Genomic DNA, 136,007 nt, shown 5'->3' on the forward strand with positions numbered 1-136,007 from the left:
GACTTAACCACTTGAGTATTTTCACCAGGTATACACACTTTATGGAAACTTGTAACTGCTAACCATGGATTTCCTAGGATACTTTATGGTAGACATCGACTTAAAAGATGCATACTATTCAGTACCCATTCATAAAAGATTTTCGGAGATACCACAATTTACCTGGATGGGGTAACTATGGCAGTATAAATTATTGACAATGGCTAAATATGAGCCAAAACTGTTTCCAGATATTCAAACCAGCCCTGACACTATTAAGGAACATATCGTCATGGCATGTCTCTATGATATTAACGACAGACAAATCCATGGAAATAGCTAAATCAGCAGCATTAGCTACTAAAACTTATTTAGCCTGGGCTCTGTCATATTATCCAGATAAATCTACGTTGACACCATCCACAACTATTGACTATCTGGTATTCAATTAACTCTATCCACTCATCTATAACATTGCCATAAGGTGAGTCAGCGTATGGCACAACCTGTAACAATTAATGGTAACAATCGACCAACCATTCAACAAAGTGGCAAGAGTAATTGGGAATTAGTAGCAGCATTACCAGCTACTTAACGAACCTTTCCATTAGAGCTAAGGTGCTAGTGTTTAAACAAAATAACCCATACCCAGAACATGGTGGCAAATGGACTAACCTGGAGTCGTCATCACTATACACACTGGGCGTAAAACCTAGTTGGAAATATTGAGTACGTTCTATGGGTAAAAGCATATTGTTCAGTAGTGCACCATTTTGTATGTTGGTTTATAAATTAACAACATCACAGTTGTGGCATATACCAACCACTTGGGCGGAATAAAATCGATATCATGTGACAATTTATTTAACAATTGGTAACCGTATATCGTTAAACATATTTGACCATCAGCAACTTACCTACCAGGTGAGCTAAATACTGTAAACAGACATATTAAACTAAAGTATTTACTGAAATTACAAAGCAATATGGAACACCAGATATCGATTTCCTTGTATTCCAATTGAATCACCACGTACCGATGTATGAAACCAAACTTTGAGGCAGCGGCAATAGATATATTCCCGCTGAACTGGGGAGAGAATCTAATCTCTATGTTCTTCCCTTTTCTACCTCATCAGTCAGGTACTACAGCCTCATCAGTCGGGTACTACGCAAAATACAGATGGACTGTGCTTCAGGTATTTTGATAGTACCCGACTAAACCCACAGTCATGGTTCCCAGTGGTCCTCGACATGGTCATTAAAACCCTAATGATTTCCCAATAGCCCAGACTTATCAACTCACCCAGTTTCAGGCATAAGCCACCCATGCCACGATAAATTAAACTACTGGGTTGCAGATTTGAAAAAACCACCGCTGGGCCTGGGTTGCAGAACTGGGAAGACCACTGCTGGGCCTAGATTGTCAGACAGCACTATCAACACGATGACAGCATCCCATCGCATATCCACTAGGGAACATACTTGGCGAACATCAAGAAGTGGGAAGATACTGTTCAAATACAAGAACTACATATTCAACTACAATAAAACCTGTACTGGAGTTCCTGGCAGGTCTTCACCACAATGAAGGACTCAGCTACTGCACCATCACTACAGCCAGAAGTGCTTTGTCAGCCTACTTAACTCAGGCACCAGGACAACAGGCCATAGGGTACCACCTACTGGTGATCAAATTCAGGAGAGGCATATTCAACTCTAATCCCCCAGACCTAGGTACACCCAAATCTGGGATGTCAGTGTGGTCCTGATGTACCTTGGGGATGGTCACCAGCCAGGTCCCTCACCCTGGAACAGCCCACCCTGAAGACGGTCATGCTGATGGCCTTGTCTCAGCACAAAGAGTCCAGTTCCTCCATCTACTACGATTGGACAATATGGTTATAACACCAGACTGTGTCTCATTCACCATTCAGGAGCTGGTCAAACAGAGCAGACCAGGAACATCAGGTCCAGTCATGGAATTCTGGGCATACCCACCTGAACCATGGTTATGTGTCATGACCCACATTGAACTACATCGACACAATAAGAAATCCCCGAGGGAGAGAAAAAGCCTTATGGGTCAGCCACAAGAAACCTCATGGTCGGGTGACGAGCCAAACTATCTGAAGTGGCCCAAGCAGGTACTGGGAGTTGCTGGAGTAAATACTAACGTGTATAAATTTTACTCCACCAGGGCAGCATCCACATCGGTGACTAAGAGGATGGACGTGCCTATGGACCACATCCTGGCCACAGCGGGGTGGCCTAGGGAGTATACGTTCCAAACTTTTATAACAAGCCGCTGGCAGAACCTGTATCGTTTGCAGAAAAATTATTAGAATCTGCAAATATATAATTTAAGCCCGGGGGAGCATTTTGGTCTTGTTATTGTTAATAACACCATTATTGTTTTACAAACAGATTCATGGTTGATTACGATAACATACTTCCTCCCTCGAATGACTTCGGCAGCGAGTGAAGTATGAACTGTTACACGGTTTGAAATCACAGAGCTTTAAAATCTTCACGTAGTCACTCACGTGACTCCGAAGTAAAATAGTAAGATTAAACGAGAACTTACCAGTTTGAAGTTTGATCTGGATTTTATGAGGAGTTACGATGAGGGATTACGTGCCCTCCGCTCCCACCCTCAATTATAGAGATCAACTGGTATTCTAGTTCTCCTTTTCTTTACTATGTTTATTTCAATTATTTTGTTTTCTGTGATTCCACACCGCTGCTTTGAAATATGTGGCGCATGCGTGCTGGACGGGTTCTTCACGTAATCCCTCATCGTAATTCCTCATAAAATACAGATCAGACCAAACTGGTAAGTTCTCGTTTAATCTTACTATTAAAAAAAATAGGGTAGCGTATTATGTGGTGTAATATAATATAATTGTAACATGCACCATTCCCATGCCCACTTTTCCAATTTGATAAGGTGCAGTTATAATCTTAGCTGACCCTCTTCACTGTCGACGGTGCCACTGATGCCATCTACACTATTACACACCGCCAGGCCAACTATCTTCACATCCCAATCATTATTCTAGATGACAGATGACAGTGGACCCAGTAACGACCCCTACAGCCCACCAGCGGTCATGTGCCTCCTCTCTGATTCACACCAGAGGGCGGTCAGGGTGGCACAACGGTAGATTTGCTGCCTTACAGCGAATGCATCGCCGGAGACCAGGTTCGATCCCGACTACAGGTGCTCTCTGTACAGAGTTTGTACATTCTTCACTGGGTAATCTGGTTTGCTCCCACACTCCAAAGACGTACAGGTTTGTAGGTTAATCGGCTCGGTATAGAAACATAGAAACATAGAAATTAGGTGCAGGAGTAGGCCATTCGGCCCTTCGAGCCTGCACCGCCATTCAATATGATCATGGCTGATCATCCAACTCAGTATCCCGTACCTGTCTTCTCTCCATACCCCCTGATCCCCTTAGCCACAAGGGCCACATCTAACTCCCTCTTAAATATAGCCAATGAACTGGCCTCAACTACCCTCTGTGGCAGAGAGTTCCAGAGATTCACCACTCTTTGTGTGAAAAAAGTTCTTCTCATCTCGGTTGTAAAGGATTTCCCCCTTATCCTTAAGCTGTGACCCCTTGTCCTGGACTTCCCTAACATCGGGAACAATCTTCCTGCATCTAGCCTGTCCAACCCCTTAAGGATTTTGTAAGTTTCTATAAGATCCCCTCTCAATCTCCTAAATTCTAGAGAGTATAAACCAAGTCTATCCAGTCTTTCTTCATAAGACAGTCCTGACATCCCAGGAATCAGTCTGGTGAACCGTCTCTGCACTCCCTCTATGGCAATAATGTCCTTCCTCAGATTTGGAGACCAAAACTACGCAATACTCCAGGTGTGGTCTCACCAAGACCCTGTACAACTGCAATAGAACCTCCCTGCTCCTATACTCAAATCCTTTTGCTATGAAAGCCAACATACCATTCGCTTTCTTTACTGCCTGCTGCACCTGCATGCCTACCTTCAATGACTGGTGTACCATGACACCCAGGTCTCGCTGCATCTCCCCCTTCCCAATCGGCCACCATTTAGATAATAGTCTGCTTTCCCGTTTTTGCCACCAAAATGGATAACCTCACATTTATCCACATTATACTGCATCTGCCAAACATTTGCCCACTCACCCAGCCTATCCAAGTCACCTTGCAGTCTCCTAGCATCCTCCTCACAGCTAACACTGCCCCCCAGCTTAGTGTCATCCGCAAACTTGGAGATATTGCCTTCAATTCCCTCATCCAGATCATTAATATATGTTGTAAATAGCTGGGGTCCCAGCACTGAGCCTTGCGGTACCCCCACTAGTCACTGCCTGCCATTGTGAAAAGGACCCGTTTACTCCTACTCTTTGCTTCCTGTTTGCCAGCCAGTTCTCTATCCACATCAATACTGAACCCCCAATGCCGTGTGCTTTAAGTGTAAATTGTCCCTAGCATAGGTAGGATGGTGTTAATGTGCGGGGATCACGTTTTGGCATGGACTTGGTGGGCAAAAGGGTCTGTTTCCACGCTGTATCTCGAAAGTAAACTAGACTCCGGGATTAGAGAGGAGCTTTGGACAGGAGGAGGAAGGAGTGGGGTGCAGGTCTAGTGGGAAATGGTGGGAGATATTGATGTGCACTCGGTAGGGTGGGCGGGGGAACAAAATGGTGGGTAAAGGTGAAATATTCCTTGAAGTGGGAGAGTTGACCATTCATACCATTAGGTTATAAGCTACCCAAGTGGACTTGGAGGTACAGAATTTTTGACAAGTTTATTCACTTATTCAGACAATACCCTTTCACACTCACCTGCAATAAACTGCGTCAACCATTCCTCAGCTTATTTTCCCAACTGATGAAGATCCTGCTGTCATTTGATAACCATCTTTGCTATCTCCGATACCACCTTTTGCAATATCGCCTGCAGCTCCTCCAGCTTGTTTAGAGGAAGCCCAGGACAGAAAGGTCAGTGTGGGAATGGGGAGTTACAATAGTTGGCAACTGGGAGAATGGTTTACCTCCCTTTAACTGTGTGGTAATCTGCTAAACAGGATCTTCGGCACTGCACTGACTAGCAATCCCCGCCCACTAACACTATCCTACACACACTTGGAACAATTTGCATTTATACCAAACCAATTAACCTACAAACCTGAACGACTTTGGAGTGTGGGGGGAAACCGGAGCACCTGGAGAAAACCCACGCAGGTCCAGTACAAACTTTGTACAAACACAGGATCGAACCCGGGTCTCTATGGAGTTTGTCCGTTCTCCCCGTGATCTGCGTGGGTTTTCTCCAGGTGCTCCGGTTTCCCCCCACACTCCAAAGATGTGCAGGTTTGTAGTTTAAGTAGCTGGGGTAAAAATGGTAAAATTGTCCCTAGTGTGGAGGATAGTGTCCGTGTATGGGGATCGCTGTTAGACGTGGACTCAGTGGGCCGTAGGGGCCTGTTTCTGCGCTGTATCTCGAAAGTAAAAAAGTAAAATTAGCTGCCAGAACGGGACAGGTGACTTACCTTCCCCGTCCGCCCCTGTGACAGGATCTGGTCCAGGAGGCCAGGATGCTGCTGACATATTCCCATCCCTTCCAATAGACAATAGACAATAGACAATAGGTGCCGGAGTAGGCCATTCGGCCCTTCGAGCCAGCACCGCCATTCAATGTGATCATGGCTGATCATCCCCAAACAGTACCCCGCTCCTGCCTTCTCCACATATCCCCTGACTCTGCTATTTTTTAAATGTGTGTGTGTGTGTGTGAGTGAGTGAGTGAGTGTGTGTGTGTGTGTGTGTGTGTGTGTGTGTGTGTGTGTGTGAGTGTGTGTGTGTGTGTGTGTGTGTGTGTGTGTGTGTGTGTGTGTGTGTGTGTGTGTGTGTGTGTGTGTGTGTGTGTGTGTGTGTGTGTGTGTGTGTTGTGTGTGTGTGTGTGTGTGTGTGTGTGTGTGTGTGTGTGTGTGTGTGTGTGTGTGTGTGTGTGTGTGTGTGTGTGTGTGTGTGTGTGTGTGTGTGTGTGTGTGTGTGAGTGTGTGTGTGTGTGTGTGTGTGTGTGTGTGTGTGTGTGTGTGTGTGTGTGTGTGTGTGTGTGTGTGTGTGTGTGTGTGTGTGTGTGTGTGTGTGTGTGAGACCCATAAGGGTGTAAAAAAAAAAAAAAAAAAAAAAACGTGTGTGTGAGACCCATAAGGGTAGACAAAATAAGTGCCGATGCTTTACACTGAAGATCTTCGGTGTAATAAGTTTGGTTTAATACAACCTTGGCTTTAGTAAGGCCTAATTGCACTATACTGGAGGATATTCCTGACATCTCAAAAATCCTCTACCATCCCAAAAACCCCTAGTACCTTTTAGTGTTCACATTACATTGATACACAGGGGTTCTAAAGTTTCACAATTAATCATCAAGATCCTATTCTCTTCAATCGGAGATCGCGACCATAAGTTATTGATATAAACGGTTCTTGTCTGAATACTACCTGGATTGGAGGGTATTAGCTACAAGAAAGTATGTCTACTTTGAAGAAATTCTCCTCCTCTCTCTGACGAGAGTTCGGCAACATCTTCTCTCGCTGCTCCCCCTCTGTGCGAGATCTCTCTATATCACCATCTCCATCCCTCATTTCCCTTTCCCCTGACTCTCATAAGGTCATAAGGAATAGGTCCATCAAGTCTACTCCGCCATTCAATCATGGCTGATCTACCTCTCCCCCCTAACCCCATTCTCCTGCCTTCTCCCCATAACCTCTGTACTTATCACCGCCTTAAAAATATCCACTGACGGCCGCCACAGCCTTCTGTGGCAAAGAATTCCACAGATTCGCCACTCTCTGACTACACAAATTTATCCTCATCTCCTTCCTAAAACAACATCCTTTAATTTGGAGGCTATGACCTCTAGTCCTAGATTCACCCATTACTGGAAACATCCTCTACACATCCACTCTATCCAAACCTTTCACTAATCTGTATGTTTCAATTAGGTGCCCCCTCATTCTTCTAAACTCAGTCTGAAGAAGGGTCTCGACCCGAAACTTCGCCTATTCCTTTTCTCCAGAGATGCTGCCTGTCCTGCTGAGTTACTCCAGCATTTTGTATCTGTCATTAGCTATAAGGAGATGTTGGCCAAACCTGGGTTGTTTTCTCTAGAGTTTGATAGTATGTAGAATGATGAGGAGCATATGTAGGATAGACATCTAGAACCTATTTGACAGGGTGGAAATGTTAAAGACGCTAATATAACACATTCATTTGTAGGATGTACAAAGTTGAATAAATTTTGGAGTGATATATTTGATATATTTACAAAGCTTTTCAAGTCAAGAATAGAACCCAAAACGGAATGGATTATATTTGGAATAATAGGAGAAGATACCAATTTAAATAAAGATCAAAATGTTTTTTTTAAATTATGGGTTAATAATTGGAAAGAAATTGATACTTAAATTTTGGAAAAATACAACCACACCAACTGTTAAAATGTGGATTAGGAATATGATGGACATAGCACGCCTTGAAGAAATGAGACTCCGACTAATAGATAAATATGACCAATTCTTAAGGAGTTGGTCTCCTTTCATCGACTTTTTGGAATCATGTGATGCAGCGGTACCGTAAAGATTGCTGATTTCAGTTCATGACGCGGATAGATCTACATCTCCGAATACAGATTTGAAAAATTCTCTTTTAAGGGGCCTTCTCTTCTATTTCTACTTTCCACTTTCTCTCTTTCTTTTTTATTTTTTATATACACACTTCACGTTTTTCTACTCTCTACCATCTATTTTTCCACTTTTTCCTCTTTCTATTGTTTTCTTTTTCTTGTCTTGCTTACTTCCTTCTCATAACATAAAACTAGAGGTTGTACATAGAATGGATTACGGTATTACATAGTTGGCACCTAAAATTAGGTTCCACTGTACTGTTTTGTACTGTATTAACTTCTAATAAAATAAACAAAACAAAAAAAAAAAAAAAGGAAATGTTAAAGACTAGAGGGCAAAGCACTAAGGTAAGAAGGGCAAAGTTTCAAGGAGATGTGTGGGACACGTTTCGGACACTGAAGGTGGCGGGTGCCAGGATCGCTTTGTGATGGGTGTTGGTGGAGGCCAATACAATAGTGGCATTTAAAAGGCTTTTAGAGAGGCAGATGAATATGCAGGGAATGGAGGGACATGGATCATGAGCAGGCAGAAGAGATGACTGTATCTTGACATCATATTTGGCACGGACATTGTGGGCTGAAGGGACTGTTCCTGTGCTGTTCTACATCGGCTGACATCAGGTCCTCCATCATCCTTGTAGACAAGGATTCCTCTTCGGAGGGTCTACTTTCCTGTTCTAATTCACACTGCCCTGGTCTCAGCACGTCCCCACTCTAATTACCACCATTTCCTTCCCAATGAAACCCTGAAGTTACCTGCAGTCAGACTCATTTCCCACCATCCTTTTTAAGAAAGGCACTTTGGTACAAAGGGTCTTTTATTGTCACGTGTTCCAATTAAGGTAGAGTGATACTTGATTTTCCACACAGCCATTCTAAAAAAAGCAACAAGACACACGACATAAAAGTTAACATCACCATCCACCACAGTGGATTCCCCACATTCCTCACTGTGATGGAAGGCAATAAAGTTTAATCTTCTTCCCTCTTTATTCACCCACGGTCGGGGCAGTCGAACCGTCCGCGATCGAAGCTCCCACAGCCGGCGATCGAAGTCTGCGCATTGGGGTGATTGAAGCTCCCACAGCCGCCGATCAAAGCCTCCACACCGGGGCGATTGAAGCCTCCACGTCGGGGCGATTAAAGCCTCCACGTCGGGGCGATTAAAGCCTCCACGTCGGGGCGATTAAAGCCTCCGCGTCGGGGCGATTGAAGCTCAGCGTTCGGGGCAGTCGAAGCTCCTGCGGTTGGAGCTCCCAAAGTCGATCCCCAGCAAGAGGCCGCAGCTCCTCGATGTTAGGCCGCAGTGCAGACAGAGATACGATACTGAAAAATATCGCATCTCCATCGAGGTAAGAGATTTAAAAAAGTTTCTCCCAAGTCCCCCCCCAAAGAAAACAAGCTAAAGAACACTAAAACATACGTGTAACACATACTATCAAACAAGAACGAAGAGAAACGAAACAGACTGTTGGCGAGGCAGCCATTGCAGCGCCACCCGGTGGAAATTTACAATTTATGACCACATTTGCAACATATCCTTCTTCACAAGTAACTGCAGACGCTGGAATCTTGAGCAAAACAAGCGTTGGAGGAACTCAGCAGGTCGGGTAGAATCTGTGATGCGAAACGGACAGGCGACCTTGTGGGTTGGGGCGCTTCTTAATACTGATCACACCTCTTACACACAAAATGCTGGAGTAACTAAGCGGGACAGGCAGCATCTCTGGAGAGAAAGAATGGGTGATGGTTTAGGTCGAGACCCTTCTTCAGACCACACTTCTTCCCTTTCTACATTAAGAAGCTGAAGGAAGGGATTGAATTTCAGTTGGTGGTTTGTGGTTCACTTCAGCCCACCTCACCATCCCACACATAGCACAAAGGCAAACATCAGAGATTTAGCTTAAAGGTACACAAAATTGCTGGAGAAACTCAGCGGGTGCAGCAGCATCTATGGAGCGAAGGAAATAGGCGACGTTTCGGGCCGAAACACTTCTTCCTAAAAAAAAATAATAAATAAATAAATAAAATCGATGCCAGAGATTTAGCTTAGTTTAGTTTAGAGATACAGCGCAGAAACAGGCCCTTCAGCTCACCGAGTCTGCACCAACCAGTGATCCCTGCACACTAATACTGTCCTACACACACTAGTCACAATTTACAATTATACCAAATCCAATTTACAAACCTGCAAGTTTTTGGAGTGTGGGAGGAAACCGGAGCTCCTGGAGAAAACCCACAGTATCACGGGGAGAATGTACAAAACTCCTTACAGACAGCGCCCGTAGTCAGGATTGAACCTGGGTCTCTGGCGCTGTGAAGAGGCAACTCTACCGCTGCGCCACCGTGCCGCTCCAGGAAGATGTTGAGAAACACTCAGAAACTGTCAAAAGATAATCAGTTTCCTGTTTTTGACAATCTGAGTGAAGTAACAAAAACAACTGTGACTTTGGTTCTCTGCAGCTGCCGTGCAGCACTGAGGTGAATGCATGGATACGTGCAGCACCCTTGTAGCCCCACCGTTAAGCTTGGGAATCCCAGCAACTGCACCGTCCCTCACCACATCCATCGGTGAGCAGTGGCAACAGGTGCTGCCCAGTGGGTGGCATGGTGGGCAGCGGTAGAGTTGCTGCCTCACAGCGCCAGAGACCCACCTTCGATCTTGAACACGGGTGCTGTCTGTACGGAGTTTGTACGTTCTCCCCGTTATCTGCGTGGGTTTTCTCCGGGAGCTCCGGATTCCTCCCACACTCCAAAGACAAACAGGGTTGTAGGATAATTGGCTTGGGTAAAATTGTAAATTGTCCCTAGTGTGTAGGATAGTGCTAGTGTACGGGGATCGCTGGTCAGCGCGCTCATGTTGATCCTGTTTCCACACTGGAGCGATCAAGTCTAAAGTCTAAAAATATCTCCCTCATTCTTGTAAACTCCAGTGAGTACAGTCCCAGAGACGTCAAACTATCACTGTACATTAGCGTGATCATCTCCAGGATCATTCTCGTAAAACTCCTCTAGAATCTCTCCAGCGCCAGCACATCCTCTGATATGGGGCCCAAAACTGCTCAAGATATACACAAAATATAGTGATGATAAAGGAAACAGGCCATTGTTAGCTGTGGACTAAGTGAAAACGAGTTACAGACGATGAAACTCAGCAAGACATGCATGGCGTTGTGTACCGGTAGGGCGTGGGTTAACAAAGTCAGTCACCTTCTGCTCCCCATGCCTCTCCGCTAAATGTTAATGGAATGTTTATCCATTGGTGCATTTTCCCACAGGTTTGCATGTTCAGCTTGTCTCTTGTTGCTTGAGGCTACGGGCAAGTCAGAACCTGCGTCATGTATGTTTGATGAGGAGCTGAAGGTAAATGTTGAAACAGCCGTGAGCGTGTCATCTGGCGTGTTACAGTCGTGACATCTTCCGGAGCGGAGCTGTGCCGGGGTGTGAGGGGCTGCGGGCGAGGTGAGTGCTCTTTGCCGTGTGTTTCTTCACTGGTGTGGTCTGGTGGGGTGCGGCACAGTGTGGTGTGTGGTGCAGCCGGGTATGGTGTGGTGTGGGGTGGTGTGAGGCGGTGTGGTGTGGTGTGGTGTGCTGTGGCATAGTATGGCACGGTGTGGCGCGGTGTGGTGTGGTGTGGTGTGGTGCGGTGTGTGTGGTGTGGGACAGTGGGGACAGTGTAGTGTGGCACGGTGTGGTGTGGTACGTGTGGTGTGGTGGTGTGAGGCGGTGCGGCACAGTGCGGTTTGGTGGTGTGGTGTGATGTGCGTGCGGTGTGGTGTGGTGTGGTGTGGGTGCAGTGTGGGACAGTGTGGTGCGGTGTGGTGTGGTGTGGTGTGGTGTGGTGTGGTGTGGTGTGGTGTGTGGTGTGGTGTGGCACAGTGCGGTTTGGTGTGTTGTGGGGCGGTGCGGTACAGTGCGGTGTGGCGCGGTGCGGTGTGGCGCGGTGGGGTGTTGCGCGGTGTGGTGTGGCGCGGTGCGGTGTGGTGTGGTGCGGTGAGTGCAGTGCGGTGTGTGGTGCGGTGTGGTGTGGTGCGGTGCGGTGCGGTGCGGTGTGGTGCGGTGCGGTGTGGTGCGGGTGCGGTGTGGTGCGGTGCGGTGCGGTGGTGCGGTGCGGTGCGGTGGTGGTGCGGTGTGGTGCGGTGTGGTGCGGTGCGGTGCGTGTGTGTGGTGGTGCGGTGTGTGGTGTGGTGCGGTGTGTGGTGCGGTGCGGTGTGGTGTGCGGTGCGGTGAGTGCGGTGCGGTGCGGTGCGGTGCGGTGCGGTGCGGTGCGGTGCGGTGCGGTGCGGTGCGGTGCGGTGCGGTGCGGTGCGGTGTGGTGCGGTGCGGTGCGGTGCGGTGCGGTGTGGTGCGGTGTGGTGTGGTGTGGTGCGCGGTGTGGTGTGGTGCGGTGTGGTGTGGTGTGGTGTGCTGCAGTGGTGCAGTGTGGTGCGGTGTGGTGTGGTGCGGTGCGGTGCGGTGCGGTGTGGTGCGGTGTGGTGCGGTGCGGTGTGGTGTGGTGTGGTGCGGTGCAGTGTGGTGCGGTGTGGTGTGTGCTGTGGTGCGGTGCGGTGCGGTGTGGTGTGTGGTGTGGTGCGGTGTGGTGCGGTGCGGTGTGGTGCGGTGTGGTGCGGTGCGGTGCGGTGCGGTGCGGTGTGGAGCGGTGTGGTGCGGTGCGGTGGTGCGGTGCCGTGCGGTGGTGCGGTGTGGTGTGGTGTGGTGCGGTGCAGTGCGGTGCGGTGCGGTGTGGAGCGGTATGGTGCGGTGCGGTGCGGTCTGGGTGCGGTGTGGAGCGGTATGGTGCGATGCGGTGCGGTGTGGTGTGGTGCAGTGGGTGCGGTGCGGTGTGGCTGGTGTGCGGGTGCCGTGCGGTGCGTTGTGGTGTGGCACAGTGTGGTGTGGTGTGATGCAGTGCCCAGCGCTGGCTGTGCAGAGCCGGAGACACGAAGGGAAGGGCAGCACTCACTGGGAGACCGGCACCAGCTACACCAAGCTGAATGCGGAGGCACAAGGGGCTGCAGATGCTGGAATCTGGAGCTAAACACCAAGTGTTGGAGGAACTCAGTGGGTCAGGCAGCATCTGTGGAGGGAATGGACAGGCGATGTTTCCCGTCGGGAAAATTGTGCGAATGAGTGATCGATGGTCGGCATAGAGTCAGTGGGCTGACGTACCTGTTTCCAAACTAAACTAACAGTGTGGCATTGTATGTTAATCTGTAAATTGTCCCTAGTGTGTAGGGAGTGGATGAGAATGTAGGATAACATAGAATATTTGTGAACGGGTGATCTGGTTGGCATGGACTCGATGGGCTGAAGGGCCTGTGTCCGTGCTCTGTTTTTCAATCATTCAATTAATAGATGAGGCTGATACAGTCATGAAAACAATGACCTTATCTGCGTTGGTCTCAGCTCCAGTTTAAGCCGAGCCACTGACCAGATAACATCACTGTGGTCATTTATTCCCCTGTAGCCCTGTAACCAGCCTCACACTGCAAGCAGCAAAACACCGCCCCAAAACAGGCAGCTCCCTTCTACAGAAAGACACAAAGTGCTGGTGTAACTCAGCGGGTCGGGCAGCATCTCTGGAATAAAAGGATGAGTGACGTTTCGGGTCGGGAATGGGCAATAACAAGAAATAACTTGCCAGCAATGGTTGGAGATATCAGTCAGTTTTTAATTCAGATGTAAACAATATGCGGAAAATATATGTACAAGATGTACAACGTGTATCGTGCAAACGCTCTGAGATTCTTTCCCCACATTCAGTCCAGTAGAGTATTGCCGTACGCAACCACATCCCCGATTATCAAGTGTACGTAAATAGTCCACTGAGCCCGCAAGCATCATGTGTTGGCTCCATTTCCCAAGTCTAGTTCTCTAGCTGTTGTGAGCGGTGCCCGATCCAGGCGAGCCCCAGGCTGCTGCAAGGGCCTCCAGCCGCCTCCATCCTCAGATGCCACGTCCCTCTCCTCGCCCGCCTGCCCACCTTTGTTCCCCGGGGGGGTGGGAGCCTCCCGCAGCAGACCCCGGTTCCCTCTCCTCTCCCACTGGCCTCGCTCCTGGACCATCATGTCTGCCTTTGTCACAGCCAGCTCCCATTACACTGGACTACAGAGCACAGGGCAGATAGAGAATCCTGTAAGGTCAGAAATGGCTTGAGTTCAGTTCAGTTTAGTTCAGTTTGTTGTCACTTGTACCGAGGTACAGTGAACAGCTTTTGTTGCGTGCTAACCAGTCAGCGGAAAGACAATACATGATTACAATCGAGCCATTTACAGTGTACACGTGTACAGTACAACTCCCACTAGTCTTACTACCTCAAACTACATTCTACCTTTGTCCCGCCCCCTCCCCTGACATCAGTCTGAAGAAGGATCTCGACCCGAAACGTCGCCCATTCCTTCTCTCCAGAGATGCTGCCTCACCCGCTGTTACTCCAGCATTTTGTGTCTACCTTCGATATAAACCAGCATCTGCAGTCCTTTCTTGCACGTAACAATGATCTATTCTACATTTTCCTTCAACTTCATCTCCTTTGATCTCTCGTTTTCACACCTTACCTTTCCCCTCTCCCCTCTCTCCTTCTTAATTAGTACAGGTGTTTCTTGATCAGTACGGGGGTCAGCGGTTATGGGGAGAAGGCAGGAGAATGGGGTTAGGAGGGAGAGATAGATCAGCCATGATTGAATGGCGGAGTAGACTAGATGGGCCGAATGGTCAAATTTTACTCCAATCACTAATGCCCTTATGACTAGCAGTCTGAAGAAGGGTCTCCCATTCCTTTTCTCCAGAGAAGCTGCCTGTCCCGCTGAGTTACTCCAGCATTTTGTGTCCATCTTCGGTGTAAACCAGCATCTGCAGTTCCTCCCTACATACTAACTCCAACTTCTTTCACCAGGTCAGTATCAGAAGGTGACAGTTTTGTGAAACCCTGAGCCATGGCTTTCAATGGAGATTGGAAAGTCTGTGAAAATGATAACTTTGAGGCAGTACTAATTGCCTTGGGTAAGTTTGAGTCCAGTTTAGTTTATTGTCACGTGTACCGAGGTCCAGTGAAAAGTTTTTGTTGCCTGCTAACCAGTCAGCGGAATGACAATACACGATCACAATCGAGCCATTCACAGTGTACAGATACATGATAAAGGGAATAATGTTTACTGCAATATGTCAATGCTCCCTGAGTCAGAGAAGATCATTTACAGGCGGCACGGTGGTGCCGCGGTAGAGTTGCTGCCTCACAGCGCCAGAGACCCGGGTTCGATCCTAACTACGGGTGCTGTCTGTACGGAGTTTGCACGTTCTCCCGTGACCTGCGTGGGTTTTCTCCAGTTCCCCCACATTCCAAAGGCCTACAGGTTTGTACATTAATTCGCTTCAGTAAAAATTGTCCCTGGTGTGTAGGATAGAACTAGTGTGTGGATGCTCACTGGTCAGCGAGGACTCGGTGGGCCGAAGGGCCTGTTTCCAGGCTGTATCTCTGAACCAAACATGCCCATCCCAACAAAGATCGTCACACGTTTTAGAGAGGGACTTAACATTTAAGCAAATAGTTAAACACTGTATCTAAATGTTTTAAAAATCAGTTCCACAAGATGGGTGAGCTAACATTATGCAGAGAGAGTAAAAAACAAAGTGCTGGTGGAACTCAGCAGGTCAGGCAGCATCTGTGGAGGGAATGGAAAAAGGACGTTTAGGATCGGGACACTCGATGGAGAAGGACACACCATGGAGAATGAGTTAGGTAGAGCTCTTAAAGATAGCGGAGTCAGGGGATATGGGGAGAAGGCAGGAACGGGGTACTGATTGTGGATGATCAGCCATGATCACAATGAATGGCGGTGCTGCCTCGGGGCCGAATGGCCTACTCCTGCATCTATTGTCTATTGTCTAGTGAGAAGGCTACTGTCCCAGTCTTGAGCCAATGCTACCTGAGACACTGAGTTCCTCCAGCACTTTTGCTCAAGATTTAAGTGTCTGTAGATTCTTGTGTCTGTCTCAATTATAAATGGATATACAGGTCTGCATGTTTGGATGTGTTCACTATGGTGTTGTGGGAAGTTCGCAAGGTCTGTGATATTCACCTTTTTGTTCCTTAGGAAAGATGGACTGATTAAAGGGTGGGGTATACACTAAATACAAGTTAGTTTTAGTTTAGATATACAGCGTGAAAACAAGCCTTCGACCCTCCATGTCCATGCTGACTAGCGATCCGCCATACACTAATATCATCCTACGCACTAGGGACAATTTAGAATTTTACCAAAGCCTATTAACCTGTATATCTGTGGATGTGGGAGGAAACTGGAGCACCCAGAGAAACCCATGCAGTCACAGGGAGAACATGCAAACTCTGCACAGACTGCACCTGTAGTCAGGACCGAACCCGGGTCTCTGTCGCTGTAAGGCAGCAACTCTACTGCTGCGCTACCGTGCTGCCCTCAATCATTGAAATTTACCACATAATAGAAGGCTCGGACAGCGTGAATGTCAATGTTTTGTTTATTATCACCTCTACCAAGTTACAGTGAAATACTTAAGTCCTCCTGTAAGGACTCCATCCCCTACTCCCAATTCCTCCGTCTACGCCGCATCTGCTCCCAGGATGAGGTGCTCCACACCAGGGCATCTGAAATGTCCTCATTCTTCAGGGAACGGGGGTTCCCCTCCCCCACCATAGATGAGGCTCACACCAGGATCTCTTTCATACCCTGCAACACTGCTCTCTCTCCCCATCCCCCCACTCGCAACAAGGGCAGAGTCCCCCTAGTCCTCATCTTTCATCCCACTAGCCGTCACGTACAACAAGTAATCCTCCGTCAGTTTCGCCACCTCCAACGTGACCCCACCACTCGCCACATCTTCCCATCTCCCCCATGTCTGCTTTCCGCAAAGACCACTCCCTCCGTAACCCCCTTGTCAATTCTTCCCTTCCCTCCTGTACCACCCGCTCCTCAGGCACTTTCACTTGCAACCACAAGAGATGCTACACTTGTTGCTTTACCTCTCCCCTCGACACCATTCAAGGACCCAAGCAGTCGTTCCAGGTGCGACAGAGGTTTACCTGCATCTCCTCCAACCTCATCCATTGCATCCGCTGCTCTAGATGTCAGCTGATCTATATTGGTGCGACCAAGCGGAGGCTTGGCGATCGTTTCGCTGAACACCTCCGCTCGGTCCGCAATAACCAACCTGACCTCCCGGTGGCTCAGCACTTCAACTCCGTATCTGACCTCTCTCTCCTGGGTCTCCTCCATGGCCAGAGCGAGCACCACCGGAAATTGGAGGAACAGCACCTCATATTCTGCTTGGGGAGTATGCATCCTGGGGGCATGAATTCTCCCAATGTTGTTAGCCCTTGCTATCTCCTCCCATTCATATAACCATATAACAATTACAGCATGGAAACAGGCCATCTCGACCCTTCTAGTCCGTGCCGAACACATAATCTCCCCTAGTCCCATATACCTGCGCTCAGACCATAACCCTCCATTCCCTTCGCGTCCATATAACTATCCAATTTATTTTTAAATGATAAAAACGAACCTGCCTCCACCACTTCACTGGAAGCTCATTCCACACAGCTACCACTCTCTGAGTAAAGAAGTTCCCCCTCATGTTACCCCTAAACTTCAGTCCCTTAATTCTCAAGTCATGTCCCCTTGTTTGAATCTTCCCTACTCTCAGTGGGAAAAGCTTTTCCACGTCAACTCTATCCCTCTCATCATTTTAAAAACCTCTATCAAGTCCCCCCTTAACCTTCTGTGCTCCAAAGAATAAAGCTCTAACTTGTTCAACCTTTCTCTGTAACTTAGTTGCTGAAACCCAGGCAACGTTCCAGTAAATCTCCTCTGTACTCTCTCTATTTTGTTGAATCCATCTTGCTACTCCACCATTAATACCCAACCATTGAACCTTCTTAACCAACCTTCCATGAGGAACCTTGTCAAAGGCCTTACTGAAGTCCATATACACAACATCCACTGCTTTACCCTCATCAATTTCCCGAGTAACATCTTCAAAAAATTCAAGAAGATTAGTCAAACATGACCTTCCAGGCACAAATCCATGTTGACTGTTCCTAATCAGACCCTGTTTATCCAGATGCTTATATATATTATCTCTAAGTATTCTTTCCATTAATTTGCCCACCACTGACATCAAACTAGCAGGTCTATAATTGCTAGGTTTACTCTTAGACCCCTTTTTAAACAATGGAACAACATGCGCAGTACGCCAATCCTCCGGCACTATTCCCGTTTCTAATGACATTTGAAATATTTCTGCCATAGCACCTGCTATTTCTACACTAACTTCCCTCAATGTCCTAGGGAATATCCTGTCCGGACCTGGAGACTTATCCACTTTTATATTTCTCAAAAGTGTCAGTACTTCCTCTTCTTTGATCCTCATAGTTTCCATAGCTACTCTACTTGTTTCCCTTATCTCACATAATTCAATATCCTTCTCCTTGGTGAATACCGAAGAAAAGAAACTGTTCAATATCTCCCCCATCTCTTTTGGCTCTGCAGATAGTTGTGCACTCTGACTCTCTAATGGACCAATTTTATCCCTCGTTATCCTTTTGCTATTAATATAGCGGTAGAAACCCTTCGGATTTACTTTCACCTTACTTGCCAAAGCAACCTCATATCTTCTTTTAGCTTTTCTAATTTATTTCTTAAGATTCTTTTTACATTCTTTATACTCCTCAAGCACCTCATTTACTCCATGCTGCCTATAATTATTGTAGATCTCCCTCTTTTTCCGAACCAAGTGTCCAATTTCCCTTGAAAACCATGGCTCTTTACAATTTTTACGATTTCCTTTCAACCGAACAGGTTGATTCCTATCTCTCCCTCAGCCCTCGGGCTCCTCCTCCTCCTTTTTTCCTTCTTCTCACTATTCTAGGTTTGCTCTGTGATGGCACTGGGAATTCCAGATTCAAGATTCAAGAGAGTTTATTGTCATGTGTCCCAGATAGGACAATGAAATTCTTACTTTGCTTCAGCACAACAGAATATAGAAGGCATGAATACAGAACAGATCAGTGTGTCCATATACCATTATATAAATATATACACGCATGAATAAATAAACAGATAAAGTGCAAATAAACAGATAATGTAGCAATGTTACAAAATTTTGAGATTTAAAAAATCAAGTCTGCAATTTATCCCATCAGATAAAGCATAACAATAAGTTTAATTTGACACCTAATTCACTTTCATATCTCAAGTATTAAAAAAGTTATGACCATTTTCATACTCGGAAATTAGCATCTTGTTCCCTATTGATTTTCAATGGGCATTACAAAAAAGCTGTGATCTTGGATAGTCAAAAGCACATTTCTTAAGGAAAGATTAACATTTTTAAATAGCCTAAGTGTCCAAAGATTATTCACAAATAATTCACAATATAACATGATTTTTATATCTAATTTACATTAATTTATAGGCCAAATGGAAGGAATTTAGTGTTCAATTGCTGTAAATAAATGCCCATTTAAATCGGTTTTCTAGTGGGTTTCTGTGAACGCGCTGGTTTAGAATGTTGACAGCGCGCTAGATTAGTGCCCTCAAATGCCGAGAAAAATACTGCGGGATATAAAAAGCCCAAAATGAGCTATTCGCTATAGAAAATTATAATTATAGGGTTATATATATGCCCCATTTAATGTAAAAATAAGGTACATACCTTTAATTGTTTGCTTTATAAAACCCTGGGGCTGCGAAAGCTTGCGAACTGAACGAGAGCTTTTAAATTTATTATATCTACTATTCGAGGCCTATAAAACTAATAATAGCTTTTGGGACCGGGTCTTGCAGCGATTCTCCGTTAATGATTTACTAGGCTGAACATCTGCGATTGGAACAGCCTAGTAAAAATCGGGTTTTAAACCCGCCCCCTCCAAACAGCTCCAAAATCACACACAAGGGGTGGGGCAGATGCTCAGCCACGATTCAGGTAGGTTTTGTAACATACCTAGATAATGGGCTATTAATGTTCAGAGTTTTGTTTCAGTTGAGTTTAATAAGTCTGAAGAAGGGTTTCAGCCCGAAACGTTGCCTATTTCCATCGCTCCATAGATGCTGCTGCACCCGCTGAGTTTCTCCAGCTTTTTTGTGTACCTTCGATTTTCCAGCATCTGCAGTTTCTTCTTGAACATGAGTTTAATAGCTGTGGGGAAGCAGCTATTCTTGAACCTGGATGTTGCAGTCTTCAGGCTCCTGTACCTTCTACCTGAAGGTAGCAGGGAGATGAGTGTGTGGCCAGGATGGTGTGGGTCCTTGATGATGCTGCCAGCCTTTTTGAGGCAGCGACTGCGATAAATCCCCTCGATGGAAGGGAGGTCAGAGCCGATGATGGACTGGGCAGTGTTTACTACTTTTTGTAGTCTTTTCCGCTCCTGGGCGCTCAAGTTGCCGAACCAAGCCACGATGCAACCGGTCAGCATGCTCTCGCTCCACAAATATTCCAGAAATACTCTGGGTATGCTCTGGGATCACTCTGGGATCACTGGGATTTCTCTGGAAATACTCTGGGAATACCCTGGGAATACTCCGGGAATACTTCAGGAATACTCTGGGAATACTCCGAGAATTGGGATAGCTTTGAGATTGCTATGGGATTGGTCTGAGATTGTTCTGGGAATACTCTGGGAATACTCTGAGAATACTCTGAGAATACTCCGGGAATGCTCTGGGATTGCTCTGGGGCTGAACGTTGAGGGTGCTCCCCGGCCACTGCCACAGTGTGGTGGCCTGATGAGGTGCGCTGCTCTCTGTTACAGGGGTGCCTGAGCAGCACAGGACCAAGCTGCTGGAGGACAAGACGGAGATGAACATCAAGCAGGTGGGCGGCACCTTCACCATCAAGGAGAGAAGCTGCCTCTGCACAAAGACCTCGCAGTGGAACGTGGACGAAGAATTTGAAAGTCCTCTCGCTGACGGGAGTCAAGTGAAGGTATTGCAGGAAGACGTCACCCCCCCCTCCCCACTTCCTCAGTGACCCCTCCCCAGTTTCCCTCCTTCCCTATCTTCCCCCCTTCCAAGAGTCCCCCCCTTCCACCTCCACCTCCACATCCTACTCCCCCTTCCCCCTTCCCTCTCCCCTCCACACCCAACCCCCTCCAACTCTCTTCCTTCCTCTGGCTTCACATTTTCACACGTCTTCTCTCCTGGCCTCCTTATCTCATAGCCTTTTGTCTTTCCATCTCTGGCCTTTGTCCACCCATTTGGCAATCTAATGCCTCTCACCTGTATCCACTTGCCAGGCTTTATCTTGCCCCACCTCTCTTCCAACTTTCTCCATGTTCTCCAGAGATGCTGCCCGTCCCACTGAGCTATTCCAGCACTTTGTGTCTTTCTGTAGAAGGGAGCTGCCTGTTTTGGGGCGGTGTTTTGCTGCTTGCAGTGTGAGGCTGGTTACAGTGCTACAGGGGAGTAAATGACCACAGTGATGTTATCTAGTCAGTGGCTCGGCTTAAACTGGAGCTGGGACCGATGCACATGAGGATATTGTTTTCATGACTGTATCACCTCATCTATTAATTGAAAGATCGAAAAACAGAGCATGGAAGCAGGCCCTTCAGCCCATCGAGTCCATGCCAACCAGTGATCACCTGTTCGCACTAGTTCACACTATTTATTCCACTTTTTCATCCACTCCCTACACACTAAGGGCCATTTTTCAGAGGCCAATTAACTTACAAACATACACATTTAGTTTAGTTTAGTTTAGTTGTTTAGTTAAGTATGGAAACATGCCCTACTATCTAAATGGCGTCAAGTTGGGAAAAGGGGAAGTACAACGGGATCTGGGGTTCCTTGTACATCAGTCTATGAAAGTAAGCATGCAGGTACAGCAGGCAGTGAAGAAAGCTAATGACATGTTGGCTTTTATAACAAGAGGAATTGAACATAGGAGCAAAGAGGTCCTTCTGCAGTTGTACAGAGCCCTAGTGAGACCACTCCTGGAGTATTGTGTGCAGTTTTAGTCCACTAATTTGAGGAAGGACATTCTTGCTATTGAGGGAGTGCAACGTAGGTTTACAAGGTTAATTCCCGGGATGGCAGGACTGTCATATGCTGAGAGAATGGAGCATCTGGGCTTGTACACTCTGGAGTTTGGAGGGATGAGAGGGAATCTCATTAAAACATACGAATTGTTAAGGGCTTAGACACGCTAGAGGTAGGAAACATGTTCCCGATGTTGGGGGAGTCCAGAACCAGGGGCCACAGTTTAAGAATAAGGTGTAAGCCATTTAGAACGGAGATGAGGAAACACTTTTTCTCACAGAGAGTGGTGTGTCTGTGGAATTCTCTGGCTCAGAGGGCGGTGGAGGCAGGTTCAAGAGAGAGCTAGATAAGGCTCTTAAAAATAGCGAAGTCAAGCGATATGGGGAGAAGGCAGGAACGGGGTACTGATTGGGGATGATCATCCATGATCACATTGAATGGCGGTGCTGGCTCGAAGGGCCGAATGGCCTACTCCTGCACCTATTGTCTATTGTCTTTGGCCCAACAAATTCACACTACCCATCGATCACCCGTTTACACTAGTTCTATGTTATCCCACTTTCCCATCCAACCCCGACACACTAGGGGTAATTTATTGAGGCTGATTAACCTACAAACCCGCACGTCTTTGGGATGTGGGAGGAAATTGGAGCACCCGGAGAGAACCCTCAGGGTCACAGGAAGAATGTGCAAACTCCACACAGACAGCACCCGAGGTCAGGATCAAACCTGGGTCTGTGGCCCTCTGAAGCAGCCGCTCCACCAGCTGCTTGGAGTTACTCGCTAATCATGAGCAGGTTATCTGTGGTGTCGTTGTGTGACAGGGAGGACATGGCCAGGCAGTATCCCAGTAATTCACAGACATCCTTATCCAGCCCTGATATCAGCAGAGCTCTTTAAATTAGCAGCCAGTAAATGTCATGAGATCAAAGACATTAATAACTCAGCGGCACAGGCAGCATCTCTGGAGAGAAGGAATGGGTGATGAACCAAAAGCTGATGCGACTTGGGTGGGGGAGAGATGGAGAGAGAGGGAAAATGAGATGCTGTTCCTCCAATTTATGATTAGACTCACTCTGACAATGGAGGAGGCATAGGTTTCAGGATTTGAGGCCGAGGTTTCAGCATCTGTGGAGGGAATGGACAGACGACATTTCATGTCAGGACTCTTCCTCAAACTGCACTGTAAAGAGAAGATAGACACAAAATGCTCAGTGGGTAACTCAGCGGGTCAGGCAGCATCTCCGGAGAAAAGGAATATGTGTCGTATCGGATCGAGACCCTTCTTCAGACTGAGAGTCATGGGAAAAGGAAACGAGAGAGATAGACGGCGATGTGGAGATGTTTAGAACAAATGAATGAAAGATATGCAAAAAAGTAAAGGGCCTGTCCCACTTTCACAACCTAATTCACGACCTCTGCCGAGTTTACCCTTGACTCATACTCGCAGCATGGTCGGCACGGGGTCATAGGAGGTTGTAGGTATGTTGTGATGCTAGTCGTGGCAACAAGTAGGTTGGGGCATTTTTCTAGCCCGATGAAAAATGTCCACGAGTAAAAAAGGTCGCGAATTAGGTCATGAAAGTGGGACAAGCCCTTAACAATGATAAAGGAAACAGGCCATTGTTAGCTGTTTGTTCGGTGAGAACAAGTTCTGACAATGAGACTCAACAAGATGACTGAAGCTGGTACATGTTGGGTGGGGGAGGGATGGAGAGAGAGGGAGTGCAGGAGTTACCTGAAGTTAGAGAAATCAATATTCATACCACTGGTTGTAAGCTGCTCAAGCGAAATATGAGATGCTGTTCCTCCAATTAGCCCCACTGTGACAATGGAGGAGGCTGAGGACAGGAAGGCCAGTGTGGAATGGGAAGGAGAATTGAAGTGTTTAGCAACCGAGAGATCAGATAGTTCCAGGCGGACTGAGCAAAGGTGTTCGGCGAAACCATCACCCAGTCTACGTTTGGTCTCGCCGATGTGTAAAGCCCCAGTCCCACTTACGTGTCCTTGGCACGCTAATTATGCAACCTCGTGGTCGCGTTCAGGTGCGACGGTCCCGCAAAGGTCGCACTCGTCATCATGCGCCCGCACAGCCGTCTGGAGCGCGTGACGTCATTTGAAGATGGACACAAAATGCTGGAGTAACTCAGCGGGACCGGCAGCATCTCCGGAGAGAAGGAATGGGTGATATTTCGGGTCGAGACTCTTTTTTAGTCTGAAAGAAGGGTCTTGATCCGAAACGGCATCCATTCCTTCTCTCCAGAGATGCTGCCGGTCCCGCTGAGTTACTTCTGCATTTTGTGTCTATCTTCAATTTTCTTGGCCCCGCTCTGGGAGTAGAAGTGGGGTCGGATCCGGACCGCAACGGCCGTGAGCCCCAGGCCGAGCTCGGCGATCGTTTGCCCGCTTCTGCTGCTGTTGGAGGTGAGACGTTGCATCACGCCAGGGTCTTGGGCCTGTCCCACTTTGGCCGTCAGTTACGCGACAGGCCGTTGGCGCGCGAAGATTTTGTTCGCTACTAAATTTTCGGAACCCCACGCGATGTCGCACACAACTACATACCCCTCCGCGCTTCTCAGTGGGACCGGCCCCGCGTGGCCACATGATGCCTGTGCGCCTCAACGCGACCATGCGGTCGCGTAATTTGCGTGCCAAGGACACGTAAGTGGGTCAGGCCCTTGAGAGTCCACATCTTGATAAGGATATGAATGTGAATGGAAAACTGAACAAACCAGTAAAACAGCAGATGACGAGGCATTGAAAAGATAATTGAATTCAAGGTACAGATGGCAAGTGATGCTTCACGTTTGGGCACTTCTCCAGGCTGAGGGATCCCAACCAAAACCATTGTCTGTCCATTCCCTCCACAGATGCTGCCTGACCCACTGAGTTCCTACTGAGTTACAGAGCACTCAGTACTTTGCCAAAGGTTCCAGCATCTGTGGTTCCTTGTGCCTCCAATAACTGAAGATAGACACAAAATGCTGGAATAACAGCGGGTCAGGCTGCATCTCTCGAGAGAAGGAATGGGTGACATTTTGGGTTAAGACCCTTCTTCAGCCACCTCCAATAATCCCCTCTTTCTGTTTCAGGGAACATTCGGCTTGTCCAAACCAAATTGCTTGAATGGACATTTTAAGAGGCTCTCGGATGGAAAAGAGTTCAGCATCATGAGAGAAGTTAGTGGTGATAAGCTGGTGCAGGTAGGTCATGGGTTGATGAAGGTTTAGTGGAGCCCGCTGCAAATTGGAAGTTCTGGTGGTTTGGACTTGGGACAGGCGAGGCTTGTGGATGAAGCCACTCTCGTCCCACAATAGAAACTTGGGGTGGCACAGTGGCGCAACGGTAGTGCTTCTGCCTCACAGTACCAGAGACCTAGGTTCAATCCTGACCTCGGGTGCTGTCTATATGGAGTTCGTACGTTCTTCCCTGTGACCACATGGGTTGTCTCCTGGTGCCCCGGTTTCCTTCCACATCCCAAGGACGTGCAGGTTTGTAGGTTAATTGGCTTCTGTAAATTGTCTGTAGTGTGTAGGATAGCACTAGTGTACAGGGTGATCATTGGTCGGCGTAGACTCGACGGGCCAAAGGGCCTGTTTCCGTGCTGTTTCTCTGAGCTAAACTAAACTAAACTAAACCAAACAAAACTAATACAACGAAGATGCCAGGACATTCATAGGGCCAAATTGCTGGGAATGGAGGAATATGGATCATGTGCAAAGTAGAGTTGGTCTTGGAATGATGTTCAGGACAGGCATTGTGGGCCGCAGAGCCTGTTCCTGTACTGTACTGGTCTATGTTCTATGCCTCGGTAATTGTAGACATTGTGTGAAATGATATGGAGGAAGTGAAAGAGAAAAGCCGATCCAAAGCCTCTTAAACGCCACTATCGTATCGGCCTCCACCAGCAACTCTGGCAGTGTATTCCGACATTCCAGATAAAACAATCCAAGTCTGTCCAACCTCCCCCTGTAGCTAATGCCCCCTAATCCAAGCAACTATGGGCTAAATACATTGATGGGTTACAAGCAACAGACTTGCTCATTAACATGTTGGGTGATACCAACAACTGCACACACTAGTCATTATTGTTACATGTACAGAGGTACAGCGAAAAGCTTTTGTTGCGTGCTAACCAGTCAGCGGAAAGACAATGCATGATTACAATCGAGCCGTCCACAGTGTATAGATACATGTTAAAAGGAATAACATGAATAACGCTTAGTGCAAGATAAGGCCAGTAAAGTCTGATCAAAAATAGTCCGAGGGTCTTCAATGAGGTACATAATAGTTCAGGACTGCTCTCTAGTTGGTTATAGGATGGTTCAGTTGCCTGATGACAGCTGGAAAGAAACTATCACTGAATCTGGAGGTAGACAAAAATAGTGGAGAAACTCAGCAGGTGAGGCAGCATCTGTGGAGCAAAGGAATAGGCGACGTTTGCCTTAGCCGCTGAGTTTCTCCAGCATTTTTGTCTACCTTCGATTTTTCCAGCATCTATAACCATATAACCATATAACAATTATATGGTTATAGATGCTGGAAACATCTGCAGTTCTTTCTTAAACACTGAATCTGGAGGTGTGCGTTTTCACACTTCTGTACCTTTTGCCCGATGGGAGAGGGGAGAAGAGGGAGTGACCAGGGTGAGACTGGTCCTTGATTATGCTGCTGGCCTTGCCGAGGCAGCGTGAAGTGAAAATGGAGGCATCTTGCTCCTAACCAGATATATTTCCCTCCAAATGTAGGTGATGAAGATCGATGGACAGGAAGCCAAAAGAATCTTCAAGAAACAATAAGGCAGCAGAGTTGAGAGGTGCCGTCAGGATTCAAATATAAAACAGTGCCAACGTAGTTCATCGTGTGTGCCAACTATATTCAGCAGCTGTTCAATCAGATTCTATTTACTGATCTGATGTACAAGTTTTACTGCATAATTCCATGAGCTGTAAATTGATGAATGACATTATGCAAACAGGTGATCTTCTACTTAACTAATAAAAAGGTGGAGGAAGTGAGGCTAATCTTGCTTTGTTATTCTGTTTTGGGCCGGACACTGGGCATTTAGTTTAGTTAAGAGATACAGTGCGGAAATAGGCCCTTCGGCCCACCAAGTCCTCGTCAGCCAGCGATCTCCACACTTGTGCACTATCCCACACACCTGGGACAATTTACGATTTGTGCTGAAGGCCATTAACCTACAAACCTGTACGTCTTTGGAGTGTGGGAGGGAACTGGAACACTGGGAGAAAAGCCACGCGGTCACAGGGAGAACGTACAAGCTCCGCACAGACAGCACCCGTAGTCAGGATCGATCTCGGGTCTCTGGCGCTGTAAGGCAGCGACTCTACCGCTGCGCCACCGTGCCGTCCTAATCTCTGCTGCCTGCACGTGATACATATCCCTCTTATTCCCTGCATATCCACGTGCCTGTCTAAAAGCATCATATATGCCAGTGTTGTATCTGATTTCACCACCAACCTTGACAATGCGTTCCGGGCCTTCACCATTCTGTGTAAAAAAAACTTGTGCCACGCATCTCAATTAAACTTTGTCCCTCTCATCTTAAGGCTATGCCCTGTGCTCTCTGTCATTTCCTCCTGAGAAGAAGGTTCTGCTTGTCTACCCTACCTGTGCCTCTCATCATTTTTAATATACTTCTATCACAATATAGGTCTACCCATAACTTACGATGCTCCATAGAAAACAATCCATGTCTGTCCCACCTCTCCCTGTAGCTAGCACCCCTCATCCAGGCAGCCTTCCTCCTCTGCTCCCTCTCCGAAGACTCCACATCCTTCCTGTAATGGGAGCGACCAGATCTGCATGCAATACACCAAATGTGGACTAAGCAAAGATTTACATAGTGACAACATGACGTCCTGAGTCATATGCTCAATGCCCCAACTGATGAAGGCAAGCATGCCATACGCCTTTTTACCATTCTATCTATATGCGTTTCCACTTCCAGGAAATTCTGGACTTGGACCCTGATGTCCCTCTGTACGTCAATAATGTCAAAGGTCCATTAACAGTATGCTTTCCCCTTACATTTGACCTCCTAAAGTGCACCACCTCAAACTTGCTTGGATTAAACTCCATCTGCCATTGCTCTTCCCATTTCTGCAGCTGATCTACAGTGCATTGAGCAAGTATTCAGACCCCTTCACTTTTTCCACATTTTATTATATTACAGCCTTATTCTAAAATTGGTTACAGTCATTTTTTTAAATCATCAATCTACGCACAATACCTCATAATATAAAAGCGAAAACAGGTGATTAGTAATTATTGTAAAATAATTCAAAACAAATAACTGAAATATCACATTTACATAAGTCTTCAGACCCTTTGCTGTAGCTCTCAAATTGAGCTTTGGTGCATCGTGTTTCCATTGATTATCCTTGAGATGTTTCTACAACTTGATAGGAGTCGACAAGTGGTAAATTAAATTGATTGTACATGATTTGGAAAGGCACACACCTGTCTATATAAGGTCTCACAGTTGACAGTGCATGTCAGAGCAAAAAACAAGCCATGAAGACGAAGGAATTGTCTGTAGACCTCCGAGACAGGATTGTGTTGAGACACAGATCTGGGGAAAACATTTTTTGGAGCATTGCAGGTCCCAAAGAGCACAGTGGCCTCCGTCATTCTTAAATAGAACTTTGAAACCACCAGGACTCTTCATAGAGCCTGGCCAAACTGAGCAATCAAGGGAGAAGGGCCTTAGGATAAAGACTTACACATATTCAGGGAGGTGACCAAGAACCCGATGGTCACTCTGACAGAGCTCCAGAGTTCCTCTGTGGAGATGGGAGAAACTTCCAGAAGGACAACTATATCTGCAGCACTCCACCAATCAGGCCTTTATTGTAGAGTGGCCAGACAGAAGCCACTCCTCAGTTAAAGGCACATGACAGCCCACTTGGAGTTTGCCAAAAGGCACCTAAACAAGATTCCCTGGCCTGATGAAACCAAGATTGAACTCTTTGGCCTGAATGCCAAGTGTCACGTCTGGAGGAAACCAGGCACCGCTCATCACCTGGCCAATACCATGTCTACGGTGAAGCATGGTGGTGGCAGCATCATGCTGTAGGGATGTTTTTCAGCGGTAGGAACTGGGAGACCAGTCAGGATCGAGGTAAAGATGAACGGAGCAAGGTATAGAGAGATCCTTGATGAAAACCTGCTCCAGAGCGTTCAGGACCTCGGACTGGAGCAGACGTTCACCTTCCAACAGGACAACGACCTAAAGCTCACGTCCAAGACAACGCAAGAGTGACTTTGTGACAAGTCTGTGAATGTCCGTAAGTGGCCCGGCCAGAGCCCGGACTTGAACCCGATCGAACATCTCTGGAGGGATCTGAAAATAGCTGTGCATCGACGCTCCCCATCCAACCTGACAGAGCTTGAGAGGATCTGCAGAGAAGAATGGTATAAATTACCCAAATACAGGTGTGCCAAGCTTGTAGCGTGATACCCAAGAAGACTTGAGGTTGTAATCACTGCCAAAGGTGCCTCAATAAAGTACTGAGTAAAGGGTCTGAATACTTATGTAAATGTGATATTTCAGTTATTTATTTTTAATTATTTTGCAAAATTTTCTAAACACCTGTTTTCACGTTTTTATTGTGGGCTATTGTGTGTAGATTGCTGATAAAAAAAATGAATTTAATCCATTTTAGAATAAGGCTGTAACGTAACAAAATGTGGAAAAAGTGAAGGGGTCTGAATACTTTCTGAATGCACTGTATATCCCACTGTATACTCTGACAATCTTCCTCGCTGTCTGCAACCTCATCATTTGTGTGTCATCTGCAGACTTCCTAGCTAATCCATTAATGTTTAGGAACGTTCTCAGGCTCTACCTGGAGGTGAACCCAATGAGTTCACAAATTATTGGAGTAGAAATAGGCCATTCGGCCCATCGAGTCTACTCGTCATTCAATCATGGCTGATCTCTAACTCTTAATCCAATTTTCCTGCCTTATACAAAAAATAATCCTCCAACATTTTTGCCACCCCCAGCGAGATCCTACCACTGGCCACATCTTCCCATCTCCTCCCCTTTCTGCTTTCCGTAGAGACCGTTCCTTCCGTAACTCCCTGGTCAATTTGTCCCTTCCCACCTGTACCAGCCGCTCCCCAGTACTTTCCCCTGCAACCGCAGGAAATGCTACATGTCGCTTTACCTCCCCCCTCGACTCCATCCAAGGACCCAAACAGTCTTCTCCAAGTGAGGCAGAGGTTCACCTGCACCTCCTCCAACCTCATCTACTGCATCCGCTGTCGTAGGTGTCGCCTTCTCTACATCGGCGAGACCAAGCGTAGGCTCGGCAACCACTTCGCCCAGCACCTCCACACAGTCCGTACTAACCAACCTGATCTCCCGTTTGCCCAGCACTTCAACTCCTCCTCCCATTCTGAATCTGACCTTTCTGTCCTGGGCCTCCTCCATTGCTAGAATGAGGCCCAGTGTAAATTGGAGGAACAACACCTCATATTTCGCTTGGGTAGTTTACACCCCAGCGGGCATGAACATCGATTTCTCTAATTTCAGGTAGTCCTTGCTTTCTCCCTTCTTCACCTCCCCCTTCCCAGCTCTCCCACATAGCCCATTGTCTCCGCCTCTTCCTTCCTTTTTTTTTCCCCCCCCCCCCCCCCCCCCATCAGTCTGAAGAAGGGTCTCGACCCAAAACGTCGCCTACTCTTTTTCTCCATAGATGCTGCCTCACCCACTGAGTTCCTCCAGTATTTTTTGTCTACTTTCCATTTTTCCAGCATCTGCAGTTCCTTCTTAAACAGAGTCATAGGGACAACGTGCAAACTCCCCACACACAGCACCTGAGGTCAGGGTCAAACCCGGGTATCTGGCACTGTGAGGCTGCAGCTCCACCAGTTGATTTTGTCTTGCTTCTAGACGGCTCAATGAGAGAATAGACATTAGGTGCAGGAGAAGGCCATTCGGCCCTTCGAGCCAGCACCGCCATCCAGAGAACCGGCCTCCACCGCCCTCTCAGGTAGAGAATTCCACAGACTCACCACTCTCTGTGAGAAAAAGTGTTTCCTCGTCCCCGTTCTAAATGGCTTACTCCTTATTCTTAAACTGTGGCCCCTGGTTCTGGACTCCCCCAACATCGGGAACATGTTTCCTGCCTCTAGCGTGTCCAAACCCTTAACAATCTTAGTTGTTTCAATGAGATCCCCTCTCATCTTTCTAAACTCCGGAGTGTACAAGCCCAGCTGCTCCATTCTCTTGTACAAGCCCAGCTGCTCAATTCTCTCATGAGATATAATTCACTAAGCCTTTATCTTAGACTTCAGGTACTGTCTGTGTGGTGTCTACATGTTCTCCCTGTGACCTCTTGCGTTTCCTCCGAGTGCTCCAGTTTCTTCCCACATCCCAAAGACGTGCGGGTTTGTAGGTTAATTGGCCCTCTGTAATTTGCCCCTGGTGTGTAGGGAGTGTATAGAATTAGTGTATGAACGAGTGATCGATGGTCAGCATGGACTCAGGGGGCCGAGTGGCCAGTGTTTCCATGCTGTATATCTGAACTAAACTAAACTAAATGTGCATAAAGGAACAAGCAGATGCTGGTATATATCGAAGATAGACAGAAAGTGCTGGAGTAACTCAGCGGGTCTGGCAGCATCTCTGGAGAAAAAGGATGGGTGATGGTTTGGGTCGGGGTCCTTCTTTAGTCTGAAAGTGGAGTCACGAAACAGCACACATCCTTTTTCTCCAGAGATGCTGCCTGACCCTGTGAGTTACTCTAGTAGTGTGTGTCTGTCTTCGGGAAACGGAACAAAATCTCTCTCTTTCTCTAAGCTCCCCCTGCTGAGCAAACCTCTGTGGTCGGGCCACACTGACTCTGGCATCCTGCTGTTGTATCCTGTTGCGTTCCTGCTGTGTTTGCTCAGGCTGCACGTGATGCTGGCTCTGAGTTGCTGCAGTTTGTTCAGTGCTGGCTCGGTGCGTTACCCACTCCACTGTTTACACATCCAGGTCAACATCCACTCTGCACTCTGATTGCACTCACTCTCATAAGTTCATCAGTGATAGGAGCAGAATTGGGCCATTCAGCCATTGTTTACTCTGCCATTCAATAATGGCTGATCTACCTCTCACCCCTAACCCCATTCTCCTGCCTTCTCCCCATAACCCCTGACACCCGTACTAATCAAGAATCTATCCATCTCTGCCTTAAAAATATCCATTGACTTGGCCTCCACAGCCTTCTGTGGCAAAGTACTCCACAGGTTCTACCCTCTAACTAAATAAATCACTCCTCAACTCCTGCCTAAAGGAACGTCCTTTTTTTTCTGAGACTAGGACGTCTGGTCCTAGACTCTCCCACTAGTGGAAACATCCTGTCCACATCCACTTTATCTAGGCCTTTCTCCCAGCCAAGTCAAGTCAAGAGAGATTATTGTCATGTGTCCCAGATAGGGCAATGAAATTCTTGCTTTGCTGCAGCACAACAGAGTATTGTAAGCATAAATACAGAACAGTTCAGTGTGTCTATATAGCATAGGCCATATATATATACACATAAATATACAGTTAAAGTGCAATAGGCTGTTGTAGTTCAAAGTTTGTTTGATGGTGAGTTTAATAGCCTGATGGCTGTGGGGAATTGCTGTTCCTGAACCTGGATGTTGCAGATTTCAGGCTTGTGTACCTTCTACCTGATGGCAGCGGAGAGATGAGTGTATGGCCAGGATGGTGTGGGTCCTTGATGATGTTGGCAGCCTTTTTGAGGCAGTGACTGCGATACATCCCTTCGATGGTGGGGAGGTCAGAGCCGATGATGGACTGGGCAGTGGTCACAACTTTCTACATTCTTTTCCACTCCTGGACGCTCAAGTTGCCGAACCAAGCCACGATGCAACCAATCAGCATGCTCTCTACTGTGCACCTGTAGAAGGCCGAGAGAGCCCTCCTTGACATACCAACTCTCCATAGTCTGCTCAGGAAGTAGAGGCACTGATGTGCTTTCTTTATAATTGCATCAGTGTGCTGGGACCAGGAAAGATCTTCAGAAATATGCACGCCCAGGAATTTGAAGTTCTTGACCCTTTCCACCATTGATATAAACGGGATTGTGAGTCCCCATCCTACCCCTTCCAAAGTCCACAATCAGTTCCTTGGTTTTGCTGGTGTTGAGAGCCAGGTTATTGTGCTGGCACCATTTGGTCAATCGGTAGATCTCACTTCTATACTCTGACTCGTCACCATCAATGATTCGTCCCACAACAGTGGTGTCGCCGGCGAACTTGATGATGGAGTTCGCACTATGTCCAGCTACACAGTCATGAGTATAGAGTGAGTACAGCAGGGGGGTGAGCACGCAGCCTTGAGGTGCTCCCGTGTTGATTGTTATTGAGGATGACACATTTTCACCAATACGGACAGACTGTGGTCTGTGGATGAGGAAGTCGAGGATCCAATTGTAGAGGGATGCGCAGAGACCCAGATCTGAGAGCTTGGTAACTAGCTTGGAGGGGATGATGGTGTTAAACGCCGAGCTGTAATCAATGAATAACAGCCTGACATATGCATTTCTATTGTCCGAGTGGTCCAGAGCCAAGTGGAGGGCCAGCGAGATCGCATCCACCGTTGATCTGTTGTAGCGGTAAGTGAACTGCAGTGGGTCCAGCAGGAGGAGATAGTGCCAGGGATCAAGAGGAATGAGGGAGAGATGGGTCCCACACACCAGCAGTATGGAAATGGAGGTCAAGCTCACATTTATTGCTGCTGATCTGGATAAAGCGCAGCTCCTGGATGGGGGAGTGGAGAGAGATAAGTACTCAAAATTGATGGGAGGAGGCTGAGAGGCAGTTTAGCTTGATATGCACATTCCTCTTCTTAGATGTAGAAACAAAGAACTGCAGATACTGGTTTACACAAACGACACAAGGTGTCATTAAGTTTTAGTCATACAGCCTTTGGCCCAACTTGTCCACACAGACCAACATGTCCCATCTACACTGGTCCCATCTGCCTGCATTTGGCCCATATCCCTCCAAACCTGTCCTGTCCATGTACCTGTCTAAAGGGCCTGTCCCACGAGCATGCGACTCCATGCAGCAAGCGCGACCTAACGTGGTCGCTTGAGCCGTACGGCCTCACGGGGCCGGTCCCACTTCGATCGCCGGAGCTGTTGTTGTGCGGAGCTGGTCCCGACATCGCGCGGGGCTCCGAAAAACTGACACTGTTCAAAAATTCCACGCGGCAACGGCCTGCCGACCCGCAGCCGCCTCGACGCTGTACGCACCGCCTCGACGGGCGTGCACAGCGTCTTGACGCCGTACGCAGCGTCTTGATGCCATAAGTCACGCGCGGACTTCCCGCAGACTTCGCTCGAACTTCACGTCACTCACTCGACCTCCGCACGGCCCCCGCTTCCCCCGCGTCCGGTTTGGTCGCGTTCGCTGTATGCAGGCGCATGCTGGTGGGACCGGCCCTGTACGGGGATCACTCGACCTCCGCGTGACCCCCGCGCGGCCCCCGCGTCCGGTTTGGTCGCGCTTGCCGCATGCAGTCGCATGCTCGTGGGACAGGCCCTTAAATGTTTCTTAGACGTTACGATAATACCTGCATCAACTACCTCCTCCGGCAGTTAATTCCATACACCCAATACCCTTTGTGTGAAAAAGTTAGGTTCTTAGGATCTTTCCCCCCTCAACTTAAACCTCTGTTCTCTGTTTCTCGATTCAACTACTCTGGGCAAGACTCTCTGCATCTCCCTGATCTATTCTTCTCATGATTTATTACATCTCTAAAAGATCACGCCTCTTCCTCCTGCACTCCAAGGGATATTGTCCCAGCCTGCTCAATCTCTCCCTCTAGCTCAGGCCCTCAAGTCTTAGCAACATCCTCATGAATCTTCTCTGCGCCCTTTCCAGTTTGACAACATGTTTTCCTACAACAAGGTGCCCAGAAATGAACACAGTTGAAGAAGGGTCCTGACCCATATCATCACCAATCCCTGCTCTTCATAAATATTTGCCTTTCCTGTTGAGTTGCTTCAGCACTTTGTGTCTTTTTTTCCTCCTCTTAGATATAGGGCACATTAAGTGTTCTGGTCTCTGATAAGAACAGAATGTTAACAGGAGAAAAATCATCTAGCAGAGAGTACACAAAAATGCTGGAGAAACTCAGCGCGTTTAGCAGCATCTATGGAGCGAAGGAAATAGGCAACGCTTGATCAAGACAGCCCATGTTTATAGCTAACTAAGGCCAATGATGTGACAGGAAGCATGGGTTAGTTTAATTTAGTTTAGCGATACAGCATGGGAAAAGGCCATTCGGCCCACTGAGCCCATGCCAGCCATCGATCACTCATTCACACTGGATCTATGTTATCCCCCTTTCTCACTCACTCCCTACACACGGGACAATTTACATGGGCCAATTAACTTACAAATTTGGAATGTGGGAGGGAACCGGAGAAGCCGGAAGAAACCGGAAGAAACCATGCAGTCACAGTGAGATCGTGCAAACTCCACGCAGACAGGTCCCATGGACAGGATTGAACCTGGGTCTCCGGGGCAGTGGCTCTACCAGCTGCGCTTCTGTGCCGACTTGAAAGCCAAGCTGCAGAAAAGTACAGGCAGAAATATCAAGGTGCAGCACTGTAGATAAAACAGGCATTAGGGGTAAGATTCAGGGGTAAATACTGCTTCAAGCATCTGCTGGCAAGCTTGGTCTTAGGCCTGCGCTCTGTAATACCAGGCCTTCTTTAGGTATGGCATGGTGCCACAGTGGTAGAGTTGCTACCTTACAGCACCAGAGACCCGGGTTCGATCCTGACTACGGGTGCTGTCTGTACGGAGTTTGTAGGAAGGAAACAGGGTTGTGATTGAACGGTGATATCTAGGCTGGAGGTTACTGACTAGTGTAGTTCTGTGGGTATCTGTTTTTAGTTTAGTTTAGTTTAGTTTAGAGATACAGAGCGGAAATGGGACCTTCGGCCCACCCTGTCCGCGCCGACCAGCGATCCCCATACAGTAACACTTTCCTGCTCTCTAGAAACAATTTACAATCTTTATCATACCATTACAAGATTATAAGTGATAGGAACAGAATTAGGCCATTCGGCCCATCAAGTCTACGCCGCCATTCAATCATGGCTGATCTATCTCTCCCTCCTAAGCCCATTCTCCTGCCTTCACTCCGTAACCTCTATCGAAGCCAATCAACCTGCAAACCTGCACGTCTTTGGAGTGTTGGAGGAAACTGAAGATCTCGGAGTAAACCCACGCAGGTCATGGGGAGAATGTACAAACTCCATACAGACAGTATCCGAAGTAAGGATCAAACCCGGGTTTCTGACGCTGTGTGGCGGCAGCTCTACCGCTAAAAGTCTGATCTTGACCACTACCTGTTGTTCTGTATATTGATTTTAGAAAAAAACGCTGCCTTCTTACGGCTGTGATTTTTGGCCATCTTACTCAGAGTTCCCCTCCGCTTATCAGGTGCTGAGGAGTTTTCCCATCGAAGAAAAATAAGAGTTATTAGTGTTTAAAAAATGTTGAAATTCTCTCAATCATGCCATGAAGGCCACGCCCCTTCTGGTGCGAGGGAGGAAGGGACTATAAAACCCAGAAGTGTGGGCGTGGCTCAGTCTCTACAAGATGGAGGAGGGAGAGGTCACGACTCGCTGTCTTTAGTGGCCTTGTACCCTGCTTGAAATGGTATGAAACTGCACTTGAATTTGGTGGCCTTGTACCCTGCTTGAAGTGGTAAGAAACTGCACTTTAATTTGTTGGCCTTGCACCCTGCTTGAAATGGAATTTCAAGGAATAGCCATGAGTCAACTGCCAGCCCACCAGCCATGAGTGAGTGAGCTGCGAGCACAACAGGCTTGAGTGACTGAGCTGCCAGCCCAAGAATCCATTTGACCCACAATGTTCATACTAGCCCTCTTGAAACCAGTCCCTTCATCCCACAACACCCATACTAGCGCTCCTCCCCCCCCCCCCCCCCCCCCCCACTGGCCACCAATATTGGAATTGGTGGAGAGGTGGAATATTGCATTGGGGGACCAGCCCTCCCGTGTGATGCTGGGACCCAACTGAAATGTGGATGGGTTGGTTAGTAGGTTTGTAGAAACACCAAAAGTTGTGAAGCTGTAGGCAGTGATGAAGGGTGTCATGGGACATGTTGGGATATAAATAATTTACTGATATGGACGGAGAATTGGAAGATGGAGTTTAAACTGAAGAAATGTAAGGTGGTGCACTTATAGAAACTTAGAAACATAGAAAATAGGTGCAGGAGGAGGCCATTCGGCCCTTCGACCCAGCACCGCCATTCATTGTGATCATGGCTGATAGTCCCCTATCAATAACCCATGCCTGCCTTTTCCCCATATCCCTTGACTCCACTAGCCCCTAGAGCTCTATCTAACTCTCTCTTAAACCCACCCAGTGACATAGAGGTGGAATACAAGGGGAAAGTATGTAGAGAATGCAAGACCCCTAACTGCATTGATGTACAGAGGAATTTGCCTGGATTAGAGGGTAATAGATACAAGGACAAACATGGTGTGTAGGAACGAACTGCAGATGCTGGTTTAAACCGAACACGACACAAAGGAGACATTTTGGGTCCCATTCCATTTATCCAGAGATGCTGCCTGTCCCGCTGAGTTACTCCAGCATTTTGTGCATATCCTCATCCAACTTGCCCAGCTGATTTGATCGTCAAGTTTTATTCTTCACTTGCACATAAAGTGCAGAGCAATTTGCCAGCAGCGGTACAATAAAAAAAGACCACACAATACACAATAAACATTTAACACAAATATCCACCACAGCATTCATCACTATGGTGGAAGGCACAAAGTTTGGTCAGTCCTCCTCCAATTTCCCCCGTGGTCGGGACCGCAACTCTCCGCAGTCGTCAGTAAGTTGTGCAGACAAGGTAAGTCCAGGTAAGTCCTGAATCGGTGCTTCCCCACCGGAGACTGCGGCTTCAAGATGGTGTAGGCCATAGGCAGGCAGTCGAAGATCTAATGACCCTGCCACGACGCAGCCAGAAGCATCACAGATCGCAGGCCGGCGGTCGGAGCTCCTCTCCAGGGATCCCAGGTGAGGGATCCCGCTCCGGATGGCAACTCCCCGCTGGACCCGCAGGCCGGCGGTCGGAGCTTTTCTCGTCCGGGGTCCCCAACGAGGGATCCCAGGCTCCGGACGCCGCGCCAGCTGGAAGCACAGCAGTCCGCGGCTTCTGGATGATGTAGGCCGCGGGCCATCGGTCAGAGCTCCTCTCCAGGGATCCCCGGCGAGGGATCCCATTCCGGATGGAAGTCCCCGCCGCGCCCCTCGGTTAGAAGTAGGCCGCGGGCCGGAGCTCTTCTTCCCTCAACGAGGGATCCCAGGCTCCGGATGCCGCGCCAGCTGGAACTCCGCAGACCGCGGCTTCAGGATGCCGCGGGCCAGCGAACGGAGCGCTCCCTCCGTCGACCCCCGGTGAGGGCTCGCCCGCTCCGCGACGAAATGAGAAGAACTTTTTTCACACAGAGAGTGGTGAATCTCTGGAACTCTCTGCCACAGAGGGTAGTTGAGGCCAGTTCATTGGCTATATTTAAGAGGGAGTTAGATGTGGCGCTTGTGGCTAAGGGGATCAGGGGGTATGGAGAGAAGGCAGGTACGGGATACTGAGTTAGATGATCAGCCATGATCATATTGAATGGCGGTGCAGGCTTGAAGGGCCGAATGGCCTACTCCTGCACCTAATTTCTATGTTTCTATGTTTCTATGAAAGAATCCGCGCTGCGCCCGCAGCTGAAGCCCCAGGCGCGTCTCTGGGAAGGGTGACGTACCGAGCCGAGGCATATCTCTCAATTCCGTTTCCCCTGACTCGCAAGGGTCTCGACCTGAAACGTCACCTATTCTTTCTCTCCAGAGATGCTGTCTGTCCCGCTGACTTATTCCAGATTTTGTGTCAGTCTTTGGACAAACTTGGATTGTTTCCTATAAGGGTGCGGGATTGGAGGGTGAGGGAAACATAGAAAATAGGTGCAGGAGTAGGCCATTCGGCCCTTCGAGCCTGCACCGCCATTCAATATGATCATGGCTGATCATCCAACTCAGTATCCTGTACCTGCCTTCTCTCCATACCCCCTGATCCCTTTAGCCACAAGGGCCACATCTAACTCCCTCTTAAATATAACCAATGAACTGGCCTCAACTACCTTCTGTGGCATAGAGTTCCAGAGAGTCACCACTCTCTGTGAAAAATGTTTTTCTCATCTCGGTCCTAAAGGATTTCCCCTCTATCCTCAAACTGTGACCCCTTGTCCTGGACTTCTCCACATCAAAACAATCTTCCTGCATCTAGTCTGTCCAACCCCTTAAGAATTTTGTAAGTTTCTATAAGATCCCCTCTCAATCTCCTAAATTCTAGCGGGTATAAACCGAGTCTATCCAGTCTTTCTTCATATGAAAGTCCTGACATCCCAGGAATCATTCTGGTGAACCTTCTCTGTACTCCCTCTATGGCAACAATGCCTTTCCTCAGATTAGGAGACCAAAACTGTACGCAATACTCCAGGTGTGGTCTCACCAAACCCTGTACAACTGCAGTAGAACCTCTCTGCCCCTATACTCAAATCATTTTGCTATGAAGGAAGACATGATAAAACGATCATTGCCAGCATAGACCCAGTGGACAGTCAAAACTATTTTTGCAGTGTGTGTGGGAAAGTAAAACGATCTTTGATGTAAAGGACCAGAGGACAGAGCTGTTGGGTGAGAGGGAAGGTAAAGCCCCGCCCCTATACACCAACCACGCCCACATCCCCTTCCTGGCCCCGCCCACCCTGCCAGCCACTCTGGGCCCCGCCCACGCCACGCCCACACCTCCCTGACCCGTCATTGTCCACAGGCCCAGCCCACACCTCCCAAACCCCGCCCACTCGCCCATGGGCCCTCCCCTGCAACGCCCACTATTGCCCCGCCCACTATCTTGGCCCCTGCCACTGCAGAACCCGTCTGCGACACTGGCCCCGCCCACTATAGTGACCCCGTTCATTATCTTGGCCCCTCCCACTGCAGAACACATCCTCTACAAGGCCCCCGCCCACTATAGTAACCCCGCCCACACCGCCCACTGTACACCCCGTCCTCTACACGGCCCCCGCCCACTATAGTAACCCCGCCCATTACCGCCCAGACCCCGCCCACTGTACACCCCATCCTCTACAAGGGCCCCCGCCCACTATAGTAACCCCGCCCACACCGCCCAGACCCCGCCCACTGTACACCCCGTCCTCTACACGGCCCCCGCCCACTATAGTAACCCCGCCCACACCGCCCAGACCCCGCCCATTGCCCCAGACCCCGCCTCTCTCCCTGGCTGGCGGCGGCGGCGCGGCGTTGTGTTGTGCGCGGCGCGGCGTGGCGGTGACGTGGCGCAGGGAGGTTCGCGCCTGGTGAGGGAGCAAGGCCGCGGGCGGGGCCGCAGCCGGAGCGGAGCCGAGAGCCGAGAGCCGAGAGCCGGAGCCAGCGCCGCCGACATGCCGCCCTCCACCCTGCCTCTGCTGCTCGCCTGCCTCGGCCTCAGCGTCCTGTGCGTCCGGGCCGACGAGCACGACCACACGGTAAGGTGGGCCCCGGGCTGGATTTGATCGGCGCCCCCCCTCCCTCTCATTCCCGGGCCACGGCGCTTAGGCCCAGGCCGGTCCCGAGCGGCCCGGCTACCCCCACTCGCGGCCTGCGGCCCGTGGACACAGCCTCAAATCCGAGGCCCAGACTGCGGCCTCAGGGCGGCTGCCAGGTGTGGATGTGGCGGCTGAAGGGCCGGGCTCCAGGCCTACAGTGTGTGCCGGTGTCCCCAGGGCCGGGCCTGGCCGAGCCGGCGGTGGCAGCGGTGTGGGCGCCAGTGGAAGACAGCAGGCTTCCTCCTCCTTCCACGTATGGTTTATCTGCGTCAAGCCTCGTTGTCTTTACTCGTTGCAGCTGAAGTTATCTCGTTTCCTTTGCTCCCACCGCCCCCGGTGCTGACAGCTGGGGCTCATATATGTTTAGTCGGATCATTTAGCGTTGTTACCAGGGCAATTAAAACTGTATTCATGTTCATAAGTTCTAGGAGGAGAATTAGGCCATTCAGCCCATCAAGTCCATCCCGCCATTCAATCGTGTCTGATCTATCCTTCCCTCTTAACCCCATTCTCCGGCCTTCTCCCCACAACCCCTGACATCTGTACTAATCAAGAATCTATCTCTGCCTTAAAAATGCCCCTTGACTATTCTATGACTGTGAATTCCACAGATTCACCATCCTCTGACTAAATAAATTCTTCCTCGTCCTTCCTAAAGGAAAGCCCATTTATTTCAATGCTATGACCTCTGGTCCCAGACTCTCCCAATAGTGGAAACATCCTGTCCACATTTACTCTATCCAGGTCTTTCACTATTTAATAAGCTTCAATGAGGTCTTCCCCTCATTCTTCTAAACTCCAGTGAGCCCAGTGCCATCAAATGCTCATCATAAGTTACCCTACATTTGGGCTGTCATGGATGCAAAAGCCATTTGGTGAACTGCATGGCATCAAACTCAGTCCTGGTGACAAATCTGGTGTTGTCTTTATTGTGGGTGAGAATGATTTCATTGCCCTCAATTTCTTTACCTTTACCCTTCATATACTTGAATCATATACGTGATCATATACTTGTTGAGATGTCTTTGTTGTGAACTCTAATGTGAGGGTATTTGGGACTTCAAGAAGTTGTGAATAGTTGGTGAAATGGGTGGATCAGTGGTGGCAGGTTAAGTTTACTGAGAAGCGTGACAGTTTGGCTGGAAGGGGATATAGGCAACATAAACTGGAGGACACAATTCCAAAAGGGGGACAGGAACAGTGTTCTGTGATAGTGGCTCAATTTTAGTCATGGAGATCTTTTGCATGGAAACAGGTTATCCCGCCCACTGTGTCCACACTGACCAACTACCTACTCGCACAAATCCCATTATCTCACCCCCTATTCCTATTAACTCCCCCCAGATTGTACTCCTCGCCAACACATTTAGAAACAGTTTACCGTTGCGAATTAAACTGCCAACCCACTTGTCTGGGATGTGGGAGGAACTGAAACAGGAGAAACCCTTGGTCACAGGGAGCACATGCAAACTCCATGCAGACATCAGAATTAAAACTGTTCCTGGTGCTGAGAGGCAGCAGCTTTACCAACTATGCAGCTGTGCTGGTTATTTTAAACAAAAATCTAATACATTTTATAAATAGATTCGAATGCCAGAGCGAGCTGGTCATAATTACCCTTGGTTACAACTCCAAGTATTGTCCTGGGATAGGGGGTTCAGCAAGGATACAGATTTCTTAAAATGGTTTTGGGGTGCAGGATATAGATACATAAAATGTTGTGAAAGGATCTGGTAGAAATATTTTAGCTAACTAAGGTTATGTACAATAGGGATAGAAACTGGTCCAATTGATCGAGGGATCATAATCAATGGACAAGGAGAAAATAAACAAAAGGAATGAGGAAATAAAAGGAAACACGTTGTTTTTATTTAGTCAGTATCTAGGACTGGAATGTACTGGATTCTACTTTTGTGAAGTTAATAGTGACCCATGATCTTGCACATCTCGTCAATGCTTGTTGGTCAGTTTTAATGGTGTCTTATTAAGCATTAGGTTCTGCACATCCAGGCATCTGTTCAATACTTCATCACACATTGTAGATGTTAGAAATACTTTAGCTATTTGGTGGTGAGTCAGTCACTGTTGGATAATCAGCCTGTGAGCTGCTCCCCCTATTCCTTTCAACTTGCCCCCAGATTCTTCTCTTCGCCTACGTATTACACTCGTTTTTGCCACCGTATTTATGTGGTTCAAATAAGTATGTGATGGTGGTGGAGATGGATGATAGACACAAAACGTTGGAGTAACTCAGCGGATCAGGCAGCATCTCTGGAGAGAAAGGAAGAAGTGACATTTCAGGTCGAGATCCTTCTTTAATTCCTTTTCTCCAGAGATGATGCCTGACCCACCTGAGTTATTCCTGCTTTTTGTGTCTATCTTTGGTTTGAACCAGCTTCTGCAGTTACTTCCGACAAGTAGTGGAGATCGAATTGGTTTGAAGTAAATTTGCTTTAAACAGTAGCTGTGTGTGTGTATCCGGAATTGAAAAATAAATTGCGGAGGTTCGTAAAGGATGCTGTGACCTTTTTGACTATCATCGAACTAACTGGTCCATTTTGTATAAGAAGGAACTGCAGATGCTGAAGCAGGGTCTCGACCCAAAACGTCACCTGTTCCTTCTCTCCAGAGATGCTGCCTGTCACGCTGAGTTACTCCAGGTTTTTGTGTCTAATTGGTCCTTTTTTGACAGGGCCATCAATACACTGACTGATGTGGCATTATATGTGAACATTTTAACTTGCATGTATCTTGAGTAAACATTGGAACAATGTTTTGTGGATTCAGCTTTTGTTTGAATTTGAACTGGCAATTGCACTACTGGCAGTGGGTTTGCACATTGTGTCATCCTTATTTTGCAAAGAGAAAATTATCCATGCGACAAAGTACTTGTGGCCTCTAGAGATGGGAAATTTGGGAGTTTGGATGTTAGTTGAAGATTTCAGCAGGCTAATTATGATTTATTAATAATATAGCTTCATGTATGGGGATTCTGGCATTTATTTTTTAATCCCTAATGGTTCCTGAAGTGAGGCAATAATTAAGAGCTAACTACAGAGTGTCTGACATCACCTGTAGGTGAGGACAGGTAACAAAGGTAAACTTCCTTCCTTGAACGACATCGGAGGAACAGATGACATTTTATGTAAATCCAGTAGTTTACGAGTTTAAATAAAAATTCTGAAGCTTATTGTCACTTTTCAAATGCTCGACTTTTTTGTTGCTGATGTTGACCTTTGCTGGTGCAATTACATACCGTACAAATAATTGGAGCTTTCAAAATGACATGAAAGCTGGAACTGACCGTCTTGGTGAATAAGGAGTGAATGCTGATTGGGGGCGGGGGGGGGGGGGGGGGGGGGGGGGGGGACGAAGCTGGATTTGTTATTCTGATTGAATAGAGGGACAAAGTCCAAACAAAGTGGCAGTTTGCATATAACGGAGTGAAATATCTTGCAGTACTCAAGACAGTTTTATTGTCATGTGTCCTAGATAGGACAATGAAATTCTTGCTTGCTGCAGCAAAACAGAATATGTAAACATAATGCAGAACAGGAGATAAAAGGTCAGTGTGTCTATATACCATAGACCATATATATACACAATAAATAAACATAAAGTGCAATAGTAATAATAGACTATCGGGTTATTATGAAGCAGAACTTGAGCTGTAAGCCCACGTTAGGGTAGTTTAGGGTAGTCGAAGCTAGTCTTCAACATAGTCGAAGGAGGTCTTCAACATGACATTTTATCAAAGTTTTAGTTTGGACACAAAAGTAACTCAGCCGGTCACGCAGCACTCTGGAGAAAAGGAACAGTTGACTTTTCAGGTGTAAGGGGCTGTCCACTTGGGCGACCTAATTGGCGAGTTTAGATGAGTTTAGGAGAGTTTGATAAAATGTCATGTTGAAGACCTCCTTCGACTATGTTGAAGACTAGCTTCGACTAGCTACGACTAAGTTTGGGAAAATTGGACACCGAATAGTGGAGACTGAAGACTACCTCCTTCGACCTCCCTTCGACTATGATGAAGACTATCTACGACTACCTTTGACAACCCTCGATTACCTACGACTAACATGCCGACCTACTACGACTAAACCTATGAGTAAAAAAAAGTATCGATTTTTCCATGGCGACCTTTTTTTAACTCATGGGCATTTTTCAATATGTTGAAAAATAATCCGCGACCTACCTGAGGCCTCGAGTACACAGGGACTACTCTCGAGCATGAAGGAGAGTTATAAAGACCTCCTACGACCTTGTGTCGACCATGCTACAAGTATGAGTCGAGGGCAAACTCGCCAGAACTTGCGGATTAGGTCACCCAAGTGAGACGGCCCTTTGACTAGTCTTCAGATTCCGCTTTAGTTTAGATAGGCACAAAAAGCTGGAGTAACTCAGCAGGTCAGGCAGCTTCTCTGGAGAAAAGGAATAGGTGACATTTCAGGCCGAGGTCCTTCTTCAGATCTCGGTCTTGACCCGAAACGTCACCTATTCCTTTTTTCCAGAGATGCTATCCCACCCGTTGAGTTACTCCAGCATTTTGTGTCTATCTTCGGTTTGAACCATTATCTGCACAATCCTACACAGGGTGCACCAGGGTGGGCATAGTAAATTGACTTTGGTTAGAAGCTGCCAAAACCTAGAGGACCTGTTTCAGGATCCAGTTGCTGTGATTCCTTATAGAGGTAATGAAGGTAGTTTATTATCACATGCACTGAGGTGCAGTGAGAAGCTTTTGTTGCAAACTTTTCTTGCCAGTCAACGGAAAGACGGTACATGATTATATGACAATAAATTCGTATTTCTTCTCTGTATTTACCGAGGAGAAAGACAGTAGGTTGGAGAAAATTGGAGCAGTCACTGGAAGTGTCTTGAGAGCAGTTACCATCAGGGTTACCATCGAAGAAGTACTGAAGGTACTGTCGTGTATGGTAGGCAAATCTCCAGGGTCTGATCAGATATATCCGAGGACATTGCGGGAAACTAGAGAGGAAATTGCGGGAGCCCTGGTTGAAATTTAAGAGTTGTATTTAAATACAGGAGAGGTGCTGGAAGACTGGAGGTGGCAACTATTGTGCCTCTTTTCAAGAAGGGCTGCAGGGAAAATGCTAGGAACTATAGGCTGGTGAGCCTATCTGTAGTTGGTAAGTTACTGAAGAGTATTCTGAGGGATAGGTTATACAGGCATTTGGATGGGCAAGAGCTGATTAGGGATGGTCAGCATGGTTTTGTATGTGGGAGGTTGTGTCTCACAAATCTGATTGATTTTTTTGAAGATGTGACCAAAAAGGTTGATGTTGTGTACATGGACTTCAGTAAGGCATTCGACAAGGTTCTGCATGGTAGGCTGCTCTGGAAGGTTAGATCGCATCGATCCAAGGAGAGATGGCTAAATGGACAGCAAATTGGTTTCATGGAAGGAAGCAGAGGGTGATGGTGGAAAGTTGCTTCTCAGACTGAAGGCCTGTGACTAGTGGTGTCTCTCAGGGGCTGTAACTGTTTATCATCTGTATCAATGATTTGGATGAGAACATACAGGGCAAAATTAGCAATTTTTTGCTCAGAGTAGGGGAATCGTGGACCAGAGGATATAGGTTCAATGTGAAGAGAAAAATATTTAATAGGAATCTGAGTAACTTTTTCACACAAAGGGTGGTGGGTGTATGGAACAAGCTGCCAGAGGAGGTAGTTGAGGCTGGGACTATCCCATAGTTTAAAAAACAATTAGACAGGTACATGGATAGGACAGGTTTGGAGGGACATGGACCAAGCGCAGGCAAGTGGGACTAGTGTAGTTGGGACATTGTTGGGCCGAAGGGCCTGTATCCACACTGTATCACTCTATGACTCTATATTACAGTCGAGCCATCCACAGTGTACAGATGCATGATAATGGGAATAAAGTTTAGTGCAAGGTAAAGCCCTGTAACGTCTGATTAAAGATTAAAGAAATGCTGCTGTTGGAGTAGGGATTTAAAGGAGTGGGGCAATTGTAATGCGTGTTTTGCAGACCAGCACACAGAGTTGCTTTGCTTGGGCGTCATCTTGGATCAATGGTCCTTGTTGAGTTAAATTTAAGGACTGCCTCAAATGTTTAAATTTTTAAAATAAATTCCATGCCATGAGTTGTTGGCAGTTAAACACACAGCCACCAGGTACGGATTATTTTAAATTTGGTATGATCGGACACCAAGAACTGGAGCACCGTCTTCTCAGATAGCTGGAGGACTGGGGATCAGAAGTGTGTTGGGTGGGTTGATTATGTTTTAACGGAAGTACATGAACATAAGAATTGTAATTGTACTGTCAGTCAAAAGAAGAATCCTGGCCAAAATGTCTAATGTCCACCCCCCCCCCCCCTCCCCCCCAAAGATGCTGCCTGACCCGCTGAGAATGTTACTATGTTGGCACTGCTGGAGAGGAGGCCCAGCATAATTCCCTGAGCTTATGGGGGAACCAAATGGAATTCAGAAGCTGATGTAGAAGCTCTAAAGGGTAGACCAAACTATGACCAGGAATGTGTGTTGGAACAATACAGGTGGTGCAGCGATATTGCTGCCTTTACCATGCCAGAGACCCTGGTTCGATCCTAACCATGGGTCTGTACTGAGTTTATACGTTCTCCCCGTGACCTGCGTGGGTTTTCTCTGAGATCTCCGTTTTCCTCTCACACTCCGAAGTTGTGCAGGTTTGTAGGTTAATTGGCTTTGGTGTAATTGTAAATTGTCCCTCGTATAGTGTAAGTGTGTGGGGATCGCTGGTTGATGCGGACTCAGTGGACCAAAGGGCCTGTTTCCACGCTGTATCTCTAGACTAAAAAAAATAAAACCAAAAGAAGGAGGGATCTATTACAAGTCTCAGGTCAAATCAAATTTATCTGGACAATAGAAATAACCAGAGTGAATCCCATGTTGATGGAGACAGAATGTTGAGTCAAACCTCAATCAAATGGAGAAACTAAAGTCGCTGGAAATACTCAGCAGGTCAATCAATATATGTGGGTAAAAAAGCAGTTTAAAAAGTTTGAGTGCTGATCTTTTATCAGAACCAAGTTAGATAGTGAGCATGTTTACATTTAGAGGAAGGAAAGGGTTAAGAAAACAAAAAGAAAAAAAAGTGTTGTACATCTGAGACCGAATCATGCAAATAGTGGTGAGCTGGCAGTGAGGGTTTGCCAATCAACTGCTTTCTGGAGGAAGTGTTGATGGAGGAGATGAATGAGGACAGGAGAGCACTGAAACAATAATTGGTGGGATTGAAGTAAACAGCACAGCTGCTACTGGAAGTCTGGGAATAAAACAGCACAGTACAACACAGGAACAAAGCCTTTAGCCCACAAAGTCCATGCCGAACTTGATGCCAAATTAAATTAATCTCGGCCTGCACGCGATCCATATCCCTCCATTCCCTGCTTTTCCATGTGCTTATCTGAAAGGCTCTTAAATGCCACTATTGTATCTGCCTCCACAGCACCCTACAGTGTACCATTCTCTGAGTAAAAACTTGCTCTGCACATCTCCTTTCAAAGTTTTCCCTCTCACCTTATAGATATACCCTCTAGTCTTTGACGTTTTCACCCTAGGGGGAAAAAAGTGAGACGTTTCCAGCAATTTCTGTTTTCATTGTAGTTCTCCAAGACCTGCAGGTTTTTGCTTTACAATCAAGAAGCCTGATGCATTCCAATGAAAAGCTGTCACTTGATAGGTTTCTATGACTCTGACCATTCACCTATAGCTGAAGCTACAGATACTATGCAATATTTGCTAAGGTTCTTTTTATAGCATTTGCCAAACTCCCATTATATTGGAGGACAAAGTCAACAATTGTCTGGAATTATTATTGCCACCCTCTCCAAGTCAAACATTATCCTGACTTAAAAATCTCACGATTTCTCTTAGCTGTTGAGTCACTTTGCCTGATGCTCCACCCAACACCATTGTATTTCTCGTACGCACTTCCCCAGGTTAGCAAGTAGTCCACCTCTGTCATGTTGCAATGATTTGCTGTCCAATTTTTCAAAAATCTTTGTGTTTCAGCACCTGCCTTCCCAGGTTCATTGCCCCTCCCTTGCTTTGAAGCTTGCCTGCGCCCCTAATTCCTGTCCTCCCATTAAACATACACGGTTCTCTGGAACATGTATTGTGTAACAACTTAAAAATAAAGATAGACACAAAATGCTGGAGTTCCATTACAGGCAGCATCTCTGGAGAAAAAGAATAGGTGACTTTGCGGGTCGAGACCCTTCTTCAGACTGAAAGTCAGGGTAGATGGAAGTGCGAGATATAGGACAAATGAATGAAAGATATGCAAATTCAATGAGACATAAAATGTCACCTATTCCATCCGTCCAGAGATGCTGCCTGACTCGCTGAGTTACTCCAGCATTTTGTGTCCATCTTTGGTGTAAACCAGTATCTGCAGTTCCTTCCTAGACATCTTAATAATATATAACGGCGTCCTGAAATATTAAATAGGACAAAACTGAATTTCACTGTACTTTGGTTTATGTGACAAATAAAGTACCATCGACAGTACCATTATGTAATATTCAATCGTCCAAGCAATCTGCCAGAGTGGTCCCACTGAAATCCCAATCACGTTGGATTGTTAAAGTTTTAGTACACTACTTTCTTAAGGGAAATTGAGGCACTCAATAAATGGCAATCATAATGGTGATCCCACAATCCATGGGATAATGGGTAAAAGGAAAAGTAGTTGCCCAGTCCTAGAAAAAATAGATTTCTGATTATATTATTTGTGGAATGCCACAATAATTCAAGTAGTATACCCACTAGTTTACTTTTTAATGTTTACACGTGATGGACTTGAGATCCAAAGCTAATGTAAAGGGGAGTTAATTTGTCTGCTCTTACAGAGAGAGTGTTTCTGAAGTAACACTTGCACGTCTAGAGTAGGTGGGAGTGCAAATGGTGTTGAAAAGTGTCCAAAAGATTGGAATGTCTATCCATTCTTTACTGCTGTGCTGTTTTACAGATATTAATGGAAGTATCGTTCCTCCTTGCATTTTAACGCTTTACTAGTACATTATTTTAAATAACTAGTTCTGTTACTTTGTTGCTTTTGTTTGTAAATTTAATGACAAAGAGAAATGTAAGTAACTGTATATTCCACGGTACATTTGTTTCCCCCTCCCACCCCTAGTTTTAATCTATTTTTAAAACAAAGCAATTTTCGGATACATGCCAACTGCCACGTGGAGGGGCGGCTAATTTCTCAATCATCTTGCAACATGCCAGATAATGTTAAGTGCAAAATAGTCTGCATTTTTAGAGATGAGGAGATGGGAGGGGGGTTCATTCACTCATGTGTCAGACGATGTAGCTCGCTGCTGGCTTCTGTCGTCCTCCAACATGTTGCAACAGAGTGCATCGCGTCATCGCTTCCAGGGATCGCCACGAGGAGGCTTCTGTCACGAGGGGGGGGGGGGGGGAAAAAAGAAATAACCAAAAAAAAAAAAAAAACCATTTTCCAGTAAAGAAAGGCGGCATTAGAAACATTGCACGGAGAAAGCAGAGAAACAAACATGAATTTTAAATGGAAATTAAAACAGGTGCATATAATTTAAAACATTTGTCAGAACCAAATATCCAAACCAGTCCATAGACTATTCCAATCATCTACAGATTATGCTTTTGTTTACATTTGCAGTAAGTTCTCCAGAGAGATAGACTGGGGAATTATTGAAAAATTAGGGAATTCATATTTTCGTGCTGGAGGACAATGCAAACTTCCCAAAGAAGGAAGTTGAGGTGTAACAAAATCATGAGAGGTAGGCGCACAGTCTCTTGCCCAGAGTAGGGGAATTGAGAACCAAAAGATCAGTTGCTAGATGGTATTCAGAACTCGGAGTTGACTGGAAAACCACAAATGTGCTTTGATTGTTAAAGAAGCGAAGAAGCCAAAAAGTGGGTAGCATAGGCCCGTTAGCTAAACATCTGTTCATAAGGTGGTGGAGTCCATAATTAAGGAATAAATAGCTTAATGCAATCAAACAAATTAGCATGGGTTTTTGAAAGATAGCAGACAGGGCTGGATAAACAGCTCTTGCTCAAGCAGAAATTATGTAACTAGAATCAGTTTTTGGTTTCCAATTACTTATAATTTATGTTGATAGACAATAGGTGCAGGAGTAGGCCATTCAGCCCTTTGAGGCAGCACCACCATTCACTGTGATATTATGGCTGATCATCCACAGTCAGTACCCCGTTCCTGCCTTCTCCCCATACCCTTTGACTGCTATCTTTGTTTTACTATGTTTGCCCTATAGAGTTCCCCAAACTAACTCAGAAGTTAGACTGTGCATTGTGTGGGTAGAAAGGCAAATGATATCTTAACTATTGCAAGAAAGTTGGAATTTAAAATTAGAGTGGTATTGTTACAATAAGGACAGTGGAATAACTGGGCTTGTTCCTGGGATGAGAGGTTGTCTCAAGTGGCTAAAGATATTAGATCCAAGTTCTTTGGAGTACAGAAGAATAGAAGATTCCTAAAGAGTATGACACGGTAATGTTGAGATGTTTCCACGAACGGGAGATTCTTGAATGAGGGGATGCGGTTACAAAATTAGGGGACAGCCATTTAAAACTGAATTGCACAACCTTGCAGATGGTGGTGAAACGCTGGAATTTTCTGCCCCCGGATATTGTAGGTTCTGGATCATTGGTGGTGCTTGAAGAGGCAATGGACACATATCTGAAAGATCGGGTAATTGAAGGCTGGAGGAGCTGGCACAGAACAAATGAGACCTGCGGCAGATCAGCCGTGATAACACTGTCTGCTGTTATTTTATGTTAAACTTTCTTTAGACTTTCACAATTAACTATACAGTAAATGCAATTAAAAATTTTAGCAATGAAGTTTAGATTCCTGGTAGATTGGAAGCCAAGTAACTAGAATTGTAATGCTTTGAAAACCAAAACCATTTCAGGACCAAAAGGAAATGGAGCACATTGGAACACAAACCTTGATTGGCTTGTTTTAGTCCAATAGATTAGCGTTTGAAAGGTTGACCCAGCATCTGACTTAAAGCATTTGTTGGAGAAACGGATGTATTCTGAATAACTTGCTGGGACGTCAGTTTGATTTCAGTTCAGTGAGAAAGGCAGAAGAATGGTTCTTAAATACAATGTTGAATTTAACCAGCATGTGTGTAGGCAGTTGATTGGCAGGGGAAGATGGCTTTTTCTGGGATACCTGCTCCACAAGGCAGAATTTAAACGCGCAGGTGGGTGTCTTGAATGGGCAATCATAAATCTGGGGTTTAGTTTAGAGATACAGCGCAGAAACAAGCCTACTGAGTCCGCGCCGGCTCAGCCATGAATGAATGGCAGAGTAGATGATGGGCCGAATGGTCTAATTCTGCTCCTAGAAATTATGAACTTATGACCTTCTGATCAATGAAATAAAGCATGTGTAGGAAAGAACTGCAGATGCTGATAAAATCCGAAGGTAAATCCAAAATGCAAGAGTAACTCAGCGGGTGAGGCAGCATCTTTAGACAGAAGGAATTGGTGACGTTTCGGGTTGAGACCCTTCTTCAGACTGATGTCAGGGGAGGGTGCGGGTCGGGACAAAGAAAGAATGTAGGCGGAGACAGTAAGACTACAGGGAGAACTGGGAAGGGGAGGGGAGAGAAAGCAAGGGGTATCTGAAGGGCTGCATGAAATAAAGCATTTGTACATCAAAATATGTAATTTATAGTTTTGCTGATCCTATTCACACTTGGGGAGTAAAGTGTTGCGCATCAAAGAGTTTGGGTTCAGGCCTGTAGTTGTTTCAAGTTAACATTCTCAGCTTTGTTTCTGGTTGAGTGGCCCTGGTTTCATTTGGACTTTTGCTTATTTAGATATAGGAGAGGCATACATAAGGCATTGGGTTGAACAGTGCATATTAAATAGGTTGCTGGCACTTGCCCCTGAATAACTTATGGGTTAGAATACGGGTTGGTGTATAATAGTTTAATTTTGTTTAGAGATACAACACGGAAACAGGCCCTTCGGCCCACCAAATCCGTTCCAACCTGTGATTCCCGCAACTACAACTATCCTACACACATTAGGGACAGTTTACAATTTTACCAAGCCAATTATCCTTCAACCCGTCTTTGGAATGTGGGAGAAACCGGAGCACCTGGAGAAAACCCACGCAGGTCATGGGAGAACGTACAAACTCCGTACAGACAGCACCCACAGTCGGGATCGAACCCTGATCTCTGGTAATGTAAGGCAGCAACTCCACTGCTGCGCCTTTTGAAGGGCATCCTGTATTTCTTTCTTTTAACCACCTGCAGTTTTGCAGTTTCCTTTTGTGTCCATTTAGAATATAAATGACTTTGCCCACAAGCTGTGTAGATGTTCTTCAAAGTGATTATATGTCTGCCACCTCTGCTGATTAGCAAAAACAGTTTATTTCGGAATTCTGTTTGAAAATTTAGGATGCTTTATTTAAAATCTTTACTTTGTTATCTCATGCTGGCTGAATTGCAGAAACCTACATAGTTGCAACTGAACTGCTTGTCATTTTAATGTTCACATTTTTTTTCAGTATGCAGATAAAGAAGAAGTCGTCTTGTGGATGAATACTGTTGGACCGTACCATAACCGGCAAGAGACATACAAGTACTTTTCCCTGCCCTTTTGTGCAGGGAAGAAAAAGACTATTAACCATTATCATGAGACTTTAGGTGAAGCTCTTCAAGGAGTAGAGCTCGAGTTTAGTGGTCTTGATATCAAATTTAAAGGTAGGAACATTTTATTTCTATCACTTTCTTTGTTATCATTCATGTACCTGATGGAAAATGTTAAAGGGTGGCATGGTATGGTACTTCATTTGTCATGTGTACCAAGGTACAGTGAAATTCATTTTAGTATACACTTCGGTACATAAGCACAGTACACGTGTATAGCAGTAGTACACTGAGACAGAATAAGGAGTTGCCAGCGTGGCACCATTTTCAAGTCCCAGTTGTTGTAAGTGCAGGGATCTTGATCTGACCATGGTCTGTTGTCCTGGCAGCGTAGCCGTGCTGCCCTCTACAGCTGCAGGCTGCCTGCGGTCCACACACCCGGTCTCTTGGAGCGGCGCCCAGTATAGCTGAACCCCCAGGCAGCTACAGTGCCTCCAGTGGCCCATTCCCCCATCGAGGCAGTGGACTCCCTCCTGCAGCCAGTCTGCTTACAGGCCCTCCAGATGAGTTCCTGCCTTACAGCGCCAGAGAACCGGGTTCAATCCTAGCTATGGGTGCTGTCTGTGTGGAGTTTGCACGTTCTGCGTGCTCTGGTTTCCTCCCACATTCCAAAGATGTGCAAGTTTATAGATTAATTGGTTTCTGTAAAATTCCCGTAAAATTGTCCCTAGTATGTAGGGTAAAACTAGTGTACAGTGGTCGCTGGTTGGTAGGCCGAAGGGCCTGTTTCCATGCTGCGTCTTTAATCTAAACTAAACATAAATGTTATCCCAGAATAAATACCTTGACCTGGAGGATGCGGGCAAGGCTGAAAACAGCCCACGAAGCACCCCACAGACACAGCTTCCTGTCCTGAAATTGGCCCTCTTTCTCCTTAAATCCTCATTGGTATATTACTCTTAATGACACATGCTTTAGATTAGTTTTTTTTTTAGTTTTCGAGCCGACCAGCGATCCCTGCACACTAACACTATCCTATGCACGCTAGGGACAATTTACAATTATATCAAGACAATCAGACTACACATCTGTATCTCTTTGGAATGTGGGAGGAAACTGGAGCACCCGGAGAAAACCCACACAGGTCATGGGGAGTACGTACAAACTCCGTACTGGCAGCAACTCTACCGATGTACCACCGTGAAGGCCTTCTGAAGATACTCCAGTATACCATTCACCTGACATTCCCATAGTTACTCTCTGATAACCATGTTGAAACCATTGCTCTTATTTTTCTATTCCTCAGTGCTCTTTTATACCTTCCTTAATAATGATGTTCCTGCAGCCGGTGTAAAGCTGTTCTTTTCTTCTCTTTTCCATCTCTTGTCTTTCTTAAATGATGTGGTTACATTTACTACTTTCTAATCAATGGAAGTTGTTCTAGAATATATGGAATAGAATTCATAGCAATCAATGCAGATTATCAGCTGTGGAAATCTATCATCTTTCAGTCCCAGTACTTTCCAATAATACATTTTTATGAAAACTAATTTCTAAGAAATAAGAAGCGACGTAATTTCAGGACGCGAAAAGCAACGAAATCTCAGCACACGAAAAGCGGTGAAAATTCAGCACGCAAAATGTGACAAAATTGCAGCACACGCATTCACTCTGGACATGTAGTTTGACACCGTTTCGGGGGGGGTCACTGTATTTATTTTCTTCAACGTTTCTTTATTCATTGTTCAGTTTATAGGGGACATCTGAAAAGTTGAGAATGATTTCCTTTTTAATGTAGAAACCTTCCTAGCTTGGCCTATTACTCCTCGTCCTCGTTATGCGTTGGTCCTCTTCTGTTCAATTCTAAAATCTTTCCAATCGTTCAGCTTACTGTTTTTTTTAGCAAATTGATCCAATGTTTTCATAAGCAAAACGCACACAGTGGTCTTAACCCACTGAATGACTCCAGAACTTTGTGTTTTGCTCAAGATTCCCAGCATCTGCAGTTCCTTGTCTCTAATGTTGTCTTGAACTTCAATTAATAGCCACGTAATCTCCCACTTTTCTCATTTCATTTTTGCCCTAAAGGAATATATGTTGTTTGTTAACCATGCATCAATTATTTAAATGTTGGCAAATTGAATATGCATTGTTATTTTTATTGTATCTTCCCAGTCAGCTGTAGCCGGCTCCTACTGCTTCCATATTTTGGAATATTCAGATTTAATACTCCACTTTGAATTAAGTCACTTTCAATATTTATATAAAGCTATTGTTGTTGTCCATTGGTCACTTAAGTACTAGATTATCGGTTAACCCTTCCTCACAGCACAATAATAGATCTAAAATATTAAACTGCTGCTTAACTGTTGCATGATTTCACCTGTCACAGACATTCCCTTTGTTCGCCCATTGCCCTTTCCCATCTCCTTTACTACGTAGACTAACGTGTTTTCGCAGTTCTGATGAAGTCTCTTTGACCTGAAATTGTAGCTCATTTACTTTCAAATGAGCCTGTTGAGTATTGAGCTGGAAAGGGTGCAGAGAAGATTTACGAGGATGTTGTCGGGACTCATGGGCCTGAGCTATTGAGAGCGGTTGAGCAGGCTAGGACTCTATTCCTTGGAGCGCAGAATGATGAGGGGTGATCTTCTAGAGGTGTACAAAATCATGCGATGAATAGATTGAAGTAAACGCGCATAGTCTCTTGCCCTGAGTAGTGGAGTCGAGTACCAGAGGACATAGGTTTAATGTGAGGGGTAAAGATTTAATAGGAACCTGAGGGGTAACTTTTTTAAACAAAGGAATGGTGGGTATATGGAACGAGGTGCTAGAGGAAGTAGTTGAGTCGGGTACTATCGCAACGTTTAAGAAACATTTAGACAGGTACATGGATGAGATTTTCCAGCATCTGCAGTTCCTTCTTAAACACTTTGTCTATTCCACTGCAAAATCTCCTCGAGGTGTGCCTACTTTGAAGAAGTTCTCCTCCACATACAACAAATATTCCTCCATCAGTTTCGCCACCTCCAACGTGACCCCATCACTTGCCACATCTTCCCATCTTCCCCCCCCCCTGTCTGCTTTCCGCAAAGACCGGTCCCTCCGTAACTCCCTTGTCAATTCTTCCCTTCCCTCCCGCACCACCACCTCCCCGGGCATTTCCCTTGCAACCGCAAGAGATGCAACACTTGTTCCTTTACCTTCCCCATCGTCTCCATTCAAGGACCCAAGCAGTCGTTACAGGTGCGACAGAGATTCACTGGCATCCCCTCCAACCTCATCTATTGCATCCGTTGCTCTAGATGTCAGCTGATCTACATCGGTGAGATCAAGCGTAGGCTTGGCGATCGTTTTGCCGAACACCTCCGCTCGGTCCGCATTAACCAACCTGACCTCCCGGTGGCTCAGCACTTTAACTCCCTCTCCCATTCCGTATCCGACCTCTGTCCTGGGCCTTCTCCATGGCCAGAGTGAGGACCACCGGAAATTCCACTTGGGCAGTCGGCACCCTAGTGGTATAAACATTGAATTCTCCCAATTCCGTTAGCCTTTGCTGTCTCCTCCCCTTCCTAGCTCTCCCTCAGCCCTCGGGCTCCTCCTTTTTCCTTTCTTCTCCCCGCCCCACCCCCTCCCCCCAGCCTACATCAGTTTGAAGAAGGGTTTTGGCCCGAAACGTTGCATATTTCCTTCGGCCCATAGATGCTGCTCCACCCGCTGAGTTTCTCCAGCACTTTTGTCTACCATGGATGGGATAGGTTTAGAGGGATATGTGTCAAGCTTAGGCAGGTGGGACTAGGTGGGGCATGTTAGACAGCATGGGCAAGTTGGGATGATGGGTCTGTCTCCACGCTGTATGACTGACACTATTTCACAGCATTTATAGTTTTTCAACTTTCTAACATCTGCAGATTTTTAGATTTTCACTTGTTTTAAAATTCCGTTCCTCCGTTTCTTCCTTGAGTACTGATCGAGGAATTATTTAATGTATCCCATTATTTCCGATCTCGAGACATTATCTCTTGTAAATCTCATACACTATACTGCAAAGATTATCAAATGAAGCCATATAAGTTGAACCAAGAACAAAGAAAAGATACAGTTGCATCATCCTGGTGCCCACATTTTTAATCAGAGCACAATAACATTGAGGGATAGGAATAACATCAGCATAAAAGGTGCAGAGGCAGAATGGTTAAAACTTCATTCAGGAATGCTTCAGCTTCATGTGCAAGTTTATCAGAGAAGAGCAAGTTAAACATTGTTTGGAAATGAAAACAGGCAGGAAGGGGTTGTGATTCAATTTGATTTGGTGTATTTGTGCACAAGTTACAGTTTAGTTTATTGTCACGTGTACCGAAGTACAGTGAAAAGCTTTTGAAAAAGTGAAAAGCAGTGAAAGGTTTTCAGTGGAGGATACACCAACTTTGCTAAGCAGAGGTATGATTTAACATCTTAATGAATTTTAAATAAATCTTTTAACCAAGCCCTCGTGGAAGATGTGATAGATAGGTAAAGTATCCAGGAATCTAAAGTTAGGACCAAAATAGGTTCTGTTACTGAAAACAAAGTCAATGTAAGTAGAAGAATATTAACAGCAGGGCTGGACAGGTATTGGCACATTGGTTGATTTTGTAATTTATTTCAATTATATATGGCTATTTCCATTGTGCTAATTCATTTAAGTTAATGTCATATAAAAATAAAAAATACTTTATTGATCCCCTCAGGGAAATTCAGATGTCCAGAAGCCCCCAACCAACACACCCACAGATTCAAAACGAACGCAGCCAGAAAATACATAGAATACACTGTGGACACTACCTGAGAGCAATAAATACTTAAAAAGACCAATAATTAACAATTAAAAATTAAAAATTGCAAAAATGCATCCCCCTACAGCCTAGCGGTCCGAATTATAAAATCTAATGGCTGCAGGGGTGAAGGATCTCCTGAACTGCTCCGTTCTACAGGGCAGGGAGAGGAGCCGGTTGTTGTTCCGAGTGCTCTTTTGACTCTCCAGAATTACATGGAGGGGATGCCCGGGGTTTTTCAGGATGACCTGCACCTTGTGCCTCATATGCCTCTCAAGCACATCCATCCCAGAGTCTACTCTCCCCTCCAGCACTGAGCTAGCTCGTTTAACCAGTTTGACCAGCTTCTTGTTGTTTTTTGCACTAATGCTGTTGCCCCAGCAGACAACAGCGTAGAAAATAACACTTGCAACCACAGTGTTGTAAAACATGTGCAGCAAATCACTACACACATTGAAGGATTTGAGCCTTCTGAGGAAAAAGAGTCTGCTCTGGCCTTTTTTGTAGAGGGAGTCAGAGTTGACAGACCAGTCCAGTCCAGTTTGCTATCAAGGTGCACTCCAAGGTATTTATATGTCTGCACCACCTCAATGTCAGCCCCAGCAGCATTGACCGGCTGAAGGGGGAGCTTGGACCTGCCAAAGTTAACCACCATCTCTTTAATCTTAGTTGTGTTCAGGATGAGACAGTTCTCTTCACTCCAGGCACAAAAGGAACTGGTCAAGTTCCTGTATTCCTCCTCCTGCCCGTTCCTTACACATGCCACAATCGCTGTATCATCTGAATATTTCTGTACGTGGCATGTGTCAGACTTACAGTTAAAGTCTGCTGTATACAGGGTGAAGAGGAACGGGGCTAGAACCGTTCCCTGTGGGGCTCCAACATTGCACACCACTGTGCCAGAGACACTGTCCCCCAGCTTGACAAACTGTGGTCGACCCGTCAGGTAGTCGTCTATCCAGGAGACAAATGTGGAATCCACCCCCATCTTCTTAAGCTTGTCATTCAGAATCAGGGGTTGGATGGTGTTGAACGCACTTGATAAGTCGAAGAACATAATCCTCACATAGCCACCGGGTTTGTCCAAAAAGGAGTAGATCCGGTGCAGCATGTAGAGGACTGCGTCATCCACCCCAATGTTCTCCTGGTATGCAAACTGTAGTGGGTCGAGTGCGTGCTGGACTTGTGGTCTCAGGAGACGAATGAGTAGCCGCTCCATTGTTTTCATGATATGGGATGTAAGGGCCACCGGTCTGTAGTCGTTAATCTCGGTCGGCCGCCCTGCTTTGGGAACCGGCACGGGACATGATGTTTTCCACAGACCTGGTACCCTCCCTGACTGGAGGCTCAGGTTGAAAATGATCTGGAGCGGCTCCGCCAGCTGAGCCGCACAGTCTTTTAGTAGCCTGGGACATACACCATCAGGGCCAGCTGCTTTACCAGGGCGCACGCAACCTCCTCAGCTCAGCTCTCACCTCGTCCGCCGTGAAGAACAGTTGAGGAGATGCTGGGGGGGCTGCCTCGTGGAGGGGGGGGGTGCCTCGTGGAGGTGAGGGAGAGGCTGCACCTGTAGAGGAGGGAGGGGATACCAGATCAAACCTGTTATAGAACAGGTTAAACTCATTGGCCTTGTCCACGTCTCCTGACGGCTGGCTTCCCTTCTCCTTGAAGCCAGTGATGGCCTTCATTCCTCTCCACACCTCTTTGATGTTGTACTGCAGTTTCTTCTCCAGCTTCCTTTTATAGTCCCCTTTTGCCTGCTTCATACTCCTTTTCAAGTGGTGCTGTACCCTCTTGATTTTTTCCCGATCACCAACCCTGAAAGCCTCCTTTTTCTCGTTTAGGAGGCTCTTGATGTTGCTTGTAATCCAAGGTTTGTTATTGGGAAAGCAATAAACAGTTCTTACTGGCACAACAACATCCCTACAGAAGTTGATGTAGTCCGTTATGCATCCAGCCATCCTGTCGATGTCCATACAGCTGTTTAATTCCTGTGACTCCATCAGTATGTCCCAGGCTGTGCATTGAAAGCAGTCCCTCAGTGATTCACTGGCCTCTGGTGTCCACTTTCTGAAAGACCGGGTGGTTGTAGGCTGTCTCAGTACACAGGGTTTGTAAGAAGGCCTTAGATAAACCAGGTTGTGATCTGATTTGCCAAGCGGTGGAAAGGCTAAGACACTATAGGCCTCCTTGACATTGACATAGCACAAGTCCAGTGTCTTATTGTGCCTTGTGGGACAGTCAGCATACTGTGAGAAGCCTGACAAGTGGGGGCTGATGTTCACATGATTGAAGTCCCCTGATAAGGCAATGAGTACGTCCGGGTGTCGGGTCTGTAATCTCGCGACAGTCTCTTGCATGACGTCACATGCGACTACAGACTCCACTCGAGGAGGAATGTAAACAATAATGGCGACGATGTGGGAGAACTCCATCGGTACATAATAAGGTCTCAGTCCAACCGCCAGGAGCTCAATATCCCGACAACAGATCTTATCCTTCACAGTTATGTGACCTGGATTACACCATCTATTGTTCACAAGCAGAGCAAGTCCCCCACCTTTGATCTTCCCACTCGCCTTCGGGTCTCTATCTGCTCGTACAGTAGTGAAGCCGGGGAGATCCACACAGGAATCCGGGATGATGTCCATCAGTCACGTCTCGGTAAAACACAAGAGACTGCACTCACGGTAGACCCGTTGGTTCTTCATAAGGGCCTCCAACTCCTCACACTTGTTAGGGAATGAGTTGACGTTCCCCATAAGGATCGATGGCAGAAACGGCTTGTATCTCCACCTCCAGGCCCTTAGCCTGGCACCTGCATGGCAACCACGGAACGGCTTCTTCAGCTCAGACGGAATATGTTGTTTTATTCCGTAAACTGTCCGTCGCCACATAAGGAGTTCATCCCTCCTATACGCGACTCTACACATGCTAAACAAAACACACTAAACCGCTAAAACACTAAAACACTAAACAAAAACTCGGAGCTACAAGGACTTGCTGCCTCTCAGTTCGGCGCATGCGCAAAATACGATCAGAAGTATACCATTCAGCCCAAATCTGCCATTCAATCATGGTTGAGCTATCTTTCCCTCTCAACCCCATTCTCCTGCCTTCTCCCCTTAACCCCTGACACCCGTACTAATCAAGAATCTGTCAATCTCGACCTTAAATACCCATTGACTTCCCCCCATGGGTCTGTGGCAATGAAATCCACAGATTCACCACCCTCTGACTAAAGAAATTCCTCCTCATCTTTCTAAAGGTGCATCTTTTTATTCCGAGGCTATGTCCTCTGGTCCTAGACTCTCCCACTGGTAGAAACATCCTCCACATCCACTCTATCCGGGCCTTTCACTAATCGAGTGTGTCTGTCATTGACCATATAGTGAGGAAGACAGTTTAAATTAGTAATAAGAAAAGTGACAAAATTAGGTATTTCCTGTCAAGTGTGCAAGATGGCACTTGTACAGTCCAAATAAGGCAAGTCAGCACAAAGTTGGGAAGAGAAATGTAGAGAGAGTGCATGACGACAGATCCCACTAAGTTGCTTGGTCAGTTGATAATTGTGATACTTTGTTGATTGTAGCATTAAATACAAGAGTAGGAAAACTGTTAGACGTAAACACAATTAAGTAGGCGACGCTAGAGTACAATGCATGCTTCGCCACATTAGGGCAAGTGCATGGTTGCATTAGAGGGTTCAGCAGATCTGTGAGAATGTTGATAGAACTAGGGAAATGAGGAAAGATTGCTTTGGAATAGAGAGGGACTTACTTGGCATACATGAGGGAATTAAATAGAAATTATTTATTTTAACAGATCGAAGCCAGTGGCCACAGATTTAATGTAATTTGTTGAAGGAATAGAGTCATGTAGTCATTGAGTGGTACAGTATGGAAACAGGACCTTCAGCCCAACTCGCCCACACCGGCCAACAATGTCCCAGCTACCCTAGTCCCACTTGTCTGCGCTTGGTCCATATCCCTCCAAACCTGTCCTATCCATGTACCTGTCCATCTGTTTCTTAAACGATGGGATAGTCCCAGCCTCAACTACCTCCTCCGGCAGCTTGTTCCATACACCCACCACCCTCTGTGTGAAGAACTTACCCCTCGGATTCCTATTAAATATTTTCTCCTTCACCTTGAGCCTATGTCCCCTGGTCCTTGATTCCCCTACACTGGGTAAAAGACTCTGCATCTACCCGATCTATTCCTCTCATGCTTTTGCACACCTCTATAAGATCTCCCCTCATCCTCCTACGCTCCATGGAATGGAGACCCAGCCTACTCAATCTCTCCCTATAGCTCCCACCCTCTAGTCCTGGCAACATCCTCGTAAATCTTTCCTGAACCCTTTCAAGCTTGACAATATCTTTCCTATAACATGGTGCCCAGAACTGAACACAATATTTTAAATGCGCTCACCAACTGCATTGCTTATACAACTGCAACATGACCTCCCAACTTCTATCCTCAATACTCTGACTGATGGAGGCCAAAGTGCCAAAAGCCTTTTTGACCACCTTATCTACCTGTGACTCGACCTTCAAGGAACCATGCACCTGTACTCCTAGATCCCTCTGCTCTACAACACTACCCAGAGGCCTACCATTTACTGAGTTCTGCCCTTGCTCGATGTCCCAAAATGCAACACCTCACATTTCTCTGTATTAAATTCCATCAATCATTCCTCTGCCCACCTGGCCAATCGATCCAGATCCTGCTGCAATCGTTCACAAGCATCTTCACTTTCTGTAAAACCACTAACTTTTGTACCATCAGCAAACTTGCTAATCTTGCCCTGTAGTCAAGTCTATTTGCCACCTACGCATACGAGATGTGCAGTGAAATGAAAAGTGGCAATGCTTGCGGATTGTGCAAAAAAAACAAAAAAAAAAACTACGAAACTCATCCAAATCATTTAGATGTAGATGACAAACAGTACCGGGCCCATTACCGAACCCTGAGGCACACCACTAGTCACAGGCCTCCGTTCTGAGAAGCAACCTTCCACCATCACCCTCTGCTTTCTTCCATGGAGCCAATTTGCTATCCATTCAGCTATCTCTCCTTGGATCCCATGAGATCTAACCTTCCAGAGCAGCCTACCATGTGGAACCTTGTCGAATGCCTTATTGAAGTCCATGTACACAACATCTACAGCTCTGCCCTCATCAACCTCTTTGCTCAAGTCTTCAAAAAAAATCAATCAGATTTGTGGAGTAAATAGTGGAGAGGATTTCTTTCATCCCAAGGAGGACTATAATTCAAGTGCTTGCCTAGATCCCACAATGTTGTGAGAGTACCTGCCTTCACCACTCACTCAAGCAGTGCATTTCAGATTCCATTGCCACCTGGATGAACACCAACTTCCTCAGATTCTAAGGTAGACAAAAATGCTGGAGAAACTCAGCAGGTGAGGTAGCATTTATGGAGCGAAGGAAATAGGCACGTTTCGGGTCGAGACCCTTCTTCAGACTGATGTGAGGGTGGGGGGGGGGGGGGGAGGGGAGGAAGAAGAAAGGAAGAGACGGAGACAGTGGGCTGAGGGAGAGATGGGAAGGGGAGGAGAAAGCCAGGACTATCCGAAATTAGAGAAGTCAATGTTCGTATCGCTGGGGTGTAAACTGCCAAGCAAAATATGAGGTGCTGCTCCTTCAATTTGCAGTGGGCCTCTGGCCACGGAGGAAGCCCAGGACAGAAAGGTTGGATTCGGAATGGGAGGGGCAGTTCAAGTGCTGAGCCACCGGGGGATCAGGTTGGTTAGTGCGAACCGAGCGGAGGTGTTGGGCGAAGCGATCGCCAAGCCTACGCTTGGTGTCACCGATGTAGAACAGCTGACACCTAGAAGCAGCGGATGCAATAGGTGAGGTTGGAGGAGGTGCAGATGAACCTCTGCCGCACCTGGAAAAACTGCTTGGATTCTTGAATGGAATCAAGGGGGGAGGTAAAGCGACAAGTGTAGCATTTCTTGCGGTTGCAAGGGAAAGTGCCAGGAGAGGGGGTGGTTTGGGTGGGAAGGGACGAATTGACCAGAGATACGGAGTGAGGTCTCTGCAGAAAGCAGACGGGGGAGGAGATGGGAAGATGTGGCCAGTGGTGGGATCCCGTTGGAGGTGGCAAAAATGTCGGATGATTATCTGTTGTACGTGATGGCTGGTAGGGTGGAAGGTGAGTACTCTGCCCTTGTTACAAGTGGGGGGGATGGGGAGTGAGAGCAGAGTTATGGGGTATAGAAGAGGCCCTGGTGAGAGCCTCATCTATAGTAGTAGAGGGAAACCCCCGTTCCCTGAAGAATGAGGACATCTCCGATGCCCTGGTGTGGAACACCTCTTCAGGGTGCAGATGCTGCGTAGACGGAGGAATTGGGAGCAGGGGATGGTGTCCTTACAGGAAAGCAGGGTGGGAAGAAGTGTAGTCCAGATAGCCATGGGAGTCGGTAGGTTTATAACGGATGTTGGTCAGTAGTCTATCACCTGCGATGGAGATAGTGAGGTCCAAAAATGCTAGGGAAATGTCGGAAATGGGCCAGGTGTATTTGAGTGCCGGATGGAAGTTAGTGGCGAAATGGATGAAGTCAGTGAGTTGTGTATGGGTGCAGGAGGTAACACCAATGCAGTCGTCGATGTAGCGGAGGTAGAGTTCTGGGATAGGGTCATGGAACGCCTCGAACAAAGATTGTTCGACGTACCCTATAAAGAGGCAGGCAGAGCTTGGGCCCATGCGCGTGCCCATAGCTACGCCTTGTATTTGGAGGAAATAGGCGTCTCTTATGCTTTAGTTTTAGAAATGGGGAAATGTTTCCTATTACCTACATATCTATATCCCTGATAATTTGGTAAACCTCTATCAAGTGCCTTAGCTGCGTCTACTCCAAGGAAAACAAACACAGACAATCCAGCCACTCTTCATAACTGAAATACCCAATTCTAGGCAACATCCTAGTGAAGATCACTAAATTCTGGAGTAACTCAGCAGATCAGGCAGCAACCCTGGAGAACATGGATAGGTGACGTTTTGGGTCGAGACCCTTCTTCAGACTGCTCGCCTCCAGCCTGCTCCCTCTTTTGCTTAACCTAGACTCATCTGCTACGACCCTATTTCAACTTCCTAGCGAATCTCCACTACTCCCTTAGCTGTGCAATCACATCCAAGTTTGGTGACCAGACCTGTATGCAGCATCTGGCTGTTGCCTAACCAATGTTTGTAAAGTTGTAACATAATCTCCCTAATTTTACCTTTGTTAGGTGGGGCACAGAATATAATAATCCCATGTGCTTTCTTGCACATGCTGCCACCTTCGGGATCTTTGACGTACACTGAGGTGCCTCTGTACTTCAGTATTCCCCAAGTTCCCACTCTGTTGGTACGTAGTCCTCCCAAAGTGCATCACCTTGTACTAATCAGAATAATACCCCATTTGTAACTGGTCTGTCCATGTTACCAACTGATCAATATCATGCTGTAGCCTATTCGCACTATTAAGAGCATTACTGTTCAAATCCAAATTGTTAATATGTACAACTAACACTGAGAGTACTTGCACAGATCCCCGTGGTACACTACTAGTCACAGGCTTCCAATCACAAAATCAGCCATCCACCATTGTCCATTGCCTCCTGTTACCATGCCAATTTTAGATCTTATTTGCCCTGGGTCCCTTGGGTTTAAACTTTTTGGGACCTTCTCAAAAAGGCCTTACTGAAGTTGCTGCTGTGAAAAATTCTATTGTTGTTCAGACACAATCAATCTCCTTAATAATTCCATGTTGAAGACACAAGGAACTGCAGATGCTGGTTTGCAAAAAAAAAAAAAAAAGACAGTGCTAGAGTTACGCTAGGCAGCATCTCTGGAGAACATGGAGAGGTGATGTTTCAAGTCAGAACCCTTCTAACACTTCTTCAAAACCATGCCGAATAACCGATGAGATTATGGTGCAGAAAAAGGGAAGATGTTTAAAGCAGAAAAATAAGGTGAGCCATTGATCAAAACCCGATGAAGGATACAGACAGAGTAGACCTCTGAATCTAACATAGTGCAGCGATTTGTAAGTTGTGGTGATGCCAGAAGGACCAGATATGCAAGCACTGCACACTGCATTATTTTGCAAGCACTGGTATGTACTCGCAGTCTGAAGAAGGATCTCAACCCGAAACGTCCCCAATTTTTTTTCTCCAGAGTTTCTGCCTCACCTGCTTAGTTACTCCAGCATTTTATATCTTATCTGCTGGTATGCACTGCCTGATAGGCTAGTAAAAGCATATAATTGCAGCTTTCACCACCCACCATTAAAGAGATCTACAGAAGGTGCTGTCTCAACTGGGCAACTAATATCAAAGACCTACACCACCTTGGCCATTGGAAGAAGATACAGGAGCATGAGAACCTCCAGGTTCAGAAATTGTTTCTTCCCATTAAATGAAGATAGACACAAAAAGCTCTGCGGGGCACGCAGAATCTCTAGAGAGAAGGAATGACTTGGAGTGTCTCAGAGGGCGGTGGAGGCAGGTTCTCTGGATGCTTTCAAGAGAGCTAGATAGGGCTCTTAAAAATAGCGGAGTCAGGGGATATGGGGAGAAGGCAGAAACGGGGTACTGATTGGGGATGATCAGCCATGATCACATTGAATGGCTAGCTCGAAGGGCCGAATGGCCTGCTCCTGCGCCTATTGTCTGTTGTCATATTGTCTATTGACTTGGCCCAGACTCGGGTCCAGTCTGAAGAAAGGTCACCCATTCCTTCTCTCCAGAGAGCTGTCTGTCCCGCTGAGTTATTCCAGCTTTTTATGTGTATCTTTGGTTTAAACCAGCATTTGCAGAATATTCCTACACTCTTCCCATTAACTGTCAGGCTCTTAAAGCCGCCTTGCACAACACTACCGAACCACTGCGGACTTTGGTTTATGTGATGTCATGGTCTAACTTACTTCAAATGATTTATTGTTTTATTGTTGCCTCTAAGGTGCCTGTAAAGCTCCAGCTCGTAGGAATTTCGTTGTTCCGGTTTATATCCGGTGCATGTGACAAATAAGCACTCTTGAAACTTGATTAATGGTAAAATCAGTTACTATAACGGCTAAAACTGAATGCAAGTGATTACCTTGTTAAATTAAATGGTGATTCAGGTACACTGATTTTAAGTATGTGGGAATGAAGATATCTAAATAATCCTGGCAAGTGTGGGCATGATTGCCACTGGAAATGTTTAGTTTAAAAAAAATCTTAAATAAATAGTCCAAATTGTTTCACTTGATCAATTCATCTGCCAAGAAAAAAAGTTGGATGATCAAGCTTTCTTGCTGATGCTCCACCCATTGCTACTAATTAGTTGCTCATACTAGAAACATACTCCTTCTTTTCAGTATTGGATTAGTTTAGAGATGCAGCATGGAAATAGGCCTTTGCCCAAAGAGGACCAGTGATCGCTGTACACTAGCACCCTCCTACATACTAGGGACAATTTACAATCTTTACTGAAGCCAATTAACATACAAACTTGCACTTCTTGGGAGTGTGGGAGGAAACCAGACCATTCGGGGGAAGTCCACACGGTCACGGGGAGAACATACAAACTGTACAGACCACCTGTAGTCGGGATCGAACCCGAGTCTTTGGCGCTGTAAGGCAACAACTGTACCGCTCCGCCACCATGCTATAATCTTGATTATTATGATGAATCTGTTCTTAGGTGTTTCTTGGTAGTGGCGGAACATGGTTAACCTTCTCTTTTATTGGGATCATTTCCTCCTTTGGTAAAGAACTGTACTGTGATTTGAAATGAGATGTTTGAATAGAATTGTGCGTCAGAATACCTCATAATTCTATATGTATAGTGTCAATACTATATAATAACATGGAACTGCAGATGTTGGTTTATACCAACTATAGACACAAAATGCTGGAGTAACTCTGGGTCAGGCAGCATCACTAGAAAACATGGATAGGCGACTTTTCTGAAGTAGGGTTCTGACCCGAAACGTCACCTATCCATGTTTTCCAGTGATGCTGCTTGACCAGCTGAGTTGCTCCAGCATTTTGTCCCTTTTACTACTGTGCCAGGCCATCCCACAGTATTTTACAGTCAGTGGAAATGTTTTCAAAATTCTGATGAAGGAAACACTGCAGTCACTTTGTGGAACCTAAGCTGACAAGCAGCAATATGATGATCAGCAGATTTTTTAAATGTTGATTATGGGCTAAACATTGCAGATACATGCTTGGACTTTGGAGTTGTCCCACATTATTCTTTGTATCCACTTGAAAGAACAGTCAGGGCCTTGGTTTTAACACTGGACCTGCTGCCTCACAGCCCCACTGATTTGCAGTGCTGCCTGTGTGGAGTTTGTGCACTCACCTTGTGACCTCATGGGCTTTCCACCGGTATTGTTATTTACTCCCACAACCCACTGATGTGCAGAATTGTAGGTTCTTTAAACACTTTAAATTGCCCACAGTAGTAGAATATCGGGATGGAGAATTAGTTAAAGACAATGTGGAGATAATAGAATTGGTTAGGATGGTATTAATATAAAAATGGGTGTTAGATGGTCATTACAGCCAAGATAGCCCAAGGGCATTTTCAGTGCTGTATCTACCTGACTCTGACTTCATCTGAGATCCAGCACATGCAATCCACACATTTTGACTTGGATAGAATGGATGCAGTTTTCCTTATGGTATGCAATAGTCAATTGGAGCCAGCTAAGGCAGCTGGTGCAAATATTCCATGGCATATATTTCAAGGCAGAGGGAGGGGGATTTTTTGAGAAAAAAAAACATTTCTGAAAGAATGCAGTAAATCAGACAGCGCCTGTGGAGGCAAAGGGATTCTCAATGTTCCGGGCCGAGACCCTGCATCAGGACTGAAGAGTGCGGGGGGGCGGGGGGGGGGGGGGTTTAAGGCTGAGGCTGGTAGGTGGCATGTGGAACCAGACTTGCAGGGAGGATGATGGGTGGATGAGCCTCCACAACACTACTGATTGCACATTGAGAGTTCATTGCTTTTTTGCACTTTGCATTTGCTGTGACATTCACTAAAATGATGGTCGATCATTTAGTTCAGCATAGTTTTCTTGATCTAACATCATACCATTTGCTTTTCTTAAATCTAAATATCAATTCATAGTTAGAGAGCATGGAAACAGTGTCATCTTCAAATGTACTAATCATGCTTTCTGAGTTCTCCTCCAAATCATTGATATAAATCACAAACAGCAATGGGCCCAGCACCGATCCCTGAGGCACACCACTAGTTGTAGGCCTCCAGTCCAAACACAACCTCCCACCATCACCTTCCTTCCATGGATCCCAGGATCGCATGCGATCTAACCTTCACAAGAGGCCTACCAGGCAGAATCTTGTCAAGTGCCTTACTGAAGTTTGTTTCTAATAAATTGGAGATTATCTCTGCAGCTCAGATGGTTGGTAAATTCCAAAGATTTGCCACCCTTCGATGAAGATTTCTTTTCATCTTTGTTTTGCATAGCTAGCTCATTATTATGAGGGTGTGACCCCTGGTTCTGTGCATGTCAGTCGAAACATTGTTTCATAATTGATTTTAAATACGTCCAATCGTTTAATGTAGACAGGTTCACATGTATAGTGCCTCCATAATGTTTTGGACAAAGACCCATCATTTATTTGCCTGTACTCCACAATTTGAGATTTGTTATAGAAAAAATCACGTGGTTAAAGTGCACATTGTCAGATTTTAATAAAGGCCATTTTAATACATTTTGGTTTCACCATGTAGAGATTACAGCTGTGTTCATACATAGCCCACAGGGCACCATAATGTTTGGGACACATGGCTTCACAGGCGTTCGTGATTGCTCAGGTGTGTTTAATTGCCCCCCCCCAATTTCAGGGCACCATAATGTTTAGGACACAGCAATGTCATGTCAATGAAAGTGGCCATGTTTAGTATTTTGTTGCATATCCTTTGCATGCATTGTCTGCTTGAAGTCTGCGATTCATGGACATTATCAGTTGCTGTGTGTCTTCTGTGGCGATGCTCTGCCAGGCCTGTATTACAGCCATCTTTAGCATGCTTGTTTTGGGAGCTATTACCCTTCAGTTTTCTCTTCAGCAGATAAAAGGCATGCTCAATTGGGTTCAGATCGGGTGATTAACTTGGCCACTCAAGAATTTACCATTTTTTAGCTTTGAAAAACTCCTTTGTTGCTTTAGCAGTATGTATGGGATCATTGTCTTGCTGTAGAATGAACCATCAGCCAATGAGGTTTGAGGCATTTGTTTGATCTTGAGCAGATAGGATGTGTTTATACACTTCAGCATTCATTATGCCACTACCATCAGCAGTTGTATCATCTATGAAGGTACGTGAGCCAGTACCTTCAGCAGCCATACATGCCCAGGCCATAACACCCCCACCACCGTGTTTCACAGATGAGGTGGTATGCTTTGGATCTTGGGCAGTTCCTTCTCTCCTCCATACTTTGCTCTTGCCATCACTCTGATATATGTTAATCTTTGTCTCATCTGTCCACAAGACCTTTTTCCAGAACTGTGGTTGCTCTTTTTACTTCTTGGCAAACTGTAACCTGGCCATCCTATGTTTGCGGCTAACCAGTGGTTTGCATCTTACAGTGTAGCCTCTGTATTTCTGTTCATGAAGTCTTCTGTGCACAGTGGTCATTGATAAATCCACACCTGACTCCTGAAGAGTGTTTCTGATCTGGCGGACAGGTGTTTGGAGATTTTTCTTTATTATAGAGAGAATTCTTCTGTCATCAGCTGTGGAGGTCTTCCTTGGCCTGCCAGTCCCTTTGCGATTAGTAAGCTCACCAGTGCTCTCTTTCTTCTTACTGATGTTCTAAACAGTTGATTTTGGTAAGCCTGAGGTTTGGCTGATGTCTCTAACAGTTTTATTCTTGTTTCGCAGTCTCATAATGGCTTCTTTGACTTTCATTGGCACAACTTTGGTCCTCATGTTGATAAACAACAATAAAAGTTTCCAAAGGTGATGGAAAGACTGGAGGATAGACTAGGTGCTGAGAGCTCTCTTATACCTGCATTAAGGAGGCAATTAAACACACCTGAGCAATCACAAAAACCTGTGAAGCCATGTGTCCCAAACACTATGGTGCCCTGAAATGGGGGGGGGGGGGGGACTATGTATAAAGACAGCTGTAATTTCTACATGGTGAAACCAAAATGTATAAAAATGGCCTTTAATAAAATCTGACAATGTGCACTTTAACCACGTGGTTTTTTTCTATTACAACTCTCAAATTGTGGAGTACAGAGGTAAATAAATAAATGATGGGTCTTTGTCCTAAGCATTATGGAGGGCATGGTACCTCCTCTAATTAAATCTATTGCATCCGGTGTTCCTGAAGTGTACTCCTGTACATCAGTGAGACCAAGTGTGGACTCTGCAACCTTTTTGCTGAACACGCGCTCAGTCCATGGCCGACTGGATCTCCAGGTTCTCCTTACAGTCTGAAGAAGGGTCACGACTGGAAACATGACCTATCCATTTTCACCAGAGATGCTTCCTGACCCGCTGAGTTACTCCACCATTTTGTATCTATCTCCAAAGGCTTGTTCATTTCTATCTCTAAAGTTTTTCAACCCTTTGGAATGCCTACCTTTGAATTCTGGATACTTGGTGATTCTAGAATTAACTTCTCCACCATTGACCGCCACGCTGAGCTCCTAAACTGCAGAATTCCCTCAAGTTCTGACTTCCCATCTCTTTTATCTCTCCTTTAAGATACACATCTACACAGCTTAGTTACAAGCTGTAGGCATCGTTGATCAACTGTAAAATCTTGTTTGCCATATTTCTTTCAAGTATCGTGGGACATATTCATACATTAAATTAATTGTGTTCAATGGAGTTCTTGATTGGTGTGTTACTTTTGTTAAATGGTTGCCAAAGTTACTGAGTAACCATCCTATCCATGTTGTAAATATGCTTTAAGAATGTGCTTTAATGAAAAACCATGAAGCTGAAACCATTACATAGATTTGTACAGGACAGGAACCATTTGACCACAATTTCTACACGGGTGCTGCCTGATGTGCTGAATATTTCCACCATTTTTCATTTTTATTTCCACACCGAATACAGTTAAAATAATGAGGTCAGGTTTTGTGCAGGATCAGACACCAAGTTGAAATTGGAAACATGGTCATTAAAATGAGAAATGTAGGAATAACAAAACTCAGTGGGTTAGACAGGACCTGTGGGGAGAGAAACAGGATTAAACGTTCAGCAGATGCCATAGTCATACGCATGGAAACAGACCTTTCGGCCCAATGCCCATGTTGACCAAGATGCCCCACTAGTGCCACCTGCTCATGTTTGGCCCATATCCTATCTATGTACCTGTCTAAATGCCTTTTAACTGTTGTTATAGTACCTGTCTCAACTGCCTTCTCTGGCAGCTCATTCCATACATCCACCACTTCAGTGAAAAATTTTCCCCTCGGGTTCCTATTGAATCTTTTCTCTTAAACCTATGTTCCCTAATTCTTGATTCCTCTATTCTGGGTGAAAGTGTCCGTGTCTATTCCCCTCATGATCTTATACACCTCTCTAAGATCACCTCTCATCCTCCTGCGCTCAAAGGAATAAAATCCTAGCCTGCCCAACCTCTCCCTGGAGCCCAGGCCTTCAAGTGCTGGCATCCTCCTTGCAAATAATCGCTGCCTTGCAACATCATCCTTCCTGTAGCAGGGTGACCAAAACTGAACACAATACACCAGGTGCTGTGAGCTTGCCGTGCCCAGTTACGGCACAATAATTGACTAGGCCAGATTAATTATTTTTAGAGAGTTTAACATAAGAACTATTTTCATCTCATACAATAATTTTAAGAACAGAGAACGTTTCTTCGTTTGATTTTTTGTTAATGTTGGAAAGAAATGGAGCAATGACGCACTTTGTCATCTCAATAATTTATTTGGTGGTTCCTTTCATTACAATTGCCTTTGTGTTATAAATGAGCCTTAACGTCTTGAATTTCAAGATTTTTTCATATGAATACATTAAAAAAAAACTTTGAATGATTTACAATATTATTACCATTAAATTGAATTTGTTTCTTCCTAGTTTAAAATCACTCCTGGAAAATTGTGGGGAAATAAGAAACTACAATATTTTTTTATTGGGCATTGTGAAAGGAGGCCTTATTTTAGTGCCCCATAAAACTGCAGGGCAGCACAGAGGTGTAGTGGTAGTGTAGTGGTAGTGTAGTGTAGTGTAGTGGTAGATTTGCTGCCTTAAGGGCCTTTTCCACTTGCCGATTTTTTTCGGAGACTGCCGGCATCATAGACTGACGTATCAATCACTGAAAAATTTGCGGCGTGATGATGTATGACATGCGGCGTTTTTTTAAGTCGCAACATTTTTTTGTTGCCGCTGGATTTTGCAATGTTCAAAATCTTTTGGCGACACTGATATGACGCCGGCAGTCGTCGAAAAAATCGCCAAGTGGGACAGGCCCTTTACAGTTCCAGACACCCAGGTTCAATATTGACTACGGCTGCTGCCTATGTGGAGTTTGTACGGTTTCCACCCCAACATGCAGGTTTATAGGTTAAGTGGCTTCAGTAAAATTACAAATTGTCTCTAGTGTGTAGGTTAGTGTTAGTGTACGAGGTGATCGCTGGTTGGTGTTGACTCGGTAGGCCAAAGGGCATGTTTCTGCGCTGTATCTCTAAAGTCTACGAATGCTGGAATCTTGAGCAATTGAGGGGTCAGATTGGACCATTTTATGGAATATTGCTCTTGTATTTTTTGGAATTAAGATGAAAAATTTGACTAATTCACTTAAAAATAGCATTGAATTTGCTCCACGTCATTGTCACATTCCGACGTGTTTGCAATAGCTGCACGTTATCATTCTCAACGTCTCCATTAATTTAATATTGGTTGGTCATTCTACCTGCAACATTCTCTCTGTCCCTGCACAACCAGAACTAATAACAACCAGATATTTGCAGTATCTTCAAAGCGTACAGCATAAGGTTCCTTTCCCAGCCCTTCCTTCTATTTCATGTTTAAATAGGGTTCTGATAGCACTGTGCACAGTGCATACTGATGAATGGGGGGTTATAATTTAAGAAGAATATTTAATTTTAAGGTACAAAGAGTCCGCACGACCAGAAAAACTTTTTGTATTTCGGTCTGTGGAGTAGGATTGTGGAACAGTTTGAATGTGGAGTTAAAGCAATGTCCAAATATGAACCAGTTCAAAATGACATACAAAAAACTTTTTTTCACAAGGTACAGGGATGAAGGGGATGGTTGACAAACAGGGGTTAATGTTCATTTATTATTTTATTTATTTATGTTTTTTTGGTTACTTCATACATATTACTTGTATGTGTATATCAGTTGTATGTATATGTATATGTCTGTATGCATCTCTAAAAATTGTCTAGGGTATTATTATTATTTAATTAATTATTAAATATGGAAGAAGGGTTTAGGGAGAATTGAATTGAATCTTGAATCAATCAAATAAGCTCTGAACAAAAACAGTCTATTATCATTATTATTATTGCACTATCTGTTTATTTATTGTGTATATATGGTCTATGGACACATTGAACTTTTATCTTCCGTTTTGTATTACATATTCTGTTGTGCTGCAGCAAGTAAGAATTTCATTGTCCTATCTGGGACACATGACAATACTCTATTGACTCTTAAGTTCTTACACCATAAAATGTATTTCTGAAATATTCTGACTTTTTCCCCATCCTATCCCAACTTTAAGTTGCATTAAAACTATCTTTTTGACCATTCCTGCACTAAATCTTCAGTGTTTTCTGAGATTTTAGACTTATAATCTAACTTTTTGAAGTCCCTTGGCATGTTTCCTTCATTCAAGACGCACATTTCTCTGGTAATTCTCCGTTGCAATTATGTAAAAGTTCTATATTGACACAGGATGTTATATAAATTGTGACTTTTCTGGATGAGCCTTTTCGGGTCCCTGAAGTAAAAGATTCCAGTTTAGTTTAGAGTACAGAGTGGAAACCGGCCTTTCGGCCCACCAGCACACTAGGGACAATTTACAATTATATCAAGCCAATTAACCTACAAACCTGTATGTCTTTAGAGTGTGACAGGAAACCAGAGATCCCGGAGAAAACCCACGCAGGTCACGGGGAGAACGTACAAACTCCATACAAACAGTACCCATAGATAGGATGGAACCCGGGTCTCTGGCGCTGCAAGCCAGCAACTCTACCGCTGCGCTACTGTGCCTCCCACTATTTAATTTACTGGTTGTTTGGTCAATTTATGTAACTTCTGGGATTGTGAAAGACCCAAGACTTATAACAAAAAAATTAACTTGAAGACCAGGAGTTAAGAATGACAAAGGCACAATGGAATGGGAAAGACTGATTTTGTGGATTATTAATTTTAAAAAAAATGTTTATAATACCAATTGATAAATTGGATGCATTATTTTTTTTTTTTTAGATGATGTCATGCAAAATACTTACTGTGAAATTGATTTGGATAAACAAAAGCGCGATGCCTTTATTTATGCTATCAAGAACCACTACTGGTACCAGATGTACATTGATGATTTGCCAATATGGGGTAAGTTCAGTTCAAGAAGGACGATTACAGGATTTGTAAAACATGTTGTTTTCTCAGATTTTGGGGGAGTTCTCTCTCCCATCATGGTTTTCCAAAGTATAAGAATGTGGGATTCAACTTTCAAGCCTGCCGTAACATAAAATTAGTTTATTGTGGAATAGTATCTTACACCACCAACCCGCTTTGGTTTCCTCTATGGCTATATGAGTTTTGCAATCTTGCTCCTTGACCAGAGTTCTTTAGCGAAGAGGTCCACATTTCCAGTGCCCATTGTGTGGAGAATGAATACTTTCTGACTTCAACGCTCAATGATCTAGCTCTGACTAACCACAGATGAATTATCTATGACTTCATTTTTTTGTTAACCTTTCCCCATATCCCTTCGTAAAACAAAAAATGTTGGATTTAATAATAAAAAATAATTATTAAATCTTGGATTTAATTTTTAAAAATCCAGAACCATTTTGTGTTTGCAGAAGAGAATGCCACATTTCTGTCATCTATTGCATTTAGGAGCATTTCCTCACCGCATCTTAAAACATCTGGCTTCAAGCTTTTGGCCATATCTCAATTTTTTTTAATTCCGCAATCAACAAAAATATATTTTCTATGCGGTTACTCCACTAATATCTTAAAGTGATTAAATCACCTTTTGCCTTTCTAGAGACTCAATTAATTTCCCTCAACTGAAACTCTCCTCCACCTGGCTGAACTTATCCTCACTTTCAACAACTTCTCTTTTGACTCCTCTCACTTTCTCCAAGTTAAAGTTTCCACCATGGGCACTCACATGGACCCATCTATGCCTGTCTTTTTGTTGGAGACCTTGATCGATACTAGTTCCAGGCGTACACTGGTACCATACCCCACTTTTTCTCTGCTACATTGACGACTCCCCTCCCCACAGACAGAGCAAGGATAGAGTTCCCCCACTCCTCGCCTTTCACTCCACCAGCCTCTGTATTCAACATATCATCCCCAACAATTCCTCTAACGTGATTCCACCACCTGTCGGATCTTCCCATCTCCACCCCTTCCCACTTTCCACAGAGACCGCTCCCTCCACAACTCTTTAGTTCACATCCCTTCCCACCCAAACCACTCCCTCCCCAGGTAGTTTTCCTGTCACTGCAGGAGAGGTAACACTTGTCCCTATACCTCCTCCCCCGCCATCAACTAGGGACCGCAACAGTCCTTATAGGTGAGACAAAGGTTCATATCCTCTAACCTCATCTACTACAAATGGTGTTCCTGATGTGGCCTCCTGTACATTGGCGAGAGCAAGAGTAGACTTGGCGACCATTTCACCGAACACTTGTGCTCGGCCTGCCAAGGCCTTCTGGATCTCCCGGTTGCTAACCATTTTACTTCCATTCCCATTCTGACCTTTCTGTCCTGGCCTGATGTTGGGAGGCCTTCATTTTTAATGGGTTCAACAGATCTAGCAATGAGTGCCACATACAAGATGAGCTTCTAGGCAGCATGGTGAAACTGGGGAGAACATTGGAGTGGTTTGAGATGTAGGACCATCGGAAGTATTTGCTTTGAACATGACAAAATATTTGGATATATAAATAAGATTGCAGCTTTCTGTGTGCTATTTACGTTGGCATTTTCCCTCAAACTGATAATTCAGCACACTCAGGACTTTCGTGCTGGACCTCTGTGCTGCTAGATGTTACTCTCTATAAACACATTGTTACATTTATTTTAAAAAATGTTAGTTTTACAATAAGTTGAAACTTTCAGATGATTTGGGCTGCAGTTGGATTCACGAGGAGACAGAAAGTGTCATAGATACGATGTTTGGGAAGGTGGTTCAGACAGATGCTATACGAGTAACTTATCAGCAAGACCAGGCAAGCAGTGCACATGCCCTGTTACCCTCTTTAACAGCTATACTGGGGGGGGGGGGGGGGGGGGGGTTGTCCAATTTTATTTTCAGATATAGGGCAAGGTTCCTTCAGCCAACCGAATCGGTACCCCTCATCGTTTTATATACCTTAATTATGCCTTCTGAACCTCCTCCATTCAAGGGAGAACAGACCGACCAGCAGTCAAATCAGTGGCACTATAACAGGCTCTGTTGTGCAGCAGGGAAGGACAGAGTTAAAGAAGCAACAGCAGTGGGGGGCTCGATAGTCAGGAGGTATTTCCATGGCTGAGAGTGAGACTCCAGGATAGTGTGTTGGTTCCAGGGTCAAGAATATCTTGTAAGGAGTAATGCACATCCTGAAAGAGGTCATGGTCCACATATGTAGAAACAACGTAATTAAGGAGGGAGATGTGACCCTCAAAGGAAGTGTTGGGAGTTGGATCAAAAGCGGAAAAGCAAGACCTCTCAATATTTCTGTAGGTGCTATTTGCTAGCGAGAATAAAAATAAGGAGATGGGTCTGATGACAGGTGCAGGAGGGAGGACTTCAAGTTTTTTGGATCTTTGGAATTTCTTCTGGTGCAGGGGTGACCTGTACAAGGCATCTGAGTTGCTTCTGGACTGGACGGGGGGAGATATCCTTGCAGGGATGTTTTGCTAGTGCTACTTAGAGGTTTCATTCTAGTGAGGTGGGAGGTTGGAATTCAGAATGTCAGGGCGGCAGGTGGAGAGGCTGACACGTGTAGGAAGTAGAACAGGCAAGTCCAGTGGGAAGAGTAAGTAGAGAGATGAAGGGAAGCAACCATATCAATGATTTGGATGAGAATGTACAAGACATTGTTAGTAAATTTGCAATGCTACTAAAATAGGTGGTAGTGTTGATATTGAAAATGGTTTTCATCAATTACATCGGGATTTTGGTCACTGAGCAAGTGGGTGACGAATGGCTAAAGTAGTGTTTATCTGGTAAGTGTGAGGTATTACATTTTGGGCAGTCAAACCAGGGCAGAAACTTGAACGGTAGAGCCCTGAAGAATGTTAGTGAGCAGAGGGACCTGGTATATAATGCCCCAAAAGTGGCATTGTATTTAGATATGGTGGTAAAGGCTTTTGGCAGACTAGCCTTCATCCGTCAAGGAATTGAGTATAGAGCTAGACATAATGTTACATTTGTATAGGACATTGGTGAAGCCACACTTTTAGTGTATTGTGTTCAGTTTTGGTCACCCCCGCGAAAGGGGCTGATCCATTTCCTCACTGAATCACATGCATTGTATAGCGCATGAATTTGTTTTTGGAAAGTATGCATTACTTGGAGACAGTCCCATTTGCAAAGTGGAATGCAAATACTTTCCCACCAGCAGGTTGTGGTACATTTCTCTTTGTGTTTGCAGGGATTGTAGGTGAAGCAGATGAAAACGGTGAAGATCACTTCCTCTGGACCTACAAGAAACTTGAGATAGGTTACAATGGCAACCGAATTGTTGATGTTAACTTGACCAGCGAGGGGAAGGTCAAGTTGGTGGCGAACACAAAAATTCCAATGTCCTATTCGGTAAGTATAGTTTGAAACAGAAAATATGATTTTTTACAATTGCAACAATATGTTGCAAGAATGTAACTAGCCTATACTCTAAGCCTCCATTAATATTACAAAGAAAGCATATTTTCACACAGTATTGCAAATGGTAAATTTGTGTTCTGGCACAAAAGTTTTCCAGCCTGCTATATATGAGGCAACTGCCCCATCCTACTCATCAATTCATTTTGAATATTGAAACAAAGAACTACAGATGCTGGTTTACAATAGAAGTGCTGGAGTAACTCTGCAGGTGAGGCAGCTTCAATGGATCAGTCTGAAGAATAGTCCTGACCTGAAATGTCACCTATCCATGTTCTCCAGAGATACCATTAAGTTACTCCAGCACTTTGTGCCTCATTTTGAATAGTGTTCATTTTAAAGTGGTATTTAAATCCCTTTTAAACAGTGAGTACTATTTTGATACTTTAATATCCTTTGTTTAATGAACATGAACCGATGGTTCTATAATTGTATCATAGTGCCAGTGCTATCTCTTAATCTAAAACCACAGTTGGAAAAGTGTACTCCCGTGACTGACTTTAATTCATTCAGTTTTTTGTATTAATATTCAAATGTCAACATTTACTGTGTTCTGGAATTTGCCTGTTGGTGTTTTAATCCAATGTAATCTGACCTTTGTTCTTAACAGCAGAGAAGTTAATAATGTTAACACTATGTGACCAAGCCTGTTCCAGAACTCCACCGGCAGATTTCCTGCTACATATTTGCTGACTATTAATCTTACATGGCACTAGTGATATATGAGGAAACTTCAAATTAATTACTACCTGTGACCATCTGTTCATCGACGATGCCCACTGTGCCCTCCATAATGTTTGGGACAAAAAAAAACTTATTTATATATTTGCCTGTACTCCACAATTTGAGATTTGTAATAGAAAAAAAATCACACGTGGTTAAAGTGCACATTGTCAGATTTTAATAAAGGCCATTTTATACATTTTGGTTTGACGATGTGGAAATTACAGCAGTGTTTATACATAGTCCACCCATGTTAGGGCACCATAATGTTTGGGACACAGCAATGTCATCTAAATGAAAGTACAGGTGCACAACCTTTTATCCGAAAGCCTTGGGACCAGGCACTTTTCGTAATTCAGAATTTTTCGGCTTTCGGAATGGAAGATTTTTAGCGTAGATTTTAACGGCTGCCGCAGTGGTGTAGTGCTCAGCTCATATCCGCAAGGTCGCGAGTTTGCGCCTCGATCCCGGCAGTTACGCGATCGCGAGTTTGAGTCTTCAATGTAGTTTGTTCTTGCAGAATAGGAGAGAATAGGGAGGGTTAGGCTGGGATCATTCTCTGCGAGATGATCTTAGTGTGGGAGACAAGTGTAGGAGAGGTGTACTGACTGTGGGCAGAACTTTGGAAGTGATTGCCCACCATGCTCAAAAGCTGCTGTGTCTCCCTGTCCCTCCAACTCCAGAGGAATCCACTGCCCGATGGGCTGCTACGGCGACAAGTGGCAGTTCGCCCACAGCCCGAGCTGCGCCCCTTCATCCGCAACCCGGGTTCCTCTGGAGTTGGAGTTGGAGCGGGGCTGGGCTAGAGTTGTTGCTGGCTGTGAGTCTCTGGGATTTCCGTGCTTGCAGTGGGCCTGGGGGTCGGTGTCCCGATGAGGGGGCGCAGCTCGGGCTGTGGGCGAACTGCCACGTCGCCGTAGCAGCATATCGGGGAGCGGCTTCTGGTGATCCTAACGTCTCTCAGCTCCTGTCCAGAGGGGTGGCCGGAGACGTCAGGACCAACAGGAACCCGCTCCCCGATGCGCCGCTACAGCGACAAGTGGCAGTGCGCCCACAGCCCGAGCTGCGCCCCCTCATCTGCAACCCGGGTTCCTCTGGAGTTGGAGCGGGGCTGGGCTAGAGTTGCTGCTGGCTGTGAGTCTCTGGGATCTCCGTGCTTGCAGTCGGTGTCCGGTTGGTCCTGACGTCTCCGGTCACCCCCTGGAATGGAGCTGAGACTGGGAACTGTACCGCCCTTGCTCCCTGCCTCTGCAACTGCAAACAACCCCACAGCTCCCAGTCTCAGCTCCTGTACAGGGGGGTGGCCGGAGACGTCACAGCCCGAGCTGCGCCCCCTCATCCGCAACCCCAAGACCAAGACGTACCTTGCACACCATCAGCTTCTGTCCGTACGGGGAGTGTGTTCCTCTGGAATTGGAACGGGGCTGGGCTGCTGCTGGCTGTGGGTCTCTGGGATCTCCGTGCTTGCAGTGAGCCTGGGGGCCGGTGTCCCGTTGGTCCTGACGTCTCCGGTGACTGGCACTAGCTCCGACGTGAAGACAGTGCAAAGCCCCCGCGCCGGTGCAATGGGCGGGGAGCTGGAGAGGGGAGGGAAGGGGTCACACACATGGCCGGGAAGCAGAGGGGTGTAGGTGGGGTGAAACTGAAGGGAGCGACAATTTGCTGCTGCCTGCCCGCTGAGTTAAAAAGTTCCCACGCAAGACTCACGATACACTGTATCGTGAGTCTACCGTGGGAACTTTTTAACTCGGTGGGCAGGCAGCAGCAGATTGTCAATTATTAACCCTCCCGCGCAATATACCCTCACCCCTTTTATGAATGGGGATTTAGTTCCCCTTTCTTCGAGGACCGACCGGAGGTTCCGCTGTCACCTCTGCGGGCCGCCCTCGGTGAACGTCTTCAAGGACCTTTCTTCAAGGACCGAAAAAATGTCCGCTATTCGGAGCTTTTCGTTATTTGGAACTTCGGATAAAAGGTTGTGCACCTGTAGTCATATTTTAGTATTTTGTTGCATATCATTTGCATGCTATAGAAACATAATAACATAGAAATTAGGTGCAGGATTAGGCCATTCGGCCCTTCGAGCCTGCACCGCCATTCAATATGATCATGGCTGATCATCCAACTCAGTATCCCGTACCTGCCTTCTCTCCATACCCCCTGATCCCCTTAGCCACAAGGGCCACATCTAACTCCCTCTTAAATATAGCCCTTTCTTGTTTCCTATGACTGTATTGCAGCCATCTTTAGCTTATGCTTGTTTTGGGGGCTAGTCCCCTTCGGTTTTCTCTTCGGCATATAAAAGGCATTCTCAACTGGCTTCCGATCGAGTGATTGACTTGTCCACAAAAATTGACCATTTTTTAGCTTTGAAAAACTCCTTTGTTGCTTTAGCAGTATGTTTGGGATCATTGTCTTGCTGTACAATGAACCGCCGGCCAATGAGCTTTGAAACATTTGTTTGAACTTGAGCAGATTGGATGTGTCTATATACTTCAGAATTCATTATGCTACTACCATCAACAGTTGTATCATCAATGAAGATAAGTGAGCCAGTACCTTCAGCATCCATACATGCCCAGGCCTTAACCTGGCCATGTACCACCGTGTTTCACAGATGAGGTGGTGTGCTTTGGATCTTGGGCAGTTCCTTCTCTCCTCTATACTTTGCTCTTGCCATCATTCTGATATAAGTTAATCTTCATCCCATCTGTTCACAAGACCTTTTTCCAGAACTATGGTTGCTCTTTTAAGTACTTATTGGCAAGCTGTAACCTGGCCATCCTATTTTTGTGGCTAACCAGTGGTTTGCATCTTGCAGTGTAGCCTCTGTATTTTTGTTCATGAAGTCTTCTGCGGCTAGTGGTCATTGACAAATCCACACGTGACTCCTGAAGAGTGTTTCTGATCTGTTAGACAGGTGTTTGGGGATTTTTCTTTATTATAGAGAGAATTATTTTGTCATCAGCTGTGAAGATCTTCCTTGGCCTGCCAGACCTTTTGCGATTATCTTAGTGATGTTCCAAACAGTTGATTTTGGTAAGCTTTAGGTTTGGCTGATGTCTCTAACAGTTGTATTCTTGTTTCTCAGTCTCATAATGGCTTCTTTGACTTTCAGTGACACAACTTTGGTCCTCATGTTGATAAACAGCAATAAAAGTTTCCAAATGTGAAGGAAAGACTAGGTGCTGAAAGCTCTCTTATACCTGCATTAAGGTGGTATTTAAACACACCTGAGCAATAACAAAAACCTGTGAAGCCATGTTTCCCAAATATTATGGTGCCCTGAAATAGGGGGCTATGTATAAACACTGATGTAATGTCTGCATGGTGAAACCAAAATGTGTAAAAATACACTTTAACCACATGATTTTTTTTCTATTACAAATCTCAAATTGTGGAGTACAGAGGCAAATAAATAAATGATGAGTCTTTGTCCCAAACATTATGGAGAGCACTGTATTTTGTTTCCCCATTCAATGAGACTTCCTCAAAAGAGCTCCAGTCCAGTCTTATATAGCTGCCCTTTAATTGAAACAGTCAATGTGTGCTTGGTAGTAGCATGTTGCACACAGTAGCCAGGTCAGATGGAACACCCAGAATCATAACACTTGACATTTTTGCCAAGGTTCAAGTTGTTAAGGAACATGCTGTATTTTGATAGTTGTTTGGGTAGGTCGATATTATGACCCATATTTAACCCTTTGTTCCCTTGGCTAAAATCCCCTTCTAAATTCAAGCTAAATAGGATGAATTACTTAGCCATTGTAAGATTGAAAGTCGAGGGGAATAATGTGACCTTGACAATGTTTCACATGGCAACATAAATGAGATGGATTATTATACACTCAGATTTCAGACATAATGGGCAATACAAATTGTGCAGTTATGTCCTGATTAGACGTACTTTTGCCAATTTCACATAGTGTATTGTTTTATTGTGTAATTTGTTTTCTGGTTATTTTAGATGAAGTGGAAGAAATCTGATGTGAAGTTTGAAGACCGATTTGATAAGTACCTTGACCCATCCTTCTTTCAACACAGAGTATGTTGAATTTTAATGTTATTGATCTTATTTCTTCCACAGTTTATTCCCTTCCCTCTTTAAATCCTTGAGTCAAGTTGAAGTGTAATTCTACCAGTAATGTATACAATGAAACATTGAAAATAGGAGGCCATTCGGCCCTTCGAGCCAGCACCTCCATTCATTGTGATCATGGCTGATCGTCCCCTATCAATAACCCGTGCCTACCTTCTCCTATATCCCTTGATTCCACTAGCCCCTAGAGCTCTATCTAACCCTCTCTTAAAACCATCCAATGACTTGGCCTCCCCTGCCCTCTGTGGCAGGGAATTCCATAAATTCACAACTCTCTGGGTGAAAAAAAATTTTCTCACCTCAGTCTTAAATGACCTCCCCTTTATTCTAAGACTGTGGCCTCTGGTTCTGGACTCGCCCAACATTGGGAGCATATTTCCTGCATCTAGCTTGTCCAGTCCTTTTATAATTTTATATGTTTCTAAAAGATTCTCCCTCATCCTTCTATACTCCAGTGAATACAAGCCTAGTCTTTTCAATCTTTCCTCATATGACAGTCCCGCCATCCCAGGGATCAATCTCGTACATCACTATACCTCACTGTATTTTTATCCAAGTTCCCATCTTCAATATGGTAGGTTGCATCCCGCACCCAGGTCCTGATTGCATGTCGTTCCCATATTAGTAATCATATTGAATGTTAGTTTATTAGTGGAAATTTGTTTGAGATTGTAAAACTGTAAATTAAAAATTCAGATCCTATATCTCTTATACTCTTTTGTGTATTGGCAGATTCACTGGTTCTCGATCTTCAATTCCTTCATGATGGTTATTTTCTTGGTTGGATTGGTTTCCATGATTCTAATGCGCACTTTACGAAAGGACTACGCTCGGTACAGTAAGGAGGAAGAAATGGATGACATGGTGAGGATAACTCCTGAGATTAGGTTATTTTGACAATGGAGGCCATCTCCCCTTTGCTGTTGGAATCCGTTTCATTCTATCTGTACACTTCATGGTTTGAAAAACCTTCATCAGATCTCCTTGCAATTCCCTCTATTCCAAGGAGATCAATCTCAACTTCTCCAATCTATACGCATGTAAAATCCCTCATTCTTGGATTTATTGTGATAAATCTCTGTCCAAAACGGCCGTGTGTTTCTAAAGCGCAGTACCCGGAATTGAACAAAATGTCAAAGTATTGCTAATTCAGCCCCTCGTTCCTCCACTGTCACCACAGACTTTGATTCCCTAAATGTCTTGTAGATTTATAGATTTGTTTCGAATATATTCATCTGCAGCCAATTTGAGACAATAATCCAGCTCAAATCAAATAACTTTTCATAAAGATTATCTACTATTTATAAAGCCCAGGATTCTGCAAGCCTTTTAAAACTACTTTATCAATCTTGATGCAACTCTATAGGACTTTGGTTAGGCCGCATTTGGAGAATTGCATGCAGTTCTGATCGCCCCGTTACAGGAAAGATGTGGGGACATTGGAGAGGGTGCAGAGGAGATTTAGTAGAATGCTGCTTGGAGTAGAGGGTTTTTGCTATAGGGAGAGGTTGGACAGACTTGGATTGATTTCTCTGGAACTTCTGAGGTTGAGGGGAGACGAGAGCAGTATATAAAATGATGAGAGGCATAGAAAGGGTCGAAATGTCCAACACTAGAAGGCATAGCTATAAAGCGAGAGGGGGAAAGTTTAGTAGAGATATGCTGGGCAAGTTTTTTTCCACGGATGGTCATGGGGGCTTGGAACGCATTGCCAGGGGTGGCGGTGGTGGAGACAGATATGATAGTGGCTTTGAAGAGGTTTTTCGTTAGGCATCAGGGAAGGAGCTAGTTGAACCAGGTACTATCTCAACATTTAAAGGACATTTGAACAGTTAGGTGAACAGGAAAGGTTTAGAATGATATGTGCCAAATGCTGGCATGTGGGAACAGTTTAGATGGGGCATCTTGGTCGGCGTGGGTAAGTTGGGCCAAAAGGCCCATGTCCGTGCTCTATGACTATCATCTTGTCTTCAGTTTCCCTAACTCTTTTCCTTCGTGGATTGTAAGGATAGATTGATACTATAATCCATATTAACGTTAGAGATGCAACGCAGAAGCAGGCCTTTCGGCCCACTGAGTGCTCGCTAACCAGCGATCACCCCGTACACTCACACTATACTACACACGGGATAATTTGCAATTTTACCCAAGCCAATTAACCTACAAAGCTGTAATTCTTTGGGATGTTGGAGGAAACCGGAGCACCCAGAGAAAACCTACGCAGTCACAGGAAGAAGGTACAAACTCTGTACCGACAGCACCTATAGCCAGAATTGAACCCAGGCCTCTGGCGCTGTGAGGCAGCAACTCTACCGCTGCCCCACTATGCCGCCACTATTATGTTTTCTTTGGCTCGAATGCCCATCCAAATTCAAGCTAAGTAAGATGAATTACTTACCCATTGTACACTCGAGATTCCAGTGGAATAATGTGACCTTGACAATATTTTAGATGTTAACATAAACAAGATGGATTATTATACACTGAGGTTTCAGTCATAGTGGGCAATATAAGTTGTACAATTATGTCCTGATTAAACATACTTTTATCAACTTGAGTAGGCTTGTTGAACAATTTCCAGCTATAACCAAATTGTCATAAATCTTTCCTTGATTTTTCCCGTCAATTTGTGTTTGTAAATTTGGAATGCCACTTTTCTTAATAGGTTAAAACCAAACTTCTAATGTAGTCTTGCAATGGTACCAGACCTGATTAGTGTTATCTGTGGCCACAATGTCATTGAATGTTCTGCTTACAAAGTGGGGGGAATTAAGACACCCTCAGGGGCTAAGTGTCCTCATCATGCCTGTCCTGATAGTATGTTGTAGTATTGAACCCTATGTATCACAATTATAGTCACCAGCTTGAGACCACTCTCTGCACCTCCCAATCTGCTTGTTAAATATCAAGGACAATATATATATATCCATCAATGTGCTCCTGTGTGTCCCATGCCCGAGAAATCTTGCAAACTGCCAGTTGCACTGTGAACACACAAGAAGCTGCAGCTGCTGGAGTTACTTATCGTGGTCAAGCAGCATCTCTGGACGACATGGATGGTGCCTTCTCCGGTCACCACCCAAAATGTCCGCCTGTTCATGCCCTCCAGAGATGCGGCCTGACCAGTTGAGTTACTCCAGCATTGTTTTTCGGGGGTGGGGGGAATAAAGAACTGGTTTAAATAAAGTGTGGATATGCCACAACATACCTGAAGCTCCTTTGATGGAGCCTTCTATGATACTAAAACTTTCACTTTAAGCGTTTGAAGCATAGACCGTTGCAGCTTCCAAATAACAGTCTCTCAGAAATTACAATTTGGCAGGATTATCTGTAATCAGTGCTGGCTACGATTTATGCTTTGTTTCCAAAGTTTGTGCATTGTTTCCAAAAAAAGTGCTCAGCAATTAACCCGTAGTAAAATTATGTTTTAACAGGACAGAGATCTGGGTGATGAGTACGGATGGAAACAAGTTCATGGGGATGTATTCAGGCCCTCCAGTCATCCATTGATATTTTCGTCGCTGATTGGGTCTGGTTGCCAGATTTTCTTTGTCTCTCTTATTGTCATCATTGTGGCAATGATAGAAGACTTGTACACAGAGTAAGTATGTACAGAGTATAGGCACAAAAAGCTGGAGTAACATTTCGGGTCGAGACCCTTCTTCAGACCCAAAACGTCATCCACTCCTTCTCTCCAGAGATGCTGCCTGTCCCTCTGAGTTACTCCAGCATTTTGTGTCTACCTTCGGTTTAAACCAGTTCTTTCTTACACAAAGTATGTACAGAGTGTCTTGTATTATTGGGCAGTTCATATTTTTCAATGTTTTAAATAATGAGCACTTCAGCAGAAATCCTTTGTTCATTGTTCCTGTTATACTGACAAATTCACAGTTTTATTGGGGAAAACCATGTGTGCTTTAAACACAACAAATTGACTTTGACAAGCCTGAGTCACATTTGGTAGGTTTCTTACAGGTTAGTGGGTGATTGTACTTCACAAGCAGTGATCACTCAGATTTTGCCCAGTCTCAGAGCCTCAGCCAGGGTAGTACAGGTGCACAACCTTTTATCCGGTGTTCTGGAAACCGAAAAACTCCGAAAACCGGCCATTTTTCCAGGATGTCATCTGCACACCAAAGCTCGCGTTTGGCGCCAAACTTGACCCGAAACGACCCACGGTCAACCCAGGTCTGTACTACTGTAGCGGCTGCCTCCTCCCCGGAGACCGGGGAGACACTTAAACATCTGTAAATCATTGCTTAAATGTTAGTCAGTTAGTTTGGAGGGCTTTTATGTGAAGGGGGGGGTGAAGGGGTAAACTTTAATTCTTAGTCGCCTACCTGGTCGGAGAGGCGGGGAGCGGTCAATGCCTTACCGAGTCGCCGTGCAGTAAGCTCCGCGGCGCTGTGGCCGCCAACTCCCAGCTGGGGCTGCGGGCGTCCGGCCGCGGGCGGCGCCGGTTGTAGCTCCGACCCCGGCAACTCTACCCCTGGCTGCGGGGTGCTCCAAATCCAGTGCCGCCCGCGGCCGGACGCCCACAGCCCCAGCTCCGCGAATGTTGGGAGTCGGCGGCGTCGCAGCGCTGGGATACCAGCGGGGAGCGGGCAATGCCTTACCGGGTCGCCGTGCGGTAAGCTCCGGAGCGCTGTGGCCGCCGACTCCCAACATTCGCGGAGCTGGGGCTGCGGGCGTCCGGCCGCGGGTGGCGGTGGATTTGGAGCACCGCGCAGCCAGGGGTAGAGTTGCCGGGGTCGGAGCTACAACCGGCCCCGCCCGCGGCCCGACGGAGCCCCCAGCCCCGTGATGTTGGGAGTCGCCGACCAGGCAGGGGACTAAGAATCAAAGTTTCCCCCTTTACCCCCCTCCCCCTTTCCCACCCACCACCACCACCACCACATAAAATCCCTCCAAACTAACTGACTAACATTTATGCAATGATTTACAATGATTCCCCGGTCTCCAGGGAGGAGGTAGCCGCTCCAGACTTTTCAAGCCGCCCGCGCTACCTACCTAATCTACGCTCAAAATCTTCCATTCGGAAATCTGAAAATGTCCGAAATCCGACAAGTGTCTGGTCCCAAGGCTTTCGGATAAAAGGTTGTGCACCTGTACTAGACTGTTCTCTGTACCCCTGATGTATGTGCTTTGGTAACAAAGAGTGGGTTACATATTATTTGCTAACTCCACCACCATTCTCCACTATCCTTCTACATATCACAAGGGCAACACGGTGGCACAGGAGTAGAATTGCTGCCTTATAGTGTCAGAGACCCGGTCTTGATCCCGACTGCAGGTGCTTGACTGTATTGAGTTTGTACATTCTCCCCGTGACTGCTTGTTTTTCCCAGATTTCCACCCACAACTCCAGAGGTGCTGGTTTGGAGGTTAAAATCAGTAAAAATTGTCCCTCATGCTAGTGTATGGGGATCACTGGTCAGCACGGGCTCGGTGGGCCAAACGGCCTGTGTCCACGCTGTATCTCTAAACCTCAACTTGTCCGAAACTGCTTGTATTCAGATCATATGGAAAGGGATTGTACACAGCTGTGATGGGAGTTCCAATGGAATCATATCTGTGTAAAAGAGCTGCCTGAACCCGCAAAAGTGTGTTTTTCTTGTAATTATCGCGTAGCTTGATCTGAATTCCTGCCCCACCTTCAGAGCAAATTCTGAGATTACTTTCAATAGTTTAACAATAGCCAATAAGAAAATACGTTCATTGAGTTATTGTTCGTTTGCATTCTCTGACGGACTTACTTATCCCTTGGTACAATCATGTCTCAATTATTCTACTGTATGTTGAGTGGGGTGCCTCCCAGAAGATTGTTTCACTGCTATGCTGAACCTTTTTGTAACAATTTTAAAGCCTCTTCTTTTGGGTGTCATTGAAGCTGGGTATTATGCTGAAACTATATAACACTTGGGCACACCTTGTATCAAATTTAGCTTACGGCTGCACAAGCATTCAGATGCTCCATGCAGCGTGGAATGGGGCAAAGGATTCAACATTTCAGTTAACTTCATGTCTGAAGACCTGATTGTATGGGGGTCAGCCTGAACGTCATCTGGGGTGTGGGAGAGGAGGAATCGGGTGTTCAGCGAAAGAAAATGTACAATCTTAAAGGGAAAACTAGTAAATCCGATCTGGAGTGCTTTCTTATTTAGCATCATTATCACGGGTTTCTAATAAAAGCTACAATATTCAAAGGTAGGTTTGTTGCAATATTCAACTTTAATCAAATAATACCATGACCATAATTTTAAGCAGCTGGCATTGTCACAGAGTGATACAGTGTGGAAACAGGCCCTTTGGCCCAACTTGCTCACACCGGCCAACATGTCCCAGCTATACTAATCCCACCTGCCTGTGCTTAGTCTATATCCCTCCAAACCTGTCCTATCCATGTACCTGTCTAACATTTCTTAAATGTTGGGATAGTCCCTGCCTCAACTATCTCTTCTGGCAGTTTGTTCCATACACCCACCACCCTTTGTGTGTAAAAAGTTACCCCTTAGATTCCTATTAAAAAATGTTCCCCTTCATCTTAAACCTATGCCTTCTGGTTCTCTATTCGCCTACTCTGGGTAAGAGATTCTGTGCATCTACCGGATCTATTCCTCTCATAATTTTATACACCACAGTAAGATCACCCCTCATCCTCCTGCTTTCCAAGGAATAGAGTCCCAAGGAATAGAGATGGCCTTTATATCACCCCTCTGTAGCCTAAATCTTAACGGCAACTGACTTGTACATATTGACGCAAGGAACTGCAGATGCTGGTTTACGGAGATAAACTGTGGTGGAGTACCTAAACGTGTCATGTAAGTTATGTGTGTGGTACGACTGTTGGTAGATCAGCTCTGTGCTGCCCTTCAGTGGGTTCCCCAAAAGACTGGTGCTTGTCAGTGGCCGTCAGTTTGTTTAGCTGCTTCCTTTCATTTTAAACCAGCACGTCAAATGGACGCATTGAGCAATTAGCAAAGTATTAAGCAGTTAACAGTTGATAACAAAGGGAAATGGTAAATCCACCGGAAAGATCAATTTGGAACAGCCACCTCGGTAAACTGTGGCAGCACGATAGGAGAGCACAAATTCAAATGGCTAAAGGACATGTATGTAGAACTGAGCAAGGGAATTGTTCACACCAGCTCTTAAGATCTGATGTGCATCTTTTCAAGATTCAAGTTCATTGTCATGTGTCCCAGATAGGACAATTAAATTCTTCCTTTGCCTCAGCACAACAGAATATAGTAGGCATAAATAAATACATAACAGATCAGTGTATCCATATAACCATTGAAATATATATACACACATAAATAAGCAGATATAGTGCAATGGGCTATTAATGTTCAGAGTTTTGTTTGAGTTGAGTAATAGCCTGATGGCTGTGGGGAAGCAGCTATTCCTGAACCTGGATGTTGCAGATTTCAGGCTCCTGAACCTTCCACCTGAAGGCAGCGGGGAGATGAGTGAATGGCCAGGATGGTGTGGATCCTTGATGATGCTGGCAGCATTTTTGAGGCAGCGACTGCGATAGATCCCCTCGATGGTAGGGAGGTCAGAGCCGATAATGGACTGGGCAGTGTTTACAACTTTTTGCAGTCTTTTCCACTCCTGGGCGCTCAAGTTGCCGAACCAAGCCACGATGCAACCGGTCAGCATGCTCTCTACTGTGCACCTGTAGAAGTTCAAGAGAGTCCTCCTTGACATACCAACTCTCCGTAATCTTCTCAGGAAGTAGAGGCGCTGATGCGCTTTCTTTATAATTGCATCAGTGTTCTCGGACCAGGAGAGATCTTCAGAGATATACACAAGCCCTTCAGCAAACCGAAGAGGGTCCTGACCCGAATCGTCACCTGTCCATTTTCTTCAGAGATGCTGCCTGATCTGCTGAGTTAATGCCCTCGAAAGGAGGCAGCAGCCTGGTAAACCTCTTCAAAATCTTCTCCACAAGCTTCCACATCCTTCCTGCAATCAGAACTGGACACAATACTCCAAATGCAGCCTATCCAAAGTTTTATAAAACTGCAACATGACTTCCTGACTCATACAATGCTTCGACCGATGGAGGCGAGCATTACCATACACCTTCTTTATCACGCCATCTACTTGAGCACTTACTTTCAGGGATATTAAGATCCCTATGCACATCAATACTATTAAGGGTCCAACCCTTAACGGTATACTTTCCCATTGCAAATTCACATGCAACAACTCAAACCTGATCAGATTAAACTCTATCTGCCTTTTCTTTGTTCATATTTGTAATTGTTCTATATCCTGCAGTATCCTTGGACAGCCTCCCTCATGTATGCAACTCTGCCAATTTTTGTTTCATGTGCAAACTTACTAACCAGCCCATCTCCGTTTGTCATTTTTATATATCATAAACAATGGAGGTCCCAACACTGATCCCTGTGGGACACCACTGGTCACGGTGCCCCAGCCAGAATTACACCTTTCCACCAGTGCCCTCTTTAGGGTAAGCCAATTCTGAATCTGAATTACTAAGTCACCGTGCACCCTAATCTTCTGGATCAGCCTACCATGAGGAATCTTGTCAAATATCTTAGTAGAATCCATGTAGACAACACCCACTGTGGGCAGCACGATGGTGTAGCGGTCGAGTTGCTGCCTTACAGCACCAGAGACCTGGGTTTGATCCTGACTATGGGTGCTGTCTGTACAGAGTTTGTACGCTCTCCCCATAATCACGTGGATTTTCCCCACTGCTCTGGTTTCCTCACACAATCCAAAGATGTGCAAGTTTGTAGGTTAATTTGGCCTTGGTAAAATTTTAAAAAATTGTCCCTCGTGTGTAGGAGGATAGTGCTATGTAGGGGATTGCAGGTCGGCGTGGACTCAGTGGGCCGATGGGCCTGTTTACGCGCTTTTTCTAAACTAAACTAAACACTGCCCACCCTAATCAATCACCTTAGTCTCCTCATAAAACCTCAAAACAAATCCCACGACCCAGGGGACTGCTCCATCTTAATATTGTTCAAAACACCCAACAGCATCTCCTTATTAATCTCAAATTACCCCTGCGTATTAATACACCTTGCTCACGTTCCTCTATGCCCTTGTTGATGAATACCAATGCAAAACACTCATCCAATATGTCGCCCAAGTCGTCTGGCACCAATAATAAATTATCTCCTCTATCCTTGAATGAAACCCTCTCACGGGTCGCCCTCTTGATTTTAATGTGTGTAATGGAAGCCTTGGGATGCACTTTAAAGCTGTTCAATAACTCACATTATACACTGAAATGTTCCTGATGGCTTAATGACTTGTTTCTAGTGAGTAGCTTAACTAGATAAATCACGGTGGTCCAGGTTCAAGCCAATCTTGTATGAAGTTGGTTGATCTCGGCCTAAGCAGCTTTTATGCTACTATGGACCACTTTGGTGTTTTGTTACAGAAAAGAAAGATGTCAAAATTCCAACTTGATTGAAATTATAGTTCATTATAGCACACAGGGAGGTCATTTAGCCCATTATGTTCATCCGCCTCGGATCAAAGCGACCATTTCAATATTTCCCTCCTCCCCCCCTCATTTTTCAGACATTCCAAATTATTTTCCTTCAATTGCTTATCCAATTCGTGTTTGATTCTATAGAAACTGGTTCTGATTCTGTACAAAGAACTGCAGGTGCTGGTTTACAAAAGCAGACACAGAGTGCTGGACTCGCTCACTGGATCCGGCAGCTTCTCGTATGAACACAGATAGGTGCCATCTTCGGTCGGGGAACATCTTGGTCCCGACTTGAATCGTTGCCTAGCCATGCTCTCCCGAGTTGCTGCAAGATCTGCTGACCGATTCGAAGCACTTTGTGTCTTCTCCAGCTTGATTCTATTCCTTTCCCACTTTCAGGCAGTGTTAAAACTTCCTGACTGTTGCCTGTGTAAATCATCGCCTGCGTTTACCTCATCTTTTGTCCAAAACTTAAAACTGTTCCCTGATCCTTGAACTGCCAAATGATTGGAACATCATTTTATATTGTGCGTAGACCAGTTATGATCTTGTATGATTCTACTAAATCAGATTGTCATCCTGTCATGTACTGGAGTGAGATCTGGGCATAGGTGGCTTCCTGTGTTAAATAAAGTAACTTTCACTGTTGAGCTAATTTGCTTTGAGTTTAGTTTAGAGATATAGCCCGGAAACCGTCCCCTCTGCCCACTGGGTCTGTGCTGACCAGTGATCCCCAGACACGAACACTATCCTGCACACACTACGGACCATTTACAATTATACCAAGCCAATTAACCTACAAACCTGCACGTTTTTGGAGTGTGGGAGGAAACGGGAGCACCCGGAGAAAACCCACGCAGGTGACGGGGAGGATGTACAAACTCCATAGAGACAGCGCCCGCAGTCAGGATCGAACCAGGGTCCCTGGCGCTGTCAGGCAGCAACTCTACCGCTGTGCCACCGTGCCACTAATGGTGAAGACTGTCTGCTTAGTATGCAGTACGCTTTCTTTACCATTGATTTTCTGTTCCACATATTCCTGTAGTTATACTAAGAAATGCATTTGAACAATGAATGCTATTGTTATGATACATTTCTTGTCCTATGCATAAGTCAAATCATTTGCAACCTGTGGGTTAATACAAGCAGAAGTGGCATGATATTGCAGAAAGATTTTGTTAGACCAAAATAATGTTTCATATTTGTAAAGGCAACCTACTCTATGACTTTCTATGACTCATTGACTTTCAAATGTCTTTATATTTTTAGTTCCTGTCTTTTTTTCTGATTGTTTTTCTTTTCCTTTTGCAGGAGAGGGTCTATGCTGAGTACAGCCATATTTGTGTTTGCTGCAACATCACCGCTGAATGGCTATTTTGGAGGTAGTCTGTATGCTCGACAAGGAGGTGGGTTTTATACTCTATTTTTGCTATTTCTCAGTTTTGTTTTTGTGTGAGAGGATGCATTTGCATTTCATCAATGAGCAATGTTAATAAGTGAACCAAAACAGTGAATTAACTGATGAAGTTATTCTGATGCAGGGTCCCATCCCAAAATGTCACCACCTCCTTTTCCCCAGAGATGTTGCCTGACCTATTGAGCATATGTGTCTATCTCTGTGAATGAACAAATTCCCTTTGTCCATTCAAGTTTTTTTTTACTGCTGTACATATCATTCTTGGTCCTCGCTTTGTTTTCCAAATTGAAACTCCCTTCTCTTTCATTGCTCGTTGGCATTTATTCTGCACCCCAAATATTAGTTATTTTTAGTGCTGCCTTCCTATGTCAAACTCCAGAATGCAAAATAGCTACTCTTAACAATCTTTAATAGAGTGAAACAAAGTTGAAGCAGGCCCCTTGGCTGATCGCCAACTGATCATCAACTTCCTGACAGACAGGCTGGGAAAGCACATCTCGGACCCGCAGACACTCAGCGTAGGAGCACCGCAAGGCTGCGTACTCTCCCCTCTTCTTTACTCTCTCTACACCAACGACAGCACCTCCACAGACTCCTCTGTCAAGCTTCTCAGGTTTGCGGACGACACGACCCTGATTGGACTGAAGGTAGACAAAAGTGCTGGAGAAACTCAGCGGGTGAGGCAGCATGGGGGGGGGGAAATAGGCAACGTTTCGGGCCAAAACTCTTCTTCAGACTGATGTGAGGGTGGGGGAGGGGGGGGAGAGGAAGAAAGGAAGAGGTAGAGCCAGTGGGCTGAGGGAAAGCTGAGAAGAGGAGGAGAAAGTAAGGACTACCTGAAATTAGAGAAGTCAATGTTCATACCGCAAATAGATTGGACTGATCCAGGATGGGGAGGAATCTGCCTACAGACCGGAAGTGTCACATCTGTGGAGTCTTTTAAGTTCCTGGGAACCATCATCTCCAGGGACCTTAAATGGGGGGCCGCCATCGACTCCACAGCCAAAAGCCCAACAGAGGATGTACTTCCTGCGGCAGCTGAGGAAGCACAATCTGCCACAGGCAATGATGGTCCAATTATATACTGTCATCGTAGAGTCTATCCTTACCTTCTCCATCATGGTCTGGTTTGGCTCAGCCACCAAACACCACATCCGGAGGCTGCAGCGAAACGTTTGATCAGCCGAGAAGGTTGTTGGCAGCAACCTTCCCCCCCCCATTGACGAACTATACACTGCACATGTCAGGAAGCTTGTGGATATGATCATCTCTGACCCCTCTCACCCTGGCCACAAACTCTTTAAAGCACTTCTCTCTGGAAGGCAACTCTTGACTGTCAAAGCCGCCACAGCCAGACATAAAAACATCATTGTTTTTTCTGCTTTTTTCCACAAGCAGTAGCTCTATTCAATAACCAAACGTATGTAGCCTCCTTTTGCTATTTCATTCACATGTTTAAACTATAATGTTTTAATGTTTTATGTTTTATTCTGAATGGTTTACTGTATGTTGTATGTTACTTGCGAGCGGAGCACCAAGGCAAATTCCTTTGTATGTGTGCATACGTGGCCAATAAACTTATTTGTTCATTCATATTTTAGTCCTGAACATCATGGCCCCATCATCCCAGTTATAAGCACCTGGTCCATAGCCGTCTCTGCCATGGCCATTAAATTGCTCATACACTAGGGATTTAAAAACTGTGATCCTGTTTCTACTGCTCATTCATATGGTGCATTCCACATTCCAACCACTATCCTCAGATCCTATCTAAATCTCTTCCTCCCCACGCACCCTTAAACCTACACTCTTAAGTTTTTTACACCTATTATGGGGAAGTGTTTTGGTGTCTTTGTTCCTTATACATTGCCCTCCCTCCATAATGTTTGAGACAAAGACCCATCATTTATTGATATGCCTCTGTACTCCATAATTTGAGATTTGTAATAGAAAAATCACACGTGGTTAAAGTGCACATTGTCAGATTCTAATAAGTTATACATTTTTGTTTCACCGTGTAGAAATTACAGCAGTGTTTATACATAGTCCCCCCATTTCAGGGCACCATAATGTTTGGGACACAGCAATGTCATGTAAATGAAAGTAGTCATGTTTGGTATTTTGTTGCATATCCTTTGCATGCAATGTCTGCTTGAAGTCTGCGATTCATGGACATCATCAGTTGCTGGTGATGCTCTGCCAGGCCTGTATTGCAGCCATTGTTAACTTATGCTTGTTTTGGGAGCTAGTCCCCTTCAGTTTTCTCTTCAGCATATAAAAGGCATGCTCAATTGGGTTCAGATCAGGTGATTGACTTGGCCACTCAAGAATTGACCATTTTTTACCTTTGAATAACTCCTTTGTTGCTTTAGCAGTATGCTTAGGATCATTGTCTTGCTGTAGAATGAACTGCCGGCCAATGAGTTTTGAGGCATTTGTTTGAACGAGCAGATAGGATGTGTTTATACACTTCAGAATTCATTATGTTACTACAATCAGCAGTTGTATCATCAATGAAGATAAGTGAGCCAGTACCTTCAGCAGCCATACATGCCCAAGCCCATAACACCCCCACCACCGTGTTTCACAGATGAGGTGGTGTGCTTTGGATCTTGGGCAGTTCCTTCTCTCTTCCATACTTTGCTCTTGCCATCACTCTGATATAAGTTAATCTTCGTCTCATCTGTCCACAAGACCTTTTTCCAGAACTGAGGTTGCTCTTTTAAGTACTTCTTGGCAAACTGTAACCTGGCCATCCTATTTTTGTGGCTAACCAGTGGTTTGCATCTTGCAGTGTAGCCTATGTATTTCTGTTCATGAAGTCTTCTGCAGACAGTGGTCATTGACAAATCCACACCTGACTCCTGAAGAGTGTTTCTGATCTGTCGGACAGGTGTTTGGGGATTTTTCTTTGTTATAGAGAGAATTCTTCTGTCATCAGCTGTGGGGGTCTTCCTTGGCCTGCCAGTCCCTTTGCGATTAGTAAGCTCACCAGTGCTCTCTTTCTTCTTAATGATGTTCCAAACAGTTGATTTTGGTAAGCTTAAGGTTTGGCTGATGTCCCTAACAGTTGTATTCTTGTTTCTCAGTCTCATGATGGCTTCTTTGACTTTCATTGACACAACTTTGGTCCTCATGTTGATAAACAGCAATAAAAGTTTCCAAAGGCGAGGGAAAGATTGGAGGAAAGACTAGGTGCTGAGAGCTCTCTTATACCTGCATTAAGAAGGCAATTAAACACACCTGAGCAATTACAAACGCCTGTGAAGCCATGTGTCCCAAACACTATGGTGCCCATGAAATTAGTGGACAGCTGTAATTTCTAGATGGTGAAACCAAAATGTATAAAAATACCCTTTCATAAAATCTGACAATATGCACTTTAACCACGTGATTTTTTTGTCTATTACAAATCTCAAATTGTGAAGTACAGAGGCAAATAAATAAATGATGGGTCTTTGTCCCAAACATTATTGAGGGCACTGTATTTTTTGTAGAGTTAGATGTGCTGCTCCAACCTTCCTATAGTATGGTGCTTTTATTTTCTATATATGAGGTAACTAGAGGGTGATTGGAATTTATAATGCGCTGCCTGAGAGTGTGAGGGAGGCAGTAACTCAACACACACAAGAAGTATCTAGACGAGCACTTGAATGATCAAGGCATAGAATACCATGCACTGTGCTGGTAATTGGGATTAGTTTGTGTGGGTACTGGATGGTCAATATGGACAAGGTGGACTAAAGGGCTTGCTTCTGTACTGCAAAATACTAACTCTATACTGTGCAGAAGCTAATGATGACTGATCCCTTCCGCCTCCTTTACCGCCATATCTACCTGTACAACCATCTTCAAGGAACCTTGTACACCAAGTCCCTCTGTTCCTCTGTGCTGCTCAGAGCCTACCATTCTTCATGTCTGTTCTACCTTCATTCATCATTTCAAATACATTGCACTTCTCTCCCCAGTTTATCAATTGCCAATATCCTGTAATACAAGACTATCCTCCTTGCCATCGATAACGTTAATTTTCGTGTTGGTCATGGACATAGGAAACTGGCAAACCAATGCGTGCTGGTCATGATGTCCCATTTACGGTAGTCCAATTTGCCTGCATTTGGCTCGTATCCCTTTAAACCTATCCTATCCATGTACCTGTCCCAAGTGTCTATTAAATGCTATTATAGTACCTTCTTAGATAATAGACAATAGGTGCAGGAGTAGGCCATTCGGCCCTTTGAACCAGCATCACCAGTCAATGTGATCATGGCTGATCATCCCCAATCAGTACCTCGTTCCTGCCTTCTCCCCATATCCCCTGACTCTAGCTCTCTCTTGAAAGTATCCAGAGAACCGGCCTCTACCGCCCTCTGAGGCAGAGAATTCCACTCTCTGTGAGAAAAAGTGTTTCCTCGTCTCTGTTCTAAATGGCTTACCCCTTATTCTTAAACTGTGGCTCCTGGTTCTGGACTCCCCCAACATCGGGAACATGTTTCTTGCCTCTAGCGTGTCCAAACCCTTAACAATCTTATTTGTTGCAATAAGATCCCCTCTCACCCTTCTACTCCAGAGTGTACAAGTCCAGCCCATTCTCTCAGCATATGACATCTCCGCCATCCGGGGAATTAACCTTGTAAACCTATGCTGCACTCCCTCAATGGCAAGAATGTCCTTCCTCAAATTAGGGGACCAAAACTGCACACAATAGTGCAGGTGTGGTCTCACTGTCCATTTTCAAAACTAATCTTAAAACCCTTTTCTATTCCTTGGCTTTCGACCCTGCATGAGACTTTGCTCCTGTTTTAGTGTTTCTATTGTTTTTTTATTGTTTTTACTGTCTTTTAATGTTTTTATTGTTTTGTTTTATGTTTATGATTAGTCATGTACAGAACTTCGTTGCAACAGTGGTTGTTTTTAAAGTGCTCTATAAATAAAGTTCAGTTCAGTTCACTAGGACTCTGTACAACTGCAGAAGGACCTCTTTGTTCCTATACTTGACTCTTGTTATAAAGGCCAACATGCCATTCGCTTTCTTCACTGCCTGCTGTACCTGCATGCTTACTTTCATAGACTGATGAACAAGGACCCGCAGATCCTGTTGTACTTCCTCTTTTCCCAACTTGTCGCCATTTAGATAGTAATCTGACTTCCTGTTTTTGATACCAAAGTGGATAACCTCACATTTATCCTCATTAAACTTCATCTGCCATGCATCTGCCCACTCCCCCAGCCTGTCCAGGTCATCCTGTATTCTCAGAGCATCCTCCTCACAGTTCACACTGCCACCCAGCTTTGTGTCATCTGCAAATTTGCTAATGTTACTTTGAATCTCTTCATCCAAATCGTTGATGTATATCTCACTGACCTCCTCTCCCCCTACCAACCCTCACGGTCCCTCAGATCCACATCAGCCGGTCTCATCTCCATCCACAAATCCAACCTCCGCAGTTTTGGGGACAGAGCCTTCTCCAGGGCAGCTACCAGGCTCTGGAACTCCCTCCCCCAACTGATCCGCAATTCCGTGTCCCTCACCATCTTCCAGTCCCGCCTCAAGACCCATCTCTTCACCTCTGCCTATCCTTAGCCCCACGTCCCCCTCCCTTTTCATCTGTGCTTGAATTGCCTCATATTGTGTTTTGAATTGAATTCTGTCTTTAAGTTGTGTACTAGTCATGTCTCTACTATTTATTTCATTCCGCTTACACGTTTTTCCTCTACTTGCTAAATTTTTGTAAGGTGTCCTTGAGACTCTTGAAAGGCGCCCATAAATAAAATTTATTATTATTATTATTATTGTAAATAGCCCCAGCACCGAACCTTGCGGTACCCCACTAGTCACTGCCTGCCATTCTGAAAGGGACCCGTTAATCCCTACTCTTTATTTCCTGTCTGCCAAACAATTTTCTATCCATGTCAGCACTCTACCCCCAATACCATGTACCCTAATTTTGCCCACTAATCTCCTATGTGCAACCTTATCAAATTCTTTCTGAAAGTAAAGGTACACTACATCCACTGACTCGCCCTTGTCCATTTTCCTAATTACATCCTCAAAAAATTCCAGAAGATTAGTCAAGCATGATTTCCTCTTCGTAAATGCATGCTGATGGACCAATCCTGTTACTGCTATCCAAATGTGCGGCTATCTCATCTTTTATAATTGACTCCAGCATTTACCCTCTTTCAGGAAATAGGGTAAACACTTCGGAATAAACGGATCATGGGTTTTTTTTTCAGTTGTGTTCACACAAACTACAAGGAAAGTAACAAAATTAGCTCTCGTTCAGATACGAAATCAAAGATTCAAATATAAAATGTGCTTAAAAATGGGAAATGGTGGTATCTTCCTGGAAACTTGAACCAGGAAACGGTGGTTCAGAAGAATTATTAGAAAAACCTTTTAGGCCTAAGACCAAGTGCTGATAAAGAATCCGTCTTTCCACAGACTCTGCCTGGCCTTTTGAATGTTTCCAACATTCACCTTTTCTGAATATCCAGCATCTATATGTTTGCATTTTCATATCCTGGAAAGCTGACCCTGCATCATATTATTAATTCATAATCCTGAAAAGTTAAATCATGAACAAGAATCAAATTGACTGATTATTTTCATACTTTGCAAAACAATTTTTCAGGATGAAAAATCACTGGTGCAATTAAGCTGAGGCGTCACTATAGCTATATCTGTGCATCGGCTGCAGGGAGTTTTGTACTTCGTGCAACCATAGCAAAGGCAAGATAAGCCCATGCAGCCCACCAATACATGTATATGCCACTAGGCGGTGCAATGGGACTAATTTCCTCCAATTGAACTAGTTTCGAACATCACTATAGGCAAAGATAATGAAATATGTGTGATTTCTTTATTATTTCTTGCTGTGTTTATGTCAATATCTCAAAAATTGTGAGTTTTCCTCTCTCTCAACCACGTTCTTTTTAGATGATAGTTGCTATTTTAGTTACAATCCAGGATCTGGATTGTAATTGTCTAAATCAGTTCTCTGGAGAACATGGATAGGTGACGTTTCAAATCAGACCCTTCTTCAACCCAGTCTGGAGAGGGATCCTGACCTGAAACATCATCTATTCAAGTTCTGCAAAGATACTGCTTGACTGATTTAATTACTCCACCATTTTGTGCCCTTTTATTTGTAAACTAGAGGCTGCGGTTCCTTGTTTGTACATGTCTAAATCAGTTTGTACATGTCTTAAATTTGCGACCGACAGCAGAGGGAGTATAACTTATAGCAGCAGCGAGGTTTAGAGCATTTGCCATTCAACGCATAATGTCAGAAAGTGGATCACCTCACGGCCTGGTCTCGGTTCAGGAACACCCAACATTGACCCCCCCCACATACACACTGCCGTCCATGATATTATTAAATTCAAAAGTCTGTCGTAGGTTAATTCCTATGAGGAGGTAGAGCTAGTTTCCTCCCCTTGCCACGTTTAGTCATTGTTCTTGTCAGTCTTGTGTGCTTTTGATGCTGTTCATTACAATACAGTGCAGGTATGGTTATCATATCAAGTGATTTGTGTATTTTCCAATTTACAGACAAGATTAACATGGACATCTCTTAAAGCAGATCTCTTGTTCCCTAGGGATAACCTGTATTCCGTTACACTTTCCCGCTGCAACCACCAACCCAGCCTCTTGCGTCTATTCTTTGATAATGTGATAGTTTCCCGTCAAATATTGCAATCGATTATGCTTTACACTAAAAGTGGAGGTTGTTTTACAATAAATAATGATACGCTGGTACCAATCATAGCTGATTTAGACTTTAGAGACACAGCGTAGAAACAGGCCCTTCGGCCCACCGAGTCCGTGCCGTGATCACCCCTTACACTAGTACTATCCTACACACGAGGGCAATTTGCTATTTTACCAAAGCTAATTAGCCTTCATACCTGTACGTCTTTGTAGTGTGGAAGGAAACCGGATCACCCAGAGAAAACCTATGCGGTCATAGGGAGAATGTACAAACTCAGTCAGGAACGAACCCGGCCTGAAGTCGGGATCGAACCCAGGTCTTTGGTGCTGTACAGCAGCAACTTTACCGCTGCACCACTCCCGCCCTGAATGTTTACAAAACTATAAAATTAGCTGTAATATTCTTATTTTCCACAGATTGAGCTGGTATATTCCTACTTCCACATATGTTGGTGACATTTTTCACCATTATTGATGACCAAAATGACTGCCAATTTCTGGTTTGGGGTTACAGCTGCTGTAAGCCCTGCTGTACAAGTTGCCTTGGAGGCACAAGGACAAGCTCCAAGTCCTTGGAACAAATTAGATAAAGCTGGAGTGGAATCTTTGTTCAGGGAAGAAGGACAGGGTGTTTGGTACTTCCTTAATGGGGAAGACATGGGCGAAGAAAGGAAGTGGAGATGGATGGGCCCTGGTTATTATGTCACATGAGAAATGTCACAGCTAGAAATGAGAATAAGATAATATAGGAATAATATAGCATTAATTCATAATGTGAAAATCTATTTGTGTAATGCGAATGCTGACGAAACTGAAATTAATAGTACATTTCTGCTTTTTGTACATTTAATCAGGCAGAAGATGGATAAAACAGATGTTTATCGGGGCTTTTCTGATCCCAGCCATGGTGTGTGGAACCGCATTCTTCATAAACTTCATTGCGATCTATTATCATGCATCACGGGCCATTCCTTTTGGAACAATGGTAAGCATGGCAGCTAAGGCATCAATGGTTGAATCATTCTCAAAGCTAAATGACTAAATATCATACTTACCAATGAAGTTTGCAAAGTTGAAATTCTAATGCTTTTTTGGTCATCCTTATTTGGCCTACACTACATTGAAGCTCAGTATTACACAGTATCATTATTTGTTTGCTCTAATTATGGACAAGTAATACCAGACTTATCGTTATTGCTTTTTAATAGTGTTAAACAGAGTTAATCTTCACATGAGGAATATTTTCATTACCTCAATGTGGAAGAACCAAAATTGGTTTTGTACATGAAACCTTGGATTGGAAAGATACAACTCGTTCATTTTCTTCCTTTAGCTGTGAGCATTGCTGTCTTAATTTTATGGCTAACCAAGATAAATAGCCACTTTTTTTGCCCTACAGGGTAGAGGAGTCTAAAACTAGAGGGCATAAGTCCAGAGTGAGAGGGGAAAGATTGAAAGGAGAGATGAGGGGCAAATACTTTACAGTTGCCCCTCGACTCCACTACTTCACACACAGGGTGGTGCTTATTGTCCGAGGTGGTGGTGGAGCCATGTATCATTGCGACGTTTTGAGAGAGACTTGGACGATGACATGGATGAAGAGGGGTTTGGAAAGATGAGGCCCAGGCACAAGCAAGTGGGGCTAGCTCAGTCAGGCAACTTAATCACCATGGACGAGATGGGCCGAGCGGCCTGTCTCCTTGCTATAGAGTTTATGATTCTTGAATTAGCTGTACCTTAATGGGCTCTGGTGTCATCATTGAATTGCCCACAATACCTATTATGCTAATACCATACAAAGAAAGCTGTTGGTTTGAAAAATAATTTAGCAGATGATGTGTCTTTTTGTATCAACCTGACATTCATAAATGTTTTGCACGTGACACTACAGACTCAATGTTTTTATGATTGTATTCATACCAGTTATGGTTTGCAGTATGTAAAAAACAAGGAACTAAATGCTGGTTTACAAAAAAAGACCAGTGCTGGAGTAACTCAGCGGGTTAGGCAGCATCCCTGGAGAATATGGGAGAAATTCTTCAAAGTCGGCACTTATCCATGTTCTCTAGTTCACATGTTCACTGAGTCCTAGTGAGACCACACCTGGAGTATTATGTGCAGTTTTAGCCCCCTAATTTGAGGAAGGACATTCTTGCTATTGAGGGAGTGCAGCGTAGGTTTACAAGGTTAATTCCCGGGATGGCGGGACTGTCATATGCTGAGAGAATGCAGCAGCTGGGCTTGTACACTCTGGAGTTTAGAAGGATGAGATGGGATCTCATTGAAACATATAAGATTGTTAAGGGTTTGGACACGCTAGAGGCAGGAAACATGTTCCCGATGTTGGGGGAGCCCAGATCCAGGGGCCACAGTTTAAGAATAAGGAGTAAGCCATTTAGAACGGAGACGAGGAAACACTTTTTCTCACAGAGTTGTGAGCCTGTGGAATTCTCTGCCTCAGAGGGCGGTGGAGGCCGGTTCTCTGGATGCTTTCAAGAGGGAGCTAGATAGGGCTCTTAAAAATAGCGGAGTCAGGGGATATGGGGAGAAGGCAGGAACGGGGTACTGATTGGGGATGATCAGCCATGATCACATAGAATGGCGGTGCTGGCTCGAAGGGCTGAATGGCCTACTCCTGCACCTATTGTCTATTGTCTATTCTCCAGCAATGCTATCTGCCATGCTGAGTTTCTCCAGCACTTTGTGTCTTTTATGGTTGACAGTTTGTGAGAATATTTTAGTGGTGCAGTAACTTTGCGCAGCAATTGACTCTAAGATGCTTGTTCTCCTCTTTCCAAGGTTGCCGTTTGCAGCATTTGTTTGGTTTTTTGTCATCCTCCCACTGAATTTAGTGGGGACTATTCTTGGTAGAAATATGTCAGGACAGCCCAACTTCCCTTGCCGTGTAAATGCAGTGCCACGTCCAATTCCAGAGAAGAAGTGGTAAGTAGATGTAAAGATTTATTGACAATTTATTCAGTTCATTATATGATTTAGAGAAATCAACATTTTAATCTCTGTTAAAATGTCAGCTTTTGCAAGCAGCAGAAATGATTTGCTGGACAAAACTCTATTAAATCAACGCTGCTAGTTCATTTTGTTTACTGAGCTTTCAAAGATCAGTGTGTCTTTCTAGCACAAGGCAGTCATTTCATCTTTTGAGTTTTATAGCGGAAATTGGTTTAATACAATTCACAGTTCTCTTTATTCTGCGAACGCAAGGAATATATCTCGGTACGTGGAATGCTATCTTGGAGGAGACTCGCTCTTAGAATCAAAATAAAAGGCTTCTCCACACTGGAAATATTGGAAAATGTGGCGGCAATGGACGATGCTTTCTATTGTAGCGTTGTGCTTACTGGTGCTGACTTTAACCCTGTGTTTGCAGGTTTATGGAGCCAGCTGTTATCGTCTGCCTTGGTGGAATCTTGCCATTTGGTTCTATTTTTATTGAGATGTAAGTTTTGTTTTACTTTTATACGGCAGCAAAAAAAATTTTGTCGGGTTGGTTTTTCTGCAGAAATTCTCTACAGAATTTTTACTTAAGGGCCAAGAGAGATGATATGGTTTCTGTGCATTGATTGCACTTCCCTGACAGTGACTGCCATCATGGATCTGTTCAGTGAGCTACAGGTTATCCAGTATCACAAGATGTCACTAAGCTCACTTAACAGCCAGCCACACAGTTCACTGATACTTTATTGTCACATGTACCAAGGTACAGTGAAATGCTTTGTACAACCCGGTACATTTTGCATGCAGCAGACCTCACCTGGGTAGAACATGAGTTGCCACGTTTCTGGCAGCGACAACGTTTCAAAAAGTTCACCAAACAGTCCTATCTACTGCCTGCCACCACACCTGACTGCAGGCAGCCCCCTGCCGGGCCCCCCTTTGTTCTCGACGTGTCCCCCTTCATTCAGGATGAATATTCTTTCTCCACAGATACTGTTTGATCTGATGAATATTTATAGCATCTTTGTCTGTAGGAAGGAAGGAATAGGCCATTCAGGACTGAGATGGGAACAAACGTCATCTCCCAGAGAGTTGTGAATCTGTGGAATTCTCTGCCACAGAAGGCAGTGGAGGCCACTTCACTGGATGTTTTCAAGAGAGAGTTAGATTTGGCTCTTAGAGCCCAAAGGACTCAAGGGATATGGGGAAAAAGCACAGGAACAGGTATAGAACAGATATAGATATTATAGATATGCCATTTATTGTCACTATACATGTACAGTGAAACTGAAAGCTGCTCGTACTCAGTGCATACATACAATTTAGCACAAAAAACAAGAAACAGAAAAAACACAAAAAACAGAAGGGAGGTGGGGGGGGGGGGGGAATAGGTGCACAAATTCTGCGGCGCTACATACATATATACATATATACAGATGGAAGATATATACAGATCTTCTAAGTAGAGGCATTGATGAGGTTTATTTGTGATTGTATCAATGTGCTGGGATGCTTTTAAGTTGTCGCCTCCTTAAGTTCTCACCTTTCCCAAATTGTTGAGGTGTTGGAAATAACTTACTTTATTTTCAAATTGTTGAAACCATTTGCAATTTGGAATGGTTTATTCTTGGCCATTCGCTTGTAAATAACTGATTTTGAAGCATTCCTTTCCATTTAAATAGTGGAATGCAGCATTCTTCAGTGAAGCCTTACGGTATTCACATTTACGCAGAAACGTAATGCTGTGTACAAGTGAGGTAGAGGAGGTGGTGAAATCATTTAGCAATACCAATACAGGACTGCTCATTCTGACCCACTGGTCATTTTAAACAGGGTAAATCACTGATGATGGCCAATGGTGAGAGCACTTTCAGATGTGTGAAGAATGTATACAATGGTATTAAAGGGACCTGGGTCTTGGTGTTAATATACTGATTTAGTTGGATTACTGTGTGAATCTGTACAGTTGTCATAAACTCTAAAAACTATAATCACTGAAGTTTAGACAGATCAATTTAAAAAGTGCATTGTGATTTACTGTTCTTCTCTCCTTTAGGTACTTCATCTTCACCTCTTTTTGGGCTTACAAGATATATTACGTATACGGTTTCATGATGCTTGTCCTGGTTATTCTCTGCATTGTGACCGTCTGCGTTACCATTGTCTGCACTTACTTTCTGCTAAATGCTGAAGATTACAGGTGGTAAGTTATCTCCCACCTATCTGTGTGACTATTGGTTAAATGTTCATTTACCTAAACTAAACCATATCGTAATGTGCTGTACATGTACACAGGGGTTCAAATACAAAGCCCTTTAGCATTACAAAGCCTGCTGAATAGTACAGTTGGGTTCCCATATAAAGAGCAGTGAATTGGATAAAGTACCGGAGGCATTTGATATTAACAAATCTGAACCCAAGTGAAAGTTAAACACAATCAGATATTTTGAGAGTCTGGTTCACTGGAGTCTGGTTCACTGGAGAGTCTGGTTCACTGTTTCTAATCTAATAAAACTGCAGCTCTCTGAATGTGGACTGTTTTACGTTATAACAGTTCTGTACTAAAGCCCTTCTCACACACGGCTTAGTCTCAGAGATATAGTGTGGAAACAGGGCCCATCGACCCACAGAGTCCACACCAACAATTGATCTTGCGGACACAGGATTGGTGGCATCCTACACACTATGGACAATTTTACAGAAGCCAATTAACCTACAAACCTGCACGTCTTAGGGATGTGGGAGGAAACTGGAGCACCCGGAGGTAACCCACATGATCACATGGAGGACTTACTGCAGAGAGAGCACCCGAGGTCAGGAACGAACTTGGGTCCCAGGCACTGTAAGGCAGCAGCTCTACTACGTACTTAAACTATGGGTACAGTGCCCTCCATAATGCTTGGGACAAAGACCCAACATTTTTGTTTGCCTCTGTAGTCTTAGATGTGGAACCCGTATACTAGTTCGATGCTGCACAACAGGAACAATTTGCAGCAGCCATTTAACCTACAGACCTGCACATATTTTGGATAAACCGGGGCACCCAGAGAACACCCACGTGGTCTCAGGGAGAACGTACAAACTCCATACAGACAGCGCTCGCAGCCAGGATTGAACCAGTGTCTCTGGCGCCACGAGGCAGCAACTCTACTGCTGCGCCACTGTACTGCCCTGATGAGTGTGTTGAAGTGTTGAACAAGAGCCGTGGTTTTATATGTAAAATTCCCATTTGTTCAATAATACCTGCTAGGTTCGTCCTGTGGTAATGCAGAATTAATTTTACTTTCATTACGATCAGTTAAATTGAGATTATAACAGCTTATTTCAGAGACTGACAATTCTGTGAAAAACATGGTGCTCCGTCTACTTTCATTGCAGCTGCGTTGACTTTACTTTAGACTTTAGAGACACAGCGAGGAAACATGCCCTACTGGCTACTCGGTCCGTGCCGACCAATGATACCCACGCACTGGGCAATTTTACAAAGCTAATTAACCTACAAACCAGTACATCTTTGGCGTGTGGAAGGAAACCGGAGCACCCGGAGAAAGCCCATGGAGTCATGGGGAGAACGTACAAACTCCATACAAACAGCACCTGCAGTCAGGATAGAGCCAGGGCTCTGGCGCTGTAAAGCAGCATCTCTACTGCTGTGCCTATGTGTAGCTTTTGAACCATCTGTCACCCGTGGCAACAAAGATCCCCGGGGTTAGTTTTTTGCCATGAGACTCTGATCTTTGTATTGGTTGCAGCTTTTGGTTTGGAACAAAAATGCTAGAATGAAAAGATCTGTTTCTAATCTAATAAAACTGCAGCTCTCTGAATGTGTACTGTTTTACGTTATAACACAACGCCTCATATAATGACATGACAGCAATTCTCAAAGGAAGTGGTCCTCTGTCTACTTAAAGTTGCATTGTTTATGATTGCAAGTTTTTGTTACAGGGTGAGTGGTGGGTGTTGGAAACGCGCTGCCAGGGGTGGTAATGGAGCGAGATATGATAGTGCCTTTAAAGCAGCGTTAGGATAGACACATGGATATGCAGGGAATGGAGGGATTCAGGTTATGTGCAAGGAGATAAGAGATGTCTTGACATCATGTTGGGCACAGACATTGAAGGCCCAAGAGCCTGCGCCTGTGATGTACTATGTTCTATACTTTCCTGTTGTGGAATGTTTTAGTATGTAGAGTGATATTGAAGATTTTTGATTTCATGCATCTTTTCTCAACATGAAACTTCTTGCTGTTGCAGGCAATGGACAAGCTTTCTTTCGGCAGCATCTACTGCAGTCTATGTTTACATGTACTCCTTCTACTACTACTTCTTCAAAACAAAGTACGCAACCAAGTTTATTTGTTTAACTTATAATTGTACTGTTGTGCCAAATAAAGGTGTTCAGAATGCATGATCGTGGTAACTTGGTTAAAGAGAATGTGGATGTGAATGTGGACAAGGCATGATAGTAAGTTTGCAGATGACACTAAAATGGGTGGTATCATAGATAGTGAAAATGGTTGTCAAGAATAACAGTGGAATCGTGATCAGTTGGGCAAGTGGGCCGAGGAATGGCAAATGGAGTTTAATTCAGATAAGTATGGGATGTTACATTTTGAGAAGCCAAGCAGGGCAGGACCTTCACAGTGAACAGTCGGGTCCCGGGCAATGTTGCAGAACAGAGGAATCCAGGAGTACAAGGACATGCCTCCCTGGAAATGGCATCACAGGTAGATAGGGTGGTGGAAAGGGAATAGCGTCTTGAAGTTGGGAAGTTATGTTTCAGTCGTACAAGATGCTGACGATGCCACATTTTGAGTACTTTATTCAGTTTTGGTCACACTGCTGTAGGAATGATACCATTTGGCTGGTGAGACACAGAGATTAACAAAGATGTTACCACGGCCATATGTGACTATGGGTGTCTCGGGTTATGGGGAGAAGGCAGGAGATTGGGGTTAAGAAGGAAAGATAGATTGAATGGCAGTGGACTTGATGGGCCGAACAGCCTAATTCTGCTCCTATCACTGCCCAGAGGGAGAACAAAGGAGACCTGCCGTGGGGTGGGGTGCCCAGAGGGCGAACAATGAGAGACCTGGGGGGGGCTGGGGGGGGGGGGGGGGGGGGGGGTGGGGGCGCGCGAGAACTATGGAGACCACAGATGAAATACTTAGTAACTGTGGGCGCCCTTTATGCAGACCTTGTGGGCAAAACATCAAATCTCACTGTGACTTGTCACATGTGATAATAAAGTATCGTTCCTTCATTCATCCATCCATCACTTATGAATTTATGTTTAATTTACGTATTTTTGAATTATGCGCTGCTTTTCAGTAACGTTATCCCCACATAAAATGTCTCAGACATGATTGCTCCCACACACTGCTGGGCAGCATTTCCTATCCTGTAAACCTGAGGTCAACCAATTCTTCCTGTTTCTTAGTCCTATCTGAAACCAGCTGCTGTTTGCACATGACACTTGTGTTTGATGACTTTTAATTTAATAACGGCTTGACTTTAAAACAATCCCCTTTCACTTTCACATCTCATAATAGGGTCTTCTATCTGATCCTCAGGAATTGCCTCCAGCCTCTCAGCCCTCAAATAAGTACTTTCCCCAAATTTAATCCATGGCTGTGTTTTCTGTTTATTCCAGCCCAAGATCTTAATTCCCTCACGAATAAATGTAATAGCTTTTTTATTTTTTTTTAAAGTAATAATGTTTACCACTTAGTCCAAGCTTGTGGTTATTTTCCTCGTCTCTAATATTTCTCACCCTATGACAATACAATACCAAACTCCAAAGATTATTGTGAAGTTGATAGTGGCTCATCTATTTTTGTTCTGACTTTCCATTGTATTAACCATATAACCATATAACCATGTAACAATTACAGCGCGGAAACAGGCCATCTCGACCCTTCTAGTCCGTGCCGAACACATAATCTCCCCTAGTCCCATATACCTGCGCTCAGACCATAACCCTCCATTCCCTTCCCATCCATATAACTATCCAATTTATTTTTAAATGATAAAAACGAACCTGCCTCCACCACTTCACTGGAAGCTCATTCCACACAGCTACCACTCTCTGAGTAAAGAAGTTCCCCCTCATGTTACCCCTAAACTTCAGTCCCTTAATTCTCAAGTCATGTCCCCTTGTTTGAATCTTCCCTACTCTCAGTGGGAAAAGCTTTTCCACGTCAACTCTGTCTATCCCTCTCATCATTTTAAAAACCTCTATCAAGTCCCCCCCTTAACCTTCTGCGCTCCAAAGAATAAAGCCCTAACTTGTTCAACCTTTCTCTGTAACTTAGTTGCTGAAACCCAGGCAACATTCTAGTAAATCTCCTCTGTACTCTCTCTATTTTGTTGACATCCTTCCTATAATTAGGCGACCAAAATTGTACACCATACTCCAGAATTGGCCTCACCAATGCCTTGTACAATTTTAACATTACATCCCAACTTCTATACTCAATGCTCTGATTTATAAAGGCCAGCACACCAAAAGCTTTCTTTACCACCCTATCTACATGAGATTCCACTTTCAGGGAACTGTGCACAGTTATTCCCAGATCCCTCTGTTCACCTACATTCTTCAATTCCCTACCATTTACCATGTACGTCCTATTTTGATTTGTCCTGCCAAGATGTAGCACCTCACACTTATCAGCATTAAACTCCATCTGCCATCTTTCAGCCCACTCTTCCAACTGGCATAAATCTATCTGTAGACTTTGAAACTCTACTTCATTACCCGCAACCCCACCTATCTTAGTATCATCTGCATACTTACTAATCCAATTTACCACACCATCATCCAGATCATTGATGTACATGACAAACAACAGTGGACCCAACACAGATCCCTGTGGCACCCCACTCGTCACTGGCCTCCAACCTGACAAACAACCATCCACCATTACTCTCTGGCATCTCCCATTCAGCCACTGTTGAATCCATCTTGCTACTCCACCATTAATACCCAACCATTGAACCTTCTTAACCAACCTTCGATGAGGAACCTTGTCAAAGGCTTTACTGAAGTCCATATACACAACATCCACTGCTTTACCCTCATCAATTTCCCGAGTAACATCTTCAAAAAATTCAAGAAGATTAGTTAAACATGACCTTCCAGGCACAAATCCATGTTGACTGTTCCTAATCAGACCCTGTTTATCCAGATGCTTATATATATTATCTCTAAGTATTCTTTCCATTAATTTGCCCACCACTGACGTCAAACTAACAGGTCTATAATTGCTAGGTTTACTCTTAGACCCCTTTTTAAACAATGGAACAACATGCACAGTACGCCAATCCTCCGGCACTATTCCCGTTATTCTAGTCTATACAAGCCTGGTGACATTTTGCTTTTGGACTTGACTTATTTGGCAAGTTTTCCTTGGTTTATTTTGACTCTCATAGTGTTGCTTTGTCATTAACTTCTGTCCCCCAGTCTCTTAAATGTTTATTGAGACTGACCTCCCTTCAGTCGAAAGATGGCCACCTTTTGTGTGGAAATAAATGTCATTGCATAATAGGATATTGTGTGTGTAAGAGCAAATGTTCATCAAAATTTAAGAAGTTGAAAGCTGAATAATTTGTGTGATTAAATGTTGGTCTATTGTGCAATAAAATCATTTTTTACTATTTTTGTTCTAAAGGATGTATGGACTGTTTCAGACGGCATTCTATTTTGGGTACATGGCAGTATTCAGCTCTGCGCTTGGGATCATGTGTGGTAAGTGCTGTGTTGGAATTGTAGTGGTTCAGGAGCAACAATCTGTTGGAAGAACGCAGTGGGTCAAACAGCATCTATATGCTTATGCTGAGCAGTCAGTCCTCAACACAGGTCTTACCTTTGTGCATCTCTGCCAGTACCTCAACCAATTCTGGACCTGACATGACGTTGAGCCCTTCTGTCGCCTCTGTGCCTGTTTCATTGGCAAGGAGTCCTCATCAACCCTCCACTGATAACCTCTTCTCAAGTCTCCAACTCTCCGCTTCTTCCTAGACCCTTTGGACCTTTTACCCTTGCTTGAACCTTTCACTTCCAATTGTTCCTGTGATATCATCCACCTCAACTTCTCCAAAGATAGACACAAAGTGCTGGGGTAACTCAGCGGGTCAGTCAGGAATCTCTAGAGATAAAGGATGGGTGACGTTTTGGGTCGGAAACCTTCTACAGACTAATGAAGGGTCAATCTCAAGAAGAGTTCTGACCCGAAACGTCACCCATCCTTTTTCTCTAGAGATGCTGCCTGACCCGCTGAGTTACCCCAGCACTTTGTGTCTACGGTCTAAACCAGCATCTGCAGTTTCTTCCTATGCCTCAACTTCTCCACAGCCCTCACCAACTCCATGCATACGTTGTGCAAATGCGTAGCAATCCATTCACTGAGCAATCTAGTTATCAAATCCACTGACGGTCAGTGCTGTTATAGTCGGGTGGACTACCTTTACTTTGCACTGGCCCAGCGACGGCTCTCAGATACCACCTCTTATCTCTCCGTGCATCATGACCTTACCAACAACCACCGGCCCACTGTCACAGATTTCATCACATCAGCAGATTTCCCCTCCATAGCTTCAACGTGATCATGCCTCGTCCCTACACTTCCTGCTTTTCTTACCCGGGATCCATAGACAGATCCAAGGTCCATAGCCAAGATCCTTAAATAGGCCCATTATTTCTGCCTGCTTTAGTTTGGTTTAGAGATACAGCGTAGAAACGGGCCCTTCGGCCCACTGAGTCCGCACTAGCACTACCTTACACACTAGGGACAATTTACAATTTGTACTGAACCCAATTAACCTACAAACCTGTACGTCTTTGGAGTGTGGGAGGAATGCAGAGCACCTGGGAAACCCCCATACAGTCACGGAGAATGTACAAACTCCATTGGACAGCACCCATTGTCGGTACTAAAGCCAGGTCTCTGGCGCTGTAAGGCGGCAACTCTAACGCTGCGTCACAATGCTCTTGCCACCCTTGAACTTGTTTCTTCACACTGTACTCTATCCTGTTGCCCCCTGTCATTACGTTCCCCCTTGCATCCAGGACAGCTTGTTCCGTCACTTTCACAATGTCCATTCTCGAGCTCCCACCAAACTCATCATTCTGGGTGTCCAGTCTGTATACATCTCCATCGTTCATTGAAAAGATGTTAAAACCTTCTGCTTCTTTCTGCAACACACATCCAACCAGCTCACAGGTCACAGTTTAAGGATAAGGGGAAAATCTTTTAGGACCGAGATGAGGAAAACATTTTTCACACAGAGAGTGGTGAATCTCTGGAATTCAATGCCGCAGAAGGTAGTTGAGGCCAGTTCATTGGCTATATTTAAGAGGAAGTTAGATGTGGCCCTTGTGGCTAAAGGGATCAGGGGGTATGGAGAGAAGGCAGGTACAGGATACTGAATTGGATGATCAGCCATGATCATATTGAATGACGGTGCAGGCTCGAAGGGCCGAGTGGTCTACTCCTGCACCTATTTTCAATGTTTCCCCTTCACCAACACTCTCATCTGCCTGGCTGAACTCTGATCAACTTCTCTTTCAACTGCTCTCACTTTGTACAAATCCAAGGTGTAGCCACGGGCACTCGCTCAGGTCCTAGCTACATCTGTCGTTTTTGTTAGCTATGTGGTGTAGCCTCGTTCCAAACTTAAAGCCCTGTCCCACTGTACGAGTTCATTCAAGAGTTCACCCGAGTTTGCCCTGATTCAAACTCGGAGATTTACGGTAATGGCCGCTCGCAGATACTCGGGGCTCTCGTGGACATTTTTCAACATGTTGAAAAATCTTCACGAGTCTTCCCGAACTTACCGCGTTTCCCAAGTACCTGCCGTTAACGTTACGAGCCTCTAAGAGACGTCCACGAGCTCCGACGTACCCGCTACGTTCATTCTATGTACTTACCACGAGTTTAAACTCGGGAAAGCTCTTGAATGAACTTGTACAGTGGGACAGGGCTTTTACTCTGGCAACACCAGCAGATTGTTTGTTGCTCCAGTAACTAGCGCTTGCAGTCTCTGGTGTCTCCAAGGCTAGATCAGGGTCTAGGTGGACACTAAAACCAGGGTTGCCAGCTTTGGATTTTATTTGTCTGAACATGGGCTGTGGATTGGAATGAAACTGAAAGTGTTTCATTTTAGTTTAGAGATAGGTAGAGGAATCCAGCCCTCTGGCCCACTGAGTCCACCGACCAGCAATTCTAGCGCACAAACACTATCCTACACACTATAGGGACCATTTACAATTTTACCAAGCCAATTAGCCTACAAGCCTGTACGTCTTTGGAGTGTGGGAGGAAATCGGAGCTCCCAGAGAGAACCCACGCAGGTCACGGGGAGAACGTACAAACTCCATACAGACAACACCCAAAGTCATGATCAATCCCGGGTCTCTGGCACTGTAAGGCTGCAACTCTACCGCTGCGCTGCCCATTCTATGATGTATCATTGAATAATTCTAAATTAAATGGTCAAATTTGGCTTCCATGCACCCTAAAACTTAAAAAATAGCAGTAATTTCTCTAAACTGAGAGCAATGATTTATTGTTACTGTGGACCTATCTGTATTTGCCATTTATAAATCAAAAGCTATTAAATGTTGGACATGTCTGGTGACCTAGCTGTGCATTGAAGTTGACTGGTTGATAAGTTGATGAGCCAAGCCACCAAGACTTATCGAATGACCTATTGGGCGAGTATCATCGGGGAACAATGTGTCGCAGGGGAAATTGATATTGTGATGATTTTGATGTTAGTTATACTTTAGAGATATGGCATGGAAACAGGCCCTTCACTCCACTGAGTCCGAGCTGACCAGCGCTCACCCCCGTTAACTAACACTATCCTACACACTAGGGACAATTTTACAATTTTTACATAACAGTATGGAGTTTATACGTTCTCCCTGTGACTGCGTGAGTTTTTTCCGGGCGCTCCGGTTTCCTCCTACATCCAAACCTGGACGTCTTTGGAGTGTGGGAGGAAACCGGATCACGAGTAAATCCCATGTAGTCACTGGGAGAACATGCAAACTCAACAGACAGCACCTGTAGTCATAAGTTCATAAGTGATAAGAGCAGTATTAGGCCATTTGGCTGATCGATCTATCTATCCCATTCTCCTGCTTCTCCCCATAACCCCTGACACTTGCGCTAATCAACTAGTCAGGATCGAACCTGGGTCACAGGCGCTGTACCGCCCTACAGTGAAGTTGTGGTGCAGTTGTTTGGACTTAACTTTCAATGGGTTAGTTGTCACTTTAAGTCTTGCTACAAGCTTTGACTACGCAGTCTTGATCCCACAAAACTATTTTGCGGAGAAGTGGTGTAATTTTCTTCGGTTCTGTTGGTATTTGTCCACCCACCAATACTTCAAACTCATTATCTGGTCTTTATCACATTACTGTCACTGGGAACTTGCTGGGTGCAAATTGGTTGCAGCATTTCCTGTCTTACAAGCGTGACTACAGTTCAAAGAAAAAAGGCTTAATTGGCTGTAAAACTCTGGGACTCACTGAGGTCCTGAGTGTTGCTGAACAATTTCAGCTTTTTTCCTTTTATTAGGCAATTAAGCATGTCAGGGTAATTGGAATGGAAACATGCATCAAGACTTTTATGTTAGATTTTACCTGCTTCAGCACTTGACGTTGACTGGGCGTGGGAGACGGGGGGGGGGGGGGGGGGGGGGGGGGGGTAGACATGTCTGAAACCACTTGGTGAAGAAACCAGATTTACCAAATTGAAAATCTCATTTAGTTTATTATGTTTGAACTGTGTTTGACTGCTCCCTTTTACTTGGAGTGGGGGAATGTAGAATCAGAGGTTTGAGGTGAGAGGGGCAAGATTTAATAGGAACCTGGGGGGGGCAACATTTTCACTGAAGGTGGTATATGGAATGAATGACCAGAGGATGTAGATGAGGCAAGTACACAACCGTTAATGTTCAGGCTCCGTGCATGGATATTAACTCACCTCAAGCATCTCCAGTAGTTATACATGAACTCCTGTATTTCACCTCAGTCCATACTGGGCCGGCCAGGAAATTGTCATTTGGTTTCCCACAGAGCTGCACCTATATTGGTGGATATATGGAACGAGCTGCCAGAGGAGGGAGTTGAGGCGGGCACTATAACAACACTTAAAAGACACTTGGACAAGTACATAGTAATAAACGTGTATAACATTATAATGTAACTAGGTATAGAAAAATTAATTTGACAAAGCAGAAACTATGCTGTTGTTGTAAATGGAATATTAATGTTAATCAGGATTGTTTGGATTGTAAGACGCTGTGCTCCTTTTTTTTCCACCAGGTGCTGTTGGTTATATGGGAACAAGTGCCTTTGTCAGAAAGATCTACACAAACGTGAAAATTGACTAAGGAAGGCCAGAGACCAGGGGAGCTGAGGATCATTTTTCGTTTGTTAAACTGGAACTTGCACAGTTTAAACTGCAAGGAGACATTGGGTTAACACTGGGTAAAGTGTGGGTTCCATTGGTGGAAGTTTTAAGCAACATCTGTTTCCCTTGATCCTGAGCTCGTGTTGACTGTTTTAACCAACTCTTCAGTAAAGGCTTGGATTATATGCAGTAAGCATTACTACAACGCAGTGCTGATCTTCCCACACAAACATAGCTCATTAATGAAGAATAGACTAGCTCTCTTCAGTGAAGAGGACAAAGTTTATTTAAAATTATTTGTTCTATTGCAAAGGAGGGGAACATCTGACTACTTAAAAGTTATTCGAGCCTCTGTTATGAGACAGTTAGCTTTCTGAACCAGACATAGAAAGCTAACTCCAGAAACTTTGTGCATTCTAGTTTTTGTGAGCGTTACTCAAAGCCCTGCTATGTTTTTGTATTTTATCAATGTTGGGAACTTGCTGCATTTAATTTTAATTTGTGTACATTTGTCAGTTTTATGTATACAGTAATAGAGTGCACATCAGTCATGAATATAATTGGACCAGCTCAACTTCTATATCTTCTAGTCTGAGAGGTAATTAATTCTCAGCTTCAGTCCATCCAAAGATCCAAAGAGTGAAGAATAAGGACAGAAGTGATCGTCTGCACTGAAATTCACGGTAGGTTAGTGTACAAGAAATGATGACACTGTTAGAAAGGCTGGGGATCTGTTGATGTTTTATTAGACAGGTCTAAAGGATATAATTGGGCGTGTAAACTAATCTTCTCATTTTGTTTTCCTCCTCTCCAAGAGTTAGTCTTGCAGCTTAGTCTTGTTTTATGTTGCGGTGGGAATGAAGGCTTACTTAAGGTAATATGAAAGGGGGTAATAAATGTATATAACCTTATAATGTAACTTTAGGCGTAGAACCCAAATTTATTTGGATGTACAGATTTATTACATAGTACTTTTTCTGATAACAAATTAATTTGGTGTATAAATGTGTGACAATTTTTGGGTGGCTTTTTACATCTTGCCCGCCATTGCATGAAGATGGCGCCTCCATTATATGTGTGGATGTTACTCTGACTCCTTTAGTATTTTTCCAATTCTGTCTCTGAAGGCTCAACAAAATTGTAATTTAGAATCTTAAAATTTTGTTAATCCAACCTGAGCACTTGACACGTGCATCGTCAGGAGCTTTACCGCTTAAAGGAATGTTCAGGAATAATGAAAACAAAATAAAAATTTTCAGACATAAGCCTTGGATTGATTTGATTGAGAGATACGGCGTGAAAGCAGGTCCTTCAGCCGACTGTATCCACGCCGACCAACACACCATTTTTGTTATTCACAGTAGGTTGCAACTTTCTGAGCCCATTTACTGTGTACTTGTGTTTCCCCTCACACTTGGCTGGGTTAAACCACTTGGCATTCCTCTGCCCACATTACCAACTGGCTTGTATCCTGCTCAATCTTTTGACAACTTCTTGTCCTCAGCTCAGCCAATTTTCTGCCGTCTACATCCTATGTAATCAGCCTGGGTGGCGCTGTAAGGTAGCAGCTCTACCACTGCGCCATCCTTCTTGCTGAATACCAGGTCCAAATATTCACATTTAGTTCCTCGCCCATTGCCTCTGGCCCCTGGTATAAATTCACTCCTTTCTCTTTGAGTGGTCCTACCCTGTACATATTTACCCTCCTGTTTTTAATGTATGTGTAAAATGTCTTTAGATTCTCTATAATTTTACTAATCTAGGACATTTCATGCCTTCTTTCTTGCTTTCTTAATATTTGTCAAGGGCCCTGTCTGATTTCAGCTTCCCAAACCCTTGCATGTACTTACCTTTCATTGTTCCAAGGTTTCTGAACCTTGTAATCCTTGGTGTTCTCTGGAACATGTTGGTCTGAAATTATAACCAGCCTTTCAATGAATTCCACATGTCCCCAATAACAGCTGCACACAATCTACTCTCCCTAGCTTTCTAAAACTGCTGTAATTAGCAATAATTTCATAGTGGAGACTTGCGAACAGAATCAGAATCAGAATAGTACTTTATTTGCCAAGTATGTTTTGCAACATACGAGGAATTTCATTTGCCAAAGTCAGTCATACAAATAAAAAGTAACAGATCACCCAATACACATTTTAACATGAAAATCCACCACAGTGACTACACATTCCTCACAGTGATGGAAGGCGAAATAAAGTTCAAATCCCTTCCCTTTGTTCTTCCGCAGTCGGGTGCCTCAAGCCCGCATTTGACAGGACGATCTTGACTCCCGTAGTCGGCAGCTTTTGGGCCCTCTGTGCCGGGGCGATCAGCTCCCGCATCGGGGGGGGGGGGGGAGGTCAGCTCCCCCGCACCGGGTGATCGAACCTTGGAGGCTTGCGAACAGACAAGCAATCATGCAATTTCTTAACCAATCCTTTTTTCAAAAATCCTTTGTGGAATAGAGAACAGACCAATAATTTAATGCAAAATTAAATGCAGACGGAAAGCAAAATACAATGTGCGAGAGGAACTCAGCAGGTCAGGCAGCATCTGTGGAGAGGGAAAGATGGATCAGCCATGATTGAATGGCAAAGTAGACACGATGGGCCAAACTTATGAACATCTCTGGAGGGAATGGACAGATGATGATTCAGAACAAAGAAGGTTCCCAACCCAAAACTGTCTGTTCATACTTTCCACAGATGCTGCCTAACCCACTGAGTTCTTCCAGCGCTTTGTGTTTTGCTTAAGGTTCTAGAGTGTGCAGTCTCTTGCTCCCTCGAGGTCGGCTGCAGAAGGCTCCCACCCCCCGGGGAACAAAGGTGGACATGAACACGAAGCACATTCAGAACATCCTGGAGAGGGAAGGTGATCAGCCGGCAGGAGTTGTGCACGTGGGCACAAACAACGTCGGGAAGAAGAAGGAGTTTCTGTTACGCAAGTTTAGAGAGTTAGGAAGAAGACTGAAAAGCAGGACTTCCAGGGTGGTTATCTCTGGATTGTTTCCAGTACCTCATGGGGGGAGGGAGGAGTTGACATATTGGGAGTATAAAGATGGAGTTAAAGGGGAAGTGAGTACAGGAAAATTTACAAAAGATTCTCGAATTAATGGGAAGGAAAGTTCGAAAAGGGATAAGGGAGCCAATAGTGACCATTGTGAAAGGGGAGGATTCAGATTCAGATTCAATTTTAATTGTCATTGTCAGTGTACAGTACAGAGACAACAAAATGCATTTAGCATCTCCATGGAAGAGCGACATAGCAAATGATTTGAATAAATAATAATAAGTGTCCGGGGGGGGTGGTGATTGGCAGTCACCGAGGTACGTTGTTGAGTAGAGTGACAGCCGTCGGAAAGAAGCTGTTCCTGGACCTGCTGGTTCGGCAACGGAGAGACCTGTAGCACCTCCCGGATGGTAGGAGGGTAAACAGTCCATAGTTGGGGTGAGAGCAGTCCTTGGCGATGCTGAGCGCCCTCCGCAGACAACGCTTGCTTTGGACAAACTCAATGGAGGGGAGCAAGGAACTGGTGATGCGTTGGGCAATTTTCACAATGGAGCCATTAGGAGGTAGAGATCATAATATGAGCTTGAGGCACAGTTAGAAACTGGCAAGTATGATGTTGTTGGAATTACAGAGACATGGCTGCAAGAGTGCCAGAGCTGGGAACTGAATATCCAAGGGTATACGTCCTATCAAAAAGACAGGCAGGTGGGCAGATGGGGTGGGGTAGCTCTGTTGGTGAGGAATGAAATTCAGTCCCTTGCAAGGGATGACATAGAATCAGGAGATGTAGAGTCAGTATGGATAGAACTGAGGAATTGTAAGGGTAAAAATACCCTAATGGGAGTTATCTACAGGCCCCCAAACAGTAGCCTGGATATAGGATGGAAGTTGAATCAAGAGTTAAAATTGGCATGTAACAAAGGTAATGCTGTGGGAGCATTATGGGAGATTTCAACATGTGGGTAGACTGGGAAAATGAGGTTGGAACTGGACCCCAAGAAAGGGAGTTTGTGGAGTGCCTCCGTGATGGATTCTTAGAGCAGCTTGTATTGGAGCCTACCAGGGAGAAGGCAATTCTGGATTTAGTGTTGTGCAATGAACCGGATTTGATAAGGGAACTCCAGGTAATGAAGCCATTAGGAGGTAGGGATCATAATATGATAAGCTTTAATCTACAATTTGAGAGGGAGTAGGGTAAATCGGGAGTGTCAGTATTACAGTTGAGCAAAGGGGACTATGGAGCCATGAGGGAGGAGCTGGCCAAAGTTAACTGGAAAGATACACTAGAAAACTGGAAGGATGACGGTGGAACAACAAGGGCAGGTATTTCTGGGAATAATACAGAAGGTGCAGGATCGGTTCATTCCAAATGGGAAGAAAGATTCCAAGGGGAGTAAGGGGCGACCGTGGCTGACAAGGGAAGTCGGGGACAGTATAGAAATAAAAGAGAAGTACAACGTAGCAAAGATGAGCGGGAAGCCAGAGGATTGGGTAACTTTTGAAGAGCAACAGAAGATAACTAAAAGCAATACAGGAAGAAAAGATGAGGTACAAAGGTAAGCCAGCCAAGAATATAAAGGAGGATAGTAAAAGCTTCTTTAGGTATGTGAAGAGGAATAAAACTAGTTAAGGCCAAAGTTGGACACTTGAAGACTGAAAAAGATGAATTTATTATGCGGAACTAGGAAATGGAAGATGAGTTGAACAGGTACTTTCGATCTGTCTTCACTAAGGAGGACACAAACAATCTTCCTGATATAGTAGTGGCCAGAGGACCCAGGGTGATGGAGGAACAGAAGGAAATCCACATTAGGCAGGAAATGGTGGTGGGTAGACTGATGGGACTGAAAACTGATGAATCCCCATGGCCTGATGGTCTGCATCCCAGGGTACTTAAGGAAGTGGCTCGAGAAATTGTGGATGCATTTTTGATCATTTTCCAATGTGCTATAGATTCAGGATCAGATCCTGTGGATTGGAGGGTAGCTCATGTTGTCCCATTCTTTAAGTAGGGCGGCAGAAAGACATGAATAGAAAATTGGTTGGCAGACTGGAAACAAAGAGTAGGGATTAACGGGTCCCTTTCAAAATGGCAGGCAGTGACTAGTGGGGTACCACAAGGCTCGGTGCTCACTGGGACCGCAGCTATTTACAATATACATCAATGATTTGGATAAAGGGATTCAAAGTAACATTAGCAAATTTGCAGATGGCACAAAGCTGGGTGGCAGTGTGAACTGTGAGGAGGCTGCTATGAGAATGCAGGGTGACTTGGACAGGTTGGGTGAGTGGGCAGATGCATGGCAGATGCAGTTTAATGTGGATAAATGTGAGGTTATCCACTTTGGTGGCAAAAACTGGATGGCAGATTATTATCTAAATGGTGTCAAGTTGGGGAAATGGGGAAGTACAACATAGAAACATAGAAATTAGGTGCAGGAGTAGGCCATTCGGCCCTTCGAGCCTGCACCGCCATTCAATATGATCATGGCTGATCATCCAACTCAGTATCCCGTACCTGCCTTCTCTCCATACCCTCTGATCCCCTTAGCCACAAGGGCCACATCTAACTCCCTCTTAAATATAGCCAATGAACTGGCCTCCACTACCCTCTGTGGCAGAGAGTTCCAGAGACTCGCCACTCTCTGTGTGAAAAAAGTTCTTCTCATCTCGGTTTTAAAGGATTTCCCCCTTATCCTTAAGCTGTGACCCCTTGTCCTGGACTTCCCCAACATCGGGAGCAATCTTCCTGCATCTAGCCTGTTCAACCCCTTTAAGAATTTTGTAAGTTTCTATAAGTTACAAAATTTCTATGAGTAGGTTTCTATCCCCTCTCAATCTCCTAAATTCTAGAGAGTATAAACCAAGTCTATCCAGTCTTTCTTCATAAGACAGTCCTGACATCCCAGGAATCAGTCTGGTGAACCTTCTCTGCATTCCCTCTATGGCAATAATGTCCTTCCTCAGATTTGGAGACCAAAACTGTACGCAATTCTCCAGGTGTGGTCTCACCAAGACCCTGCACAACTGCAGTAGAACCTCCCTGCTCCTATACTCAAATCCTTTTGCTATGAAAGCTAACATACCATTCGCTTTCCTCACTGCCTGCTGCACCTGCATGCCTACTTTCAATGACTGGTGTACCATGACACCCAGGTCTCGCTGCATCTCCCCTTTTCCTAGTCGGCCACCATTTAGATAATAGTCTGCTTTCCTGTTTTTTGCCACCAAAATGGATAACCTCACATTTATCCACATTATACTGCATCTGCCAAACATTTGCCCACTCACCCAGCCTATCCAAGTCACCTTGCAGTCTCCTAGCATCCTCCTCACAGCTAACACTGCCCCCCAGCTTAGTGTCATCCGCAAACTTGGAGATATTGCCTTCAATTCCCTCATCCAGATCATTAATATATATTGTAAATAGCTGGGTTCCCAGCACTGAGCCTTGCGGTACCCCACTAGTCACTGTCTGCCATTGTGAAAAGGACCCGTTTACTCTTACTCTTTGCTTCCTGTTTGCCAGCCAGTTCTCTATCCACATCAATACTGAACCCCCAATGCCGTGTACTTTAAGTTTGTATACTAATCCCTTATGTGGGACCTTGTCGAAAGCCTTCTGGAAGTCCAGATACACCACATCCACTGATAGAATGTAGAGAGAGAATGTGGAGAGAGTTCTGTAAATACGGGCGCGTCGCTAATGGCACGTTGGATTTCACCATTTTCCAACAGTATCTGGGGGTCCTTGTTCATCAGTCACTGAAAGTAAGCATGCAGGTACAGCAGGCAGTGAAGAAAGCGAATGGCATGTTGGCCTTCATAACAAGAGTATTGTGTGCAGTTTTGGTATCCAAACTTGAGGAAGGACATTCTTGCTATTGAGGGAGTGCAGCATAGGTTCACAAGATTAATTCCCGGGATGGCGGGACTGTCATATGTTGATAGATTGGAGTGGCTCGGCTTGCATAATCTGGAATTTAGAAGGATGAGGGGATCTTATTGAAACATATAAGATTATTAAGGGTTTGGACACGCTAGAGGAAGGAAACATGTTCCCAATGTTGGGCGAGTCCAGAACGAAGGGCCATAGATCAAGAATAAGTGGTAAGCCATTAGAACGGAGACGAGGAAAACTTTTTCACACAGAGAGTTGTGAGTGTGTGGAATTCTCTGCCTCAGAGGGTTGTGGAGGCTTGTTCTCTGGATGCTTTCAAGAGAGAGTTCGATAGAGCTCTTACGGATAGTGGAGTTGAGGGATATGGATAGGGTAGGAACGGGGTACTGTTTGTGGATGATCAGCCATGATCACATTGAATGGCGGTGCTGGCTCGAAGGGCCGAATGGCCTACTCCTGCACCTATTGTCGTGGCCTCCAAGGAAGGAAATGGCTGGAGGCCCTGCAGCAGCCTGGGGCTTGCCTGGAACAGGCACCGCTCACAGCAACTAGAGCACGGACTTGGAAAAAGGTGCCACCACATGATGCCTCTTACATGCGGGATTGGTAGACTATTTCTGTACACTTGCTAATTGAGGATCAGCAGTATGGCAATACTCCACTGGGGTGATGAAAGAAAAATAATTTCACTGTGTTAACATTTTGAACGTGACAAATAAACTTTGGATAAGAACGGGATTTGAAGAGTCAAATATTTTTTAAAGTTTTACTTTACTTTTTTCTAAATCTTCCAACATGAGCAAAATAAAGATTCTGATTCATGCTTGTGGATGTTAATTTTCAGCCTCTGGAATGTTGGGCATCAAGTAAGAATGAAAAGCTCTCTTGCATCAACCTTTACTGCCAAGTATTGTATTCCATGTATAGACACGAAGTGCTGGACTAACTCAGCGGGTCAACCAGCATCTTTGGAGAAAATGGATGGTTGGTGTTTTGGGTCTGGGCCCATCTTCAGACTGAAAGTAGAGGGGAGGGAACTGGAAGTATGAAAAGGCCAGAACAAAGCGGGCGGGGCTGGTAACAGATGACTAAGGAAAGGTGGAGTCCATAATGGCCCATTGTTGGGTGGGGAAGAGTGATAACGGGGGTATTCCATCTTCTGTGTTGTATGTCGAGTGGAGAGCGTGTCTAGGAAGGGGTGGGAGAAGTTCCTGGAGAATGGGGACGTTCTGAGCTGGTGTGCGTACATGCAGGGTGCTTCACAAAGAGGTAAACTATCAGTGGACTTCAACTAGTGTAGCTGGGACATGTTGGCCCGTGTACGCAAGTTGGGCCGAAGGGCCTGTTTCCACACTATCACTCTGTATTTGACCACTGAGGTCTGTGCACTAGAGTCTGGCCACAACTGTCTTGGACCAAGATCTCACTTCTGCAAGCTGCCATCGCACCTTAAAAATAACACCGGCTTCTTCAACCCAGAGGGGCTGCTGCAACTAAATCATGAGATCCTACAAGTCAAGAGTGTTTTATTGTTAAATGTCCGAGACACAACAATGAGACTCTTACTTCCAGCAGCACAACAGAATATTTAAACACACACACACATACACAAAATAAAGAGCCGATGCATTTTGCTTAAAGTGTCTTGTTCTGGAGTTCTAGTCTTTTTTATGTGGGTTGGGGAACAACTTTTCAGGGTCTCTACCTGGTCGGAGAGGCAGCTTTTCTCTGGGCTGCAATTTCAACCTGTCCTTGCAGCCTACCAGCGGGCCTGGAGCGGCGTTTCCTGTCGGGAACCCAGAAACTCGGCTTCGGCAATGGCAAAGCGCTGGAGCGCTATCGCGGAGCGGCCAATGTCTTGCCCGGGTCGCCGCGCTGGAGCTCCGGTGAGCTGAGACCGCCGATGAAACATCGCGGAGCTGCGGGTCTGTGGAGCCTCGGATCTCTCAGCGAGATCGCCAGTGGCGGAGCTCCATCCAGCGCGGCCTGTTGGCTTCGGAAGCCGCGGTCTCGAGTAAGGAGGCGGCCGTTCCAGGCATCCCAAGCCACTGAGAGGATTCTCCCGACATCGGAGCACTATCACCCGGCGAGAAGGGTCTGGAACATCGGGCCCCGTAGAGGCGACTGCGGAGGCTTCAATAGGTCTGACTATGGGTGGACATGGGGATGGGGACTGGACTTAGTGCCTTCCCTCATAATGGAAACCATTGTGGGGGGATTTTTTTTATCTTTAAATGTCTTTATTATTGTCATGTTTGTATTTTTTTATGTGCTTTGGGGAAGCATTTCATTACACCAATTGGTGTAGGTGACTAATATAGAAACCTTTAAACCTTTGAAACGTCATCTCTCCATGTTCTCCACAGATGCTGCCTGACCCGTTCTGTTATTCCAACACTGTGTGTCTTTTGTAAACCAGCATCTACAGTTCCTTTAAAAAAAAAATAAAACCATTGTACCTAATCTCTGCCTTATCATTTTGATATTTCAGTTGGCCTGTTCCATAGGTTGTTTGGTCATGTTGTAAATAACATGCATGTGTAGTCTGCACTTGAGTCTGCTAATGTCTGGATGGATTTCTGCATCATTTCCCTATAATTACATCATTCAACATCTCAAAGCACTTTAACTGTAGACGATTGTCATTATATCCTTGGCTTCCCTTTTTATGCCTTTGAATCAAACCTCAATCATTCTTTAAAATAACCAGATGTGAAAATGAGCAACAAGTGTATTTTATTATTGAGTGCACATGGAACCATTTCAATGTTGGGTTTCTCACCCTTGCTGGTGGGGATGTTGTATTTCGGCAACATCTGTGGTATATTTGTTCATTCAGGTGTAGTATTAGCTGATTCGATTCGACTTATCTGAGTCAGGCATATTAGAATGATCTCTTGTTCCCTGTTTCCCGTGGGAATTCTTTATACATTTGGGATGTGCACATCACTACATCCCGATTATCCTGAACTCAGATGGTAATTTGTCCCAGGTTGACAAAAATACTGGAGAAACTCAGCGGGTGCAACAGCATCTATGGAGCGAAGGAAATGGACAATGTTTCGGGCCAAAACTCTTCTTCAGACTGATGTGAGAGGGGGGGGGAGAAGGATGGGAAGAAGAAAGGATGAGGAGGAGCCAGAGGGCTGAGGGAGAGCTGAGAAGGGGAGGACACAGTTGGGACTACCTGAAATTAGAGAAGTCAATGTTCATACTGCTGTGGTACAAACTGCCCAAGCGAAATATGAGGTGCTGCTCCTCTAATTTGTGGTGGCCTCACTCTGGCAGTGGAGGAGGCCCAGGACGGAAAGATCCAATTCGGAATGGGAGGGGGAGTTGAAGAGCTGAGCCACCGGCTTGGTGGCTCAGCTCATGTTGGTTATTGCGAACCGAGATGAGGTGTTCGGCGAAACGATCGCCAAGCCTACTCTTGGTCTCACCGATGTAGATCAGCTGACATCAAGAGCAGCGGATGCAATAGATGAGGTTGGAGGAGGTGCAGGTGAACCTCTGCCGCACGTGGAACAACTGCTTGGGTCCTTGAGTCAAGGGGGGGAGGTAAAGCAACAAGTGTAGCCTTTCCTGCGGTTGCAGGGGAAAGTGGAAGGGGGTGGAAGGCGTGGGAAGGGACAAATTGACCAGGGAGTTATGGAGGAGCGGTCTTTGTGGAAGGCAGATGGGAAGATGTGGCGAGTGGTGGGGTCACGTTGGAGGTGGCGAAAATGACGGAGGATTATTTGTTGTACGTGACAGCTGGTGGGGTGGAATGTGAGGACTAGAGGGAATCAACCCTTGTTACGAGGGGGGGGGTGGGGAGAGAGAGCAGTGTCAAGGGATATCGAAAAAACCCCGGTGAGAGCCTCATCTATGGTGGGGGAGGGGAACCCCCGTTCCCTGAAGAATGAGGATATCTCTGATACCCTGGTGTGAACACCTCATCCTGGGTGCCGATAGAAACATAGAAAATAGGTGCAGGAGTAGGCCATTCGGCCCTTCGAGCCTGCACCGCCATTCCCTTTCGGTCTGAACGAAATTTCGTTTCCTTGCAGTCATACATATAATAAAAAATGACAAAAACACCCAATCAACAGAAATTTAACATCCACCACAGTGAGTTCACCAAACACCTCCTCACTGTGGTGGAAGGCAAAATCGTAAAGTCTCTGCCTCTTCCCTCTATTGTTCTCCCTCTGCGCTGAGGTGATCCAGGCTCCAGATGTTGTGACCTCACCGGGTGATGGTAAATCCCGCGGCTCAACCGTGCTCCGCGAACGGGCCGGTTCAAACTCCGCGGGTGGTCGCTGCCGCCACCACGGTTCCGAGGCTGAGTCGGGTCTCCGTTGCTGCTGCTGCCGCCACCACAGCTCTGAGGCAGAGTCGAGTCTCCGCTGCTGCTGCCGCCGCCACAGCCAGCTCCGCCATTAGGCCTTGGCGCAGACGGAGACGGGGATCGGGACGGGGAATACGACAGAAAAAAAGTTGCATCCCCCAAAGGAAGAGACCAAACCATGTTTCTCCCACCCACCCACACGCATACAAAACGTAATAAAACAAAATTAACTAAAACATGACAAAGGAACAAAAAGAAAGAAAAAAAACAGACGGACTACAGGTGGACCGCAGCTGTTAAGCCAGCGCCGCAATCTTGCATCTTACAGGAAGCAGGGTGGGAAGAAGTGTAGCCCAGATAACCCTGGGATTCAGTAGGTTTATAGTGGATGTCAGTCAGAAGTCTATCACCTGCGATGGAGATAGCGAGGTCAAGAAATGGTAGGGAAGGCGGAATTTGAGTGCCGGGTGGAAGTTAGTGGCGAAATGGATGAAGTCAGTGAGTTGTGTGGGTGCAGGATGTAACACCAATGCAGTCGTCGATGTAGCGGAGGTAATGTGTCCCCCCGTGATTTGTTCAGAAATATATTTTCATACTAGACTATTGTTGGGTCCCATGTTCACACGGGAGGGCTGGTCCCCCAACGCAATATTCCACCTCTCCACCAATTCCAATATTGGTGGGCAGTGGTGAGGGGGGGGCTTTCTGGAATGCTGGTATGGGTGTTGTGAACTGAAGGGACTGGCCTTCAGAGGGCTAGTAGAGACATTGTGGGCAAAATGGATTCCTGCGGTGGAAGCTCAGTCCCTCAAGCCTGATGTGCTGGCAGCGCACTCACGGCTGGTGGGCTGGCAGTTGACTCACAGCTATTCTTTGAAATTCCATTTCAAGCAGGGAGCAAGGCCACCAAATTCAAGGGCAGTTTCTTATCACTTCAAGCAGAGTGAAACCACCATAAAATACAATACAATTTATTGTCATTTGAGCCTCAGTGAGGCTCAAACGAAATTCCGTTTCCACAGCCATTTAAACAAAGACAATTTCCTACAGACATATACAATTTAATTCACACAAACATCCATCACAGTGAACCCACTGTGATGGAAGGCAAAGTCTTTTCTCTCCCCTGTTCTCCATTTCTCTCCCGATGTCCAAGCCCCAGGCGGGCGATGATAAGTCCCACGGCCATTTTAGGCCGTGCCGGGTGATTTACGGCCCCACTCCCGGTCTAAAAGTCACAATGTTGGAGCCCCCGGCGGGCGCTGGAATGTCCCACAGCCATGAAGCCGCGCTGGGCGATGTACGTCCCCATTCCGGATCGTTCCAACCCCGCGACACGGGCTGGAGAAGTCGCGTTGCGGGAGCTCTGGGAAGCGGTCTCTCCATCCGGACCCGCGAGCTCCCGATGTCCCAGTCCACCGGACCTGCGGCTGCGTTGCTGGAGCCTCCGAGCCCCAGGAGTCGAGTCACCACCGCTGCCCACTCTCCGAGGCCGGCCAGCCCCACGATGGTAAGTAGTCTGCAGCTCCACTGCTCCGCAGTCTCCCGAGCCCCCGGGTCGTTCAGGTTGGAGGCCGCTCCACGGTACTAGGACCCAACGACAACGGAGACCCGACAGGGAAACGGTCGGGTCTCCCGGACAGGGAAGAGATTTTAAACAGTTTCCCCCTCCCCCCTCCCGCACCCCACATATACACATATAAAACCAGTATTAAAAAACACCAACACTACATTTAACTAGACAAAAAAAATTAAAAAATCAGACAGGCTGTAGGGGCCGCTGCAACGGGTGAGTCGCGCCGCCAAACCACACAAAACACCACTCTCACAGTTCAGTAGACGTTCAGTTGATTCATAGCTCATGACCTCTCCCTCCCCCATCATGCAGAGACTGAGCCACACCCACACTTCCGTGTTTTATAATCCCTTCCACCGGAAAAGGCGTGATTGACAGGAGAGAGATTCTCAACATTTTTTAAACACCAATAACACTTTTATTTATCATTGATGGGAAGAATCCTCTGCACCTGATGAGCGGAGGGGGACAGAGTAAGATGGCCCAAAATCAGAGCCGTAAGTGGTAGCATTTTATCTAAAATCAATATACAGTGCAAACAGGAAGTTGTCAAGTTTAGACTTCCAACCATTTGCAGTGCTTTTTACTTCAACCCAAACCCCCACCAACCATTTGCAGTGTTTTTACTTCAAACAAACCACATTTTCCTTTTCAAACCACATTAAGGGCACTCAAGGTCAGTAAAACCACACTCACAGTTTAGCAGACATGTGTTCAGTGTTATTCACAGCTCAGACTGGGAGACAGGCCCTTTCACTTTCCCCCATCTTGCAGAGACTGACCGAGGCACAACACTTCCGGGTTTTTATAGTCCCCCCCCCCCCCCCCCCCCACCCCACCAGCAGGGGCAGCAGAGAGAATCGCAACATTTTTAAAACTTTAATAACTGTTTTATTTTTCATCGATTGGAAAAATCCTCTTGTCCTGCGCAGCATAGGGGACCCTGAGTAAGATGGCCAAAAATCACAGCCGTACGTGGCAGCGATTTTTCTAAAATCATGAAACAGAAAAACACGAAGTGGTCAAGATCAGACTTTTAGTAATATCGATAGATAGATATAGTACCAACAAAAAGCAATAAGAAAAGTGCTCGACCTGAAGCTGATGAGGGTAATTCAATGTATTGTTCATCTGATGGATGGTACTTGTGAAGCTGCTAGTGAAGCGGTAGATCTGTGGATTGGAACAATACTGACATTACCGTTTCCAGCAGCAAGTCTGGGCTGTGCCGCGTGGTGGAGGCCTTGCTGAAGTGCCGTGGTGAGATGCCTGGAAGGCTTGTCAGTCAACAGGACCAGTAACCAACCAGAAGGCTTGTCGGACAGTGCATCCGGGAGGGAGCCGCTGGTGACGTTGGGCGCTAGGAGTGGGCCAGAATGAGGGTGAACCAGGGTAATGCCTTCAGCGCTTTCAAGGTCAGCTGCAGTAGTTGCACCCGGGACACAAAGATGGTCAAGCGAGGAGAGGAGCATTGGCCTCAATTGTCCTGGACCAAGATCTCACTAAGTACTGCAAGTGGACGTGCAATGACCATGCCACCTTAAGGAATTCATACACAGGCATCTTCGAATCTGTGGAACTGCTGGAAACGAGGAACGCATCCGATTCACGGAATACAATAACGGGATGGATCAGCAAGGAGCTACTGGGCCCAGTCCCATGGTGCAGCACCTATTCCACAGCCTTGCTGGTCGCAGCCCTTCAACGGCAGAGTCAGGTCTTTCATGTAATGAGACTTCTCCCTCTTCCACCTCTCAGTCAGTGACTTCTGGACCAGCCCACTGCCCAGCATAGCCTCTCCACAAAACTCAAGCAGGCACAGATGCTGCTGATACTCAGCAGAGAAGGGGAAGAGAAGCAGATGCTTTAGGCCTGAAACCCTGTGTCACAAGTGGAAAGGGGACTAGTATTCTGTAGCAGAGAAGGTTAGGATGAGGGGTGAGATTGTGGGCTATTACTGTGACTGTTAGAAGCACAGAGAGCTTATTTGTAAAAAAAAAACTACGACACAAAATACTGGGGCAACTCTGTGGGTCAGGCAGCATCTCTGGAGAATATGGATAGGTGACGTTTGGATAAGGACCATTATTAGTGTTGCGAGTTGCTGATGGGAGGGCTCTCTGAACCATACCCAGCACACTAAAGAACCCATCACATAGACCAGTACAGCATAGGAATAGGCCCTTCGGCCCATGTCCAAAGTCAAAGTAGCTTAATGAGCAGTCAGCAGTTCCGCTCCTTATCTCAACTTCCCTTCACACTGCCTTTTGTCTTACACCGCACCCCCTCCCCTCAGTACTGCCTTGAAAACTGTAAACCACCTGACTCTCTCCCTAGTTCAGAGGACGTGGGAGTAAAAACTGGAGCACCCGGAGAAAACCCGGAGGAAAACATGCAAACTCCACATAGACAGAAAGTGGCAAGACAAATGGATAGTGGTAGATAATACGTACAGTATACTTCCCTTCATTGGTCGGGGCATTGAGTGGAAGAGTCAGGAAGTCATGACATGGGACTTTGGTAGGGAAAAAAAAAAAAAGTAGCCTTTATTGTCATTCACACCTTGTGGTCTGAACGAAATATTGTTGCCTTGCAGTCCTACATATAGTAAAAATGACAAAACCACACAATAAACACAAATTAACATCCACCACAGTGAGTTCACCAGGCACCTCCTCACTGTGATGGAAGGCAAAAATCTTAAGTCTTTGTCTTATCCTTATTCTCCCTCTGCGCCGAGGCGATCCAGGCTTCAGATGTTGTGACCCCACTGGGCGATGGTAAGTAATGTCAGTCCCGCGGCTGAATCCAAGCTCTGTACTGTACTGAACATAATGCCAAGTTAAACTAATCTCGTCTGCTTACCCTTGAATCTCCATCCCCTGCTTATACATGGGCCAGTCTGAAAGCCTTTTAAATGCTGCTGCCGCATCTGCTTCCACCTTCACCCCTGGAAACACATTCTTGTCTTGGTGTTTTGTACTGTCCCAAGTACAGCAAGAATTTAACTCTGGCAAGCTAAGCCATGGAGGACCAGCACTGTAAATGGTGGGATTTAGAGGTACTGGTACACAGTTCTCCCAATTTGGCATGCATGCCTTCATCGGTCAGGGCTTTGAGTTCCAGGAGTTAGAATGTCATGTTAAGGGTCTGTCCCACTTACGTGTCCTTGGCATGCAAATTACGCGACCTCGAGGTCGCGTAATTTGCGTGCCAAGGACACGTAAGTGGGACAGGCCCTTTACAGCTGATTGGTGAGACCGCACCTTGAGTAATATGCCTTGTTGTGCTTTAGGAAAGTTGTCATTGAGCTGGAGCGGATGAAAAAAAGATTCACAGGGGTGTAATCAGGGTGTAATCAGGACAGGAACGCTTGAATCATAAATAGAGGCTGGGATTTCTTTCTCTCGAGTGTGTGAGGCTGAGTGGTGACCTTAGAGATATGTAGAACCATGCGGGGTTGATTTATTATTATCGTGTAGACCGAGATCAGTGAACATGCTATCCAGGCAAATCATATCATATGTGACCACGTCAGGTAGTACAAAAGATTAAAAAAAACAAATATAGAGTGCAGAATAAGTGGAAGACAGAAAATGCTGGAGTAACTCTGGGTCAGGCAGCATCCCTGGAGAACATGGATAGGTGACGTTTCGGGTCGAGTCTCTTCTTTAAACTGAGTTCTTGAGGTAGCCTGAATGAGTTAGATTTACTGAGTGAGTGGGGGGGGGGGTGAATGGGCTGCACATCGGTCTAAAGAAGTCTTCACCTATCCATGTTTACCAGAGATGCTGCCTGCCTGACCCGCTGAGTTACTCCAGCACTGTGTTTTTCCGTGGTAAACATCTACATCTACAGTCCCCTGTTTCAATGTTTCTTCAGAATATAGTGCCTCAGTTAGTGCAAAAGGGCAGAGTTTAAACAAAAAGTAACAAGGTAAATTGGAAGATCAGGACTGGATCCCTAACACATGAGAGGTCCGTTCAAGCGTTTGATAATAGTGGGGGAAGAAGCTGTTCTTGCATCTGGTGGTATGTGTGCCGTATAGGGGCGGGGTGAAGAGGGGATGACCGAGGTGTGTGTGTGTCGCCCTTGATTATGGTGACTGCTTTCGTCGAGGTGGTGTGAAACCAGGCACATAGGGCTGGCTCGGAAAGACATCTTGGGCAGCATGGGCGAGCTGGGCAGAAGGGCCTGTTTCCATGCTTGTATAACTCCATCATGGCCCAAACTGGGTGCTCTGTCCCCGCCTTCCCTCCAGTCCTTAACCCTGCATGTTCCAGCTACACTGCCCTTTCTTGAATGCGCAGTCCTGCACTGGTCTTTAACCCACCCACGGTGTATCATCCAGTCCCAACGTAAGGCGGGGACAGAGCACCCACCTTGGGGCATGGAGTTATACAGAATGGAAACTGGCTCTTCTGCCCAACTCGCCCGTGTTGCCCAAGATGTCTTTATGAGCCAGTTCTATTTGCCTGGTTTCTGCCACTATCCCTCTAAACCTATCCTATCCATGTAGCACCCTCCGTGTTCATGTTAATAATTTGTAGGAGCAGAATTTGGCCTTTCGGCCCATTGAGTCTACTTCACCATTCAATCAGGGCTGATCTATCTTCCCCTCTCCACCACAGTCTCCCGCCTTCTCCCCATTGAATAACTCTTCCCAATCAAGAACCTGTCTATAGAGTCGGCCACCACCGAACTGTGCCAGGTCCATGACGGCTAGTTTATCTCCGATATGATTGCTGGTCCAGAGTGAATCCTCCCATCCTGAGGGTTCTGTACTGCCCCATCCTGCCCAACTTGCCCTTATTTCCAGGAAGTCTGCTTCTCCCATGTTATCAGAGCTGAATAATGCTGCACAGACCCTCCTGGGATCCAACGTGGAATCTTATTCCACTTATAACCCAGTCCGGTTTACACTGTCCCATTCTTATCTTTGTGTAGGGAGGAACTGCAGATGCTGGTTTAAATCGAACAGTCGTGAAAAAGGGTCTCGACCCGAAACGCTACCCATTCCTTCTCTCCACAGATGCTACCTGTCCCGCTGAGTTATTCCAGTATTTTGTGTCCATTCTGTTCTTGCGCGACCCCAGTCTTCAGTCACGTCCTGGCCTGGGTGTTTGACCGATGTATAATGATGAGAAGCAGAGACAGAAACAGTCAGATTCTTTCCCTCCAGGGCGGAAATGTCAAAGACGAGACAAGGCTTGTTTTACACCAGAGTGGTAAATGTCTGCTGGTACACAAAAATGCTGGAGAAACTCAGCGGGAGCTTTGTTCTGATGCCGTTCCTTCTTAAACAGGTAAATGTCTGCTGCCGGTCGAGGGGCGGTGGTGAAGGTTTAAGGATTGTTTAACAAAGATCACTATAGGATATTTCGTGTTTAAGAGGGTTTCAGACGGGCACATGGATTTGTGGGAGCGATATGGATCACGTGGAGGCAGGAGGGTTTAATTTAATTAGGCACCATGTTCGGCACAGTCATTGTGGGCCGA

At 45.3% G+C, this 136,007-nt stretch overlaps 2 protein-coding genes across 3 annotated transcripts; both read left to right on the forward strand.

The window, feature by feature from the left end:
- Positions 1–10,968: 10,968 nt before the first annotated feature.
- Positions 10,969–26,670, forward strand: LOC129713057 (fatty acid-binding protein, intestinal-like). Of its 2 annotated transcripts, none has more exons than XM_055661937.1 (5): positions 10,969–11,120; positions 14,533–14,639; positions 20,425–20,597; positions 24,745–24,855; positions 26,401–26,670. In XM_055661937.1, exons 2-5 carry the CDS (start codon positions 14,573–14,575, stop codon positions 26,449–26,451), a joined length of 402 nt encoding a protein of 133 aa, XP_055517912.1. In that variant the 5' UTR covers positions 10,969–11,120; positions 14,533–14,572; the 3' UTR covers positions 26,452–26,670. The 2 variants fall into 2 exon arrangements, with proteins under 2 accessions (XP_055517912.1, XP_055517913.1); XM_055661938.1 differs by lacking the exon at positions 10,969–11,120 and adding an exon at positions 11,181–11,199.
- A 13,387-nt stretch (positions 26,671–40,057) lies between these two features.
- On the forward strand, positions 40,058–118,960 carry tm9sf3 (transmembrane 9 superfamily member 3). Its single transcript, XM_055661939.1, is given in 16 exon segments — positions 40,058–40,266; positions 52,897–53,092; positions 75,267–75,389; positions 78,659–78,819; positions 83,576–83,653; positions 84,440–84,571; positions 87,142–87,308; positions 94,500–94,594; positions 103,174–103,304; positions 105,119–105,139; positions 105,141–105,262; positions 105,708–105,776; positions 107,331–107,477; positions 109,528–109,611; positions 112,944–113,020; positions 117,608–118,960. Coding segments are annotated over 16 exon segments (1,755 nt in total). The 5' UTR covers positions 40,058–40,182; the 3' UTR covers positions 117,676–118,960.
- The last annotated feature ends 17,047 nt before the right edge of the window (positions 118,961–136,007 follow it).

The sequence above is a fragment of the Leucoraja erinacea genome, chromosome 34 (assembly GCF_028641065.1).
Source record: "Leucoraja erinacea ecotype New England chromosome 34, Leri_hhj_1, whole genome shotgun sequence".
Classification (NCBI taxonomy): Eukaryota; Metazoa; Chordata; class Chondrichthyes; order Rajiformes; family Rajidae; genus Leucoraja; species Leucoraja erinaceus.

Excerpts from the sequence above, each read along its gene's own strand:
- LOC129713057 (XM_055661937.1), top strand. The coding sequence starts at position 14,573 with ATGGCTTTCAATGGAGATTGGAAAGTCTGTGAAAATGATAACTTTGAG. Across the intron at positions 14,640-20,424 it reads GGCAGTACTAATTGCCTTGG|GGGTGCCTGAGCAGCACAGG; the intron begins GTAAGTTTGAGT and ends TCTCTGTTACAG. Across the intron at positions 20,598-24,744 it reads CTGACGGGAGTCAAGTGAAG|GGAACATTCGGCTTGTCCAA; the intron begins GTATTGCAGGAA and ends TTTCTGTTTCAG.